The sequence below is a fragment of the Mytilinidion resinicola genome (genome assembly GCF_010093595.1).
Source record: "Mytilinidion resinicola strain CBS 304.34 unplaced genomic scaffold BDZ99scaffold_6, whole genome shotgun sequence".
Taxonomy (NCBI): domain Eukaryota; kingdom Fungi; phylum Ascomycota; class Dothideomycetes; order Mytilinidiales; family Mytilinidiaceae; genus Mytilinidion; species Mytilinidion resinicola.
Genome location: NW_022985442.1, coordinates 646,772 through 768,667, shown reverse-complemented (window position 1 = coordinate 768,667; position 121,896 = coordinate 646,772). Strand labels below are relative to the sequence as shown.

General features: G+C 53.0%; 45 protein-coding genes across 45 annotated transcripts; 15 read left to right on the top strand and 30 right to left on the bottom strand.

Annotated features, from left to right (window-relative positions):
- Positions 1–547: 547 nt before the first annotated feature.
- BDZ99DRAFT_486888 (NAD(P)-binding protein) lies at positions 548–1,781 on the bottom strand (the record flags this gene model as incomplete). The annotated part of the gene is made up of 3 exons (XM_033722807.1): positions 548–1,098; positions 1,146–1,365; positions 1,431–1,781. 3 exons carry the CDS (start codon positions 1,779–1,781, stop codon positions 548–550), a joined length of 1,122 nt encoding a protein of 373 aa, XP_033579242.1.
- Positions 1,782–3,148: 1,367 nt separating this feature from the next.
- On the top strand, positions 3,149–4,287 carry BDZ99DRAFT_507607 (NAD(P)-binding protein; the record flags this gene model as incomplete). Its single annotated transcript, XM_033724264.1, has 3 exons — positions 3,149–3,742; positions 3,796–4,158; positions 4,210–4,287. 3 exons carry the CDS (start codon positions 3,149–3,151, stop codon positions 4,285–4,287), a joined length of 1,035 nt encoding a protein of 344 aa, XP_033579241.1.
- A 115-nt stretch (positions 4,288–4,402) lies between these two features.
- Positions 4,403–5,349, bottom strand: BDZ99DRAFT_383436 (uncharacterized protein; the record flags this gene model as incomplete). The annotated part of the gene is made up of 3 exons (XM_033715330.1): positions 4,403–4,863; positions 4,916–5,171; positions 5,272–5,349. 3 exons carry the CDS (start codon positions 5,347–5,349, stop codon positions 4,403–4,405), a joined length of 795 nt encoding a protein of 264 aa, XP_033579240.1.
- Positions 5,350–5,631: 282 nt separating this feature from the next.
- Positions 5,632–7,778, bottom strand: BDZ99DRAFT_263868 (uncharacterized protein). Its single transcript, XM_033713820.1, has 3 exons — positions 7,580–7,778; positions 6,448–7,525; positions 5,632–6,399 (listed from the first exon to the last, which is right to left on the bottom strand). Exons 1-3 carry the CDS (start codon positions 7,607–7,609, stop codon positions 5,891–5,893), a joined length of 1,617 nt encoding a protein of 538 aa, XP_033579239.1. The 5' UTR covers positions 7,610–7,778; the 3' UTR covers positions 5,632–5,890.
- On the bottom strand, positions 7,580–8,466 carry BDZ99DRAFT_263933 (uncharacterized protein). The gene has a single exon (XM_033713821.1). It carries the CDS (start codon positions 8,172–8,174, stop codon positions 7,680–7,682), a length of 495 nt encoding a protein of 164 aa, XP_033579238.1. The 5' UTR covers positions 8,175–8,466; the 3' UTR covers positions 7,580–7,679.
- A 291-nt stretch (positions 8,467–8,757) lies between these two features.
- On the top strand, positions 8,758–10,905 carry BDZ99DRAFT_518132 (actin-like ATPase domain-containing protein; the record flags this gene model as incomplete). Its single annotated transcript, XM_033725264.1, has 7 exons — positions 8,758–8,782; positions 8,833–8,859; positions 8,914–9,934; positions 9,984–10,083; positions 10,139–10,242; positions 10,300–10,648; positions 10,705–10,905. 7 exons carry the CDS (start codon positions 8,758–8,760, stop codon positions 10,903–10,905), a joined length of 1,827 nt encoding a protein of 608 aa, XP_033579237.1.
- Positions 10,906–12,154: 1,249 nt separating this feature from the next.
- BDZ99DRAFT_412854 (mannan endo-1,6-alpha-mannosidase) lies at positions 12,155–14,271 on the top strand. Its single transcript, XM_033716666.1, has 3 exons — positions 12,155–12,414; positions 12,468–12,733; positions 12,787–14,271. The coding sequence occupies exons 1-3, from the start codon at positions 12,246–12,248 to the stop codon at positions 13,810–13,812; spliced, it is 1,461 nt and encodes a 486-aa protein (XP_033579236.1). The 5' UTR covers positions 12,155–12,245; the 3' UTR covers positions 13,813–14,271.
- A 150-nt stretch (positions 14,272–14,421) lies between these two features.
- Positions 14,422–17,650, top strand: BDZ99DRAFT_507603 (uncharacterized protein). Its single transcript, XM_033724263.1, has 5 exons — positions 14,422–14,637; positions 14,727–15,066; positions 15,132–15,735; positions 15,788–16,056; positions 16,107–17,650. Exons 2-5 carry the CDS (start codon positions 14,899–14,901, stop codon positions 17,328–17,330), a joined length of 2,265 nt encoding a protein of 754 aa, XP_033579235.1. The 5' UTR covers positions 14,422–14,637; positions 14,727–14,898; the 3' UTR covers positions 17,331–17,650.
- A 4,079-nt stretch (positions 17,651–21,729) lies between these two features.
- BDZ99DRAFT_263778 (uncharacterized protein) lies at positions 21,730–23,864 on the top strand. The gene is made up of 3 exons (XM_033713819.1): positions 21,730–22,484; positions 22,553–22,988; positions 23,039–23,864. Exons 1-3 carry the CDS (start codon positions 21,872–21,874, stop codon positions 23,796–23,798), a joined length of 1,809 nt encoding a protein of 602 aa, XP_033579234.1. The 5' UTR covers positions 21,730–21,871; the 3' UTR covers positions 23,799–23,864.
- An 842-nt stretch (positions 23,865–24,706) lies between these two features.
- BDZ99DRAFT_460996 (vacuolar calcium ion transporter-like protein /H(+) exchanger) lies at positions 24,707–26,798 on the top strand. The gene is made up of 5 exons (XM_033719515.1): positions 24,707–24,918; positions 25,052–25,455; positions 25,519–25,602; positions 25,667–26,403; positions 26,459–26,798. Exons 2-5 carry the CDS (start codon positions 25,114–25,116, stop codon positions 26,553–26,555), a joined length of 1,260 nt encoding a protein of 419 aa, XP_033579233.1. The 5' UTR covers positions 24,707–24,918; positions 25,052–25,113; the 3' UTR covers positions 26,556–26,798.
- A 467-nt stretch (positions 26,799–27,265) lies between these two features.
- On the bottom strand, positions 27,266–27,705 carry BDZ99DRAFT_507600 (uncharacterized protein; the record flags this gene model as incomplete). Its single annotated transcript, XM_033724262.1, has 2 exons — positions 27,266–27,369; positions 27,483–27,705. 2 exons carry the CDS (start codon positions 27,703–27,705, stop codon positions 27,266–27,268), a joined length of 327 nt encoding a protein of 108 aa, XP_033579232.1.
- Positions 27,706–27,986: 281 nt separating this feature from the next.
- On the top strand, positions 27,987–29,445 carry BDZ99DRAFT_263743 (uncharacterized protein). Its single transcript, XM_033713818.1, has 4 exons — positions 27,987–28,116; positions 28,258–28,417; positions 28,497–28,654; positions 28,707–29,445. Exons 1-4 carry the CDS (start codon positions 28,105–28,107, stop codon positions 29,328–29,330), a joined length of 954 nt encoding a protein of 317 aa, XP_033579231.1. The 5' UTR covers positions 27,987–28,104; the 3' UTR covers positions 29,331–29,445.
- Positions 29,446–29,572: 127 nt separating this feature from the next.
- On the bottom strand, positions 29,573–33,479 carry BDZ99DRAFT_568968 (uncharacterized protein; the record flags this gene model as incomplete). The annotated part of the gene is made up of 7 exons (XM_033727838.1): positions 29,573–29,599; positions 30,330–31,555; positions 31,631–32,068; positions 32,138–32,331; positions 32,410–33,028; positions 33,074–33,364; positions 33,419–33,479. 7 exons carry the CDS (start codon positions 33,477–33,479, stop codon positions 29,573–29,575), a joined length of 2,856 nt encoding a protein of 951 aa, XP_033579230.1.
- A 1,059-nt stretch (positions 33,480–34,538) lies between these two features.
- On the bottom strand, positions 34,539–37,804 carry BDZ99DRAFT_558106 (glycoside hydrolase; the record flags this gene model as incomplete). The annotated part of the gene is made up of 3 exons (XM_033727222.1): positions 34,539–35,298; positions 35,362–37,271; positions 37,620–37,804. 3 exons carry the CDS (start codon positions 37,802–37,804, stop codon positions 34,856–34,858), a joined length of 2,538 nt encoding a protein of 845 aa, XP_033579229.1. The 3' UTR covers positions 34,539–34,855.
- Positions 37,805–38,834: 1,030 nt separating this feature from the next.
- BDZ99DRAFT_460990 (uncharacterized protein) lies at positions 38,835–40,811 on the bottom strand. Its single transcript, XM_033719514.1, has one exon. The coding sequence runs from the start codon at positions 40,802–40,804 to the stop codon at positions 38,999–39,001; it is 1,806 nt and encodes a 601-aa protein (XP_033579228.1). The 5' UTR covers positions 40,805–40,811; the 3' UTR covers positions 38,835–38,998.
- Positions 40,812–42,201: 1,390 nt separating this feature from the next.
- Positions 42,202–42,566, top strand: BDZ99DRAFT_382883 (uncharacterized protein; the record flags this gene model as incomplete). Its single annotated transcript, XM_033715298.1, has 2 exons — positions 42,202–42,390; positions 42,447–42,566. The coding sequence occupies 2 exons, from the start codon at positions 42,202–42,204 to the stop codon at positions 42,564–42,566; spliced, it is 309 nt and encodes a 102-aa protein (XP_033579227.1).
- Positions 42,567–42,816: 250 nt separating this feature from the next.
- On the top strand, positions 42,817–44,846 carry BDZ99DRAFT_263678 (uncharacterized protein). Its single transcript, XM_033713817.1, has 6 exons — positions 42,817–42,923; positions 42,984–43,261; positions 43,312–43,677; positions 43,732–43,803; positions 43,917–44,451; positions 44,505–44,846. Exons 2-6 carry the CDS (start codon positions 43,046–43,048, stop codon positions 44,528–44,530), a joined length of 1,215 nt encoding a protein of 404 aa, XP_033579226.1. The 5' UTR covers positions 42,817–42,923; positions 42,984–43,045; the 3' UTR covers positions 44,531–44,846.
- On the bottom strand, positions 44,771–45,488 carry BDZ99DRAFT_486874 (uncharacterized protein; the record flags this gene model as incomplete). Its single annotated transcript, XM_033722806.1, has 2 exons — positions 44,771–45,156; positions 45,218–45,488. 2 exons carry the CDS (start codon positions 45,486–45,488, stop codon positions 44,771–44,773), a joined length of 657 nt encoding a protein of 218 aa, XP_033579225.1.
- Positions 45,489–47,543: 2,055 nt separating this feature from the next.
- Positions 47,544–51,081, bottom strand: BDZ99DRAFT_568962 (Piwi-domain-containing protein). Its single transcript, XM_033727837.1, has 4 exons — positions 50,858–51,081; positions 49,712–50,808; positions 48,153–49,636; positions 47,544–48,097 (listed from the first exon to the last, which is right to left on the bottom strand). The coding sequence occupies exons 1-4, from the start codon at positions 51,007–51,009 to the stop codon at positions 47,894–47,896; spliced, it is 2,937 nt and encodes a 978-aa protein (XP_033579224.1). The 5' UTR covers positions 51,010–51,081; the 3' UTR covers positions 47,544–47,893.
- A 1,825-nt stretch (positions 51,082–52,906) lies between these two features.
- BDZ99DRAFT_263650 (uncharacterized protein) lies at positions 52,907–54,648 on the bottom strand. The gene is made up of 3 exons (XM_033713815.1): positions 54,073–54,648; positions 53,747–54,021; positions 52,907–53,696 (listed from the first exon to the last, which is right to left on the bottom strand). The coding sequence occupies exons 1-3, from the start codon at positions 54,436–54,438 to the stop codon at positions 53,357–53,359; spliced, it is 981 nt and encodes a 326-aa protein (XP_033579223.1). The 5' UTR covers positions 54,439–54,648; the 3' UTR covers positions 52,907–53,356.
- Positions 54,649–55,526, bottom strand: BDZ99DRAFT_263649 (uncharacterized protein). Its single transcript, XM_033713814.1, has one exon. The coding sequence runs from the start codon at positions 55,397–55,399 to the stop codon at positions 54,860–54,862; it is 540 nt and encodes a 179-aa protein (XP_033579222.1). The 5' UTR covers positions 55,400–55,526; the 3' UTR covers positions 54,649–54,859.
- A 204-nt stretch (positions 55,527–55,730) lies between these two features.
- Positions 55,731–57,061, bottom strand: BDZ99DRAFT_474459 (uncharacterized protein; the record flags this gene model as incomplete). Its single annotated transcript, XM_033721910.1, has 4 exons — positions 55,731–55,865; positions 55,917–56,313; positions 56,670–56,867; positions 56,958–57,061. 4 exons carry the CDS (start codon positions 57,059–57,061, stop codon positions 55,731–55,733), a joined length of 834 nt encoding a protein of 277 aa, XP_033579221.1.
- Positions 57,062–57,837: 776 nt separating this feature from the next.
- BDZ99DRAFT_568959 (uncharacterized protein) lies at positions 57,838–59,052 on the bottom strand (the record flags this gene model as incomplete). The annotated part of the gene is made up of 2 exons (XM_033727836.1): positions 57,838–58,549; positions 58,624–59,052. 2 exons carry the CDS (start codon positions 59,050–59,052, stop codon positions 58,190–58,192), a joined length of 789 nt encoding a protein of 262 aa, XP_033579220.1. The 3' UTR covers positions 57,838–58,189.
- Positions 59,053–59,548: 496 nt separating this feature from the next.
- BDZ99DRAFT_460986 (uncharacterized protein) lies at positions 59,549–61,208 on the bottom strand. The gene is made up of 5 exons (XM_033719513.1): positions 60,873–61,208; positions 60,685–60,789; positions 60,247–60,632; positions 60,126–60,193; positions 59,549–60,014 (listed from the first exon to the last, which is right to left on the bottom strand). The coding sequence occupies exons 1-5, from the start codon at positions 61,014–61,016 to the stop codon at positions 59,632–59,634; spliced, it is 1,086 nt and encodes a 361-aa protein (XP_033579219.1). The 5' UTR covers positions 61,017–61,208; the 3' UTR covers positions 59,549–59,631.
- Positions 61,209–63,162: 1,954 nt separating this feature from the next.
- BDZ99DRAFT_383063 (magnesium-dependent phosphatase-1) lies at positions 63,163–63,952 on the bottom strand (the record flags this gene model as incomplete). The annotated part of the gene is made up of 2 exons (XM_033715309.1): positions 63,163–63,546; positions 63,653–63,952. The coding sequence occupies 2 exons, from the start codon at positions 63,950–63,952 to the stop codon at positions 63,163–63,165; spliced, it is 684 nt and encodes a 227-aa protein (XP_033579218.1).
- A 2,769-nt stretch (positions 63,953–66,721) lies between these two features.
- BDZ99DRAFT_568956 (alpha-glucosidase-like protein) lies at positions 66,722–70,158 on the top strand (the record flags this gene model as incomplete). The annotated part of the gene is made up of 5 exons (XM_033727835.1): positions 66,722–66,968; positions 67,073–68,090; positions 68,170–68,225; positions 68,275–68,364; positions 68,546–70,158. The coding sequence occupies 5 exons, from the start codon at positions 66,722–66,724 to the stop codon at positions 69,748–69,750; spliced, it is 2,616 nt and encodes an 871-aa protein (XP_033579217.1). The 3' UTR covers positions 69,751–70,158.
- Positions 70,159–70,622: 464 nt separating this feature from the next.
- BDZ99DRAFT_383983 (adenine nucleotide alpha hydrolases-like protein) lies at positions 70,623–72,042 on the bottom strand (the record flags this gene model as incomplete). Its single annotated transcript, XM_033715357.1, has 2 exons — positions 70,623–71,431; positions 71,502–72,042. 2 exons carry the CDS (start codon positions 72,040–72,042, stop codon positions 70,623–70,625), a joined length of 1,350 nt encoding a protein of 449 aa, XP_033579216.1.
- An 827-nt stretch (positions 72,043–72,869) lies between these two features.
- On the top strand, positions 72,870–74,366 carry BDZ99DRAFT_263536 (uncharacterized protein). The gene is made up of 2 exons (XM_033713813.1): positions 72,870–73,309; positions 73,396–74,366. The coding sequence occupies exons 1-2, from the start codon at positions 73,208–73,210 to the stop codon at positions 74,248–74,250; spliced, it is 957 nt and encodes a 318-aa protein (XP_033579215.1). The 5' UTR covers positions 72,870–73,207; the 3' UTR covers positions 74,251–74,366.
- A 1,369-nt stretch (positions 74,367–75,735) lies between these two features.
- Positions 75,736–75,954, bottom strand: BDZ99DRAFT_346593 (uncharacterized protein; the record flags this gene model as incomplete). The annotated part of the gene is made up of 1 exon (XM_033714442.1): positions 75,736–75,954. A coding segment is annotated over one exon (219 nt), but the record flags the coding sequence as incomplete, so codon positions are not given.
- Positions 75,955–77,734: 1,780 nt separating this feature from the next.
- On the bottom strand, positions 77,735–78,701 carry BDZ99DRAFT_460982 (uncharacterized protein). The gene has a single exon (XM_033719512.1). The coding sequence runs from the start codon at positions 78,511–78,513 to the stop codon at positions 77,770–77,772; it is 744 nt and encodes a 247-aa protein (XP_033579213.1). The 5' UTR covers positions 78,514–78,701; the 3' UTR covers positions 77,735–77,769.
- Positions 78,702–81,056: 2,355 nt separating this feature from the next.
- BDZ99DRAFT_460981 (uncharacterized protein) lies at positions 81,057–84,049 on the bottom strand. The gene is made up of 2 exons (XM_033719511.1): positions 81,769–84,049; positions 81,057–81,681 (listed from the first exon to the last, which is right to left on the bottom strand). The coding sequence occupies exons 1-2, from the start codon at positions 83,995–83,997 to the stop codon at positions 81,496–81,498; spliced, it is 2,415 nt and encodes an 804-aa protein (XP_033579212.1). The 5' UTR covers positions 83,998–84,049; the 3' UTR covers positions 81,057–81,495.
- A 1,477-nt stretch (positions 84,050–85,526) lies between these two features.
- On the top strand, positions 85,527–87,060 carry BDZ99DRAFT_412805 (ribosomal protein L22). Its single transcript, XM_033716665.1, has 3 exons — positions 85,527–85,589; positions 85,641–86,624; positions 86,689–87,060. Exons 1-3 carry the CDS (start codon positions 85,550–85,552, stop codon positions 86,826–86,828), a joined length of 1,164 nt encoding a protein of 387 aa, XP_033579211.1. The 5' UTR covers positions 85,527–85,549; the 3' UTR covers positions 86,829–87,060.
- Positions 87,061–87,236: 176 nt separating this feature from the next.
- BDZ99DRAFT_412800 (WD40 repeat-like protein) lies at positions 87,237–89,104 on the bottom strand (the record flags this gene model as incomplete). The annotated part of the gene is made up of 2 exons (XM_033716664.1): positions 87,237–87,677; positions 87,815–89,104. The coding sequence occupies 2 exons, from the start codon at positions 89,102–89,104 to the stop codon at positions 87,342–87,344; spliced, it is 1,626 nt and encodes a 541-aa protein (XP_033579210.1). The 3' UTR covers positions 87,237–87,341.
- Positions 89,105–90,033: 929 nt separating this feature from the next.
- Positions 90,034–91,448, bottom strand: BDZ99DRAFT_486869 (uncharacterized protein; the record flags this gene model as incomplete). Its single annotated transcript, XM_033722805.1, has 3 exons — positions 90,034–90,102; positions 90,729–91,044; positions 91,207–91,448. 3 exons carry the CDS (start codon positions 91,446–91,448, stop codon positions 90,034–90,036), a joined length of 627 nt encoding a protein of 208 aa, XP_033579209.1.
- Positions 91,449–92,411: 963 nt separating this feature from the next.
- On the top strand, positions 92,412–93,557 carry BDZ99DRAFT_474447 (uncharacterized protein; the record flags this gene model as incomplete). Its single annotated transcript, XM_033721909.1, has 2 exons — positions 92,412–92,550; positions 92,701–93,557. The coding sequence occupies 2 exons, from the start codon at positions 92,412–92,414 to the stop codon at positions 93,555–93,557; spliced, it is 996 nt and encodes a 331-aa protein (XP_033579208.1).
- A 960-nt stretch (positions 93,558–94,517) lies between these two features.
- Positions 94,518–95,372, bottom strand: BDZ99DRAFT_383627 (uncharacterized protein; the record flags this gene model as incomplete). Its single annotated transcript, XM_033715339.1, has 2 exons — positions 94,518–94,607; positions 94,788–95,372. Coding segments are annotated over 2 exons (675 nt in total), but the record flags the coding sequence as incomplete, so codon positions are not given.
- A 2,505-nt stretch (positions 95,373–97,877) lies between these two features.
- BDZ99DRAFT_507581 (uncharacterized protein) lies at positions 97,878–98,917 on the bottom strand (the record flags this gene model as incomplete). The annotated part of the gene is made up of 3 exons (XM_033724261.1): positions 97,878–98,193; positions 98,350–98,598; positions 98,637–98,917. The coding sequence occupies 3 exons, from the start codon at positions 98,915–98,917 to the stop codon at positions 97,947–97,949; spliced, it is 777 nt and encodes a 258-aa protein (XP_033579206.1). The 3' UTR covers positions 97,878–97,946.
- Positions 98,918–100,038: 1,121 nt separating this feature from the next.
- On the bottom strand, positions 100,039–100,662 carry BDZ99DRAFT_263407 (uncharacterized protein). The gene has a single exon (XM_033713812.1). The coding sequence runs from the start codon at positions 100,534–100,536 to the stop codon at positions 100,102–100,104; it is 435 nt and encodes a 144-aa protein (XP_033579205.1). The 5' UTR covers positions 100,537–100,662; the 3' UTR covers positions 100,039–100,101.
- A 31-nt stretch (positions 100,663–100,693) lies between these two features.
- BDZ99DRAFT_460974 (cytidine deaminase-like protein) lies at positions 100,694–101,749 on the bottom strand. The gene is made up of 2 exons (XM_033719510.1): positions 101,420–101,749; positions 100,694–101,369 (listed from the first exon to the last, which is right to left on the bottom strand). The coding sequence occupies exon 2, from the start codon at positions 101,356–101,358 to the stop codon at positions 100,789–100,791; it is 570 nt and encodes a 189-aa protein (XP_033579204.1). The 5' UTR covers positions 101,359–101,369; positions 101,420–101,749; the 3' UTR covers positions 100,694–100,788.
- A 587-nt stretch (positions 101,750–102,336) lies between these two features.
- On the top strand, positions 102,337–103,797 carry BDZ99DRAFT_496701 (DnaJ-domain-containing protein). Its single transcript, XM_033723461.1, has 2 exons — positions 102,337–102,657; positions 102,799–103,797. The coding sequence occupies exons 1-2, from the start codon at positions 102,381–102,383 to the stop codon at positions 103,629–103,631; spliced, it is 1,110 nt and encodes a 369-aa protein (XP_033579203.1). The 5' UTR covers positions 102,337–102,380; the 3' UTR covers positions 103,632–103,797.
- A 6,369-nt stretch (positions 103,798–110,166) lies between these two features.
- BDZ99DRAFT_518098 (uncharacterized protein) lies at positions 110,167–111,399 on the bottom strand (the record flags this gene model as incomplete). The annotated part of the gene is made up of 1 exon (XM_033725263.1): positions 110,167–111,399. The coding sequence occupies one exon, from the start codon at positions 111,397–111,399 to the stop codon at positions 110,167–110,169; it is 1,233 nt and encodes a 410-aa protein (XP_033579202.1).
- Positions 111,400–112,200: 801 nt separating this feature from the next.
- Positions 112,201–114,048, bottom strand: BDZ99DRAFT_474441 (uncharacterized protein; the record flags this gene model as incomplete). Its single annotated transcript, XM_033721908.1, has 2 exons — positions 112,201–113,235; positions 113,413–114,048. The coding sequence occupies 2 exons, from the start codon at positions 114,046–114,048 to the stop codon at positions 112,201–112,203; spliced, it is 1,671 nt and encodes a 556-aa protein (XP_033579201.1).
- Positions 114,049–114,882: 834 nt separating this feature from the next.
- Positions 114,883–116,246, bottom strand: BDZ99DRAFT_518095 (uncharacterized protein; the record flags this gene model as incomplete). The annotated part of the gene is made up of 3 exons (XM_033725262.1): positions 114,883–115,026; positions 115,080–115,653; positions 115,732–116,246. 3 exons carry the CDS (start codon positions 116,244–116,246, stop codon positions 114,883–114,885), a joined length of 1,233 nt encoding a protein of 410 aa, XP_033579200.1.
- A 1,103-nt stretch (positions 116,247–117,349) lies between these two features.
- BDZ99DRAFT_263393 (uncharacterized protein) lies at positions 117,350–117,631 on the top strand. The gene has a single exon (XM_033713811.1). The coding sequence runs from the start codon at positions 117,416–117,418 to the stop codon at positions 117,569–117,571; it is 156 nt and encodes a 51-aa protein (XP_033579199.1). The 5' UTR covers positions 117,350–117,415; the 3' UTR covers positions 117,572–117,631.
- A 1,192-nt stretch (positions 117,632–118,823) lies between these two features.
- On the bottom strand, positions 118,824–119,651 carry BDZ99DRAFT_558079 (uncharacterized protein). Its single transcript, XM_033727221.1, has 2 exons — positions 119,400–119,651; positions 118,824–119,340 (listed from the first exon to the last, which is right to left on the bottom strand). The coding sequence occupies exons 1-2, from the start codon at positions 119,614–119,616 to the stop codon at positions 118,889–118,891; spliced, it is 669 nt and encodes a 222-aa protein (XP_033579198.1). The 5' UTR covers positions 119,617–119,651; the 3' UTR covers positions 118,824–118,888.
- Positions 119,652–121,896: the final 2,245 nt, after the last annotated feature.

Sequence of the window (121,896 nt, the reverse complement as noted above, 5' to 3'; positions counted from 1 at the left end):
AAGTAGTAGGGACACCAGAGCATGAAAAGGCAATCCCTACGGTAAGTCATTTTATCCATTTGACCGCCCTTGCTGATGATAGCGTAGCAGATCCGTTCTCCGCAAGTCATCCACGAGCCGTCGTACCGCCTTGTACCTCGACCATGGCAAGAAACGAGATCTAGCGAAGACGACGTCAACGCTTTGGAGGGACTTGATCCGATGCAACGATGGCAACAGGAGTCGATACGAGCCCAAGGGTGGAACAACGTGGCCTCAGTCGCCATCACCGACAACATCAACGTGGGAGGAGACTTTGAAGGGGACTTCGATGCAGGGACGCTTGATGAGTTGATGTCCGAGGTCGATGCAGATTTGCCGTTTGATCAGGGTCAACATGGTCAAGAGAAGCAAGTATAGTCGACTGGAGTGGGTGTTGGAAAGAGATGTATTGATAGATTGAAGACGAGAATTTAACGACAGCAATTTATGAAACGAAATAGTCTAGTAGATGATGCCCAAAGCCATGACTCAACTCATACTTTCAGCGTATGGTCCTTCGTAGAACTTATGCCTTGACACCACCACTGTTGGTAGCATTGGTTGCAGGCGGTGCTGCTACATGCCTTCCCTGGCGATCAAAGTGCTGCGTCTGCCCACTCAGCAGAGCATCCTGCAGGGCCCAACCAATTTCGAGACTTCGGATCCCGAGCTCTAGTGGCAGCGGAACCGGTTTATCTTGGATGATGGATTCGAGGTACTCATTGGCCTCGGTCGCAAATGCGTCTTCGAAGCGCTCCCAGTACTTGGGCTGCACCTCGTTGCTAATGCCATGCGACCCAGACACCAAGACATTGTTGGATCGCGGGTGAACGTTGACGGAGATCTTACCCGAAGTACCGGTGATCTCGGTGGCGACGTCATGGCCATGTGCTTGGGTGCGGGAGCAGTAGAAGTAGGCAAGCTTGCCGTCCCAGTACTCGACCATGCCGATGCCGTTGTCGACGTCGTTGAGGGCTTTGAGCTCGGGGTGATGCGTAATCGTTCCAATGGCCCAGACAGCCTTGGGAATAACATCTCCAAGATAGTAGAGGGAGAGGTCGATGTCGTGGATACAGCCTATTATTGTTAGATTCAGAGCTTCTAAGAGGAGGAAGCACCCTCACAGTCCACGAACACGCCACCATTCTTCGCCGCATATCGAACGAAGAACCCAGTTTCGTCTAAAAGATCGCAGGTCTGCGAGCGAACCAGGAAGGGCTTGCCAATGACACCCTTGTCTACCTTATCCTTTGCGTCTCTGTAGCTAGCATCAAAGCGCCTCGAGTAGCCAGCCATGACCTTCAAGTGAGGATTTGCCTTCGCAGCGTCGACGACTGCTCGAGCCTGTATGTAGAACACTTGTCGCGTGAGTTTACCGTCGTAGACAGGAAAGGCAGTAGGTTACGTACCTCTTCTAATTTCTGCGAGATAGGCTTCTCGCACAATACGTGCAGGTTCTTGGCAATTGCCTGAAGAGTGAAGGGTGCATGCACGTTTGTGCTAGTTGACACCCAGACAGCTTGTAGGCCTGGGAGCTCGATCATGTCGGCGTACGAGTCGAAGACCTTGATCTCAGTCTTCTTGTCATCGGTCTTGAAGAACTCACGCGCCCATTCGAGTTCCTTCGCGTCGTTGCTGCACACAGCGACGAGGTTGGCGTGCGGGACGCGGTAGAGGAGGGTTTTGGCGTGACGCTTGCCCATGCGACCAAGACCGGCAACGGCAATGTTAATCTTGCCATAAGGGGCTGCGGGTGGCATGTTGTGTAGGGAGTCCATGGTGATAATATGTCCTGCAGAAGACTGATGATAGAATTAAGAATGAAAGATAACGGATGGGAAAATTTTGAACGCGTCTACGAGATCGACCTTATACTCTTCACCTCCCCTCTACCCCGCTATCAGTGTCTAGGTCTTATCAGGGTCATGCGGAGACGTCTATCAATGATTGGGGTAGATTGGATTTAAGCGTTCCATCGGATGAAGGTTGGCGTTAGGAATGTTCAGTCGAGGAAGCTCGTGGAGTCTTGCCGTGCGGAGGATTCTGCCCAACCGGGACGCCGTCTCGTGTGATTGGTGAGATTTGTCTTATCCGAGAGAGACCAGAGCATAAAACGTTCATTTTGCCCATGACACTGCCAAGAAAGACCTGTCATGAATTGCTGGAGACAAATGGGCCGAAGCTTTGAAAAAAGATGGAGCGTGAAGCGAATACCACATGACCTTCGTGTGTTCCTCTCCCGTCAGCTCTACCTTCCACAGAGTCAGTACTTACTAGACACTGCACTATTAACATGGACAAAACATCTAAAGAGACTTCGCATATTGTACAGAAAAGTAGTCATTGGAGATGCCACCCTCAGACATATGGGAAGCACAACCGCACAGGGAGAGACTAAACTGACCACCTGCGACAGCTTCCTCAGGTTCTCAAATCCCCAATATAGGTAATCAACTGCCTGTTCTGTTTCTCCCAGATCTTGGTCAACGGTAAATAACACCCTAGCTAGAAAAGCTCGTACTTCTCGCAAAGCTAGACACATAACTCTGGTATTCACGCGCGCTGATTGGCCAATTGGTCACTTACTCCAAGATTCAGACCACGAAGGCTCGAATTCCCTAATATACTCAGAAGGCATTTAGAGCCCTCTCTTAATGTCCTCTCCTTCATTCCATGCCACAGCTTGCCAGCGCACGGCCATAGTCGCCCTCCAAATTCCGGTTCAGTTTTCGTCCGTTGGCCGCGGAAGTCCGCTTTGCGCAACCACCCCAGCGATCATGAAATCTCCTCTACAACCGCACGACTTCAGCTTTCTAACTTCTTCGTCCGCCGAACACCGAACCGTAAGTGATACGTTCATAACTTAGGGACGTAGACTATAAGATGAGGGTATGCACTGTGCAATTGGCTGCCTTTTCGATTCTTGTACATACGAATATCACACATACTTAGATATCCTGTCTACTATAACCACCCACTACTCCTTCTTCAATTTTCAGGACTCTCTTCATTTTTCTGAGCCTCAGTCACTCGCTTAACCCTTTCTTTCCCGTCGCGCGTCGCGTACGGCACCATGTCTTCCTCCTCCTCCTCCACCACTACCATCACCCCCCAAATCTCCCCCACAATGCGCGCCTGGCTCGTCTCCGCCCGCGGCCCCCCCACCACCGTCCTCAAACTCACCACCACCCTCCCAACCCCTACCCCCCAGCCCACCCAACTCCTCATCCGCATCTCCCACGCCGCCCTCAACCCCGGCAGCAAAGCCCTCATGCTGCTAATCCCCCAATTCCTGCGCGCCTCGCCCTCCATCCCGGAGATCGACTTCGCCGGCACCGTCGTCGCCGCTGGCGCCTCCGCGCCCTCCCAGTTCCCCATCGGCACGCGCGTCTTCGGGTGCCTGCACCTCAAGTCCATGGCAGCCGGGAAGGGGGTGTTGGCGGACTACATCGCGATCAACAGCGAAGAGGGGGGCGTGGCGGTGCTGCCGGCGAGCTGGAGCTTCGAGCAAGGGGCGGGATTGGCGTGTTGCGCGATCACGGCGCTGAATATGTGCCGGGCGTCGGGGATGCGGGAGGGGGAGCGGGTGCTGGTGAATGGGGCGAGTGGGGGCGTGGGGACGATGGCGGTGCAGGTGGCACGGGCGATGGGGGCGGGGGAGGTGGTGGCGGTTTGTTCGGGGCGGAATGCGGAGATGGTTAGGGGGTTGGGGGCGGATGAGGTGAGTTGTGTGTTGGTTGTATGGCTTGTGAGGATGCTGATGAGTGTGGGTAGGTCATTGATTATCAGGCGCATCATCCGGTTGGGGCATTTTTGGAGGAGCGGTTCAAGTATAAGCCGTTTGATCGCATCTTCGACGCTGTGGGTGTGCAAGCGTTATATTCGAAGAGTCCGCGGTATCTCAAAGAGGACGGCGTTTTCGTTAACGTTGGGGGGTATGAAGGGGACCTGAGGTTTGTCTTGAACGGGCTGCGGAATAGGTTCCTGCCTCGCTGGTTAGGGGGTACGCCGAGGAAGTACATTGGAATCAGCACTCCCAGCACTAACGAATCTGCGGCGACTATTGCCGGGTTCGCTGCTGAAGGGAAGGTGAAAACGATTGTCGAAAAAGTCTTCAACTTAGAAGATGTTCTGGAGGTAAAGTCTTTGCGCTAGGAACTCGAAGAAACTTACTTACCAGTCTCGTAGGCATACAAGCTCTTAGAGAGTCAAAGAGCTAGGGGTAAGATCATTATCAGGATTCAGGACAGCGATAAGACGAAGTGAATGTAAGAACAGACGGACATCGTTTATAACGTACAAGTAGGACCCAGCGAATGAGGCCGTAATTAGAGCGTAATGAAAGCCGAAGAATCGAAAAGACAGCGCTGGCACTCAGGCCTTAAACCTCCTTTGCATCTCCCTCCGTCTTTTCACCGAGCGCATAAAGCGTCTTCGGAATTCCATTCTCGTCACAACTAGCGAACTTCCACCATCCGCCATGCCACCAACCGCCTACTCTTACGAGCATGTATCTTATCGGCGCTGGCATTGGCGGCCAGGTCGCCCAGAGCCCGTCCTCGACTGTCCGATCGAAATTCAGGAACAAGAACGGCACGACATCAGTGTATCCAGCACTCTTGACACTGTTCTTGCCCCAAGTAGCGAAGACCGGCTTTGCGGCAGGGAAGTCGCCGTAGGAACCGAGACTAGCGATCGAGGCGATCTCTGAATGGAAGTGGGTGTCAAAGGGCTCCTCGAACTCCTTCATTATCGAAAGGAGGGTGCTCGCGGAGAAGGAGGCGGGGGAGGGGAGGCTGCTGAGGTACTCGTGGAATTTGGCGAGGCCGGGAAGCATTGCTTCTGTTTACTTTTAGTAGTTTTTCTGATATGGTGAGGGTTCAACGATACGTACCATGTTCTCCATGCGTCTTTCCCCAGATCTCCCCATCCTCCTTCCCAAGCACTTCCACAACCTTGGGAAACAGATTCGCTTCTTCGTCATCGTGATGTCCCTTGACGAACTTGAACCAGGTCAAGGAGTATCCGATGAAATCTGCATAGTCCTCTGGCTTGACATGTGGGGCTTGAAGGTATATGGAGTTGTAGCCACGAAGCATCGCGTTGTGAAGAACGGCCATGTGGGAGGCGCCGATCGTGAATGTGTCATCCTAGGGTAAAAGTCTCACAATTAGTCGGTGTTCTTTCAAATACAGTAGAGCACGTAGATGATTTTGAGAAGGGTATCGAGGAATCAAAGCTATCACGCACCTTCTTCGTCTCAAACATCGGCGTCGTAACCATCTTCAGCGGCCCATCCGCCCATGGTTGCTGCACCTTCTGTGCCATATCGAGCGACTTTGTACTGTATGAAGCTGATCGTGAGTAGAGCAACGCGACTGTAGCTCCAAGGATAGCTAGGTAGACTAGATTCGTGAATTTGATGAGAGACATGGGATCAATTACACAGGCAAGTGGGGAAGATAAGCTATAAGGCTGCGTAGCTTTACAAATGCATGCTGCATGATGGCGTTGATGTTGATCTCTCCCGAGCCAGGGTCGAGATATCAGGTCAGTGTCTGGTGATATTTAGACCTAGGAGGTACGCCGGTCATCTCATAGCAATGCCGCAGCATCCGAGTGCATTTTCATATCATTTTAAAGGGAAGCTCGTGCCAAGCGCGTGTATATCGTATGTTGTACCTGACGCGACAGATGATGTGAAATGCATTGCTGATGAGTGGTGGAGAGGAACGGGCGGGGAACGCTGGGGTGAGCTCCAGTTTCGTATCGACGCCTGCAGTTCGCCAGCCAATCAGGGGCATTGCAATACCAACACTCCATGTTATATCAGTAAAACGGTTATTTAGTATACAACGCTCTTGGTTCTCTAGATTTCTTCCACATACACCAGAGCAGGCTTGAGGTCAAAGTAGTTCTCCAGATTCGCCCCATGCCCGTCTCCCCACTTCCTCAACCCAGGATTCGCAATAAATGCCACCCTCCCCTTTCTCAGATTCTCGCACCCAGAAATCCCCATCAAGTTACTTGACTCGCCTGACAGGTACTCTTCTCCCAGCTCCGGACTCACGAGTTGCAGCCGACAACGCTGCGTGCCCATTTCGACGGCTAGATCCCAGGCTTTCTTGATTATTTTTTGGATCTTGAGCGGTTTGAGCGCGGGAGCGATGGGAGAGAGGTGGTCGGTGAGCAGCTTCTCGATACCAGATTTAGCATCTTGGTGGCTGGTTTGGATAATAGGGTCGATGGGGATGTCATCGCTGCCTATAGCTTTAATTTTCAGTTGCTCGATGGTGACGTAGCGCCATTTTTCGCAGAGAGGAGATGGGGCCGGCCAGTGGAAGGTGCCGGATTCACTGGCTGCTTCTAGGGTATCTCCTGTGACTGTTTAGAACGGCGAGAATAGGTGGAAATAGTGTGACTTACGCTGAGCGAACAGTTCCATCCACTGCTGCATGCATACGCTCGCGTGATTTCCGCCGAAGATATAGAAGGGGGTGGAGAAGACGGTGTCCATGAGCAGTGACCAGATTGCGGCTTCTAATAGACATCTCATGTGTAGCTTCGTCTTCCAGAAAGCTTTTGAGACTCCCTGGAGCAGCGTCCACTCCCCGAACAATTCGGCGAGGGTTTCAGGATCAATGCTGGTTGGAATTTCCCGCGTTAAGACTTTGATAGCGGAAGCGAGGCCATCGAATTGTTCTCCGAGCTCGTCATCTTGTGTTGGTTGGAATCGCTCAACATTGTTGAGTGCGCTTTTCTGGAGGGTGTCGAGATTGCTGTGTAGTTTCTCATTGCCAGCCAGTAGCTCGTCATTTCTTGCCAGCAATTCAGCATTTCTCGTCCCAAGGATTACGAAATCGTGCAGAAGCTCGTCGATTATCTCATCGTTCGGGAGCCATTCGCCGTTTCTGTGGCGTTCTTTGAGTCTAGTTTCATCTCCAGGGTACTTCTTGACATAGTAGTCCCAAATCAACTTCTTTTGGATCGCTTCTAGACTCTTCATGTAGTCTTCTCTGTGGGCTCGCAGCCTTTTCATCTCGTGGTCGTGGAATGCTCGTTCTTCTTCAATTGTTTTTTCGTAGTCTGTACATCTAGCTTGAAGCGACTCGAACCCAGATTTGAGCGACGTATTGTCTGTCCGTAGGTTGGTGATGTTTACTTCTAGCTCGTCCATTTTTTCCATAAACCCAGAGTATGGTTGTGGTTCTTTGATCATCTCGTCTACTTCGAGATTTGCACCATCACTGCCCGAGTGCGAATCAACGTCCTCATTTTGCGCGGGAGAGCCGTTGTTCTTGGCCTCGTGATACAGCTCTTCGACGTCTGAATCTCCTTCGCCATCGTCTTCACTTAGGGGATCCGACTTCCCAGCCTCTTCGGGGGTTGTATGCTTCCTGCGTGGCCGACGTGATCGGGGATCACCACTGTCGTTGCGCAAATCACGTGGTTTCCGCTCGATGTATTTGGCAGTGGGGTCCATTCCAGCCCCAAACCCTCCGGTCTGTTCTGCTTGTTAGGGCATTGCTAGAGGTTGGTCTCAATCAAGTACGCTTACTAGACGTAGACCTAAGGAATACACATTCATTGGTAGATTGCGGAAAGAATAGGAAGGGGGGAATTAGCTGAAGGACGACGTCTCTAAGGAAGTTAATCTGCTATTGAACCTCTAAAGAGCGAAGTATGTACAAAGCCCCTATGGGAACCGTGGAAGTAGAGACAGAAGGAAAATGGAAGCACGATAGAAGAATATGGGAAAGAAGGTTCAGCAGGAGGTGGAAAGGAAGGGAATGTGCCCCGCAGGCGAAGCACATGCGGGTTGTAGCATGAACGCCACCAAGTGGGGGGGCAAGGCTGAAAAGTCCAGAGCTGTTGATCACCCAATTGCCGGATCTATAGGATGCGAGCGCTGCCTGAGATGTCGCAATGCACAGCCTGGGAGCGATGCATGAGGCCTCATGCAGGCGCCGGATGAAGCGGCGCAGACGAGTAGCTTTGGGGCGAGGTTCGACACATAGCGAAACGGCTGAGGGCGATAAGAAAGCGACTACGCTGGCACGCTGGCTGAAGAGAGGAGGTGGTGAGAGACTGTGCGCAGGCGGCTTGGCTGCACGGCCCGCTTTGTGGGGGTTTTCTCCTCCTTCACTGAGCATCAATCCCCATCTTCCGGGCTTCGAGTCTTCAAAATAGGATCAAATGCGCTATCATCCTTGGCCAGATGGCCCAATTCATCATGTACCCCTTGGTCAGTATCGCTAACGCCTGAAGAACACGTCCATGGGAAAAACACCATGGCCCTAGCGTATTCCAGCCTCGCTGCAGGCCGACTTGCAGGCTGCAGCTGTCTCCTGCACTACCTCAGAACGGTATCAATAAGCGGATTTCATTGGCTTCCTCTGAATGCTTTCTCAGCCTCCAAGACCAAAAGAAACCCCACGAAACCCAAGCCCCAGTGCCCGTCGGCCCAGGCTTAATAGCTTTCGGACTTGGCCTGCGCCATCGCATCAGCCTCGCTGCCTCCTTTACGCGCCTGGGGTTCAACTGCCTCGCAGTCTTTCACTCATTAACGCCCAACTCGGCTTGTCTGATATTCGATTCTCAACATTCTTTACACAGCTTTCTTAAACCTTCTCTAGCTAGCTAGCCAAGTATACATATCTTCACCTTTCTACTGAAGAGGTCGCTCCTTGAGTTCAACGGTTCTCTACTCGCTTCAAGCCTCATCAAGCGAACGCTATGTCGGGGAACCGACTGGTCATTGGTAGGAGGCTTCTTTGAAAACATCCCAGTTCTCATCTCACTGACAAATAGGCCTCGATTATGGAACCACGTTCACAGGTACAGTAAAGGCGCATCTCGTTTCCGAAACGCCACGTCGTTGATTTGGGATAGGTGTTGCCTTTTGCGAGGCTACGAGTGACGACACAAACATCGATAAAATCGAGGTCGTACATGACTGGCCGGGACCACACGGTCAATTAGGAACCAAAGAGAAAGTACCCAGCGAGATATCGTATTCCGCGGCACCAAGTGGGAGAGTTCTTTGGGGTTCCCTGATTCCCCCCCACGCCCAGCGTCAGGTCTGGACGAAATTGGAACTTGACGAGAAGAAAGAGGGAGATGATCTGAAGAACTTGATCGCAATGCTCAGAGGCATTGGGAATCTGGACCTCAGCCGTTTCTCTGACCGAGATGGCCCACCGGCGTATCCAGGAAAGGATCCTGTTGACATTGTGGCGGATTACCTTACTCAAGTCAAAGCACAGCTTACCAAAAATCTCGAAAGGACCTATGGAGGAGTTTATTTGACCATGCCAATTGACCTGGTCATCACAGTGCCCGCCGTCTGGTCTGATCGTGCTAAGGACCGCACATTCCGTGCTGTCGCACAGGCTGGCTTTGATGAGACGACCTTCCCAAATCTTCGGGAGACTATCATGGTCACAGAGCCGGAAGCCGCAGCTATCTACGTATTGAAGACTATGAAGGGAGGTCGGCTGGGCGAGGATGTTGTCGTCGGAGACTGCTTCGTGTTATGTGATGCCGGAGGAGGGACTGTCGACCTGATCTCTTACCGTGTCAAAACAGTCGAGCCAACTTTCACGATCGAAGAAGCAGCCATCGGCACCGGAGAAAAATGTGGAGGCAGTTTCGTCGACCGCAACTTTACCAAGTGGCTCGAGAAGAAGCTTGGGACAGCTGACTACAAAAAGATCGCTGACAACTCTGCCGGAGAGCAAGAGCAAGGGAGACTTGAACCGAAGATGGGCAGACTTATGCAAGCATTTTTAACTGCGAAGACCAGCTTTGGTAGCGAAGAGGATGAAGAGCACATTCTACCATTACCTGCGCCACTTAATACCCTTGACGACCAGGATAGAGGTATTGATGGCGGAGAAATCTTCATTACATCGTGAGTTGTGCATCTCCAGGCTTCGAGGAAGCACTAACACCCACACCAGAGACGATCTGAAAGAGATGTTTGATCCATGTGTTGAAAAGACTTGCGCTTTGATCGCGGGACAGATCGATCAAGTTGAACGAGCTGGCTCCACCGTTAAGGTGAGAGCTCAAGACCCCATGCCTGGCGAGATATGACTGGCTGACATACTCGCAGTATGTCTTCCTCGTAGGAGGGTTCGGAAAATCACCATACATGTACGATCGAGTTAGTCAGTTCGCCAAAGACCGCGGCATCACCACGATCCAACCTACGAAAGCGTAAGTCCAAATATGTCGGCCATACTCACCAATACGACCACTAATACCTGATCGCAGCTGGTCCGCCGTCGTCCGTGGTGCCGTCGCCAGAGGTCTCGAATCCAAAGGCTCCGACCTCATCTATCTACGAAAATGTCGGAGACACTACGGCACTCCTGCGTCTGAACCCTTCTCCGCCTTCAAACACGCGGAAGAAGACGCCTACATTGACGAGCACGACGGCGAGAAGTACGCTAAGGGTCAGATGAGTTGGCTCATTACAAAAGGCTGTGCACTTGTCTCTTCCCAGGCGCGACATGCCGAGATCGAGCTGTACCGGACGTTTGATGCCACTGAGAGTCGTGTATTCAAGGCGCGGCTGGTGGCTTGTGACGACGATGCTGCGCCGCGACGGTATGCGGATGCGGTAAGAGATTCCCCCCCTCCCAAGTAGTCTTTTGCTTTTACTGATGATTGATGTAGAATGCCTACAACGTTACCATCCTCTCCGCCGACCTAAGCTCTGTACCCGAACACAAATTCCAAGTTGCGCGGAGCGGTCCGCATGGGAAACCCTACTTCATCGCCAACTTCAAGATCAATATTTCGCTGGAATCGAATCTCAAATTCTGGCTTACGTTCAATGGACAGGAGTATGGATCTATTACCACGCAGTATGATTGAAGGAGGAAAAGGACAGGAGCAATAAGCATCCTTCATGTACTACTAATTTCGTTTGTTGTCTTGGGCACATGATTTTTATGAGCAACGAGCATCCGTTTTGGGGGACGAAGTCGATCATGGACTGGAACTGATGCTGACCCGCTGTTTGTCACCAACGGCCAATATTTACCAGGTTGCCATGAAAGACACCAAGCTTCCACGTTTTCGTGCGCCGCGCCAGGAAAGGTTGATGCCCGCGAATTTGATGAAACAGGGTTCTGCATGTCGTGTTTGGATGGCAGTGGCAGGGTGCGGATGTTCGGAACGCTCCACTATCACGAGAAGTTGTCAAGCGGTAGCAAAGCCCACAACAATGAACCGATTTCGAAGACCTTCCAAGGGCACATTCAATATCAAGCAAGCACATAGATAATGCAGCAATCTGTCTCGTCTTTAACCCGTCAGATCAATCCCTTCAAGTCCTGCTACCATCCCACCTTCACCCCCCATCAACCTCCTTATCCACCCCAAACCAATAAATCTCTGCGTCCCAATCGAGCCTATCAACCTCTCCTTTCGGCGCCCTCGGCCCTGTTATCAGCACCCCAGGCGTTAGTAATCGCGCGACTCTACGCCGGTGGGAAAATGGAAATTGCGTTCACGATGAACATCGAATCATGCCCAGCAACCAGTTGCCTGTGCTTGTTGACGAAAAGTTACATCGCGTGGTGTTTTACGAGGAGCGGATATGAGGCTGAGTGCTATTTTAATCGACTTCTAGCTGAATGGGGAGAGGGCACAGGCGCATCATTCCTGGATACGGTTGATGGGGTGAGAATTGGACGAGGTTGAGCAGTATGGATCTAGAGGACGAAAAGTGCATTCTAGGTGTACATGTACCATGGAAATAGTAAAGAGGATCAACTCTGGTTGCACTCAATTCTAGGCGGGTGGCTGCGATGCGCGCGGGAGGAGCCAGAATAGAAACGTCGACCTTGTTGGCTTCGCCGACGCCCCGAGGGGTTCTCTGAAACAATGTCTAACGGCCAGCATCCCGGCCGTGTACCTGAAGAGGTGTTCCACTGCCCCTGAACTGCGAACCCAACGCCCAATGACGATGAATTGTTTCGTTTGGCACACTGGTGCGGCAAAGAGTGGAGCGCGGCAGCTAAGGCGCGCGACAATGCCGTGTTCTAAGGTTGGTGCTGTCCAACCGCAATCGGTATCCCCGACCACCTTCACCCTTGGGGCTAGAGCTATTGTCCTGTGGTGAAGGTCGCGAGGTGAGTAATGGTGGCCGTGCTCAGCCCTGGAGACGCCGAGGGCGGGCCTACTTACCTTGTCCATGTCCTGCGTTTGCCATGGAGTCTTTATCTTTCTGCTTCTGTCTTCCTTGTCTTGTTCCACTATACTCCTACAACACCACAAACCCCACGACCATGAAGCTCAACGGGTTGAGCACGGCAGCTCTGGCTGTGGTGGCCTTGTTGCCACTGGCAGCTTCTGTTAACATAAACTTAGACGATGAGGGTATTTAGCGCTCTACGTTTCCTACGCCCAAAAGCCTGATACTAACAAAATAGTGTCCATTATGAGTACTGCGGCAACCTACGCCTACGAAATAATGACCTACTACACGAACAATGCTACAAACACCCCCGCGGACGAAGTGGGGTCGTTCCCGAAGCCCCCGTACTACTGGTGGGAATCTGGCGCTGTATGGGGAGGTCTGGTGGACTACTGGGCATACACAAACGATTCAAGCTATGTCGATACTACGAGGGACGCCCTGGTGGCCAACTTCGGTCCTAACCAGGACTTGATCATGCCAAATAAGCGGGACCAAGAGGTACACATACGCAATGCCTTTTACCGTCTTCTAGCTTTCTAACAAGACCACAGGGCAACGATGATCAAGCTTTCTGGATCTTTGCGCTCATGTCTGCTCTAGAATACCAATTCCCCATTCCTTCAGATTCCGATCCCCAATACCTCGATGTTGCGAAGAAGGCCTTTGACGGTATGGCGGCGCGCTGGGACACCAAGACCTGCAATGGTGGGCTGAAGTGGCAGATCTACCCTGACAGCGTTGTTGGGTATGATTACAAGAACAGCGTATCGAACGGTGCCTTCTTCGCACTCGCTGCAAGGCTGGCTAGATACACAGGCAACCAGACATACACGGACTGGGCAGTCAAGACATGGGATTGGTCTCAGCGGATCGGGCTGATCGGACCTAAATACGAGATCTTCGACGGCAGCGACGACAAGCTCAACTGCTCGGAGGTGAACCATATGCAATGGAGCTACGGTGTTGGGATCTACTTGCACGGCGCGGCTACCCTGTACAACTTTACCAACGGATCTGCGATCTGGCAGCAACGGACCTCCGGACTCCTAGAGCGAAGCGCCGTTTTCTTCTCGCCATTCAAGAACGCGACCAATATCATGTGGGAGGCTGCTTGTGAGGGCGCCCATAGCTGTAATACGGACCAGCAGAGCTTCAAGGCGTATCTTGCCCGTTTCCTTGCGAAGACCGCTATCTTGGCTCCGTTCACGGCACCAGCAGTCAAGACTCTCCTTCGCACTTCTGCGGCGGCCGCAGCGAAGTCTTGCTCTGGCGGCAGCCACGGAACGACTTGCGGGACGAAGTGGTATACAGGAGGATACGATGGCACCTATGGTCTCGGCCAACAACTCAACGCGCTCGAGGTTACCCAGGCTCTTTTGGCTGGAAAAGCTGGCGCTCCGGACACACAGGCCGATGTTCATATCGTAAACAAGCCAGTTACGACTACCCAAGCTGTGCCGGCCAAGACCAGCACAGCACTTCCGACACACACGAAGAACGCTGCGATGATGGCGAGAGGGGTTCGAGGGGTTCTCGGCGGTGCAGCCGTCGGCGCGGCCGTCGTGGGAGTATGGTAATGCTTCATTATTTCAAACTTTTCCTACTCTAATACTAATAAACTTTCCTATTCTTCAGAGTCCCTAGATTTCATATCCCACTACTTGGGTCTCCTCAATTCCCTAGATTACGTATCTTTCCTAGGGTCGGTCTTGCATATCAACGGCGTCACGGACGAGTAATCTTTATAAAGGACAGGGAAATGGTAGCTCTCGAGCACCTGTATATCGACTTGCATGGGCGGTGTTTGGGCTAGGCTTTTGCATGACACGGACGGGTGGTATAGCATAGCTCCATGGTTGGTAGCACGGCCACGGCGTTAGAGTGGGAATCGACCACACCGGACTTCGGTTTTCACGAGAATACAAACCACTCTTCACATACTCTTACAAGGGTATAATCTGATATTCTGGAGTCTACCACACCTCTAAATGCTTACTATATGTTTATAACTATAGATTTTGTGATACTCGACACTCCATGCTCGCTCGCGTGATGCTTCCCCGTGTCTCCAGCCACAGCCACGCTTCTCCGAGCTGCAAGTTGCCCCTCCACGCCACGCTAGAGACAGCGGCCAGCCTTTCACAAATGTTACGTCGCCCAGCAGCGCCCTGCATCTTCCGCTGGTCCACCCAACACAAGACACCTACCTACACCCGAGAAATCCTGAAAACCTTCACTGTTGCCGGGCTATCCGCGGCCTTTGCCTCCTTCCCAGCTAGTTCGGTTCTCATTCCGCCTTCCTGTTGCGAATCCTCTCCGCGGGAAACTACACTTCGGGCATAATAATATGATCTTCGCTCTGCTTGCGCTCTCTGATCCTTAACTTCACTATCTCATTAACTGTAAGTCCTACACTCCTACTGGAATACTCCTGCATTTGGTCCCCATGCACGTTTTGGCTAGAATACATTGGTCCTGACCTTCCGCATAGAGTAGGACAGACAGAAATCCGCACAGCACGTAGAACCCTCTACAAATACTAAACCCCGATCGCGACCCTTCACAGCGACCTTTCGTTGGCATATTCACTCTCTTGGTCCTCCGGAACACACCATAGTAGCAGCGGACACTAGCAGCTGGACACCTGCCACCGCGTAGTCGCAATGGCGAAGAAGAAGCTTGGTTACATGAACCCATATGTCTACGATGCATTCCTGTGGGTATTCTCGATACTGGTGGACCTGTTCTTCCGCGAGGTACATCCACGAAGCTCGTGGAAGATACCAAAGGAGGGACCGGTGCTGTTTGTGTGCGCGCCGCATGCGAATCAGGTTGGTCTACCACTCACCGACCTATTATTTGAAGAATCAGATTGACTAACAGAGGCATGTTGTAGTTCGTCGACCCTCTAATCCTCATGCGCGTCGTTCAAAAGGAAGCCGCCCGCCGCATTCACTTTCTCATCGCCGCGAAATCTATGGACAGGAAGTTTATTGGCAAAATGGCGAGCTTGGCTGGTTCGCTCCCCGTGGGCCGGGCGCTGGATTCTACAAAGGCGGTCAAGGGGAAGATATATCTCCCGGACCCGGTCAATGATCCCACGCTGATCCGGGGCGTGGGGACGGACTTTGAGAGTAAAGAGGTGCAGGTTGGAGGGCTGATTGTGCTGCCTTCGGTGAATAATCTGGCGGCGAGCTCGGAGATTGCGGAGATCAATGGGCCGGAGGAGATTAGGTTGAAGAGGCCGTTCAAAGGAGGCACGCCATTCAAGCAATTGACGGGGAGGGAGGATATCACTGAAGATGGGAAGTTTGAGGCTGGGGAACAGGCGAAGAATGGACCCGCGCAGGGGTTCGAAGGTATCAATTTCAAGGTCGCGCCGAAAGTGAACCAGACGGAGGTTTACGATGCGGTGTTTGATACTCTGACGCATGGCGGATGTATTGGGATTTTCCCCGAGGGAGGTAGTCATGACAGACCAGAGCTTCTGCCACTGAAAGGTATCCCTCCAAATCACCCTCCCGACAACTACAGTCTACTAATTCAGTGTAGCTGGTGTCGCAATTATGGCTTTAGGCGCGCTTGCCAATGTCCCAGAGTGTGGTCTAAAGATCATCCCAGTAGGGATGAATTACTTCCATGCCCACAAGTTCCGCTCTCGGGCCGTGATCGAATTCGGAACTCCGGTCGAAGTTCCTCCTGAACTCGTACAGAAGTACAAATCAGGGGAGAGACGCGATGCTATTGGAGCGATGCTGGATATCATCACCGATTCCCTTGTCGCCGTCACTGTTACGAGTCCAGATTACGAAACCCTCATGGTAAATTGCCTGTTTGTTCATATAGCTTCATTTGCTGACTGCTGAAATAGCTTATGCAAGCTGTCCGCCGACTCTACCAGCCAAAGGGCAAGAAGCTTCCTCTTCCATTGGTTGTTGAGCTCAATCGACGACTGGTCAAAGGCTACACGAGATACAAGGACGATCCTCGAATCATCAGCTTAAAGAAATCCGTGTTGGCGTACAACCAGCGACTAATGATGCTCAACATTCGCGACCACCAGGTGGACTATGCCAAATATTCCGTCTTCAAGTCGATCTTTACCCTCATCTACAGGCTGGGCAAATTAGCCGCCCTATCCATAGTTGTCATCCCCGGCACCATTCTTTTTGCTCCTGTCTTCGTAACGGGCAAGATCTTTTCGATCAAGAAATCGAGAGAAGCGCTCGCGGCCTCAACCGTCAAGATCCAAGCCCGAGACGTCATGGCCACCTGGAAACTTCTTACCGCCATTGTCGTTGCGCCCCTTACATACTTCTTCTGGATCTTCCTCTTCACCTACACCCGCGGCTTTGGCTACGTCCCAGACTGGCTCCCTTCTAAGTTGTTTGTCGCAGCGCAAATCGTCGCATTCCCAACTATCACCTACGGCTCCCTCCGCTTCGGCGAGATTGGCATGGATATCGTCAAATCCCTGCCCCCGCTCATCTACCTCCTCGTTCCGTCTAGCAGCAATACGCTCACTAAACTCCGCAAACGTCGCGCGGATTTGGTCGAGCAGGTCAACGATATAATCAACACCCTTGGCCCGGAGATGTTCCCAGACTTCCATTCCAAACGCATCATCACCGATGCGTTTGGTAACGACATTTCCGCGCCATCAACTCCGCTAGAGAGCAGACAGAGCGACGGTTCCTTCTCCCTTGTCGACTCTAACCCCACCTCTCCTACCAGTGATGGCGAATCAGCCGCCAGCATCGGTGGTGGGTCGTCCGCTGCGGGCAACTTACCGCGGAATGAATCTTTCAAGGATCTCGGCCATATGGAGTTCTATTCAACCCGCCCCGCTACACCAACGAAGCCGCGCAGTCGCCAGAACTCGCTCGGTGGTGGGTTGGGAAGCGGATTCGGGCTTACACCTATGAGTCCGAAGGACGGAGGTGCAGGGAAAGATGGTATGGCGATGGTTAGCGAGAAGTTGAGGAGTGGGCTTAGGGAGAGGGGGCTCAGGAGACGGAGTAGTGGGGCGGATGGGTGGGAGATGGGCAGTGGGACGACGACGCCGGGAAGTGAGGGCGGGAGGAAGGATGTTTAAGTTGGAAAGGGACGAGATGGGGGGGTCTAGTTGATACACTTGGGCATTGGGCCTTGGAGCGTGGTGTTTGCTTTGGCTTGGTCTAGCCTTACTTTGGTTTGGGTAGATGGGCGTTTGGGGGGTTTGTATAGTATTGTTTTAGTAGGGGATACCATGGGTTGGAAATCAGAATGGGATTTGGTGCGCATAGCTACAACTCCCTGGGTCACCGGTCAAAACGAGGCTGAAATCGATTTGATGTGGTTTCTGCCCCCCAATAGGCATCTCAGCCTTCGAAAGCTCGTGGTGGGGATCTGTACCTCCTGGTGCGCAGTTCACCGATCCTCTACCTAGGTAGGTTCCAAACATACCTGTCTTGAACTTGACTAGGCTGATTTCGATTGGATATGGCCTCTCGCCCCTGACCATCTTAGCAGGCAGCTCAACGCTCGTGGTGGTCTGTACCTCTTGGCGCGCAGTTCACCCCAGCCGATCTGCTGGATATGACAGTGCAGCCCCAAGGCTCATCCACGGCATACTATAGATAAGGTCAAGTCAAGAATTGCCTTGAAATTGACAAGGTTGGAATCATTGGATAGGATTGTGCACCCCCAAGGCCAACATACGGCATACCATAAGTAAGCTCATGTCAGACCCTCTATATCAAGCCGCAGTGCCCGTCCACTTTCTCTTCTCTGACACAGCACCTGAGTTCTTCATCATCAACCCTCTCCCCCCTGGGCGCCTCCACAGGCAAGTCCAGGGGCCGATTATCCGAGCCTTTCGAACATATACAGAGCTATCGTGGGATTCGTCGTCGCGGACGGCTAGTGTAAGGCTGAGCCAGCCAGGGAGGACGAGCGGCAACTTCTATGTAGATTTATCTACATCCAGCAGGTACGTCAAAGAACAACTTTAAATCAAGAAGAAGATCTCGGCATCTGACATGTTGGTACCTTACTTAGTTTTTTGTTTCATAACATTGACGAGTACCCGCGGAGGCCACAAGTCTCCGCGCATTCACTATTTCTTCTTCCATACCATACGTTATACCATACGTCTATACCATACGTCACGGCCTTAGCCGACAACACACATGCAGGACTTGCAGTCTGAAATGTTGCATCTACTCACGCAATTCGCCCCAAGCGAATCCTGTATACGCGCTTTCGACCTCATCGTCTTTTCCTTTAGAACCAAGACTTCAATGTCTTGCCGAGCACCACACGTGCGGGCTATGTGGTTGCTCTCACCCGAGTCTAGTTCCTACAAAGGGTACTACCACGATACAAGACCTCCCGGCAGTTGAAGATTCTTACCCACATTCCGGCTTCGTCTCAGATTCCGCTGACCTCGCGCAATGCGGATTCTTTGAAACGGCGCTGGAGGACCTAGTTTGCGCACAGCGAAATAACTTGAATTCAGATATCAGTTTTAGTGCTATAGAACCGCGCCGTACCTTTCTCGATGGGCCCCCGCCTCTGCCACTCGAAGATACTGAGAGCTCATTTGACGCTTTTCTGGGTCATCACTTCGAGTCAGGACAAGAAGTTGCTGTCTGGGACGGCGGTACGTTGAATGATGCTGGAGGCCACTCTCCTATTTTTCCTTCTTTATCTCTTTTCGACGACCTTTTTCAGACCCCTATGCCAACATCATCAACTACAGTCGATGGACCTTTCGACTCGACTAGTGGGTGGAAGGAGGTCGAAGATGTCGATTCTCAGCCATCAAATTTAGCTCCACAGGATTCGTGCTCCAACACTTCTCTACCCGATTCGTCTTCACCCGTTTCTCTTCAATGGGCCGGCTCAGATTCTACGCCAAGCTCAGCATCGCCCGCATCAGACTCCTTCCAGAGCACACCCTCGAGCCAAAGCTATGGCGTAACTCTAGTACCAATACCACGCGTATCGCGTCCCAAATGCCCAAATTGTCTAAAGAGCTTTCTAGACCAGCGCTGTTTGAAGTACGTTGATTTCTCTATACAGGCCTCAGAGTTAAGACTGAGACTAATTTGATCTAGTCGACACTTAAGAACCCATCAAACTTTCCAATGCGACATCGATTCCTGCACGAGTTCCTTCAAGGACAAGCGGTCTTTGGAACGTCACAAGCGGACAGGTGCGACTCACAAGACTTCTAATGAGTATCGTTGCACTTGCGAGGCTGAGTTTGCGAGGAAAGACCGTCTTTTGCGGCATCAACGGACGTGCCAAAAAGGACAATAAGGACCGAGTGTGCTGATGTCTACGCCGCTGGAATAGTGATGAAGCAACACTTCTGTTAGAGATGGAGACTTAAATTTGACCTTTGTCGGAAGAATGTTTCAGAATTCTGTTCCGGTACATCTGGTCCCTCAAGTGTCAAGTTTTACTCCATCTGTAGTAGAAAATGAAGATCCCTGGGGCTATCTTGTCCATGCGAAGCTAGCGCATGAGGTTATTCAAGAGCCTGTCTATAATTAGCACTTCATGTCAACCTTTTGAGCCTGCATATCGTGAGTCACACTCTCTAAGCCCTTTCCTATGATGGTGGTATTGTCGGAAGTGCCTCCGTGACGACACACGGAGCGATAGTGAATGTTGTAGTTGAAGCCTTGTGGATCGCAAGTCACTTTTCCACAACCTTTTTCCGCCGCGGTAGCAATGTGTGAAGTGGCCTAATATGGCCGGCGTGAACCGGACATAATTCAACATACTCCAGCGTGTGCATCGCGAGCCGTCTTTCGAGGACCGTTTTCCAGAGCAAGAGCGATGCATGAAGTCACTTGGTAGGCTCCGCTCAAATCGGAAAGACATAGAAGTCGTGGGGGTTCAGATCGCTTGAGCAGCTATTTCCTATGGCGAAAGCGTTGTCTGAAGTGGCCTCGTAAGATTAAATCGAGTGGCAGTGAATGTAGAGATTGATATCCCATAGGTCACACACTATGGAATTGCAGCTATTTTTTCGTTGAGAGCGAAGTTGGACGTGGCTCCGGGGTCCGACTCGGGAAGCGATGGATGTAAAGGGGTTGAGAGTGTGAATTGAAAGCGGTTTCTTATGGTTCATTCTCTATGCTGAAAGATATGTCTCAGGGCCTCCTAAGGCTTACCTCGAGTAGCCGTAAATGTAAACGGCCTAAGGGTGTAATTCGTGAATGAGATCTTCGAAGCTGTATTCTAGGCTGATGACAAGGTTCGAGGTGGCTTTATGCACTCAAATCGACCGCGGGCAAATGTTGCGATATGGGGCCCTTAAGCCGGAAGTGTTGTAACGTAGGTGACGGGGTTATTACGGTGGAGGTAGTTATTACGGTTCCAAACATCAAGAAAAAGCCTGGCAGGTGCACTGATTCCGAATGCATGTAAAAGCTTAGACCACCGTAATAACTACCTCCACCGTAATAACCCCATCACCTACGTTAATTACAACGGTAATGATGATATCTGAGTTGGCTCAGTCGGTTCTAGGTAACTGTGAATGTTATAGCCTGAAAATTACAACGCAAGGCCTCGGATGCGTGTTCTCGCTTGTTATTGACGTTTGGCCTCTATTCAACCGCGTGGATTTGACGATTTAGAAGGGTTTTTGGAGGTCTTCTGAATGGCGTAGGCTCAGCCAAAATAAGACGTTCGACTCGTGACAGAAGAGCGTGACTGGCAACCAACACGTGTTTCGAACCACGAGTACGGCATGACTTAACTCGATTACCTTACTGGTTGTTTCGAAACAGAAATGCGCCACGATTTGTGATGTAATAGCCTTCTACTCGCTCCCGTGAGGTTGTGCACGATGTCGAAGCTTCGTCCGTGACTTGATGGCTCAGTGACGCTCAACAACGTCCACAGACCTTTCTCGCCAACCAGAAAGCGCGACCGGCCGGCCCATACTTCTAGGTAGAAGCGCTTAGACACAGAATAGAAACATCGTCGTGAACAAATCGTCGGCTCTAGTTCTCGCAAGTCGTTGGACCGGGCTCGTCCCTTGCTCGGGGTAAGGCAGCAAGGCTTCACGATTCAGGCTAGAGGTCCCAAGCAGGCCAGCCTCCCGCATTTCGCGACACCCAACCACCAACCACCCGCTTTATCGGCTGCGTTTCAGACGCGCCGACGCCCCCTGCCCTGAGCTGTTCGCTGGCCCGCCCAGGACGATCGAAGCTCAGCGGCCACTCGTTGCACACCGCGGAGGAGGGGATGGCCTGCATCGACCGTGAACTCTCCCCGTCTTCTCGCATGTCGTCCGACTCGAGCGCTGCGCACTCGCTATTCCATTCTTCAGTCATCGTCTGTTCCTAGATCTGCTGCCACTTGAATCAGGCACCGGAGCCGTATATGTCTCGTAGGGCTGCTGCGTCACAAGGGGCCTCCATGTGCAGCGCGCGCATCATTCACTGACTTGGAAAACGAAGCCTTGCACTACGCGACCGCAACCGCATCTGCGACCCCCAGCCACCTGGAATCGCCTTCGCAATACTAGCAATCTCTCCTTCCATCCATAATCACTATCCCATACACCTCGGTTCCCAAAGCGCATTACTACAACAGCACCATAGCCACGAGGACATACACAGTTCACCACAGATGGTCTCCGCCTACAGCACCCACCGCGACATGAGCTCCACCGATCTAACCCCTCAACCCCTCGACCGCTCCCAGCAGTCCCTCTTCGACCACGACATCCCCTCCCTCTCGGCCTCTCTCGCCGCCTTCGGTCAAGACCCCGAGAGCAGCGCCCACAGCGGCTTCTCGACCCGCTCGCCCATGTTCTCTTCCCGATATAGCGTCGATGAATCGGAGCCTGAGTCCGAGGGGCCGTGGGCGCCGCCCGCATGGCAGAAGAGCAACACTGGGTGGTACCGGAAGAGCATCATGAGTGACAGCGCGATGCGGAGCAGCCCGTCGAGGAGTAGAGGCGCGAGTCCTCAGGAAGGAGGAGGTGGTGGAGGTGGAGGAGGCGTCGTCAGCGAGAGGGAGATCACACCAAGCCATATTCCGTTGCCAGAGAGTCCATTGAAGGGGTCACCACGGACGAGTCCAGAGCCGGTGGGGTTCGCGGAACAACAGCAAGCACGGTTGAGGAGTCCAGAACAAGAAGGGTCCAGGATGCACACGCCAGCGTATGTGGGGCAGGAGCAGGAGGGTGGTGAAGGCGAGGCCGAGCAGCATGGTGAGGATCCCGCGCAGTTGGATGGATGTGAGTTTTTCAGTGCATGCGATTATTGCGTTTTCGGTGAATGAAACAGCGCTAACTTTGTTTTACAGTTGTGCGGTTTGCGTTCCGCGCGGAGTCTCTCTTTAGGACCGCACCGATTGAGGAGAGCCTGCTATCTGCAGCCAACATGTTCCGCAAAACAATACACTCCAAGATACGACTCTTTACCACAATATTCGTGTTGTTCTTTGCGTGGTTCCTCTTTCAGCCGTGGGACGCGGGATTGGTGCCGGATCTCGCGAATGCGGCAGCCATTGCGACGAGGTTCGAGCCGCTGATCTATGCGTCGGAGAATGTGATCCCAAGATCAAGAGAGCTGGCGGAGAGCAGCATCGCGGTGTGGGATCTGGGAGAGAGTGTGCGCGTCACGAATATGTCCGCGTCGACGACGATCTTGAGCCAGCTGGAGTTGCTGAGTGATAGCTTGAAGGTGTTGTCGGAGAAGTTGACGAGCTTCTTCACACATGTAGACGGAGATATTGATTCGTGAGTACCGTCAAGATTCCTTCAACCATGCATTGGCTAACAATACCAAGCATCCTCTTGACCATGGAGTGGGCTCGTCGCGAGCTTGAATCAATCCATACCCCATCTCAAGGCCGTATGTCAACTGCGATTGGCAACGTGCACTCTGCGCTCTGCAAAGTCGGCGTGCTGGAGTGGGATGGCCAGCCCACCGCTGTTGGCAATGTTGTCAAGGCAATTGTAGGGCAGACGTCGCAACAGCGCTCCAAAGCGACGCTCGAGCGCACCTTCAACCACCTAATCTCCACGCTGGAAGAAAACATCAGCAACGAGATGGAGCGTGCCTCCACGCTCTTCCAGCTCTTCGAAACCGTCGACATCCAGTTTCAGCAGCTGCACCGCTCCGTCGCGCGCGAGGAGGATCAGATGGCGAACGAGAAGGACCAATTCCTCGCGTCACTGTGGCGCCGATCCATGGGCAGCAACCTCAAGCTCAAGAAGTACGAGAAGAACCTCAAGCTGCTGAGCACGGTGCGCAGTAGCACGTTCAACAACCTCATCGACTTGAAGGAACACACGCGGCTCATCAGCTCTGTGCAGGAACAGCTCGACGGCGCGCGCAAGAAGCTCGTTAGCCCGCTCATCCAGAGCGCACAGAGCAACTCATTCGGCCTCGAGCATCAATTCACCGATCTGTCCAAAACGTACACATTCCTGAAGGGGCTGAGGGACACGCAGCGGCACCGCGTCTTGCAGGCGCTGTGGGCCGAGCCGAAGCAACGCGTGGCCATTACGTCGGGCCAGGACACGCCCGAACTCGACAGCTACTAAGTACTATAGTGTTTGTGTGTGGCGCATGCTGTGTTTTGAGTGTACGGGTTAGACAAATAGGTGGCTGGAGTTCTGGTGGGCTGGAGTTCTGGTGGGCTGGTGTTTCGGTGTCACTAGGCGATTTTTGGTTTTCACGGCATTGTGGCCGGGCTTTCACCGTCTTGGAAAGGGGCCTCAGGTACATATTGCCTACTGGGCACGTCTTGGATGTTTTCGATAGCTTGGCAAGATGTTGGCAAGGTGTTCCTGAGCTTGGCTTCATTATCTGATATCTGGCGGTGAAGTGTCTCGGTGGTGTGGTCTACGTCAGGGCAGCTTGGACCATACCAGAGCGCAGATGCAGCCTCAAACTTGAAATAATAGTGCTTATACATGCTTTCTGTGCAATTGGAACGTACAAGAAGGGCTTTGATGCCGCTGACAGTCTGCATCTTGCTCACTGATTCACTGCTTGCCACCCCTCTGCCACACCTCCGCCCGTAATCAGCGCGCCATTTCCGATCGCGACGTTGAATCTGGCTGTCAGTCCAGCCTGCCGACTTGCATCGTAGCTCCTTGGCAAAGGGGGGCTGTGCAAAGTGGTGTCGCTGGCATCCAATCAGGGGCATCCCGCGTCATCGGCGCGAAGAGCTCTCCTAGCTGCAGTTCGTTCGGGCAGCTCGCGGCAGCTTCATCACTCATCAACTCTCGGTGCTGCGCCCTCTTCCCCCGCTTCCGTGCCATATCAAATCCTTCTCCGGCCGAGATCTTCTTCGCTGCCGCTGCTGTTATCGCCCGAATCACGCCGCGTTTGATACTCTGCGTCGCACCCACTCGCCCAAGGTACTGCGCTCCACCGGCGGCCTGACCCATCCTAGCTTTCCACGAGCACCCGTGGTCCTGATCCTCCCCTCAGGTACATAGCTAGAGCAAAGCCACCTAAGAGTCTGCCCGCCGAGGCTTGTCATTTCTGCTTCACCAGCCATGAGTGAGTCCTCGCCACACTAGCACCACCATCCCCCATCCCGCTCCCATCACCACATTCGGCTCTCTTTGTCTATCCACCCACGAAACCCTCTTTCCAAGCATTCTGTGGCTCTGGGCAGCCACGCACTGCCAGGCGCAGCACTCTTGTCATCAAGTCAGTCTGACCGATTACGACCTCATGCTTGGCACTTCATTCCGCCGCGCCCCGCCATCACCAGGCATATCTGGAAGCTATCCAGCACTGCCGGTACCCAGAGTTCTTGGCTAACTATTTGTTTGCCTCGCAGATAATATAAGGAAGCAGTTTCACCACCACGGTCGCCATCCTAGCGGCACCCGGACTCCAAGTATGCCATTTCCTCCAAACGGCACTGCCGATGAAAACACGCCTCTTGTCTCGCACTCGAACGACTACGAGTCGCGCTGGTCCAGCTGGCCTAAATACCTTGCCACGACTACCTGGAAGACGCTCGCCAGCAACTATGTCAATGTCTTCCTTGTCTTCGTGCCCGCAGGTATCATCTGCGGTGCGCTGCATATCAATCCAACGGTGGTCTTCGTACTCAACTTCATTGCGATCATTCCCCTCGCGGCACTACTAAGCTTCGCTACGGAAGAGCTTAGCGCGAAGCTAGGACAGACTCTGGGTGGACTCATGAATGCGACATTTGGAAATGCTGTAGAATTGATTGTAGGTTACATCTAGATGCGACAATTGGTTGGATAACGAGTGTGGCGCTAATATCAATATCAGGTATCAATTGTGGCGCTCCGTGAAGGCGAGATCAGGATTGTTCAGTCTAGCATGCTTGGTAGCATTTTGTCGAACATCCTCTTGGTAAGTTACTTGTGCTAGCACAACCCCTCAATTGGTAGGAGCTTTGCTAATAATCACACTCCAGGTACTAGGCTGCTGCTTCCTCGCTGGTGGACTCCGCTACAGAGAGTCGACTTTCAATGGCACAGTAGCGAGCACCATGTCCTCGCTCATGGCCGTAGCCAGCGCCTCGCTCATAATACCAGCTACCCTGTACGCAGCTCTACGCTCCTCGAAGGATGAAACCGAGAAGAATATCTTGATGCTGTCCCACGGCACCGCTATTATCCTGCTCATTCTCTATATCCTATACCTCTACTTCCAACTCTTCAGCCACGCGGATCTCTTCGATGTGGAAGCGCAGGACGGCGATGACGCTGAGGGCCACAAAGACGGCGAAGTTCTTTCCCCTATCGCGGCCGCCGTTGCTCTCGTTCTTGTTACTGTCCTCGTCGCCGTTTGCGCCGAATACCTTGTCGACAGCATCGACTCCCTTGTCCAAACTGCGCACATCTCCAAGACCTTCATCGGTCTCGTACTCCTCCCAATCGTCGGCAACGCCGCTGAGCATGTCACGGCCGTCGTTGTCGCATACAAGGGCAAGATGGACCTGGCGATCAACGTTGCTATCGGCTCGTCCCTCCAAATCGCCCTCTTTGTCACCCCATTCCTAGTCGTTCTTGGCTGGATCATTGGCCAGCCTATGACGCTGCACTTCCAGGGCTTCGAGACGGTTGTGCTTTTCATTTCAGTTCTGGTAGTCAACTACCTCATCCAGGACGGGAAGAGCAACTACCTGGAGGGTGCGATGTGTATTGGAACGTACGTATATCACTTCCACTCTCCCCGAGAACATCACGCTAACTCTCAATCTAAGATACACCATCATCGCGCTCGCGTTCTACGTCTACCCCGACGACGCGAACGGCAACCTCGGAAGCAACTTCATTGCAAAGTTCTTCGGAACCAAATAAGAACCCCCACATCCTAGGCTTCCAGCCCTAATTCTCCTTTTCTGTGTTTCCTTTGTGGTATATACCTTGTCTCTTCTATCAGAATGTGTGGGCCCGGCGTGCCCGTTGTATTTATACATCATATCATGGCTAGTTCTTCTGGAAACGCGGGTATCGGTGTTTTCTTTGGTTAGGTGGGCTCTTGGGGTCGAAAAGTATGTAAATATCACCGGGTCTGTAGGTGGCTTGTATAACTCTTAGGGGTCAATAAAAGCTTAAATAGGGCTATGTGTTTTGGGTGATTGAATCTCGTGTGCCGTTGTTAGGAGTCCCTTGATGCCTTCAGAAATCTTGGTAGGGTGTAATATTGACAAGGTCGTAACTGGACAGGCGTTTGCGTATCAAGTGCGCTTCATATCGCAGTATGATGTGGTATTACGCTAGAGGTATAGAGATACGATAAGAGGACTCCCGGGGTTTTTTGGGGGGTGAACGTAAGTTCTAAGCATCATGAATGTCGAATGTGGTCTTGTTTCAAGCGAACCTCATATTGGAGTATATAATGATGTTCCGCTGAGCATGTCGGAAGAATTTTGGATGACTCCTATGGGGCTTAATTCTTCTTATCCTTCCAATATAATCCATAACGCCAATAGCATGCCCGCCTCCCTAGCCTCCAAGTCTATTTTGAGGGACCTGATGCCGTATAAACAAGTCGAAAAGCGTTTCCCTCACAACGACGCTGCCGCCTCGACCGCTCCAGTTCCTTTAAACAAGCTTGGACTCGTCACGACGATCTCGACGGGGTATTTCCACTCCATGAACTTTGCCCAGCCTAAGCAGGAATCGTATTAGCCACCGTCCACTTGTAGTTTTTCCCGGGCTTCTTGGATAGCTGACACTCCATATCCACCCTCCTCGAAGCACACAACATAGTATCCCACTCACCCCAGTATGCACACTTCCGCCCAAAGTACTTCCCCACATACGGCACCAACACCATCGTCAGCAGCAACTCGAGCTGCTGCAAGCTCTCCCGCCACTCGCGCTCCGCATCCGAGAGCTCCTCGTCATCATCTATCGAGTCGGTCGTCGAGGAAGGCAGGGAATCGATCTCGTCGGCATCGTCGTCGTCGTGCTCGATGAACGAGGCGGAATTCGTCATCGACATGGCGGCGGTGTGGGGGTTTAGGTTGGGGATTGGGTCGCGTAGTGACGGCCGTTCAGGCCATGCAGGCGGATATGGGAGACCGGGGGCCTGCGGTGCTGGCGATGGGATGGGGGAGCGTTGAATGATGCTGAGTGGTGGTAGCCGACGATGGAGCTCGGAGTTGTGCACGCGGCTTGGCGTGCATAGTCGATGCTGTAGATGTGGCGTTCACAAATTGGTGCACGTGATCGTGGAAATCTTGGCGTTGAGACGACTCATCTCAAAGCCCGCCACACCGCAGTCCAGCACTCCACTTCCTCTCCTCCACCACCAACACCCTCGATCGAAGAACAACACACGTCCGATACGAAATACGCAGAGAAGAAGCCACAGAAGGCGCGAACCGAGCAAACCGCAATCATGGCCGATGTTGTATGTCGAATTTCATTATCTGCCCCACGTTCAAAATCCCCCTCTGTGGCGGGCTTCGACAGTCGAGCGCCACAACTCCATATCGCATACCGCTTCATCTCTCCCGTATCCAGTATATCTCAAGCTGACAGCAACACCCAGGCCGAATCCCCAGTCGAGCGCAAGCCTCGCAAATCCGTCGCCTTCAGCGATGGCGCTACAATCGTCGACAACGACGGCAACGTCACGGAACAAAACGCAGACGTGAACGGCGACAAGAACTCGGCGGAGTCACACTCAGCGGGTAGGTCCAAAATAAACAGTGCGCTCGGCGAGCCCTCGGGTCAGCTTGATGCTTTTGCTATGTTAGTGGCCGGTGGATGCGGGCTGACGGAATATAGATGCTGTGGACGAGGTGACCGATATGTTCAAGGACCTGGCGAAGAAGAAAAAGAAGAAGAGTAGCAAGACGAAAGAGGAGGACGGGGAGGCGCCGGCGGCGGATGCAGAGTTCGACCCCTCCGCGCTGAAGAAAAAGAGGAAGAAGAAGACGCCGAAGGTAGATTTCCGGAACATCTATAGCGAAGAGTCCTAGCTAATATTCTAAGAAGGCCGACACCGACGACTTCGAAGCCAAGCTCGCCCAAGCCGCAGGCGCCGAAGGCGAGAAGCCCGAAGAAGAGGAAGAAGCCGCGCCCGTCGAAGCCGGCGACATGATGAAGGGCACGGGCATCTGGGCCCACGACAGCAACGCCCCGATCAAATACAACCTCCTTCTCAACCGCTTCTTCACCCTCCTCCACGCCCAGCACCCGGACCTCGCGAGCACCGGCACAAAATCCTACAAGATCCCCCCACCGCAGTGCCTGCGTGAAGGCAACAAGAAGACCATCTTCGCCAACATCGCCGAGATCTGCAAGCGCATGAAGCGGACCGACGAGCACGTTACCCAGTTCTTGTTCGCTGAGTTGGGAACTAGCGGCAGTGTGGACGGCAGCAGGCGTCTGGTTATCAAGGGTCGTTTCCAGCAGAAGCAGATTGAGAGCGTGCTACGTCATTACATCGTGGAGTACGTCACGTGCAAGACGTGCCGGTCCCCGGATACAGAGCTCAACAAGGCCGAGAACCGTTTGCTGTTCGTCACTTGCAATACCTGCGGTTCTAGGCGGTCTGTACAGGCTATCAAGACTGGTTTCTCGGCACAGGTCGGGAAGAGGAAGAGGCAGCAGGGTTAGATGGCCGGCTTCCTTCGATGTTGCGCTTTTGTTTTCTCTGGGTTGCAGAAGTCAGACTTGTGCAGATTCTGGCATCCGAGTATTGAGATTTAAGGGTCGGTATATCCCCCCTTGTTAGCGGGCGGATGAAGGGTATGACCACAGGGATGACCGTATGACGGGTCTTATGAACTTCGAACGGTCGCTTGGCTTAGGTCAAGGATCCATTCCTAGGGATGATTAAACTAAAATGGACGATGGGTTTATGTTCCTCGAGGGTAGTAGGATAACTAAGCAATCGATTAGCATGATTAAGTATATACATGTCACTTTTTTTGCACACTATCAATCGTGCAGCGCTCGACGTCGGCATGCGGGGCATGAAAAAGGTGGCACTCTAATTGTAGGACAAGCTGTCTCGTGAGTACACCTATCCACCACTGCTTAGGGTGCTTCCATACATTTTCAGAAATCTAAACAGGATAGAAACTCTTCACTCTGCGACATGTGGAAACTTGTTGAAGCACTTCAAGCAGTGGTAGACAGGTGCACCTATAAGACAGCACCGCGTGGGTGATGAGTGTTAACAGAACAACCCGTGAGCTGTATACACACTTATTCCTGTGCTTGTGTACGCTTGTTTAGCACTGCTTGAGGTCCTCTGGTATGTTGTTATTATTATTATTCGTAGAATACCAGCTCTGGCATTTCTGATCGGCTCACCGGGCCAACCTCAGACGGTGTTGAAATGCTTGAGTGTGCTACTTTTTTTTTTTTTTTTTCCTGCACCGCGTGGTCGGTCTGATTGCGAACTGAACGGTGCTAATCTTCAATAATCTCAATTTTTTTTTTTTTTCATTTCTCCCAATTCGTCACTTGTTGTTTCATTGCGCCTTCGCACATTTGATCTCTCAAAATGCTCATCTCGTTCACACACTACATTATCACATCTATCTATCACATCATACCCCCCAAAACCACCCACACCAACCCCCCGACTTCCATCCACCGCCACCTCACCCCCCTCCTCCCCACTCCTCCCGTAAACTGCGCCTGCCCCTCCCCCGTCGCACTCGCCCCCGCCACTGTCTCAAACGGGACCGTCGCCCCCCCAACCACTAACCCCGTCCTCGCCTCACTAACCACCGTCCCCGCAATCGTCGCTGCCGGCCCACCCGCCCACAGCGTCGTCCCCGCAACCATCACACTCCCCCCCGGCAGTTCCGTAGCCGTGTACACCTGCCCCCCGAGCGTGATAACCGCATCTTCTGTGGGCACAGGCAGCGCGCTGAACGGGATGGTCGACGACCCGACGATCAGACCGCTGGGGGAATCTGAGATCACCAATCCGCCCGGGAGGGTGAGTGCGGGGCTACCGACGGAGAGGGTAGTGCCGGCGATGACGACGCTGTTGCCGAGAGACGTGGCTGTGAAGACGGCGCCGTTTGGAGCGGTGATGATGGCGCCGGTGGGTGTAGAGGAGGGTGGTGGTGTGAGGAGAGCGAGGGTCGAGACACCGGCGGGCCCGCTGAGGATGATATGGCCTGGATCGAGCACGCTGATGCTCGTGCCGCTGATCACAGCCCCCGGCCCGCCGGCGGAGAGGGTCGTCCCGCCGACGACGACGGTGCCTGGATCTGAGGGGTTGGTGAGGAGAGGCGAGCCGCCGACGCTGAGAGGGGGTGCCGCGGGGGCAGGGGTAGCGGAGGGGATAGTGAGGGTGGTGCCGCCGACGACGACGTGGCTAGGGTCGGGGACGGAGAGGGAGGTGCCGGATATCACGGTGCCTGGGTCCCCAGGGGCGAGCGTGGTGGTGCCGCCGATGGTGATGACGCCTGGAGTGCCGGGGTCGCCGACGATGGGTTGGCCGCCGATGGTGGTGATGGTTGTGGGGCCCAAGGGGGGAGGGCTGTTGTTCCCTCCCGGATCTGAAGGGTTGTTGGGCGTGGTGACGGGAGGGATGCCGGCGGCGGCGGAGGAGTGAGGTTGGGGGACGCCTGGTTGGGGCGTGTTGGATGGTGTGCCTGGGTCGCCTGGATCGCTTGGGTTGCCGCCGTTGCTGGGATCGATGGAGGAGGGGAGCGCAATGCCGCCAAGAGAGGAGGGGGGTTTGGGAGGTGTGTTGGTGGGTACGTTGACGGATTGTGGAGGGCCGGGTCCAGGGGTTGCTGAAGGAGATCCAGGGTCTTTTGTGGTTGTGGAAGGGAAGAAGTTGCCTACGGAGCTTACTGCCCATGGAGGGTCATCTGGGGAAGTAGTTAGACTTCATATGCACTCACAAGGTGTGGTGTAGTTGGAAAGGACGGGGGAAATGAACTTACAGAGCCCATCCAAGTTTAGGTCGCACGACGCCCACCGCGGGTCCAAACTCCTCACAGCAGCTGGGACAGCAAGCACCGGATTATACGAGCCCGATATCTCTGTGCACCTGCTGAAAACGCAGTCGTTCAACCCATCCCACGCAGACCACGGGACTGGCTCCTGGAGGTCAGCGTAGTTGAACGGCCACTGGGTTCCTCCGTAGTCGACGCCGGATTCTCCACCAGACTGTGAGTAGGGGGTAGCGCGTAGACTGAAAACATCCGAGGGCGCCAGTGTTAGTACTTCGCCCTCGTATCCGGGCTGGCCGACTGGCAGGTACTGGCTCGACCATGAGCAATGAGCCCCAATGGTTTGTAGCGAGACGTATACATTTCCAGAGAACCAGGTCGTGTTGCCTGGCAGAACGGTATATGGGCCTGTAGTAATAGGGGTCCAAGCTGCAAGATATGGTTAGCATCGAGATCTGTCATTTGACATGAGGCACAACGGGGATCGTAAAGACTTACTGTTATTAGTAGGAGGCTGGTTCCCCGGGACTCCACTACCAACTGGTGCGGTGGCGCACATGTCTCTAGACACATTTGTCTGTGGCGGGAAGTAGAAGAGGCGGACATCTCCTCCGCCAATTGTGCAGGCTGCGCCGGGAGTGCAAGTTGGAGCATCGGTGTTGCAATGAGGCTTATATGGGGGTATAACCGTGCTGTGATTCCATGAGCATCCCAAACTAATACAGCAATTTGAGGCTGAAGCACTTGCGCATGAGAAACCAAAAACGTACCTAACACTATGGCTAATCGTAGCCACTCCACCAGGAGTAAGCACAAGGCCTCCCCCTAGAAATCCTCCGGGCAGCGGAGTAGTCCTAATATACCAAGTCCAGGATGTTCCGACACCATACATCTCGATATCCTCGGTCCCTATTGTGATCGTTGGTTGTGCGGTGACCGGAGACGGGAAAGAAGTTGTCGTTCCGGCAATAACAACGAAAGAAGCGCCCGGAGCTAGGGAAACGACTGTGGTTGAGGCTGGAAACGACTGTGTGGCATAGACGCTGGACGCAGAGTCATATGTCGACCATAAAGGCGCGCAGTCATCGAAATTGATGGAGCAATTAGGTTGTAGCGTTGTAGCTAGGCCGACCACGAGGGCATACCATGAGGTAGTCGAGGGCGGGAGTAAAGTTGTAGATGTTGCTGTTGGAGCCGACGAGATGAATCGAGGGTGGCCATCGCAAAGGGTGTATTTAGAAGTGGTATAATACGTATGGACCTCGGTCACTGTTACGGAACGAATTGTTTCTGTGGTCCAAATAGTGCTAGAGTTTGCGGTCGTCAAGTAGTCGCTGAATGAGCTCACACTATACCATTCATTTTGACATTGTGCCGCGTAGAGGCTTCCTAAAGTTTTGTTAGAATGGTTGTGAAGGATTGCGCAAAACTCACCAGTTCCACTTGGAGCAACCGTCCCACTATAATTACCCACCCATGGATTTACATACGACTGTTGACTCAAGGTAGCTGTGAACGAAGAACTCGAGACAGCACTATCAGAGAAGGAGGTAGAACTAATCGCCGTGCTAGCTGAAACGGAGTTGCTTGACTCCGTAGAAACGACCGTCGGAGATGCGCTCGAGCTCGTCCCAGTCTCTCCGATACCATTCAATATAAATGCAGCTACTCTATTCGTAGATGACGAAGTAAAAGCAGTACTATTCGCTGCTGAACTCGATGATTCTGTAAAGCCATCAGTCCCATGAGTTCAAGAAACCCCGAGGAGATATTCCTTACCAGTCGCCCCCCTCACCAGCCCAACCCATCCCGCAAAAAGAGCGAATGTCAGGATTTCCATTTCCCTAGCCCTTTAACTCTAGCAGCGGCGCTCAAACCAGATAAGCAGGATTCTCAAAAGCGAGGGTAAGTCAAATCTCCATAGCAAGTGAGATGTGTACAGCACCAACACGCCCCATCGTCCAGAAGTCTCAGTGTATCACAAGAAGGATCGCAGTCCCAGGCACTAGATATACAAGCCAACATTTCCCCTCCTAAGCCCTGCAGTCAGCCTCCCGGCTACCTCTGAACCATTGACCCAATTGTGCAATGGTGATGACCAAACGGCGCTCCCGATGAGGTTTGCAGATATCAAGTCAGATTATCCACCCTCTTCAGCCTGGTCACGACCTGCATATAGCCGACTGGCGACCAATAGCCGCACTATGAACCCTTGTCACTCTCAGCAACTGTGGTATTCTCACTGTCGAGCAGTGCAGGGGAGTATAAGCATTCTGGCAGTTGGGGCAATGAATGGCGGGGCTGTGTCCCGGGATTGGGGGCCATGGGGTGTCGCCTTCCGAGGTCGTATGGTTCACACCCTCTCCTGTCTTTCACGGGTTGCCTTGCGACTCCGTGAAGAGCACGTCCGCTCGTTCATTCGAGAGTTAAAAGGAATGCGGCCTGCCTGTTTAGTGTTTCTGAGATTCGAAGGGGATGGAGGGTGCTCGTGTGTGGTTCTACAGCATTGTGGCGGGTGCCCATTGCCTTTAATAGGCAGTCAGCTCTGCTGCCCCTTGCAGAGCCCCGAAGTCGTGAGCTGATCTCCTCCCTTCTTTACATGTTCCAGCTCTTTTAATCTGGCGAATGCTGTCGCTCGAACCCTAGGGAGCGTGAAAGGGGGAGGGAGGGATGCTCAGCTCCAGGGATCAGCCGAACAAGGGCATGTTGCGAGGGTCAGGGTGACGATGAGAGACCGCACCCATCGTGTCACGGAGGCCTTCGCCGGAGAACTAGTGCTTTCACGGAACGTGTTGTAGTACGAATTAGCTAAAAGGAAGGGAGATGCGACGTTGTTACAGGCTTTGGGGGATCGGCTTAGTGGCGTGTGTTGGTGGGAATCCTTCCGAGGAACCTGGGGGCATTCACGGCACTACCTACCCGCTGCTAACTTGATTTCATACTACGTACCTAGAAAAGCTGACAATTCAGTCCTCCTAGTCCAAAATGGTCGTTCTTACGTGCATGTCTATCGACTCACTTTACCAACATCACGTGAACACGATACCAACACGGTAAAACATAGGTTACGCAATCTACCTATCGAACGTCAATACCAGCAATGAACTATCCGTCCAAGTTCAACTTGATATGCAACCTTCACTTCAAATAAGCCACACACCTCCCATCGTAATGCCTCCCAAAGGATCCTCCCAACCAAACCCTTACAGGGAACATCTACTCCGCACCCCCCAACGCCGCACAAAACGCTAAATACCACGTCCTACTCGCTCCACCATCAATTAACCCATAGTCAAACCCACTCTTCGCAAAAAAATTATACGCTGTCTTCGGATCCGCCAACGCGTAGTCAGCCCACAAGACCCCACGCCAGCCGCCCGCAACCGCATCCACGCGCCCATTGCTGAAGTAAGTATTCCACTCTTCATTGACGAAATCCTTGGAGCGGATATACGACGTCGCCGGGCTGATGGGGAGCATGTGGATGCCCTGGATGTATTCGGGGGCCATACCGAAGTAGGTGGCGTGATCGACCTTGTTCTCGAAGAGGATGCCGGTGACTTTGTTGCCGATGATCTCGGCGGGCTGGTTCGTGTTGTTGGAGGCGAGGAGGAAGTAGGCGGGGAAGGTGCGTGCTTGGATGGCGAGCATGAGGTTGCCTGCAGGATGGATTAGCATGATTTCTCTTTAGGAAGAGGGTTGTCTTGGAAGTAGTGTAGTACCTCGCATCTCCATGTTCTTGTCACCAATCGCCTTTCCCCACATCTTGATGCTCAGACTGGCCATGGAGTCCTCGCTCGTGCTCTCTTGATCCTTTCCGTCTCCGCTCTCGAACAGTCCCTTCGCCCAGCTGTGGCCCATCCACCAGTCAAATGACCGGGAGAAAGGAAAGAACTGCGGGTTGTCCATGTTGCTGTTCGCGAAGTCCTTGACCAGCATATTGACCCAGATCTTGTTCTGCCCATTGTTGATAGTCAACCAGCTAGGATCCAGGGTCGCGATAATAGCAGCAGCATAGACGAAGTAGCCATAGTGGAAGTGGTGGTCATTGTAGTACGTATTCCCGAAGTCTGCGCCAGGATCTTGGTACCCGCCTGTGGTTATGACTCCTCGCCAGCTCTCATCGTACGTCAACGGCGCTGCCTGTTTATTCTGCACAAAGCGGTCAAACTCGACCTTGAGCTTGTCGAGTGATTGCGAGTAGAGCGTTGGCTTTGGATTATTAGCTAGGCCGTACAGGGTCCAAACGATCATTGCGAACTTGGCGATGCCTTTGCCGCTGAAGTACATGCTGTTAAGGTTGCATTGCGTGCTCATATCGACGTTCAGTTCATCCGCAGCTGCTGCGGAAATGGCAGAGATGGCTTTGGATGAGAGTCCGGTGCGCTTCCGATGCAGAATCGAACGCTTGAGCGTCATTGTTGTGGGCCCGAAATCCATAGCCTCAGGTAGGTTGGGCTCAAGAAGCGTCATGTGATCCGCTTGAATGGCGGTCGCAAAGCCTTTGCTGGCCGTAGCAAAGCGGATCGATGTTTTGGCGGCAGCCGTTACGGGGTCAAATGAATCAACATGATGAGGGAGCGCAAACATGATGAGAGGCTTGGAGGTATTCCCGCCTTTAGACCATGTAAAAGTGTATGATCCAGTCGTACCACCGCCAGTTTGCATAGACGTAGAAGCGGCAATCGTGGCGCCTGTGGCATAGACGCCGGCAGACTTGTCGTAGATGTTTTCTTCAGCTGCACCACTAACGCAGCGGACGATTTGAATGATGCCGTTGAAGTTGGCAGGTCCCAAAAAGGTGGTATTGGGCTTGGAGGGGTCCCTCTGGAAGCCAGCAGAGTTATATCCTCCGTTCGGGGTCACATAGATGAGCCATTGGTTGTTGTCCTCCAGGAGCACTCGGTACTTGACCGTTGAGCCCATTGTGATGGGTGCATCGATAGTGCGGTATTGCACGTGGCTCTGTATAGACGGAGTAGCTCCTTTGTATACTCCAGTGATCATTCCAGTTCCTTGGACCACAGGGATTGTGATGAGTGGATTTGCCCCAGCAGCTGGACAAAGATTCGCGTTCACGGTCAGGGCTTGGTGATTATCCGTTGTCAAGGTTGTAGAAGGTCCCAGTTCAGCGGCGGATAGGATCATGGAGTGTATCCCGATAGGATTGAGGTAGTATTGATGCGGAATGCCGTCAGGACTAAAGACAATCTGCCTCCGGTCAAGCTGAACAATTCCCATACCCCAGCTTTGTGCATTTCCTCCGCCATGGGCCCATTGCAGTGAGTAGGGGTGAGTCCACACAGGTTGGGTCTGGCTTCCAAGAAACCAATTTGCGTAGAATTTGTTCGTTTGGAGTGGCCTGTTGATATCTCCGACCATGTTTAATCGAGGGGCCGGGTGGGAGGCATTATGAGGGATCTGGGGCGGAGCAGGGCTGCCATCGATGAGGGTGAAGAGGTTATCGGAGGCCATGGTGGACTTTCCAGACGTCTGAGATGCTGGTGTTGTGCTCTTGCTAAGTGAGGAGGGTGAAAGATGAGTACTATATGTTGAGGTTGAAGGTCGAGAAATCGTAGAAGAAGAGGATGCAGTCTCGGTGGTAACCTTGTAGCTTGAGGAAGAGATATGGCTTGTAGGAGCAGTCTAAGAAGGCGCGGAGTGTCAGCGTGACCTGATATACATGGCGCATCAGCGTCGATGAGAAGCCGCGAGACAGCCCAGGGCAAGACCAAGCGTTTGTTTTTCTGAGGCAATAGTGAAGGGCAGCCAAGTTCATGTTGTAGAAATGGAGCCGTCTTGCAGGTGCGTTGGCGCCTCCATATTTCGGAGACCACTGTAGCCCAGCACCAATTCTAGAAAACATGCCGTACTCACAGTTGTATTATGCCTCGAAGCACTGGTCGCCCCCACAAACAACTTCGAAGTCGAAGTCGAAGTCGAAGTTGTCCACTCACACAGGACGCTTCCAGATCCACACGTTGGATCTAACGTCGTAGTTCTAGAGTCGCAAAGTGTAGTCCTTACAACAACAGTCTTCGTAACTTTGACGCCTTCCTCTTCCTTACCGTCTAAGAGTGGGTGGGCCGATATCCTAGCGACCTGCGCCAACATCAGTACGAACGTACCAGAAAACATGGCTCGCCGCGTGCTTCTGAAAAACATGACGATCTGGAAGAAGACAATCTTTTGGAAAAATATAATAGCTTCAGCTTCTTTTAGGATAGAGCATTCGCTCGTTCATAGCAACATCCATCCCCATACCCTTCATCCATCTTAACAAAAACCAGGCATCAAGGGTGAGCATCGTGTGATAAGAAATTCGCTGAAGCATGACATCTTCTCCACGAGCGAAAGAAGAGACCTTGGTCATCTTCTCTTTTCACATGAAGGTCTCTAAGCTCGTAGGAGATAGAATGAATAACAAAGAGCTGCCAGTCATCGCCTCTTTACACATGAATGATGGACTGGGGTCTCGACTGCCGTGCAAGGATATAAGCGGCTCTGTACTTACCTTGTGATGTGCGTTGCGTGCCGGGGTGGCGGAGAGTGGGAGGACAGGTACCTGCTAGACAAGATGCAGCGTGCGCGTTGCAAATGCAGGTGGTCTAAAGCGGTGGATCTGGAAACAAAGGCTTTATACCCGGGCAATCATGGTAAGTTGTCGGTTGCCGGCCTCGCTGAAGAAGCTCAAATGATGCAGCCCTCTACAGAACTGATATTGATAGCATGGGCGGCGCTATTTGGTGAGACAGCGGTCTTCCGCGGCGTCTCATCACCAGCAGTACTCTGTAAATTCCGTCTCCTTTCGTAGTAGCAAGGCTTGATGGCGAATGAGAGGGTAGAGAGGGTTTTGATAAAGTGTGGTTGACTTCATTGACCCCAGGTTTCACGGCCCGAAGCGAATCGCGGCTTGAAGGGCCGAGTCAGTTGATAGTGTCGCTCTCCGGGATCCATGCTGCAGCTGACAGCGCGAGCTGGGGAGCCGACTGTGATGCAGACTCGAAGGTTGGCCATGAAAGCCATCACGGACGCTGAGGGTTGTCATGGGATGTGGAGTAGTACTGCAAGGTGGAGTTGAGATCTGACGACCCCACAACGCCGATTTCTCGTTGCCAAAGGACTTTTACATATATTCTCGGCATTTGTTAATGAGACTTGTCACTGCCAACGAATTCTTTGGGAGTTATCGTGTTTACACAGGGAAGAATTGTATTTCTACATTTAGCGACCCGCTGAATTTGGGAGACCGTGGGCGTGCCACAGCACAACCATACTGTCAGCTGTGTATACATAGATCTATGTACTACGTTTGCAACAAAGAAACTCGTTTCATCAAACATCACAGAGAAGAACACCTCAAACCATCGGTTTCTCCATCGGCAAAATGATGCCTTGCTTGACCAAAACCCGAGGCTTCGTACTGTCCTGGAACATGCTCTTCGTGCTCCACTCCGGGCCCAGCGGCATGCGCAAACTACGCTCGTACTGCGCCTTGCTCTCGAACGGATGCGGCAGAACGGGCGCCAGGAACTTTGAAGTCTTTTTGACGCGCTTCTGATTGATGATGACTCGCTCTAGCTTGGCATCTTTGCGATCTTTGGCTTTGATGCCGGCTTGCTTGGTTAGCCAACGACCCTTGTTGCGGGCTTGTTGCTTCTCGTTGACGCCTTCGCCGACCCAGTTACCCCATCCAGGAAGGGTATTGTCAACAATCTTGTCGTCCTCGTCAATTATGGCTGCCTTCTTTTCCTCTGCAAATTGGGCTTCGACATCGTCGCCGGCGAAGCCTTTGGCTGTGAGCTCTTGGTTGCGCTGCACAAAAGGGAGGTTGAGAAGGCCATCATCTGAGTCCTCTTGATCCGAGTTCACTCCGTCGTTGCGGTAAGTGACGGTTTGCCAGCCGTCGGCGTCAGGTCCGCTGATCGAGGTGGCTGGTGGCTTACGGCTTGACGCCGTCTTAGAGTCAGATTTACCAGTCTTACTTTGCGGGTCGCTTTCAACAGCCTCTTTTACTTTGGACGGACGCGCAGCCTTCCTGTCTTTGACGGATGCCGCGAGGAAAGGATTTACCACAGGGGCAACATCGGAAGACGCGTCTTTGGTGGACTTTGACTTTTTACTTTTAACGGTTGCTGCAAGATACGGGTTGCTTGTCGGCGCATCATCCTCAGTATCGAGTCCGGTGGACTGGTATCTAGCTTTCTTTCCAGCTGATCGTGGTTTTTCGGAGCTCGAAGTCTCAGGCCTGTCGAGGATGACATCCAATTCATCATCCTCATTTTCATCATCTGATCCTGGTTTCTCCTCGAACTCGTTCAATGGCCGTCGTTTTGGTTTGGATGACTGTGACACAGGCCCGAACTTCCTTCGGCCTTTGCTAGCACGCCTCTCATCTTCTTCGTCGCTCTGTGTCTCTTCACCAGCTAGCTCCCGCCGGATACGCTCGATATCTTCGTCGTTCCTAGCTTTTCGAGCCTGCTCCGCCTTTTGCATGAATATCATAGATCCCAACTTAGAGTCGTCTTTCGTAGTCCCACTTCCCTCGAGTCGATTAAGCTGACGGCGTAGTCTGCGGTTTTCCGCCTCTTCTTCGTCTACATCCTCATCTTCTTCATCCTCCTCGCTGCTAAGATCTGAATTATCATGGTCTTCATCACGAACATCCTTGCCCTCAATCCTTCTCCTAAGTTCCTCGTTCCGTCTGGCCATCTCAGTCACACCAGCACGGGCATCCTCATCCCACGCACCTCTCCCGCTCTTCTTGACACCTTTAGCCCACTTGCTCTCGCGGTGCTTAGCGCCCATTCGCTCCTCAGCTCGACGACGGTCATTGTACTCGCGCTCATCTTCGGAGACCTCGACACCATCAGCAGCGAGCGCATCTTTTTCCCTTTGGGCGTCCCGTTCGCGTTCTCTCCGATGTACACGCCTATATGACTTGCTCTTTATTTTCTTAACGCGTTTAGCTCGGATCTCCTCGCGGAACATTAGTTCTCGAACTCTGCGAAGCTCCTGTCGTCGCCTAGCGACTTCTTCTAAGGGTAGTTTATTCGTCTCAAGCTCTTCAAATTCGCGAATTTTTTCTTCTTCGGACTTTCCAGACTTGGAAGCTAATCCACTCTCGACTAATATGGACTGAATAGTGGTCTCCAAGTCGTTCATCGGAGCCATCTGGGCTGTTGGGATCATTTGATTCGTCCCCATAGGGATCCCCGCATCAGGGTCTTGCAGTGGGAAGGACAAATGCTCCGCACGGCGATTATGCTTTACTGTATCAACCCATCGACCGAGAGTCTCGTTGGCTTCCTTGTTCGCTGCTACGCGATTGAGGCGGTCTTGTTGGCGTTTAGGTAGAGGGGCGTCTAGCTTCTTAGAAATATCATTCCGCTTCGACGGTTTGGCTTCATCTCGTAGCCGTTTCTTCAACGTCTTCCTAGTTTCAGTGTCGGCGTTGGCCAGGATTAGATCTAGGTCGAGGGTCTGAGCACCGGAGGGGCCAGTCTCTGCTACTCTTGTAGACTCGTTTCGATCGAACCGTCGAGGGCCTCTGGAAACGGGCGCCTCTTCTGGATGTAGTGAAGCAATCAAGTCTTGCAGCTTGTCCGCAGCGTCTTCGTCCTCTTCATCCTCGCCGTCTTCGCCAGACAGGTCGAGGTCGTCTAGGCCGTTTTCATCCAGGTCGTCCTCGTCACTAGGCTCGTCCTCGCTCTCCTGCTGATGTGATCGCCGCTTCGACTTCTTTTCTTTTCGCTCAGTCTCATCTTCTGCGTACTGATCAAGTGCAGTAGCCAGGTCGATCGCCTCGTCTCCAAGGCTCTCATCGTCGCTCTCATCCTCGTCTGAATCTCCCTCGTCGAGGTCTAAATCCATATCTTCATCCACCTCCCTCGCTTTGCCCTTCCCCTTGTACGCAGTTTTATTCCCTCCGTTCTTGTTCTGCGTCGTAGACGACCCTCGGAAAGCCCAGCCAGCGAACCTCTCCTCATCACTCTCCCCAAACGCCTCTTCAGAGTCAATGTCTGAGTCGTCATCGTCGTCTAGGTCCACATGGCCCATCTGCCATTCATTCCCCTCGCTATCACTGCCCTCATCGACCTCGTCGTCATCTTGCCCGCGCTTCGCACGCTTTGGATTTTCTTCGTCTTCGTCTTCGTCTTCCTCGTCGTCGTGAGGGCGTTTTCGGTGAGTGGGAGCGCCATCGAGCTCTATCTCCCCGAGTCTGCTTTTGCGGATCTTGGTGCGTTCGGGTGCTTCGTGGCCGGCGATAGCGAAGGCATTGAGGCTGCGTTTTGAGGCTTTGGTTTTGTTGCGTTGAGGTTTGGCTTTAGGTTTCGAACTCGGAATGGAGCTGCGGGATATTCGGGGAGGCATATTGGGGCCTCTACACTCTATTTAGAGGTGGGAGTGGCGCTGTGAAAAGGTAATGTTCGAGGAGGGGATTTTTGGTCGCGAAATCTTGGCAACACTTTTTTTCTGCCACCGCTCACGTGCCGTCGAATCAACTCATCCCCAACCTCAACTCCAGCCCTGGAGACAGCATCAATCGCATCGCATCCACAATGCAGCCAACGCCCATCCTCCAGCGCGCCCTGCGCCGCCTCCAACTCACCACCAAGCAAGCGGGCAAAGACTACTACAAGGGCAACCGCGTCGGATCGCATGGACGGCACACGAAGCACGGCAAATACATCATCGAGTGGCAGAAGGTGCGGACGTATGTGTGTCCGAGAGACCTGGAGAACAGCAGTGTAAGCGCACCTTGATGTATTTGTTTGGAAGGGGATGATTACTGACCGGGGAATAGTTGACGCCTTTCGTCGCGAGGCGCATCGAGATAGAACGAGGCACGTTTGCCGGTACAAAGGGGCCAATGGATGGAGAGGCGTATCTGGAGAGGTGGAAGGCCGAGAATGGACAGGATTAGAGGCTTTGCGCTAAAACATCGCCCATCTAGGAGTTTTATGGAGGCAGAGTGTAGGCAATTGGTCAAGATGTTGGGTATCATCTGGTGCGAGGAGGGCAGACAAGACGTCGCAATCTTCAAGATGGAGCTGTATTATACGGGCATATGGAGGCGTTTTCTGTACGCAGTGTACAACCACGAGGTGTATAAAAAATGGACGAAAGTCTGGTTGCTTCCGAGCTTGAAAGCACCCGGCGTGGATTATTTGCTGCCCTCGACGTATGCTTCCTATACAGACCCTTTCCCAAATTCTACAGCGGCAAATATGATGGGCTCTCTCTATTCTACTCACTTAATCCATCCCAAGCTTGACTTCAGGTGAGTAAAGTGGTTCCAAATCCCAAAGAGCCCTAGCGCAGATCAAATATCAGCAATCAGGCCATTTCTTACCGAACTTTCACCCCTCATCGGACCGCTAAAACTCACAAAAATCACCAACAATGCCACCTAAAAAAGCAGTCGAGGATACGTCAAAAAATGTCGTTGCCTTCGGGCGCGTCAAGAATACCCTGAAAATGGGTTGTGTCGGCCTCCCCAACGTCGGCAAGAGTTCACTGTTCAATTTATTGACTGAACAGAGTGCCAGTGCAGAGAATTACCCTTTCTGCACTATTGAGCCAAATGAAGCGAGGTGTCCGGTTCCTGATGAACAATATGTAAAACTTCCGACGTTTAATCAGGTATCTGTACTAACGATATTGGAAAGGACTTCCTTTGCGATATCTGGAAGCCCCCTTCGCAATACCCAGCCTACCTCCACGTGACTGACATTGCCGGCTTGATCAAAGGCGCTTCAGAAGGTCAAGGTCTCGGAAACGCCTTTCTCTCACATATTCAAGCTGTCGATGGCATGTTTCATGTTGTCCGAGCTTTTGATAACGACGAGGTGTTGCACGTGGACGATTCGGTCGATCCAATCCGCGATCTAAACACCATCCAAAGCGAACTCTGCAAGAAAGATCTAGATATTCTCCAAAAGACGAAGATCGCCGAGGAAGCTACGGTGAGGAAAGCAGGGGGGAAGTTCAAGATGCTTCCGCTTTTCGATGAGACGACAGCGAAGATCAAGACAGTAAGACCCTCGCTAATCTCAACAACGGAGACGTCCGGCTGAAGATCTCTACAGATGCTGGAAGCCGACAAGCCCGTCCGCGACGGCTCCTGGACAACCGCCGAGATCGAGCTGATCAACGAGAAAGTTCGTTGATTCCAACCTCCGTCTCCGTTCCCTAGCTCCCCCCCTTTCACAATCCACTCCGAGCACGAATCCAGATCTTCCACCTAACTCTACCCCACTAACACCCCCCAAAGATCCGCCTCATAACCACAAAACCAGTCCTCTACCTCGTCAACCTCAGCATGAAAGACTACCTGCGCCAGAAAAACAAGTACCTCCCCAGCATCGCCAAATGGGTCACTGAGCACGGCGGCCAGCCCGCCGACGTCATCCCCTTCTCCGTCGAGTACGAGCAGAAGGTCTGGAACCTGCGCGAGGACCCTGAGGCCCTCGCCGCGTTTCACGCTGAGAATAAGGTCAAGTCCCGCATCAGCAAGATCGTGACGCAGGGGTTTACGAGGTTGGGGCTGCAGTATTACTTCACGGCCGGCGAGAAGGAGGTCAGATGCTGGGTGATTCAGAAGGGGACGCTGGCGCCGCAGGCTGCGGGTGTCATTCATGGGGATTTTGAGCGCGGGTTCATCAAGGCGGAGGTGGTTGCGTATCAGGACTTCCATGACCTGTGCGAGGGCGGGAAGAGCATGGGGCCGATTAAGGCGGCGGGGAAGTTTAGGCAGGAGGGGAAGACGTATGTGGTTCAGGGCGGGGATATTATTCATTTCCAGTTCAGTAAGTCTATGTTCCCGGTATGTTGTAACGAGGACAGTGCTGATTCGTGATAGATGTTGCGCCGCCGAAGAAAAAGTGATCATGTGGAGTCTTGTGTCCGGCTATCAAGAGGATTACAGCTTTCGAGCTAGAATAGATATACAGCAGTGCTCACCACCCAATGTAATGAGCTTTGGGAGCTTATAGTGATTACACCGAACTCCAAGAATCAATCTAGCTGCCGGTATGTACACAACCAAGGAAAATTACACAAGTGCTGTTGCTGGGTATACATCCAAAGGCCCTCTTTGGAAGTGAGAAAATCGCAAACTGCCCCCACCTACTTCATCTCGCTCCAAATCCTCCCAAACCTATCCTCCCTGGGTACCATGCCCGACCCCACTATGACATACGCCGTCCCTCTATCCGTAGTATTCATGCCCCCCGCCTCCCCCCAGATCTGCTCCATTTTCTCACGCGTCGGCGTCTTCTTCTTCCCCTCCCTGATCCGCAGCTTCTCGAAGAACACGTAGCTCGCGTAGTAGACGCAGCTCGTGTTGCCGCGGTCCGCGCCCTTCTTGCTGCGGAAGTCGGTGAGTTGCTTGGACTGGATCTTGCGGTCGGACGTGTGGTACTGCGCCATGAGGTCGCGCAGGAAGCCGGCTTGGGTAACACCATCTTTTTTGAGGTGAAGGTTGATTTTGCGGCGGATTTCGTCGCAGGTATCTGGTTCAATAAGACGTTAGTAATGCCGTTACGCGTTGAATGCGAGCTTTGTGGTTCGTACCGTATATCTCAACAGAGTCGGTCTCTTCGCCTGGTACGGTTACAGAAGCGACATCGTGGGACGCAGTGGCGGCGGCAACCGTGGTGGCACGCGCTGTGGTGCGCTTCTTCTTGGGCGGAGGAATGCCTTTCAGCTCTCGCTTCTTGAAGAATTTCCAGGCGGCATTGTAGGCGGCGGAGCCGGAGCCTTTGTGGGTGCCGCTCTGGCTCATGAAGCCGTTGTAGGACTTGTTGGAGACGCCGATCGCGTTGCAGAATTCGCCAATCTTCATTTCGCCGGAGTCGATGAAGTTGCGGATTTTTCGTCTGCGGTTGAGGTGTAAGTCAGTGATGTAGCTATACATATATGCTATGCAATGATGGCGTACCTCACGACATCGCAGCTGTCCATAGACATGCCGTCGAGGTCATCGTCCTCAGTATCGAATTCGTCATCGTCATCGTCAACTTCCGCGATACCTCTCTTTGCTTTCGGGTCTTGCGACGTCTACGCCGCGGTTAGATTCTGTGACCTGGACATTCGATTTGGATGGCTTACCGGTCCGGTCAACTCTTGCGTCAATTTGAGCAGCTGCTCATAGGCTGATTTGAAGGTTTGCGAGTCTTCTGGCGAAATTCGGTACAGGTTCCAAGCGCTGAGGACGCTGATTGCATAATTGTACTTTTCATCGCCGAGGTGCGTCATTAGCAGAACAGCCTTGTACGTTATAAAGTGTGGGAATTTCTGTTCGGCTTCTTCTTGGGAGAGAACATCGCCATGAATTCTCCGCGTACTGTTCGTAGCCGGTTGCAGGGTTTTTTGCCGCAATGCTGGGTGTCCAGTCGGCTTCTGCGGCTGAGGGTTCTCCTTGTGCACCCTCTCCCGTTCACTCAGCTCCTTCGAGAGTTTGGCAAGCTGCTCGTTGGCTAGTATGTAGTCTTTCGAGGTTTTCGGACTCCCTTGCATCCTCGTCCACAGCTTGGCGACTTGGTCTTTGGTCTTTTCTTTCTCAGTGTGTAGTAAGCAGGTGAGCTGCATAACATCGTATGGTTCTAGGAGCGGCGGAGCAGCTTTCGGTTTGATTGATTTGACAGTTGTGGAGGGTTTCTTGCCGATAGGGTCCGCTCGAGTTACTTGAACGGCGCGGTTGGGATCGATAGATCCCAGAATGGGACCGTGGGCAACGGGTTTAGAGGGGATAGCGTTGTCCTAGCATGGTGGTTAGCGATCAGATACACATCTGATGCTCATTGAGTGTAGATAATTACCACAAGCCTGGACATCTTCAACTGCTTGTCGTGCTCGGTGGATGATTTGTTGAATTCCTTTCGATAATGGTGGGGGATGCGATGCAGGGCGCGTAAGGGGGTGAAAGAAAGGCTGATATCCCGACCCTGTCTGTTTATTTATGTTTCGGTCCAATCATACGCGTAAATGACCGAAGTCACGTGTGGAAATTGAGATCGCTAATGACTACGTCTAATCCACTTTCTCGTGATCTTCACGACGTGTCTTCATTAAATTGACCTCACGAAGCCACCATAGATAGCGTCATCAGCTTGTCAAAACGCTATAGAATGACTACCTGTGATTTATACTCTACAAATCTTTGACATCGTGTTCTCCCCAAACTGACCTTGCGGAGCCACCACAGGCAGCGGTATTAACGTGTTAAAACGCCGGAAAAAGACGAGCTCTGGTTCACGACCACTGAATCTTGATATCCAGTATCAATTAAACCAACCCAGCGAGGCCACCACAGGCAGTGTTGTTGACGTGTCAAAACGCTGTGAAAACACCACGTTCAATCCTTGATCTCGAAATCTTTCCATCGTATTCCGATTGAAATAACAACGCGAAGCCACCACAGGCATCGTCATCAACGCGCCAAAATGCTGCGAGAGGTCGACATCCTATTCACGGCCTCCGAACATTCACAACCAATCTTAATTGAGCCAGCGCAGTGAGGCCGCCACAGGCATCGTTATCAACGTGTCAAAACGCCGTACAAGCATGACATCTGATATGAAGCCTCCGGAACTTGACGTCGTATCCTGAAATTTCCCATGGTATCAGAGGACTCCGTGCAGTGGCACCACGGTGTTGAAACACCGTGAAATAACTGCATCTAAGTTGAAACCTCCGGAATTTGACATCGTGCGCTGGATTTGTTCACCGTGCGAGGGCACTCTAGACGGTAGCATTCGCCTACTAAAAGCACTTATAATAAACGACAAGCAAAGCATAAAGCGTTCCAGTTACAAGTAGTCCCCCAAAGCATGAGCCCTCTTAGTCGCAAGCAGTTCACAAAGCGTCCCAGTCACAAGTATTACAAAGAGTCCCCAGAGTGTGAAGTCATGATTCGTTAATTCCGTCGCTATATAGACTAGAAAGGTCTACCCATTGAGTCGCTTTCGTCGCAAAGACTACTATAAAGGACCCCTCTTAGTCTAGTTTTAGTCGCAAATACTATCAGAAAAGACCGCTCCCCATCCCCCTTTAGAAGCATAATCTCCAAGAAAGAAGCACCCATCGCCCGCTTTTACCGCAAATTCAGCCCGAAGAGGCCACCAAAAGCTCCATAGAATGAGCAAGAAAGCACGAAAAGGACCGGGAAATCGCGCGCTGTCGCTCACGCTCACGCTGCTTGCAGTCGAAAAAGCACTAGAAGCACCTACGCTTTCGCTTCTCAAACGCTTACAAGTAAAACATGGAGTCTTTAAGCGCTGGGTGCACATCGCGGTGCCAAGAAAAGTTGGTAAAAGCGGCCGAACCGTCTCCCTTCAGCACGTTGTGCAGGTAGGAGCGGCCTCTCTCGCACAGAATGTCGGCATAATAAGCGGGAGGGCAGACGCTCACAGAGCGAGTTGCGCGGCCGAAGGTGTAGCAGAGGTTGTGGGTCTTGGGAGACGTCAGCTTTCTTGTCACGGAAGGCGAAACAAGAGGAAATACTCACAAGTCGCTGCAATTGGTCCGCTCCGAGCTTGTTGTCGTCTTTTATGACGACGTAATGGGCCGGCTTCGACGTGCCTTGGAGGCCTTGGTGTGCTACGAGGAAGAAGTCGAACAAGCGCTCGCCAGTGACGCCTCGGTCGACCACGGTTCCGGGCGAACAATTGCCAGTTCGACCGTCAGCGTCCGCAGCCGTTGTGGGATAGAAGCGGGTGTGGTGACGCTTCCCGACCACAATGATCGAAACTTTTGGATGTTTCGACGTCGCGCCGTACAATTTGTTGAAACTAGCCACGAAAGCCGGGTACTCTTTCTCCAGCACGATCGCGTACTGGCCCTCCGACACGCCGTCTCGGTACACGATCACCTTGTCGGGTAGACCTTTGTTCTTTGAAGACCAAAGCTTCAACCGTTCCGTGATCATTTCCTCCAGGTCGGAGACCATTTCCTGTCGACCACGCTGCGTGCGGATACTGGCCGGGTATTGGGTGAATTTTGTATCGGAAGAGGCCACGACGCCGGCGATGGATGGTGAAGATTCGGAACTACCAGGCGAAGGGTGGGTGACGTCAATGCCAAAAACAATCGTTCTGGCGTCAAGAGGCTTCATTTCCGCGTCCGACACGTAGTGGTTCACGCCACCCTTCTTCAAGTTGAATTTCAACGCGACGTTGGCGAAGTATTGGGCCTGTCCCTTCTCTTTGGAGAACTTCTGGCCGATGTTGCACACGGAGGGGACGCCCAGCGTGATGTCGCATAGGTACTTGACGCAGTCGTACAAAAAGGCGTTGTCGCTCGGCAGAAGAACGAACAGAAACGCCGGCTTTGCGGGCAACTTCCTGAGTGTTGTGTTGAGAATGTCCGTAACAGCCTTCCCATTGCGTGAATTTAGGTCCTGACCGCTGACAGAAGCAATCACTGGGGCCGTTGCTTTGCCGAGTTTGACTCCATATCGGCCCAAGGTTTCCGAGAAGTCGATCAAGTACCGATTAAGGGCCGCGGCGCCCCCGTATATCGTGTCCCGCGTTCCCTCGTTGATAACGAGACAGCTCCAAGAGGGAATACTTACGCCTTGGAAGAATGGACGAGGCTTGATTCCGTCCGCCAAGTTCCACTTCCCGTCACGTGGCCTAACAGCATTGGTGGTTTTGCTGTACTGAAGGGCGGGAGGCTGAAGGATGCGGCCGTCGACGGTGAGCATAGAGGCGCTCACCTTGATGCCGTACTTCTGCAAAGAGGTGTTGATACCTTGGGATACCGGATTGATACCGACCACGTTGAGGCCGGACTGAATAATGGACACGGCGTTCTTATCGGGGCTGCGTGCTGCAAACTCAATCATTGATCGAGTTTGGTTCGGAAGCAGTAGCCTTTTGGCTTGTTGGCCTGGGAGAACCTCACAAAGTTCCGCTGGGATCCACGACGGGTCAGTCCTCGTGCCCGTGTTTACCAACGGAAACGCGGGAGTTTTCAGCGTGATCTGGTGCACTACGGACACATTAGCAACCTGAGTATTAAGCGCATGGGAGCGTCATGGCCTCCACGGGGTACGGTCAAGCTTACCCTGTTGAAAGTAGGCGGCCACGGTCAAACGTTGGGTGGCACCGGAAGGGTTGGTGTAGTCGAAATGAGTATTTGTGGCGTTTTGACCTCGCGCGGACATCTCGGCAATGGTGTGAATCTTTTCCTTGCGAACGGGCCCATTCTTGTCCTTCTTTGGCTTCCCGTTCACATCAAGGTCAATAAGGTATCGCGTCTTGATGCGCAACTTCTTCGCAAACGCCGCAATCCGAGCGGACTGTAGGGCATCTTTCGGAGGCCCGCCGTTGAATTCGGTCAAGAGAGTCATCAGCGGACCGGGCTTGTAGAAGGCACCGGTGGCGACGTTGATGTTCACAATGATCCGACGAACACCCGTTCGAACGCTGGAGTAGAATCCGCGTAAGGCTAGGAGACCCTGACCAAGATCTGCCTGGACAAGCTCCGGGTTAGCGAAGGGGTAGAACTTGTTACCTCCGCCAACCGCATGGTTGGCCTTCGAAGTCGGGCCTTGGGAGAGCAAGATGTTGAGGGCCTGGATGGTCTCCATGCGCAGAGGGTAGTATCCGCCACCACCTTGGAAGGAAATGTCCTTCAGCAGATCTCCGACAGACACAGGGGGCAGCTCTTCCACCAGAAGCTTCCGCAAGTTGCGCTTTCGGGCTGCCGCTCGTGCTGGGGGTTCACCGGCCGTGGGTGCAGGAATTGGTTCGGCGCCCTGCGCGTGCCAGACAAGGTCGAATGATTGGCGACCGTTGAGTGTCACCTTGTCCGTTGTGATAATGATTTGAGCCCCATCGCTTGCAGCCGTAGTCCCCTGGAATGGTGGCTGTGAGAGAAGCATCTCAATGAGGCGCTTCTTCTTCGGCTTCGGGGTGGCCGTTCCCTCAGGCTGGAACGCCACGCTGTACCGATAAAGGTACTTTGGTGACTTATCAGCGGGAGTCAACGGGAAGTAATTGGCCCAAAGGACAATCTTCTTGCCAAGAGTGCCGTATCCAGGCCGGCGAGGCAGACGATCCGCGACAGAGAGGTCGGACATCTGGGCGGACAAATCCATCTTCGTCGACGCGTCCTCGAGCTTGGTGACCTCTGGGTCCGGCTGAGGAAACGTGCCATTACTGAAGCGAAATCTTTAGCGCTGCGTTTCAAATGGTGGATGTTGCTTACCCAAAGACAGCTACAGGCCCACCTCCGAAGCCTCCACGGCCACCTCCACCTCCCCGCGGAGGGCCACTGAATCCACCACGGCCACCTCCACCTCCCCGCGGAGGGCCACTGAATCCACCACGGCCGCCTCGACCGCCACGACCGGTGCTCATTGTGTATGTGGGTGCGGTGTTGAGCGAACAAGTGACTGGTGAGGTGTTCTAGAGCACGTGTGCTAGACAACTTGAAGCGGAATAGGTCTAGAAGAGGACGCTTTGTGAAGGACTTGTAGTGGAAGGGGGCTAAAGCGGGGCAATTGGCGAGGCTCTTAAGTGGTGGAGGTTGCACAAAAGCTGACGTAAGCTAGGCAGCTGCTGTAGCTACGAGTGAGGAGGTCAGTTACTGTTAAGAAATGATGGGGAGTGAGCGCGGTGAAGACGTGAAGAAGTTGAGAGCAGTGCGTGGGGCACATGAAACAAAGCTGAGCCGCCCACGCGTGGTGAGATAAGTGATGCCAGGCGCCACACCCCGGATCGAACGAGCCAACCAGTATATCTGGAGGCGCAGCTACCTCCTATCTCATTGAGGTACCCAGCGCTAATCAGACCACTGTGGACCAATGTGCCAGCTTGCTGGCGCACGAGGCTAAGTTCACGCCTGAGGCAGTTCGATTGAGATCAGGCACCACACCCCAACGCATTTTGAGGGAGCCCTCAGTCTTGGCAGCCAAGTTACCTCATTGAGGGTCCCCCGGGGCCATGAGACCAGAAGTGCCAGCGGTAATGAGCTCAACCAAACCGCGAGTGACCTGATCCCCGTAATCGACAAAGAGACTCCCAACAGACGTACCTAGTGACCACACATGGGCTCCACGACCGCGTAATCGTAGTAGGTAGATGTTCTTCAAGAAGTTGTATATACATGCGCTGTATGTACAGAACTTCCAACAGACACGGATGACGCAGGGTCTTTGGAGGGTAGAGAGAAGCCCCACTTCTGAGACTTGAGCTGTACAGAACACCGACCCTAGGTTTGCTCAAAGGACGACGCAGAGGGAGCACACAGGAGCAATGTTGTAGCAGGACTGGTGTTTGGGCACCGGCAGCGGTGTGATGCTGCAGTCAGGTTTGCAGCGAACGCCGGAAGACGGGGCCCCGCAGAGGCACGGACGGATATGACCCAACGCGAAGCTAAAAGCGCGCGGGGCTACGGGTAATCACGTTATCTGGCGGCACAGTGGGAAGACTGTATACAAGGGCGATGTGGGAGCACAAAATCTACCTCGAGAGCAAGGCAATGATCAAGTAAGAGGGTTACGGCGAGGGAGGGCGTGTTGGGCGCTCTTATGTGATTATTGAGCTATTGCGAAAATATGATATCAGATTTACAGCCTCTGTCGTGCATTCCTGGCACCATCTGTGCAATGAGCGCTGCGTCACTCGCTCCAACTCACCGGAAAAATCAACCAAATGGGCTGCTCGCTGCCGGCAAGGAGTGCGGGTACGTGCAGGGGCTTCAGGAGGAATGAGATGAGAGCAACGCCCTGAAACCGAGCCGATAAGCCACAGCTTGTATATTGGAAGTCGTGTAACAGAGGCCGCTGGCAATGTAGCAAGCACATCGAAGATCGTCGGGGCCAGGGGGCTGTGCAGAATCTAGATCACGTGAATATTGTTTCCGTACGCTCTGAATCAGAGGCCTCGAATGCCCATGCCGGGAACTCAGCACCTCCTAAATCAGCAACTACACAGCAGTCGCGCTGGTCATGAAATCAGTACACTGAAGACCTCGTGGGCCGTGCAGAGTCTGTCACTTGTGAATGCAAAACCCGCGGAAGCTAGATCAGACGTGTAACCTTTACCTATTGTCTTCTGACAGGCTACATTGAGCCGCCTGAGAGGCGGCGCATGGTAGCAAACAAACTCGAGAATCGTCGCGTATTCCACACACCCAAATCCCTCATCGTCCAGATCAACAATTGGGCCATTACTCCTCCGCACGGGATCGTAAAGCTGTGACCGCCTCCCTGCATATAGGTAGCTTGAGGCGCCGAGATGTAGAGAACCGTCGCTCGCGAATCAGGTACACGCTCTTCGGATCGAACTACCCACGAGGTGGCGCTGTTTGGAGTGGCATGACAAGCTCAATAGGGACGGCAGAGGAGACTCTCATCCATGGCTCTTGAACTAGAGGCTTGCCTCTCGATCCATCCATCACGCGGGAGACGCGTCTGAAGTGGCCCAATGAGCTCAGCAAGAGCCACAGTGAGTAGGACAGGTCATACACTGTGGATCAGACGTGGAGGTGTCGGATCTGTCGGCGAGCTACAGAACGGCCTTGCAGCTCAGATCGGGCCTCCGAGAGGATCCTCGCATTGAGGGTCATTGATTCGTCAGGAGTCCTCTGGATACGTGATATACCTCCGGCCAGTCATGCAAGTAGCCGGTCGGTATTGATTTAGCGGTGCTCGCTGCAATGAGCCGTAGAGATCTGAGGAGTTCGCTAATAGCGTTCTCGTTATCAATTCGTCGTTTCGGAGGAGCCGCCGTTGCTTAACCAGCCCTTTTGCCGCGTTGATCTCCTCCTAAGCTCGTTGTTTTCCTCTCCCGCTTCAGTTTTATCATCGTGGTGATTCCGATAGTGTCGCAGCAGATTATCGCGCCGCGAAAACCCCTTTTGTGAAGATGGGCAACCGGCATGGCGGCAGTAGAAGAAAGTACCAAGGCGTATTTGCATTCCTGGGGCGGAGGAGATACTGTGAGTCTTCTGGTGACGTATGAGGTCTTTTCGGAGCCGAAAGGCCCATGGGCATGTCTCATGCGCGCATTTGTACGGCTTTTGATGCGTCTTGAGATGTTGCCTGGATGGGATATCAGTAAACGGGTCTGCCCTCGGAAGAGTGAAGCTTACAGGAAAGACTTGTGGCGAGGAAAAATGGCTCCACATTCTATTTCCGTGCAATGAAACGGGCCGGTATGGGTTGAAGGGTCAATCGCTTGATTGTCCGCTATAAGGACTGCCGATGTAGCTTCAGCGGTAGGCTGCATAGTGGAAATTTTCGCGTGGAATGAAATTGGGTGTTTGGAAGCGCCCAGGTCAAGGTGGAGATCTGAGGACGTTTCGAATGATAAATCGAACCCATCCGTCAGGCTAGATTGGAACTCGGGGGGTTGTTTCAGTGCCGTCTGCATAAGAATTAACAGTGTGATTTTGGGAGGGCATTTCGTAGCGCTCACGTATAAAACACCGTTGGGATGACGCGAGAAGGAATTCATAGGCATGTCTGGACGTCCCATTGGAACCTCTACATGTTGCTGCCATGATACATCTCTTGCATCAAAGGGTCGGTCGGTCACGGTATCAATGGAGCTAATGGGCGCGGAACCAAGAGTCGCATCCCTAAATGCTGAGTCGCTCTCAAGCCACAAGGATTCGGTTGTGCTAGAATCGAAACCCGAGCCTGATGATTCTTGTGAACTACTGAATGGAAAGCCTTCGAAGTCATCGAATAAACCATAAGAGTTATGGGAAGGGGGTTGACAAACAACGGTGCCTGGACGTGGAACGAGGGATTGACCGAGAAATTCAAGATAATCGTCCATCGCATGTGAAAGATAGTATATGAAGCGGCTGGCAAAATAGCTAGATAGCACAGTGTCACGATCTTGCACAATTCCCGTGCCTAGACAGGAGCGAACGTCACGGCTTTTAGAAGGTTCCCTCTAAAGAGCCTTAGGAGAGGCCCTCGGCCTCTCGGGCCTCTTGGAGTGTCGCTCTGCATAAGAGCACGTGCGAAGAGTGAGGCTGACGCAAGAGGGTAAGTGCGCCCTGGACAGTGGCAAGGTCGGGCTTGCTTGCAGCTAACCGCTCGGCTGAGAGAAGGCAGACGTCGCCTGATGCCTTCCCAAGGCTGTGATGCTTTCACGAGGTTGCGGTTCCTTCATGAGGCTGAAGGCAAGGAAACCCACGTGATTTATACCATCTAAAGATCTTCGAAAATCAGCTGGATACGTACATGCGTTTTTAGACGCTAAGTGAAAGTTGAGAATCCAGGGTGAACCAGTCTGAGGCGCGACTCGTATGGCAGCGCAGCTCATGGTCATCGCGAGAGCCGTCTGGGGAATGGTTCCAGGTTAGGCCTTTCAGGCGGGCGTACATCTGATGGTAACGTTGCAGATGCTCGAAATGTTCAAGGATGAAGCCTCGAGAATAGATATGGCTCTGATTGTTGAACGGAAATATTGAAGGCTTGATACCAGTGTGTATCATTTTCTGGTGGTGCTGTAGGCGCTGACCTCGTGCACTGGGCATTGGACGGACAGCCTTCCAGATCGCACGCTCCGAGAAAGCTGCCTGACAGATAGGAGTTCGATCCATTTTGAGGACCTCCATCGGTGGATCATCTCCTCCGCCTTTACCACCACGCTTCTCATCGTGCTTGCCCTTGCGGACAACCATGTCGGGTGTGGAAGTGGACGCAGCGAAGATGCGGGGCGACGTTATAATAAGCGCCGTATTTGTTTCCAGCACGACGTTGCATACGATTGGCGAGGAATCTCTCATCGGACGAGGCTTCTATAGCAACCGATAATTCTCTCATAGCGGCAAGCACACGTTTGGCGTGTCGGCGAATATTTTAGTCTCCACGAGCCCTCCATGAGATTGGGATGCTGGATACTTATTTTCGTCAGCGCAACACTTCGTAGTAGCGGCGAAGGTAAAGTTCAGATGCTCGGTCAGGTAGTCCCAACATAGAAGGATTATTGTCCAGGCAGGAGCCCTATCCAAGTTGGACGGAATGGTAAGTCTAGAGTTGGCTAGCTTGGCCAGGAGTCGTATGTTTTGGTGACTAGAAGGGTATCCGCAGCCAGTATGCTCGTAATTGGCGCTTCTGTCATTCGTTTAGGCGTCTGAATGTGAGGCTGCCCACGCTGAAGGTTGGGGAGCGGTAGATAGAGCGCAAATGAGCTGAGGACGATGGGTTGCGGTTGGTGACACTTCTGTCGGACTTTCTCGTGTCTTGCTGCATCTATTAGGGCATGTGTATCTCCAGCGTTAATTCAAGAGAAGTGATGCATACTTTACACTTGTGACAGGCTTGATGGCGGTATTGCAGACAGCTATGACGAATTCCCAGAGCGAATATCTTTAAAAGCTCCGACGTGGCCTTTCCCTCTCGAGATGGCGAGCGAGAGTCGCCGACGGTAAAGTAGATACCGCAGATGGGGCAAGTCATCGAAGATGGGATATCCGTCGTTGCCACGGCAGCAGATCCATTTGGTGAGATCGACTGAGAACAGCAGGAGTATCCACTCCCTCCGCGGAAGCTGACCCGGATGATGCATTGCGGCTGGCAATAATGTTGTAGTGGTTCTATTGCATGCGCATAGACCAGCGTTCGAAGTGTTTGAAAGATAGATTTCAAAAACTTAAAGAGGTCTGGAATGTATCGGCTAGAAACGACGTTGTAGTTGGAGCTATCATGTGCGTATAGGACAATGTTCGAAGTGTTATAAAAGAAGAGTTGCAGGAGTTGCTTGCTTGAATCCGGCTTAGAGAAGGTTTGTGAAGGCGATAGTTGTGGTATATAAGTCTTAGGTTCCTATAGTCTTGGGCTCCGATCTACGAAGGGTAGGTGATAAGTGATAGGTGTGATGGATAATTTGTGGACAGTGTCAGGGTTGATATAGAAAAGGCGGCAAAAGGGTGAAGGGCAATTGGAGATGCGTGTGACATATCGAGACCGGGATAAAGACGTTAAGGCTGAGAAGTCGCGGAGGACATCCCCTGTTTCCTGTAAAGCAATGATACGCTCACATCTCTCTATGCATACGTCCGACCATATGAGAGCCTCAGAACTCCCAACAAGCTCAGGGCACCAATCAAACCTCTCCTCAATCTGACATCGCTGGCACTACCGGCACCAAGGCTGTCAAAAAAGGCCATAAGGCAGCCATAAGGCGGCAACAATGCGGCCATGAGACCCCTCCGGGAGGCCCGTTGCCTCCCGGCGGACCCGCGATGACCCAGGCTGAAGATAACGAAGCATCCAATAGAAAGAAACGCCAAAGATGGCCCGCCGTGAGGCCTTCATCGAGAGCCACTCAACAGCGAGGCTCACGACGACAAGAAGGCTGTGTGCATATAGAAGAGGCCTCCCGGAGGAGCAGGTGGTGTTGAGAGGCCAGCTCGGTTAGGGAAATATGCAAGGCTGAAAACCGCCATGCCGGACACGTAAATCTATGCATACTGGGCGGAATTGACGGCATTCGGGCGACCAAGGCGAAATTGGAGGGGGAACATGTGAGCGACGGAGAAGGCTGTACGCAAGGATTTCAGCCTTGGTGCTGAGGTTCACATTTCTGCATTCTTGGCTTGAGGAAGGCGATTGATATTGGCCCCGAGTGGTGTTAGTGCCATACTTTCGTGATCAGGCTGAGAGCGATTCGTATTGACGGGGTGGCTTCGACGGGCGATGGAGTCTTGTGGCAGCAAGAGGGAGATGGGGGGTTTGAGGAGGAAAAGCTCTGACCAACTCCGAATCCATCTAGCGGCCAGGAGAGCTTCAGATAGATCAACACGTCCGCAAAGTTGCATTTTCAATGTCCAAATATTGAGGCGGTTGAATCTGTTCATTAAGGCCCGATCTACAGCGTCTGTATCTTTACATCGTGACCCTATTTTCTCGTATAGTCTAGAAAACCCTTGAACAGTTCATCGGGTTCGCAATACCGCAACACTGAAGTGTTGATATCAAGGCTGCTGAACATACTTCTAGACGCTCAATTTACAGGGCGATAACTTTGACATTGTGTCACAATATTCCTATAATGGGTGGGAGGTCCACAAAGGTTTAACTAGATCTGCAAAATTGCATGATTCATGCGCTAGTATGAAGGCTAGAGAACGTATTCCTTACTACTCAATTCACGGTGTATAGATGTTTACATTGGATCCAGAAATTTCTCCATGCTTGAAAGCACCACCAACACCATCATCCACGTGGAAATAGTCGCAATTCCTCGAAAGCTGATATCGGGCCTCTAGGAGACATCAAATGCTTCGGAGACCTTCAAATAGACATATGGACCTGCAATACGTAAGAGAACTCGATTCAATTCCGCTCGTGCACTCAGCACGGCCAAAAAAAACCCCCCAGTTCACCTAGCTAGTGGTTGTATCCAACTAAGCACCGCAAATCGGCACATACTCCCCCAGAGCTTTCCGTACCCAGAAGCTCCACCAAGCCACTCCAGACAGCACCACTCCAAGGCCAAAAATCTCTAAACACCAGCCCGATTCATGCCGCCTCGTCCAACACACCCCCTATTACCCTCCAAATCTGCACTACTTTCAGCCGAACATATACGCCTCCAGGGGCGCCCAAGGGCCACCCCTTTCCTCCCCACGCTCCTGCTTCCTTCCCCTCATCTCCAGCTCCTCTTCCTCATCCTCTTCCTCGCACCCCGGCAATCTCATCTCCGCCGCCGCAGCCGCCCAATCCACCTCTCCCACCACCACCTCCCTCCCCAGCGATGCCAGCAGTGAGCAAAGCACAGAGACTAGGTGCCAGGTTCGCACGCTGTCCTGATGCTGGATCATCCTCTCCACCAGAACCGTCCCCAGCACATGGAAGCTCCCCGACACCCGCGTGGGGCTCTCCAGCATCTCCTTCAGCCTGGCACGCCGCTTGGCGACCCACTCCTGATTCGGCTGTGCAGAAAACGACATGTCAGCAACCTCCTCTATCAACAGCCCAGGGGCAGAAGCCTTTCTCAATCACTTACCCCAAAGTACCCGCCACTAACCCCCCAAACCGCCCACCCCCAGCTCTCCCCGTCCAGGCCCGCGGCCTCGCGGCTGCGCAGCAGCGGCCACAGCAGCACGCGCACGACGTGGTGGAGCGCCTCGAAGGCGTCGAGCTCCCCGCTGCCAGACCCCGACACGGTGCTCATCTTGCGGTACTCGACCGCCTGGTCCGCCGCCTGCAGCGACACGGCCTCGATGTCCCGCAGGTCGCGGCGCTCACGGGGGTGGCCGGCCACGCGCGAGAAGACGGGCAGCGCGAAGGCGTACGGGCCGTGGATCTCGATGTTGTGGTTGGCCGTGGTGAGGTGGCGCGCGAATTCGGCCTCGAGCGCGGCGGCATTTGGGAGAGCGAGGGCCGAGGCGAGGGGCGCGAAGGAAGCGGGATCTGGTGGTGGGAGGTAGGGCATTGTGATGGCTCTAGTTTGGAGGGTTAGGGTTGGAGGTAGGATGAGAGGAGTGTGAATCACGTGAGGAGAGGTGACGGATTGGGAGGAGGAGAGGAGAGTTGAAGGTAGTAGCTGGGCAGGTAGAGGGAGGAGAAGGCCTACGGTGATGATGGTTTGGTTGGAAGCGTTTTCAGCGTGTGAATCGACGGATAGTCCAGAGCGCGCGGAGCGGGCAGGTCTTTTGACGCGGAGCTTGCTGGAGCGAAGGAGCTCAGATAGCGCTGGACAAGAAAAGTATCACGAAGCCATGAAGCTGACGTGGACGCTGGTGGTGTGTGTAGGAACGGGTCTGTGTGAATGAGGGCGTTGAGAAGGAAAGAAAGGAAGGTCGAAAGGTGTTGAAGTAGGAGAGTTTGACAAGTGAAGTGAACTAGAACTGGTCTGTGCGACAGTGATGAAATCGCAATGACAGCACGGTGAAGGTGAATGTTGCGATGCAACACCTTGCGGCGTCGTCACCTCATCTTGAATTGCACGAGTCTATCCCATCCTTTTGAACGCCCATGAACAGCCGTGTTACGCCCCTGAACAGACAAAGAATTATACAGTACCCGCCTCAGACATGTACTCCACCACGACCTCTTTTGTGATCCCACCATTTCCTAAAATCATCCGCTCTGTACCTGTACTGCTTGACCGAGTCCGCCTGCTAGTTCTCGAAGGGCCTGTGACGCTGGTGACGGTCCCCACATTGTCTGGACGGAGATCAGCAAGCCAGTGGCTCCCCCGATGATGACCGAATCTGCTGTGGCGATTTGATCGTCCTCGGCCTCCGAGTTGTTGTGCTGCACTTGGAGTAGAGGAGCTGAGTCCTACACGCCAGAGTATAGTTTGAAGAAGCGGTCTCAGTGTCGCCAAACACCCAGCTGTTATGCCAATACCGGGTTCTACTGTTGACCATATCGCAAGATCGGTGGTAGACCCTGCGGAGATATATCATTAGAGATTGATCAAATGCAGACAGAGCTGAAGGTGGCCAGTTCGGGCTGAAGACGAGAAGTTGTAGGTACGCGATATCAAGGGGAGACACTTACAGAGGTAGTCCTCCGAATTATCCAGGCCTGAAACGTAGGGGATGCGGACTATTATTGCTATGCTTCCACTATGAAGCTGTCAGTTTCGAAACACTTTAGTTATCCAAGCCGAAAAGCTTACATGGACGCGAAAGCTAGAATTCCAGCAACATAGGCTTTTGCTCTCCGGTCCAATTGTAGGTTCCACACGAGGAATATAGGAAGGATGCCAAAAGTCCAATCTACTATAGCGGTGAGGCCACTCGCGGCGTATGTCGCCCCGCTGAGGTACTTAGTGTCGACACATCGTGCTGATCCGGGAGAGACGGTCCAGAAGTTGGAGATTGGAGTACACTGGAACATGACGAGGAAGAGATAGGCCGTTCCGAAGATAACGGTTCCAATCATCAACAGACGTGTTATCAAGATATGGGTTCTCTTGGTAGAGAAGCGTAGAAAGAAGATGCCCAGTGCGATTTTAAGCGTGCAGCTGCTTGATATGTAGAATAGCTCGCAGAAATACCAATACTGTAACCGTGTTAGTGGGAGCTCGGTGTGGATGATCAGTTGGAAGACAAACTCGCAGCGCCCTTCGCTTGTTGTCGGGGCCAAGGTCTTTGGCATGTCTACCCGTGCCATACAGGACACCTCCAATCTGGCAGATAAGGTACGCGGTGAAGAGCAGCTGTGGGATTATGAGCGACTTTTCTGCATTGAAAGGGATGCCTTTTTGCTCGCTGATCCTTGAGGAGTCCTGATTGCACTCACCAGAGTCGCTACCATAGTCCAATCATCTGGCCCGAACGTTTTGAGCATACCGGCGCGAACATAGACTCTTAAACTGACAGCGATCCACGAGGTAACGAGAAATAGAATTGCTACCGCAAGCACCTCATGGCTTCTGTCAGCCATCTGGGCGGGGGTGGAAGCGAATGTGTCGAGGATTCAATTGGAAAACGGACCAGCACAGCACCATCAGCGCTCACGACGATGCCTCAGGCGATGTCTCGTATTTGGTCAACCACATGGACACACACAGGACACGAAAAATGAGGAAGCTGGAGCGTCGAAGGGGAAAGGAGAAAACCCATTTGACAACACACCTGCACCCACGAAGCCGGGACCCAGCATGTGGGTTCTGGCCAACTACATAAATCATCCTGTCGACAACATGCCTCGGCCAATGCCATGCATGATGGGCCGTGGTGCATGCATGTAGACCTGCCGCCATGATGGATCGGACACGCTTAGCAGCTCCAAGGCCCTAACTCCACGCTGGTCGCCCCCGGTCCTCGCCGCCCGCCCAATCCGCAGGCGTGGAAAGCTCGCCGTATACGAGATCAGCCAGGGGCAGTGCTCAGAATCCGTGTGAGATCTGGCGCCGTCGATGCCCACTGGCTGGCAACGCGGGCGCTGTTGCTGACAGCCCTAGAGCAAACGCAGTAGGGAGCAGCGTTTCAAATTCTTCTGGAAGCCGTCATGGAGCCACTCGTTGCGAATTTCTTGCCTGATATTGCCGGAGCTGGCCTCTTGGCACCCTGGTGATCTCGCTGGCGGGCGCTGAAATTTTGCAGCTGCTTACCGCGGCATAGTGGCATATGAAAGGCGTGTATAGGGGCCCGCAGGGAGCTGCCGGTTCGCTTTGGCCGAGTAGGAGATTAATGAACAGGTAACTTGTGAGTTGGCAAGGACATCGCTGCGTGTATCCCTCGCACTGCTGCTCCTTTCGCGCTGGAATCGTATCTCCAAGTATGGCTGTGGTGTTGAGTGGAGGTCAGGGCTAAAACCTTGGAAGGCACACGAAGCTTGATGATCCTGCGCCCGATCTCCCTCCCCACAACGATCTCAAGGAACATCGCGACCTCGCTTTGAATTGTACCATATACATACGACCTACTAACGATCCTCGCGATGCCCCAACTAATCTACCTCTAGTAGCAGGAGCTTCTCAGAACCAGAAGCTTCCTTCCTCCCTAACTTCAACTCTCCAGGGCTACCTACACTCCTGCAGCTAATGCAAAGACCGCCCCTCGACCTCAAAGCCCCCTTGACTCGCCAATTCCTCCTCAACACTGACGATGCGACCGCGCCTCCGAACAAAACTACCCTGAGATTCCTCCTTCTTTAGCCTCGGCCACACTATCATCGCGATGCCTCTGAAGACGCTTTCATACGCTGCGTCGACCCGTTCCTCGCATGCCGTCCCCCGCGATCCGTTACCAATGAGATATATCCTGGGTGGTACAAGCATGGTGGGTGCAGGCGGCTGTTGCGCCGCGGAGATTCAGGGTGGGTGACAGGTATGCTGATGATGGACGCGGGCCTCTTGGAAATACAACATATGTACACCTCGAAGGTTCGTCACATTTGGGAAATGGAATCTGTGGCCATCTCGACCGAGGGCGATGGTGGCATATACATCTATCATAGTTTAGGAAGCTTTGAAGCCTGAAACTCGGCCTACTCAGGTTTCCACCGGGTCGAAGAGGCTGATATATTTGGCTGATATATTGTTTCTTCAGCTTGACAAGGCGAGGAGCAGGCAAGGAATTGCAATGTTTGGGCATAGATTGTTTGATTTTGATAGGACGAATGGCTCCTATGCTGCTGGGGGAACGCTTTGAGTGCTGACGGAATGGGGCAACAATTTGCTGAGATCAAATGCCAATTAGTGATTTAATTGTTATTCTCTCGCTATGAATAGCCTGGAGCCCTCCCAAAACTGTCTTCTATAGTCGTTGCCAAGTCTATGTGTCTGTATGGTATCATAACTACTGTGGAAGCATGGTATTTGTCTCTGCCAACGGGCCGTCCAACTCAAACGCCGCTCAGCATCCAACTCGCGCTCATTATGCCTCATCTCGTGTGGTATCGTGTTTTCGTAGGAAAGATCATCTCCCGCTGGATCCAAATCGCTCAAATGCCGTTCTAGTGTCGTATCTTCTAGCAACAACTAAGTATAGTCAAGCCAAGGCACCTGATGTCATCTTTAAGCAGAATTGCCGATTCTGCACGCTTAAATCGCCCTCTATTCATGTACCATGCCTAGAACCACCACTCAACCCACCTTATTCCGCTTCCTCCAACTCTCCACTCCCCGATCTATCTCCTTCGTACTAACCCCGTCCCTCACGAGGAACATCACCACGCCTAAAGTCTCCACATTCTTGTTCCGCGCCTCGTCGTCAAAAAACAGCATCTCTTCGTACTTGAGCCCCGACTGCTTCCGCAGCGCCTCGAAATGCGTAATCTTGTTCCCTGGGAAGATCTGCAGGTAGTCGAAGCTCTCGAGTGCTTTCATCTGTGGTGTGGAGGAGGGGTCGGAGGCAGAGGTTGCGGCAGAGAAGGAGGAGGGCACGTAGAGGAGCTTGAGCATCTCGCGGGCGAGTTCTGGCGCATGGGTTCGAGAGGCGGCTCCGATTTTGATGTCTTTTGCTCGGATCTATATCATTTCCCATAGATCAATACATGCTTCTTGCGTCTCATAGCTCCCTAGGTAGGGCCAAGATGGCCATTGAGTAAATTGGGTTGAGAATAGCGCAGCTTACCGCAGCCAAAACCTCCGGCACATCCCCATAGAACCCATACCCCTCCCCATACCGGTCCTTGACCTTGGTCCCCGCGCCCTTTCCTACAATCGCCTTCAGTGGCGGCGTGACGTGTGTATCTACCCAGAATGGCCAGAGAGTGTAGTCGAGGTCGAAGACGATCATTTTTGGCAATGGACCGCCATCTGAGAAGGTAGATGGGCCCCGGGTGTTCGTTGAGGGGAGGACGGTGGTTGTGGGGTCTGAGGAATCGGCCCCGTTGCTGGAGGAGGAGGCTTGGGGGCCGGATTTGCGGGGCATGGTTATGGTGTTGAGGTTGAGATGTGGTTTGGAGAGAAGGGAGAGAAGAAGGAGGAGGGTGAGGAGGATGGTGAATGGGGAAAGGACGTGACGGGGTAGAGCCAGAGGTGGCGGTATGCCGGAACTGGTGTTGATGTTGGAGAAGGCGCGAGTCGGTAGGGCTGAGGAGGATTTGGTCATGGACGAAACGGAAAAAGTTCGCCCCTGGATTCAGATCATCAAACTCATAACTTGCATTCACTTGGAATTGTGACTACTGGTATGTTTCATTGTTACGAGGGTCTAATCCGTCAAGACTAAAGTCGAGCCTGATGCCCGAATGCTTTTGAAGGCTGCATTCTACGCTCTTATCTCAACTCTCTGCAAATACGGCTCAGCCTCAAAACTTTTTACGTCGCGAAACCTTGTACGATACTTTGTCAAGCGCACGTGGGGATGCTGTTGATGTCAAGAAATTCGCCGCTAGGACAGTCATCAAATGTCAACAGACCAGGTAACTCTAAAGCGTACCTCGGAGACCTCCGCAATGGCAACTCTGCTAGATCTGTCCCTCATGTCTCCATTTCCCAAGATACGTCAAATAGATGGACTCGGCGGCCCAATGTGCGACCTTCCTGTCCTAGACCATCGTCACACTGTCTAGATATGGTACTATGAGCAAAAAGGATTGCCTACCAACTGAGCGCATTCAGCGGTCAAACCCTATGACTACAGGTCCTAGCGGTATCTTCAGGCGCGGTGGTCAAAGTTGCTCCGGGGACCCAATACGATAACATTTCCGGAGGCGAGCCAACGGATGATCAACTTCTTCCATTATACCCCATTAACGACCGCTTCATCCCCTTCCTGCCCCAAGTTGCTCTACATCAAGCCTCGACACGGTAAGATCATCGCAGTTCCAGCCTTCTGAATCTTCCTTGAAATCTTGTTTCCCTTTCACTTCTCTAGGAAGCCATTCCTCCGATGTTTCGGGCTCTTCTTACGATTTCATATCGCTCCTGCGAACTGCCGATTAGAGGTTCACGCTTGATGGCGCTTTGTGCACGCTGGGACTGTTCAACTTGACCTCGACCACATCAGCACGGAGGCCGCGAGAAAAAGCTATTTCATGAGTAGGATGTGTTCATCAAGGAGTGTAGCGCCACGAGCAAGAAAATTTGGTGTATACTGAAGGTAATATCGAAGATTATGACGATTGAAATGACACCGGATAGAACCAGCTGATTGAATAGACCCAATCATCACTGGACCAAAACAATAGGAGTTCCTTGGTTTGATATCCGAAGCTACCTATCGAGGTCAAAAGTGGCGCCACCTGCCGAGTTCGTTGTGTTTGGTCCGGGGAGTTTTGATTCGTTCATTGAATATCATCTCCATGCGAATAAAGCGTGATCATTGAAAGACTATAGGAGATTGCCGATTTACTACACGAACTCTGGACGTTTCTGCGCGTCTTTACAGCAAGACATTCCGGAGCAATATCTTTCATTGAGATTGAGGAGGATTTTGACAGGGCCGTGCGCCCGAGATATAGGAAATGCACTGTCTCACGATACGCAAGGACCAGTTACAGCATGAGCTAGCCGCCGTAGCTAGAGATGCATATCATGAGGCGTATGCCGAAATATCGATTGCCATGCAGGCTTTCAGCGCTGCACTCTGCGTGGATGTAGAGATGTAACTTCGGTTTGTAGGAGTGGGAGCTCGGGAAGCACAACAAGCGCCGTCAGATGCTGGCTCGGGTTTATGATCGGCATAGCGTCCCTATTCTCGTACATATTGTGGTAGGACTCGAGAGTTATGAGAGATGCGGTCCATGGATGGATGGGAGCACAGCTTGTTGCCAACTTGTCAAAGTTGCCGCTCTGTGTCAGCGGGCGGTCTCAACTCTCATTCTTTGTTCTACCTCTCATACACCAAGATTTAGCGACATCTGGATTGTTGGAACTTGCGCTTAACAAATCGCGAACTATCTTTCGAGTGTAGAGGACTATCGGCTGCTCGGATCATGGATGGAGAGCTCTTGTACCGTACCGAACTCCAACTAGCAGACTCGACGCAGCTCCCGAACGTGAACTATTGACTGTATGCAGATCTACTCGCAGTTTAGAAGGTGATACCGAAGAGGAGCATGTGCAGTCGACAATCTACGAGACGGCTCAAAGCTCTTTTCGAATGTCAGCCACACTACATGAAACAATCGGCTACGCGCGACCCTCGCCAACGAGCCAGCGATGTCGCGTGCACCGTTACTCACCACCACGGCCGGGGTAGACCACGATGTCGAACCTGCATATGGATGGTCCTGCTGGGTCTTCTAGATCGTCATGGGACACATATAGATTGCGGGACCACTACCATGCAATCAAACTTGCTGCTGGTCGGTCACTGGGCGCACTGCGCAGAGTTGCGACGCGCTTGCCAGGACATCTGGAGGCAGACTAGATTTGTTTAAAGAGAAGGTCGAGAAGCCGGGTGGAGAGAAGGCACAGTGGGGGAGCACGGTATAGCATCGTGGCCTTGAGAACCAAAACAGGGTCACGCACCAAACTCGGGCATTCACCCGTTGAGCATCTCTTGGCAAGCTTGGGCCCTACGAAAGACTCAACGGCTTTGACGGCTTCAACAGAAGACTCGCTGTGTCCGTCAACCTAGAAAACACATCACCACAGGTATATCGCAGAAGTAGACTCCAACAGTTAAGTTAGAGACTCCCCTATCTCAATTGGCTTCTAAGCGAGGCTCACCATACCTATTTCAGGCGCCCGCATGTTTGTTAGCCTCTTGTGCTTAGTGGCGTCCGCCGCTACTGCAGCCATTGCAAGCCCCCTTGCGCATCCCCGCGCCGTTGTTGCACGCAATTCAACCTCCATCGATAGCTGTCCTGGCTACAATGTGTACAACATCGTTAAGACCAACTCCTCCCTTACAGCTGATCTCAAGCTCGCTGGACCAGCGTGCAATGTGTTCGGAAAAGATCTGGATGCATTGACGCTGCTGGTGGAGTACCAGACCAGTAAGTCGGGCCTGCAACGCGCGGTTGTTCAACTGGATAATTGTGGCTAATATTTCCCACCGATGACCGCCTCCACATAAAGATCTTTGATGCCGCCAATCAAGTCTACCAAGTGCAGGAGTCCGTTCTCCCACGACCCAACAACGATGCTGTTGAAGCATCCGGAGCTGCTCTCGAATTTGATCTAACCGAGAAGCCCTTCTCATTCCAGGTGAAGCGCAAAGATTCTGGCAAGATACTCTTTGACACGTCGGGACCCGGTGGCACGTTGATCTTCGAGTCACAATATGTTCGTCTCCGCACCCAGCTGCCGCAAAACCCCAGCTTGTACGGCCTTGGCGAGCATTCCGACTCCTTTCAACTGGAGACCCATCGTTACACACGCACGCTCTGGAACGCCGAATCACCGTTCATCCCTGACCATGCAAACTTGTACGGCAGCCACCCCATGTACTTTGACCACCGCGGTGGCAATGGCACGCATGGTGTGTTCCTCTTGAACTCCAATGGCATGGATATCAACATCGACAATCCGTCTTCGGGCACTTTCCTGGAGTACAATACCTTGGGCGGCGTCATTGATCTATACATAGTAGCCGGTCCCGGCCCTGTGGACGTCAACAAGCAGTATGCCGAGATAGTTGGACTACCTGCCATGCAGCCGTATTGGACCTTCGGCTTCCACCAATGCAAGTACGGCTACAATGACACCTTGGATGTGGCTGAAGTCATCGCCAACTACTCCACAGCTAAAATCCCTCTCGAAGTCATGTGGACGGATATCAACTACATGGACAAGCGCCAAGACTTCACGACTGATCCTCAGCGCTTCAAGATGGGTATGATGCGGGAGCTTGTTGATGTATTGCATAGCCGTAACCAGCGCTATATTCTGATTCTCGATCCTGGAATCCACATGGTGTCGGGTCTCGACTCATACAAGCGCGGCGTGAACCAAGATGTCTTCTTAAAGACTGCAAACAACGCCACATACGAGGCCGTCGCTTGGCCTGGGGTAGTCGCCTATCCGGACTGGTTCGCTCCAAATACTGAGAAGTGGTGGACGGACGAGCTTGGTCGAGCCTTTGACCCAGACACGGGAGTTGATATAGATGGTGTTTGGTAGGTGTACCTGCTACTAGTTGGCATCAAGATTGCTTGGCCGAGAATTGGTGGGAGCTATCGGCTAATACTTCTTTAGGGTGGATATGAATGAAGCCTCAAACTTTTGTCCAGATGTAACATGCGTCCCTGAAGGTATGAAACCATTTATCTTGCAGAGTTTCTCGTACTTACATGTTTCTAGTATTTGCAAGCCAAAACGATATCCCGCCGGCACCCGCACAGGCACCGCGAAATGACACTGGCCGCATAATTCCTGGTTTCCCCAAAGATTGTATGTAATATAGGACAACATATCAGATGCCCTTTCGTCAGGTTCTCTAAAGTGCCGCTCGAGTCGAGTTTCAGGACTCCGCTCAAGTAGTGTTTCCAAGAACTCTGGAGGCTAAGAGGATCTAATACATGCCCCAACCCCTTCCCCCTTACGAACATTTACTGACTATATCCACTTATAGTCCAGCCTCAATCAAAGCGCGACTCTGGAGATAGCATGAAAGGCCTTAACGGCCGTAACCTCCTCCTCCCACCCTATGGCATTCACAACCACCAGGGCGATATCTCAAACCGCGCCATCTGGACTAACATCTCCAACTACGACGGAACTGTCCAATACGACACCCACAATTTCTACGGCACCATGATGGCCTACACCTCCCGCACCGCTATGCTTGCCCGTCGCCCCTCAAAACGCCCCTTTGTCCTCACCCGCAGCACCTTCGCTGGCGCGGGCCGCAAAGTCGCTCACTGGTTCGGCGACAACGCGTCAGAGTGGAAGCACTACCGCATCACCATCCAGCAGATGCTGACGTTCGCCTCCCTCCACCAGATGCCAATGGTCGGCAGCGATGTGTGCGGCTTCAACGAGAACACCAACGAGGAGCTGTGCGCGCGATGGGCCATGCTCGGCGCCTTCCAGCCCTTCTACCGCAACCACGCGGACATCACCGCGGCCAAGCAGGAGTTCTACCTCTGGCCGATCGTCACGGCGGCCGCGAAGAAGGCGATTGACGTCCGGTATAAGCTCGCGGACTACATCTACACGGCTTTGTACAGGCAGACGCAAAACGGAACTCCTCTCGTGTCGCCGCTGTTTTTTGCGTACCCCAATGATTCGAACACCTTCGGCATTCAAACACAGTGGCTGTACGGCCCTGGTCTACTCGTGTCTCCTGTCATGGACGAGAACAGCACGAGCGTCAGCATCTACCTCCCCGACGACATCTGGTACGACTACTGGACCGGCAAGGCCATCCGCGGGCACGGCAAGAGCATCACGCTGAATAACGTCGAGCTCACGGACATCCCGCTGCACATCAAAGGCGGCAGCATCATCGTCCAGCGCGCCTTCTCGGCGATGACGCTGGACGAAGTCCGCAAGCAGGACTTCAACATCACGGTTGCGCCGGGCCTGGATGGGACGGCGCGTGGGTCGTTGTACGTCGACGATGGAGAGAGCTTGGTGCAAGACCCGATTCTCGATCTGGAGTTCTACTACGATGGGCAGTCTTTGTTTGCGGATGGGATCCTTCCTGCGACCGCGATGCAGATTATGAATGTCCAGGTCCTCGACCCGCAGTCTGCGGGTGGTGCTGGAGATAAGCGTGCTCTCAGCGTGGATGGGCCGTGGGAGTTGAGCGAGGGGTTCAAGTGGAGTCTGTGAGCAAGTGGAGCAGCAGATGTGGGGAGGAATGTGTGAGATGCGACGACGGATGGGTTTTTGGATGCCAACGCCATTGCATCTTCTAGCACTTACTGCTGGATCATGCATACGGTTGGCAATCGGGAAGATTCTGCATACTGCTCGCGCGCAAGCGGTGCTTGTGGCTTGCTACCTTTTTTAGTGGCTGGTACTACATGTAACAATCACGAGCTGTGAATAAGACCTTCCATCTTCTCTATTTCAAACACCTGTACTGCTATGGTACAACTGATTTCTTGTGACTTCATGGATAGCGAGGTACGTCCCGAAGCGTTTCGCTACAAAGGAGGTACCTAGGTACTTAGATACGTAGCGATATGCTAGGATAGATATCCACATTGTCACCAGTGCCTCCAGCACAACCTCATCCCCACCATCTCAAGCTCAAAATCACCAGACGCGGCAGCATGATATCCCCAGATATTACATGTGCCCGCGTGCACTCGTGATGGTGTTCCACTGAACCCATGTCCACAACGTCGTAGCCGATGACAGCCGCCCCCAGCACAGCCAGCTCAGTACGTGGTATGGGTACTGTGCGTCCGCACATCGCCATGCTCTGTGTCTGGCCGGTCGACGTGCGCGATGCGAGTTGCCGATGGTGTTGGGGAGAGTTGTATATGCCGCGGGAATAAGGCGGGTATGACGGTATCTGCGGTTACACAAAGGCTTCTGGTATCGCCTGCATTGCACGGAAATCTGCAGATGGGGATCCTGAGGCGGAGAATGTGCCACATTTTGACGGTAGCAACGTGAGTGCGGGAGGAATCGGGGACGGTTTTGGCCGTTTATTGGTTTGTGCTATACTGTGCTGTGTCGAGAGTGAATCGGTTTCAGTCCGGACCTAGTGATAGCTGTTGGACGCCGTTGACGACGGTATTGCCATTGAGAGATGCTTCTTCGGGGATGTCGTAAGTGACTTCGATGGAGTTTTTAGGCCTGTTCTTGTTGAGACCTTCAAGGAGGACGCATGCTTTGCAAATGTCCTGGCTAGAGAGGTAACCACAGCGGGCGCATTGTCCCATGGTTTGTCTAGCAGGCTGTTTGCGGGTACCGTGAGGAGGGCCCTTCAGCTTTTTACCCTTCTTGCCAGTCACGAGTGGTATAACGTCCGAGTCTGGAGGATTCGGAGATTTTGAGGCAGCTGTGGTAATTTCGACCTCTAGTCCTCCCTCCGCCGCAGCCTCGCTCTGTACAAGCTGCTGCTCCATTGACGCCATTTCTCCTCCTGTTGTTCTCCCATTTGAGCTTCCACAGCCACCTTCTTCTTCCTCTACGAGTGTAGCTTGACCCCCACATCCATTCCCGCAATTGTCATTCCCTCCAGGCACGAGCTTGGCCATGTCTTCGCCACTCCGCACAACATCTAGAATAGCGCTTGGGCGTACTCGTTCGAGGTTCTTAATCAGGGCGCGAGCGCTGCCTCGGAAGGCTTCTGGCGAGTACAGGCATTCGGTGCTGAAGTAATCGAGGTTCTTGTGATGAGCGTATAGCACAATCTCCTTCTCGTAGGCGTATTTGAGAGGCTTGCTCCGCTTGATGTTCGTGTGTGAGGTCGTCTCTGGAGAGGATGGGACAATCGAAGGCGTCGAGGTTACGATCGAAGTCGTTCGAGAGAGTCTGGGGAGGTCTCCACGTAGTACTGGCAGGCACGAAGGCCGTCAGCCACCCAGTAGTCTTCCTTCTCTGAGGCAGAGGAAGAAGGAACTTACAGTTCATCAACACGGTCTCCGCGACATCATCAGCGTTGTGTCCCGTAACCACATGTCTGACTCCCAGCTTGGCCGCCCCTCGATCCAGGGCCTGCCTCCGGAAGACACCACAATACGTGCAATTCCCCTTTTTGCCAACCTGCTCCACAACCTGATCCATTGTCCATCCATACAGCTCATCGTAACCCAGTATTGTCAGTGGCATGCCATACTGCTTTGCATTGCGCTTGACGGTCTCGAGGGAGTCATCCCGGTAGCCCTTGATGCCCTCATCGATCGAGAGCAGTATTAGCTCTACGCCATAGTCATATCGCTCGTTGAGAGTCTTCAACACACTCGCAAGTACCGTGCTGTCTTTGCCGCCCGAAGCCCCGACGGCGATGCGCTCGCCGCGGTGAAAAAGGCTGTTGGTGGTGATTGTGTGGTGGATTTCGGCCTCGAAAACGGAGATGAAGCAGGGCTTGCAAAGCTTCTGGTGGTTTTTCGGACGGAGGATTAGTGCACGATTGGTCTGGCATACGGCACAGATAGAGGGTGCCATATTGTGCTTTATGCTAGAATATTGGTGGTTGGAGGCCCTGGAGGGGTGGCGCTGAGGGGCGCCTGGGAATTTTGGCTGGGGTCTCGTCACAGTGCTTTGGTACGCGCGAGTCATTGCACGCCATCATTGTTTTGATACCAAAGACAATATTTTCGTTGCTATTTGACGACGCTACCAGCGGTTTCGTTATTTTAAATCACTGTCGCTGAGACACGCTGATGGGCGCCTTCAGGCAGTTGGAGAGAAGCAGTCATTCATCTATGCCAATGCCGCCGCCAAACGACGAAGGATAGCGTTCTTGAGGACTACGATGCTTTATGGCTATCGGTCTCAGCCGCTCTTCTGATTGGAGCAGCATACCCTCGTTTACGATCGCGTCCCGAATTCTTTAGGGTGCTGCATGCGAGAGGACCGGCTCATATCAAGAATGGGCAACACCAGCTGAAACCCTCTAAAGACGAGGCTGACCATCTGCAGCTACGCTCGTAAAGCTCTAGATACTTCCTACAAAAGCATAGCGGATGCTCCGGCGGAAACTCCCGCTCTCACCCCTCTGAAGGTCTCAACCGGGCTTTCTCCCAGAAACCACCTGCCTCCTCCAGGCATTGCTCGACTTCAGCCTCCATATCAAGATCCTTTGAACCCACAATCTCGACCATTGCTGGCGCTTTAACGACATCGAGCCTCACGAAAGCAGATATTCGGTCGTAAAGCCGGAAGAATTGCAAGGAGTACACTCGGAATTCCGTTATATCGAAGCACAGCAAATCTTCTATCACCGAGTCGGTGGGGCAGTCTTGGATTGCGGCAGTACGGCGATAGCTGCTTCGAGGCAATTCACTAACGTCGGAGGGAAATTACCAAAAGACACATCAAGGCGCGTAGTCTTTGCATGGCATAAGCTTCTTGCTGTATTGCACATGCTTCAATCACGAAGGGCGCAGGAGGATTAGTCAGAACGAAAGCTGTCTGGTGGCCCTGGCCTGTATAGAGTTAGGGCTTACAACGGTTTCATCTTGCTGGTCATTCAAGTAGCACCGAACTGCGGCAAACTTTCATACAACATCAACAAATACTCTTTCATTTTACTTTCTGAACAAGGCTTTGAATCACTTTATATCTTCTGCTGCTTTTGTAAGCAGCACAGTACTCTAGAAGCATCGAAATGGCATCTCTCACCCCAAACTCGGAATTCATTGTGCGGCCTGCAAAGTCTCTTGAGGAAGCTCGCAACTTTTGGTGGCCTCAAATGCAGAAGCTGCAGTGGGTATGATTCATCATTCTATTGGGAGACTACTATTCTATTCTGGTATTCGTTCTTAGTTAAGGAAAACGCATCTAACAGACTTGTAGTACCGCGACTTCAACGACGGCCAGACCCATTACGCGGTCGCGGGAAAAGAGGGTTGGCTAGTTGTGCAATCCAAAGATGACGAAACGGCTGAGGGCTGCATCGTCCCTTTTGTCTACGCCAATAGCACCGGCTGGGTTGGCTTCTTCATTGTGAACGAGCAGCACCGTGGCAAAGGATGGGGTGCCGCCTTGTTCGAATCTCTCCTAAAGTTCTATGCTGATCACAAGACGGGCTTCGTTGGACTCGACGGCGTCGCTGAGCAAGTGCCGACGTACGAGCGCAGGGGCTTCGTCACGAAGTGTCCACTGGTTCTCATGGTGCACCCATCGGTGAGTGAGGCACCTTTGATCAAGGCGGACTTCAACCTGGAGGAAGGCGAGAAGCTGGTGGACCTCTGTGACGTTCCGCATAGGCTCCTGATTGAGAGTGACCTCGCCCACACCGGTTTCGAGCGCCCGAAGCTCTGGTCAGACGAGGCATTGTTTTCCCGTCCGGACGTCTATGGCTACGCCCTCGTTTCCTCTAAAGACGCGAACAAACTCCTTGGCTGGGTTATGGTTCGTCGAATGGAGCACGGCCACCGGTTTGGGCCTCTGCTCGCCGATTCGTACAAACAAGCGTTTGTTCTTCTGAATAAAGCAATGCAGGATATTGAGAGCTCTAAAGGCAGCATGATCGCAGAGATATTCTCCCCAAATCCTGAAGGCAGGAAGGTCTTTGAAGAGCTCGGCTGGAAGTGGGGTGGGGTTGATTACCACCGTATGTGGCTGAATGGGAAGGTTCCGAAAGAGCAAGATGCCGGTGGGCGAGGAGAGAAGGGGATGTTTGCCATTTTCGACGCGGCGGAGGGATGAAGGGATTCTGAACATGGTATCCTGAAGTGGAGCCTACAATGTCTCGGCATAGGCACCCGTATACTTCTATTCCACTGCTTGTAGAGCTCCAAGGTGTTGTCCGAAGTCCGAGTATAGATGCCTTGTAAGCAGTGGTAAGGAAGTATGCGCAGACCTATAGCGAGGCACTGTGGGTCGTTTTTTTGTCTGCGTACTCTCCATGAGTACTTCTTTTCAGTCTTCTTAACCCTCTCAATCAGACAAGTCAACATCTTTGTGCCCGACCTCTACCCATTCACGTTCAGATGTCCCACTGCTAAGCATATCCCAGTCTTCCTCGGAGTCGGATCTTGAAGTCTCCTCCTGCTCTGGCTTATTGTCGCTAGTAGGATTCGCGCTCAACAACGGTGGGCCACCCACGGCCATACCAACACTTGCAATGAATTCCGCGCTTTGTGCTCCCATTTCCCTCTTCATCCACAGCCTCTCGATGCATAACTTGCGGATGTGTAACTGTCGGGCTAAGCAACAGCTCATATCACAGAAATGTTTCTCCATTGTGCATCTAGGATCTCCAGGCGCACTCTCCGGGAAGATATCGTTAAAGGCTCGTCGGAGTCTCTCCTCCCTTAGTTCGATATCAGCTCTACTCTGCCCAACAATGAGCCATATAGGATCTAAAAAGTCGCAAAATTGGGCGGGCGAGAATATCTCTTTGGAGTACAGTCCCAACGATGCGGCTGCTTCGGGCATGCCGACCAAGTCTCTCATGAAAACCACAGGTTTGCGATGCTCGTATTCATCCGGACAATCTTCACTCGGTGTATCCTCTTCGCCCTCTTCATCCAAATCATCTGAGTTTTCGTCTGAGCTATCTGGGTCTTCGTCTGAGCCATCTACGTCTTCATCTGAATCATCTACGTCTTCGTCTGAGCTAGCTGCGTCTTTTTCCGAGTGATCTATGGCTTCGTTCGATGGCCTCGATTCATCGGGAAAAGGGTGGGCGATGTAGCATTCCTGATATCCGTCCAGAAACCCCGCACAGTATCCGCGCGAGTAGGTCTCGCTCGAGACATTCTCTCCCACGTCTCCTTTGTCCTCATCCGAGTCTTCGTCCTCTTCATCAGAATTGCAATCCTCTTCTTCATCCGCGCTGCTCATGCCGTCCGTATCTTCTTCCTCTTCCTCTTCCAGTCGCATGTGTGCCTCTGCCTCCCGCTGCTGTCGTCGGTCGGCTATGCTTTTCAGCGCCTTGATGAACTTCGTCCCTTTGGGTCCGAGCAGGGCGTCTGCTTCTCTGAGCAGACCGTATATGCCATCTGCACCGAGGCTTGGTCGAAGTTTATGGTTGATTTTTGCTACCGAGAATAGGCCTTTGGCGCTGAGAATTTTTGCGAGTTGGACAAAAGATGACGTTGTATTTTCCTCATCTTGAGTGGGAGATTCATCGTCTTTCCCATCATCGCTGGAGCCATCTTCGCTGCAGTCATCTTCGCTGGGCCCGTCACGCATTTCCCAGCCACTAGGTAGGGGTTCAAGCTGCGAGACGGGTTGCTGCTGGATAGTACGGCTGTTGGCATTTTGGCCTCCGTACTGCTGGCACCGCGGATCCACCCAGGTAGTTGTCCGCGTGTTGTGATCCACGAAATATACTCTTCCCTCGGCCGTATAGCGTTGCCCCCATCCAGATGGAAATTCGCCTGTGCCCGCAGTCGTAGCCCCCGTTGCCTTCATAGAGACTTCAATGGCGGTGCCCTCGGGAGGAGAGTCGCTCGAGTCGCTGTCGTTGGAGCCGTCGTCGGTAGAGTTGTCGTCGGTAGAGTTTTCGTCCGTGGAATCCTCATCACTGGAACCGTCACGGCTCGAGCCGTCGTCGCTAGAGCTGTCGTCGCCAGAGCCGTCATCACCAGAGTTGTCGCTAGAGTTGTTATCGCTAGAGCTATCGTCGTCGTCCCCAGAATCGTCGTCGCCAGAATCTTCGTCACTGGAATTTTCGTCACTGGCATCCTCGTCGCTGGAGTCCTCAGGGCTCGCGCCGTCGTCGCTAGAGTCTTCGTCGCTGGACTCTTCGTCGCTGGACTCATCGTCGCTGGACTCATCGTCGCTGGAATCGTCACGGCTCGAGCCCCTATCATGGCTGCAGCCGTCATGGCTGGAATGCTCGCGTTTGGAACGTTCTTTGGCCCATGAGTTGTATAAGTCGCGGAGAGAGCACCCCAAAGGGTAGGGCACACCGTTGCTCGAGCCTTTATTGCCGTTGGAGTCCTTATCCTCCGTGTCGTCAACCTCCGAGTCAGAAGACTCGTCATCACTAGAATCATCAAGCCCGAACAAACGTATGAAAGTCGCGCGGTGTTTTTCGCGCAGTGCCTCCATTGCGTTCCCCGCGAGTAGAGGACGGGATGCGAAGGTAAGAGCTTCGTACTGCGAAAGGGGTTTGCTGAGTGTCGAAAGTACTGCCGTGGTGCCTAATGTTCGTTGAGTTGTTTCTGGGTTGGCTGGTTGTTCTTGCGGACCTGGTGAAGGTTGCTATTGCGGACCTGTTGAAGGTTGCTGTTGTGGCCTGGTGAAGGTAGCTGTTGTGGACCTAGCGAAGGTTGCTGTTGAAGCTGCCCCGTTGTGTGAGTTCTGAGTGTGTTTACTGGTTACGTCACGGTGCCCTCGACGCGTCTGCGGCGGAGTGTGTAGAAGACGAGTCTGGAGTGTGCGAGGAGTATCCTTTTCAACGTGGCCTCTTGTGTGGGTGGGATGATTAAACGCGGTTTGGTACTCGCTTGACTCTGGAGCATGCGAGCCATGGTGTACATTGCAACCACCAATCAGGCTACGAATGGCTTTGAGGTTCCGTGATTAAAAATAGAACTCCGGTACTGCTCTGATCTAGACCGTGCGGTCTAATACCTCGTGTCTTCGACAATCTTGACTCCTCCTGGAGCGCTCTAGAGGCGTGCGCATATTCGCAAGATAGCAATTCATTTAGATCGAATTCGAGTGTGCGAACACAACAATAACCCAAAATGCGTATGTATACTGTTAAAAACTTTACATCACACGTCAACTTCACGTACATATAGGAAGCACTGCATCCGATTTGAAGCCTTCAGAACCTCACATCGTACCCTGAGAGTTTTCACAGTAAAGCCTCCGGATTTTTACATCATACCCTGGATTTTCTCGCAGTGCTAGAGGACTTCACGCAGTAGCATCCTTTGTTAAAAGACTGTAAAATGACCACATCCGATTTAAAGCCCCCGGAGCTTGACATTATATCCTAAACGATTTCATAGTGCTGGAGGACTTCGCGCAGTGATATCGCTATGCCAAAACTCTGTGAAATGACCACACCCGATGTGAAGCCCCTAGAACTTAACGTTACCCTGACCGTTTTCACGGTTAACATGACATTGTAGCATGAAAATTTTCACAGTGCCAGAGGACCTCAAACAGCGTCACGCAGGTTCCAAATGCGCAGAGCAGAGCCTATATTTTTAGACCGTGCTATCAACTCCCCGAAAGAACCCCCCCAAGCAACCGGAACGCTCACGATATGGCAAACCTGATGGCCTTTGAGACAATTTTACGCGACGTGGACGGCTCGAACGCGATGCGTGGTTCCTCCCACCCCAAAAACGCACACAACGGCCCCCACCCGTCGTCCTCATTCCACTCCAACAACTCCACGTTCTTCCTCTTGGCCACGGCACGCACCCACGCATTGTGCCGTTTGATTAGCCGGTGGTCATGCACTGAGGACACTCCGTACCGCATTTGGAGGAACCGGTCCCGGCACGCCGTGTACACTGCGCGCTTGCTCCCGGTCGCGGTATTAAGCCGATCAGCGGTATGAGTGGCCGCCTGCATTGGCAAGCCGAACAACTTCTTGACCTCGTGACGATGCGAAGGGCCCTTTTTCGCGGATCTTGTGTTCAGAATCAACCGGACGTTGGGGTACATGTCGCAGATGTCGTCCACGAAGAAGCACGCGGGGGCCTCGGTGATGTACTTGTAGCTGCCGAAGAGCGACCTTAGCGTGCGGCGACGGTCCTCCTGGTCGCCGCGTTCGCTGAGCCCCATCGCAATGGACGTGACGCGCTTCATCTCCGACGTTCCGTGCTCGCCATCGGCCATGGAAGGCATCAGAGCTTCATAGGCTGGAGGGAGTAAACCTTCGAAAGCGTGGTAAAGAAGGCCAGCATCGAACGGAGGGTCCGGCATGCCGACAGCAGCGACGAGGACCCCGCTTCCGGAGACGCGATGAGGGCATCTTGACGGCTTCCTTTTCATGACGGAGGGCGTCTGGAGGTGTCTGGGCAGTCGTAGGAGAGGACGGCTGGAGGCGGTGATTGATGGCGGGCTTGTTAAGGCGGAGGACGTCTGGAGGCGTCAAGATGGCAGTAATGAAGGTGGCTTGGAAGGCGTGTTTGATAGCGGGCTTGTCTAGACGGTCTAAGGAAAGGCGGATTTGAGATGCGAAAGACGGTAGGCTATGAATTGTGAGTGTTGTGATGGAATAAAGGAACAGGAGGATGCGGTGTCGAAGGAGGAAGGTGAGGAATGAGCTGGAAAATTGATACCTGAGGAGGCTGATACCAAGGCAATGGCAGGTCGACGTAGGTTGCAGGAAGTATGAAACTGCGAGGCACCCCAAGCAGCGGCGAGGGAGTGTAGCTGTGTTTCTACCGGAGAAGGGGAGAGAGACTGGTAGGGAAAAGGAAAGGTAACAGGAAGAGAGAAAAGAGAAGAGGGTCGAATAGATGGCATGTGATACAGTGACAGGTCATAAGTCTGTGCACGCGTTTGCCACTGCTTGGGGTGCCCCAATGGATTTTGAAAAAACCTAGAGCGATGTCAAGTTTGAAGAAGTGCATATTTGACTGCCTCTTGAAGTCCTGGTTGCTTACTAGCTGGGCTGCTCCTCACAGTGGTGTCGAGTGAGCAGAATTGAAGACAAGCAGTAATAAATCCATGTGCCCAGACTTATGATAGGTCGTAAGTCTGTGTCCACGTGTTGCCACTGCTTGGGGTGCTTCCATGGAATTTCAAAAACCTAGGCGCGATGTCAAGTTTCAAGTAGTCCAAGTTTTACTGCCTCTGGACTAAGTGGCTGCTTCCACTCGGTCTTCTAGACAAGCATCGCGGTTAGCTCCATTAACTCGTAGGGCCGCCGTTTCCCTGCTCCTCCCACCCGCCCTGGACCCAGTCTATTCCTGCTATCGTGAAAAGTCCTTAACGAGGAGGGGAGCGACAGGAGGGAAGGAAAGAAGTTGGCGTCCTACTTTCTTTGCGTAATGCTGAGATATCAACCGGGGATTTCTGTGCCAATGCCGACACGTGACCCGGGTCAACGTCCTGAGTTTTCGTTTTCTGATAACTGAAGAAGATATTCGGCCCTGTAAAGAAGCATCTAGGTGCACTTCCCTACCACTAACTGAGCTGTCTCAGAGATGTTGCCAGTCATCCAAAACCAAAGACTTCCCTCTCATCCAGACTTCCAAAAACGCATCAAGACACCCCAAGCAGCGGCGACGGAGAATCCACAGACCTCAGGAGACGACTCTGTAAAAGAAGAAGAGGAGAGTAAAGATCGTATATAACGAGCTCGTAAACACTCAATCGACTTGAAGACATAATAAAGCGTTTCTCGTCGTTTTGACGCTCGAAAGCCTATTCCAATGGTGCCTTTTTTTTCCCCAACCGTCACTGCTCCTAGTTGCCATTGACGCCTGACTTCTCCAGCCCACCCAGAGGTGCTGTATGCTGTTTTAAGAAACTAATACCACCATCAGAAGATCCTCGAGAACGAATCACGCGGTAGACCACAAATCTGAACCTCCTCGCCGTATTCCCGGCCCGAACCAACCCCACAACCACAACCTGCGCGCGCATCCCTCATCCCAGATTCACCTCTACTTCTCCGCTCCGGAGCCGCCTCTAGGCAGCCAATCCCACCTTATTCTTTCCCAGCTCCGTGCCCATCACAGCCTCTTCCGACCACCTATAAACCCCCTCCTTCCACCCCCCCAATTTCTCCAAGGAACCCCCGCCCCACAGCCCAGCAACCAAAGCAAGCTACCCACCTCACGAGCCGCGCTCGCAAACCCCCCTTCGGCGGATTCCAACATCCTCTGGGTGCCGGGGTGCTCACAACTGCTCTGGTCATTCATCGATGGCCGCAACTTGTTGCGTGGAGAAAGAGAGGGGCGAAGAGGGAGGAAGAGGGATGGAACGGAGAGGGATGGAGATGATACCGACGCGCACCAACCTCAATTAACGATAAACCATAACCGCCCCCTTCCCCCCTCCCCCCGGTCGAGAAAATCAGAGTATGGAACGCTTCTGACCACCAGCTCGTCTCAATGATGGACCCCACCACCACCATCACCATCAACACCATCAACACCCCCTCCTCCCCTCCCTCCCTCTCCATTGGATCGCAGAATGCGACTATTTTGATCCCCCTCCCCACCCCCACCCTCCACAACACGCCCGCCACTCCATGGGAAAGTCGGCGGCGGCATGTTGCACGCCCTAGCACATAGGCGTTGAACCGATGGAGTTTTACGCTTCCATCTTCCATGCGCGCGGTGCTTGATGCATTCTCCCAGAACGACGTGGTGAGAGTTTAATCCCCACGCACCCTTCTGCACTACTCCTCCTTGCATGACTAAGAACCTGGAGGTTGGGGATTGGGGTTGGGGTTGGGGGGGGGGGAAAGCCCAGCCCAGCCCAGCCATGGGCATGTCAGGGCATACGAGCTACATATCACCGCATTAGCCAACCATCCCACCCACCACCTACCGGCACGAAGCGCGCCAAACAGCAATCACATCACATCACGTACCTTCTCTCTCTCTCTCTCTCTCTCTCTTCTCCGCGCACTCCCCCACGCTTCTCCCACTCCATCAGCACAATCACCCAACCCCCATCACGCACCTCTCGCAGTATTTTCGACAGGAAAAGGTAGCTAAATTTTTTTCTTTCTTCCCATTTTCCTCCTCCCCCCCCGCGCCCCGGGGCCCATATCCGCGCCCCTCAGTATGCAGCAGCCGTAATTAAAGCTACAAGGTGTCCCGAAACTCCACGCTAAAGTTAACACACACAGATGCTGCCCCCCCCGGTCCCGCCGATTACCTTACCTTACCCTTACCCTTACCCTACCATACCCTACCCAGAAAAGCCCCCGAGCCAGAGTTATGCAACCTACTAGCCTCTGTGTTCAGAAGATATACCTCGATAATAGACACACACACACACACACGCACGTATTCACAGTCCAATGCGGCCCCTCCGCGCCTCAATCCGCTTCGCGCGGCCCCGATTCCCCAAACTGCGCTTTAAGCTATGGTGCTGCGCGGCGTCCTCCCTTCCCTTCGGCGTCGCGATCTTGAGCTCGAGCATGCGGCCGCAGAACTCGGTGCCGTTCAGGCGGGCGACGGCGGCGTTGGCGGCTTCCTGTTATCGTACACCCTTAGTCAGCACTCGCTCTTGCCCACTCAACCCGCAGAGAAAACAAAACAAAGCAGGGGGTGGTAAACTTACAGGAGTGCCATAGGTGCCGAAGCAATACGCCCTGGCGTGCCCGATGCCCGTGTGGTTGACGTTCTCCTCGGGCAGGCCCAGGAACGCGGCGAGGTCAGGCGGCTCGAAGCCCTTGAAGGGGATGCCGCGGACAAACACCTGCCGGCCTTCTTCAAGCGCTTGGCGCGATTGTTGCTTTTCGTATTCTTTGTCTGCGTGGCGGTTTAGGAATTCGGTGTGGTTGGATTTGGGTTTCTTGGGGCCCTCTTCTGCGTTTGCGGGAGCGGGCGAGGGGGTGCGTTTTCGCTTCTCGCGTGAGTTAGCGGATGTGGCGGTGGATTCTATGGGGGCATCTGGCATGGCGTCCGGATGTTGGGTTTGAGTAGGAGCCACTTTCTCGGTCGGTATTGGTGCTTGTGCGTAGGCAGCTGCTTCGCGAGCCCGACGCTCAGCGACCTTTGTGGTGGCGTTGCGGGTGATGATCATGGCGCGCTGGACGACGGAAGCGTTCTCGTGTTGCTCGCAATGCTGGCGATACATACGGATTGCCTCCTCGGGGTAGTCAATCGTGTCCAACTCGTCCAAGGCCTCCTCGAGAACGGCGGTGGCTCCCAGAGGCTGGTTTGATAGGATCCCGAAGCTGGGACCGGTGGGGACAGGCCACATAACCAATTCCCAGGTGTACCAGCGAGACCAGAAGTCGAGCTGGCCGAGATGTTTTGATTTTATCTCATTCCAGGCCTTGCGTGCGTCGTCAAGGCGGCCTTGCTGGGTCAGGAGCTTGATCTTGATCTTCTCGAGTCGGAATTGGGGGTCGCCTGGGTATGTTCGATCGGATCCGGCGTGTTGTTTGATTCCGACTTCATTGACGTGCTCCATCGCGGAGATGATGGCAAGCTCAGCCTCGTCGACCGGCTCTTCGGCATGGGCGGCAGAAGCGTTGTAGGTGATGGTAGTGTTGTTGTTGAACGCCGCGCGACGGAGGAATCCACAGAAGGCAATGAACAGCTGTATAAGGTCTTCCATATCACCAACGTCAAGAAGTCCGGTCTTGAGAGCCTGGTTCTTCACATCCTCGATAGCAGCACGTTGGAGGCCGGCGATCTCTAGGTGGAGAATCTTGTGGGCCCATAGCGCACCACACCAGGGAGCGTGCCGGACCGCTTGCTGTAAGACCTGTTCGATCCGAGGCGACTGGTTCTTCTTGATGAGATACTCCACATATTCTAGCCAAAGGGGATCTTGGTATGGGAATCGGAGCACGGCTCGGTCGAAGAGTGCTGTGATGGTATCGAGACTGAAAACACCCTCCTTCCTCATTTCGTGGCGAAGATACGCAACGTAAAGATCGTACTCGTCTTTGCTCGCTACGCCGCCATACTCCTGCATCTTGGCCTCGATCTGCCTCTCCCAAGTCTGCCGATATTTGTAGGCATTTCGAGCCCGTGCATAAACGCCGTCATTGCTGTGAACGCTCTCCATCTTTTCTTCGTAATTCTGCGGATCGTTGGCATACACCTCGGAGACCCACGACTGATATGAATCGCGGGTGTCGACCCATTTTTCATGAGCGCGTTTCAGGCGATGCTCATGTTGTTCCAGAATGCTCAGGGACATGCTGATGTCTAGGGTTGCTCGGTACTTGGCTTCCTGAATCTCGACCCATCGGTTGAAGACAAGATGGCAATCTTTCAATTGAGCCCAAGTGGCGGCTACGGCCTGTTCCCATGCCAGCTGAACCTCGGCCCAAGTGAAGATGTTTTTCCCATCTAGCTGCTCTTGCGGACTCCAATCGCTTCCTTCCTCGGTGAGGTTGTTGGCAGCCAAGTACCAGTCGTACAGCATGCCACCAAACTTCATCCACACCTTCACACTGCACGGTTCGTCCTTGAGAGCTTGGGTTTTGCAGAATTCCATGAGAGCGTGGCGGTCCTGGGTGGAATATGCGCTCTTCAGCTTGAAATCGATCCAGTTGCAGTAGAAGTCTTCGCCCAAGGAGTACATGGTGCAGATCTGCTCGAAGGCCTCTTTCAGGTCCGACCAATGTTCATATGTGCCCGCGGGCCGCCGCTCGCCCTCTTCGGTATGCCGCTGGAAGCCTGCGTAGAGGACATCGATGAATGTTTTGTTGTTCCAGTAGCTTGTGGGCTGCTTGAGGCGAACATCGTACGCGGCGTTGAGGATGTCGCACTCCTCTTGGGTCAGTGAGGCAGCCTTGAAGACGCGCGGGGAGTTGTCCTGGGCAGCCATCTGGAGTTCTTTGGCCGAGTTGCCGGAGAAACTGCGCGGGAGGTTTTCGAGGCTGTGGAAGCGCGTTAGAGCGTGTTGAGGAGCGTGGCTATGGATGAAGGGAAGAGATGAGTCGCGCGATGAAAAATCAGGCCGTCGGGGTGCCGGGCGAGCTCAACAATTGTGCAGCGCTGACAGGTCGGTGAGACAGTCTTCGAGGGATGATGGCCTCATTGCCCTTCAGTTGGTGGGAATTGGGGAGGGGATGGTGCCGTGTTCGTGACTGGCAAAGTGTGAAAACAGAAGCTACTCACGTCATTGGAGGGCGCGTCGGCGGATACGCCTGAGATTCACGCATGCCGCCGGCTGCACTATGCAGCACTGCCTGCTGTTGTTGCTGCATCGACGCCAGATCTAACCCACTGCCTGTTAGCAGCGTCCCTGCTGCCGCATACAGTTCCCACTCACCTGCAAGTGTGTCCATGCCCGGCGTCGACGCGTGTCTCGAGAGCGGCGGCTGCGGGGGGGTCATGCGCGTGTCGAAGCTCTGCGTGCTCCTGGCATCGATCGGAGGGGTGCTCGCGGCGCTGTGGATAGCTCCAGCGCGCCCATTCACGCTCGACACGGCCGACAGCCCCGGCGACGGCAGCTGGCCGCCCATTGCGAGATGTGTGTGGTAGGAACTGTGCGGCAGCGTCGCGGACGGCATCTGCTCGATGTGGGAGTGCGGCGACGAGGTGATGTGCTGGCTCAGGGTGCTCGAGGTGCGGCGCGGCGCCTGTCTCTGCGGCGGCTTCAACGGCGACCCCATGGGCGACTGGCGCAGCGGCGGAGGGGGAGTGTCGCCGGCGGGCGATTCCTGCGGCGACAGCAGGCTGTTGATGTCCATGTCGGGGGGGGGGCTGGGGGCGCTGGGGAGGGAGAGGGCGACGAAGTTTGCGCAGGCAGGCTGGGACGGGGGCGTGCAGATCGAAATTCATCGACGAGGTCAGTCAAGCTACGCCGGGAGCGATGTCGCGCATGTCCACAGCGACGGGCGGCGAATTGGTCGCTGCGAGGGCTCGTCGGGGGGTGGTGGAGGAGGTGGTGGAGGAGCCTGGTGCTTGGGCTGGGTGCTGGGCGCGGCACACAGGCGTCGTCGGATGATGCTGTCACGGCGCCCAGGGCTGTCTCCCAGGGCTGTCGCCCAGGGCTGTCTCTCAGGGCTGTCTCGGCATGCCGTTGGGCTCGCGCCAGCCCATTCGGCGCCTAGCATTGTGGCATGGCTGGGCTGCTGCAGCCCGCCACTCCGAGCCGCGCCTCGCCAATCGCCAGTGCGTAAGGGGCGCCGGTCTGGCCCGGGGTAGGGCTGCAGCCGGTCTGGCTCTCCGTCATCAGCGAGGCGGCCAGAGAATCAAGGAGGCAGGTGGAACCAATCAAGATTCCCTCGCAGCGTCCTGCGATTTGGCGTTGAGAAACTCGATCCGAGTATGAAGGGTGATGCCGGTCACGTGACCCGTCGCTGCCGAGAATTCTGACCGCCGGCTTCACCACACGCATCAACACCACCACTCGGGACGGTGCCCCCGCCACGATGAGCATGCGGATACCCTCTCGACAGCTGGCCCGGCCAGGTGCGCCCGCTCCCTCCCCGATGCTGATGACCTGAGTTGACAATGCCGCAGCCGCCGTGCTCAATGGCCTCCGCACCGCCTTCCTCCCCATCCGCACCCTCACCTCCTCCGCCCCCCGGAACGCCGACAAGAAGAACGACAAGAAGACCACCAAGAAGGCCGACAACCACGATGACGCCGCCACCTCCGAGCAGAACTGGAACCCCATCCTCGCGCAATACAACGCCAAGCAGGAAGCCAGCAAACCCAAGCCCACCTCCAAAACCGCAGCCATCGCGCCGCGGCCCTTCGTGCCCCCGGGCTCCCTGCCTCCAACCTCCATCTTCGACGTCGTGCCGGAGCGCACCGCCGCCGAAAAGGCCGTCCTGGAGCGCCGCGCCAAGCTCGACAGGCTCTACCAGACCGACGCGCCGGGCCTGCCCTCCACCACCGAACCCGCAGAGGAACAGCCCACCACGGCCGCCGCCGCCGCCGCCGCCGCCGCCGCCGAACAAGACGCTGACGAGCCCGCCAAGCTCCTCGACCGCCGCATCGCCGCCTTCGCCCTCGACCCCAACCCCGCCGCCCGCCGCCGCTGGGAGCGCAAGCGCGTCATCCGCACCATCGCGCGCCGCGGGCGGCTGTCCAAGACCGAGCTGCTGGCGCGCACGGAGCGGCGCGCGGACTTCAAGTCGCCGTTCCTCAACACCTCGGTCAAGAAGCTGACGAAGCTGGCGAACCAGATCGCGGGCAAGCCCGTCGCGCAGGCGCTGGTGCAGATGCGGTTTAGCAAGAAGAAGGTCGCGCGCGAGGTGCTGCGGGCGCTGGAGATGGCGCGGGATGCGGCTGTGGTCAAGCATGGGATGGGGCTGGGGAAGGCCGAGGGGAGGACGGGCGGCGCGGTCGAGGTCGAGGATAGGCACGGGAGGAAGAGGGTGGTCCGGGATCGGACCGAGATGTATGTGGAGCAGGCGTGGGTGGGCAGGGGCGCGTATGCGAAGAGCATGATGGCGAGGGCGAGGGGCAGGGCGGATGTGTTGAGGCATCCGACGACGAGTGAGTTTTTTTGGTTCCTGTGTTGATGGGGTGCGGGTTGACGGGTGCTAATTCGTTGTGATAGGTATCTCGTTCGTGCTCAAGGAAGAGGCGACGCGTATCCGGCTTAGCGAGGAGTATAAGAAGAAGCGCGACAATCGCAAGCTCTGGGTTCAGCTTCCCGATCGGCCCATCACGGCCCAGAGGCAGTATGCTTTGTGGTAGTCCCTTGAGAAGACAATGAAGGGAGTGGTGAGCGTGGTGAAAGCTAGAAAACTGGGTAGATGTCTCGAGGGTAGCTCTCTACCTGGGCCCCCTCTGTATATCGGCGTGTAGCATAGGCCGGGCTTGTAGAAACCTTGTACAATAAGACTTCTTCCTGACTACGCCCCTTTGCTGCTTGCATTTGCCATTCTCCCCTACTTTGATCACAAATGGTTGCGCGTTTCAGCCAAGGAAGTCTCATACCGGTCATTTCATTCACCTCTGATCTGCACAGTGGCTCAAACGTGGGCTCTGTTCAAAAGTACGAAGAGACCACCAAAAGCAGCTAAACAAGGGGAACCAAGTCCAAAGAGTCTGGTTGCTCCCCTCACAGCATATATACCCATCCCCCGAAAGTCCCAACCAACCCCTAAAAAACTCCATCGCTATGCCAAACACAAACCCGAAAAATCCAAGCCCCACCACACTAAACTCCCGCATCACCGAAGAAAGCCAACAACACAACCCCCCACATCACGCATACCCATTCACAAGCATATCCACCATGCCCGCGACCCGATTCGCCACCTGGCTCGCCTCGAGCCCGTTGCGCACCGCCGTGCACAGGTCCGTGAACAGCTGCTGCGTCTCGGGGGATTGCGAGAGGTAGTCGGCGTAGAGGTCGATGACGAGCAGGATCACGTCTGCGGTGAGGTTGATGAGGCGCGGCTGCTGCGCGAGGGTCGTGTTGATCCAGCGCAGGATGGGCTGCAGGGTGAGTTCGTCGCGGTTGGAGAGGGCGGTGCGGAGGGCGGAGCGGTGGCGCAGGGTCGTGAGGAGGGTGGTGGTGTCTTGGAGGCGGTTGGGGGACTGGGGGGGTTAGTAGGGGTTGGTGGAGTAGAGGGTTGGGTGGGGAGTGGGGAGGGAGGGTTTGAAAGGGACTGGAACTGGAAGGGCATTGGGAGTAGGGGATGAGTGGTATTAGAAGAAAGAAGTGTAATACATACTTTTGACTCCAACACCTGGTCAAGCGCCGTTTCGTACTTCCCAGCGCGTAACGATAGCTCCCAGTTCGCGAGATTCTTGATCTTGCCTCTATCGTTGCCTTTGATGATGATGTCGGCGCCTTCGCCGGTGTAGTCTTTGCCTCGAAGCCGCTTCTCCCAGCCTTTCCCCCTTTTGCGTTTCAATGACTTCTTGTCGTACTCGTCGATTTTCCCGTCCATCAAAGCTGCCATCTCTTTCTCTCGCTCCTTGGCGAGTGCTTTTTGCTGGCCTGACAACCGAGTCTTGACAGACAGCAGTCCAGACTCCATACCAACGGCCAGATGTCTGTCCTCCCTCGCAGCGCCAGAACTGATAACGGACAGCGACAACACCGGGCTGGGATACTTGAAACCAGCGACCACGTTCCATGCGGCCGTCTCAAACACCTTGACATGGCCATCGAGTCCTCCACTCAGCACTCTCTTTCCATCATTCGCAAGCGCCAGACACGTAACAGTCTTCTGGTGATTCTCCAGCAGCTCCAGCGTCCTCGCACCCACCAAATCCAACACGGCAATCTGATTCCCCCCCGCCGCCAACACCGTCGTCGCAGACGGCATCGGCAGCACCGCCTCAACCATCGACCCCATATTAAAGATCATAACCTCCTTCCCCGGCGTTCTCGGATCCCACAACCGCACCGTCTGATCATAGCTCCCACTAACCAACAACCCGCTCGCCTGCTTCGGCATGAACGCCCCCGAGCGCACATAATCATGATGCCCGTAAAACGTGTGCGTACTCGCATCCGACGGCAGATCCCACAGCCGCACCGTCGTGTCATCGCTCGCGCTCATCAACGTCGTCAGTTTGTCCGGATGCCACTGCGTCACCCACACCGGCTGCTTGTGCTCCTTCCACGTCTTCAAGATGGCGCGCGAGCTGATGTCGAAGGTCTGGATCGCGCCCGTCTCGCCGCCCGCCACGAGGATCCGCCCATCGCGGCGGATGGTCCCGCTGTGCGCGACGTCCTCGACGCTGAAGCGCGAGATCGTCTTCACGAGCTTCCGCGTCTTGGAGGAGAAGACCTGGATGCGCGGGCCGGAGGTCACGGCGAAGGTTTCGGCGGGCGGCGACGCGGAGATGCGTGTAGGGGGCGGAGGGAAGGAGATGGAGGTGATGGCGGTGTTGTTCGGCGCGGAGAGCTGCAGGTCGTTGGTGAAGGAGTTCCAGTACTTTTGCTCGGGCGTTGTCGCGGATGGCCCTGTGGGGAACTTCACCCGCTGGAGGGGCTGCACTTCGGCGGCCATTGTGAGGGAGGGAGCTGGAGTGGGAGAGGTGGTGGAGGAGTGGTGAAGGACTCGGTGGTGGTGGATTTATTTTTTGTGAGCCCGAGCTTTGCCAAGATTTCGGGGTCTTATTTCCACAGGGCAGAGCCGGCATCATCGAGACTCGCAGGATATTGTAAATATCGACCCCTATTCCTTGTTTCTTGATCCTTTAGATGGGAATCGCACGATCCGATGATTGTCTAGGAGTTCCAGCCGGCATTTAAGACTCTACCAGAACAGCAATGTCACGGCTCCAAATTCAGCGCATCGTCAGAGTAGAAGCCTGTAGAGACCGATTTTCAGCCATCGTAAGACTAGAGGCCCAAATTCAATTCGAATTGGGGGCCCGGGCAATGAGAGTGGTGCTCATCTTGGGTCTTTCAAGGGTGTCCCAAGGTCTTCCCCTTTCTCACCATTTCTAAGCTACTCTTCACGATTCAGCACCCCCAAATCCCCACTTCCCATCATCTCCTCATTTTACACGAACAACGCCTAGCCGTCACGTTACATCCCCTAATCAACGTGCTGAGTTAGTTTCCTTTCTACTACTTAAAGCCCGGGAGTCCTCTAAGACATTTCCTTCCCGAGCAAAGCCCCTAGACTTTCCTTGTAAAAGCCATCTTCATCCTCTACCATGGCTGTGGGGTGGAGTTCGGCTGGAAATCAACAGGAACTGGTCAATCGCCTCATGGGTGTTAGGAACGTTGGTGGAAGCGCATGGTCAGTCAGATCGCGTTGAACCACTATGGAGCGTGGGTGGAGTACCACACAGCTCTATGAATCGGCGGAATCGGTGGTTCAATGAACAAAAGTGGTGATGCGGCGCATCTAGTGAACGTGCAGATACGGCACAGCTATCACGCAAGTTATAGATTAAGATCCCACCAGTTTGCTTATCACAACCACGCTCACGTAGAAACAACGACAATCATCACCAACATACCCCCCTTTCCCTCCACCCATCGGCCAGGGTCTTTCTGTTGTTGTTGCTCCACCACCCCCTCCCACTGCCCCCATGGCGAAGCTTGACGCGGGTTTTTGCACACCATGCATGCGCTTTAAATCGCGTTTGATCCCCCACTTCCACCCATGGTGATCTCCCCCTCAACCATTGTACACCATATATCGAGCAGCCAATCGCTTTTGCACACCATGCTGGCGGCAGTCGCACGTTGTTGCACATACGTTGGCTGGCCTGGGATTTTGCTCACTCCATGAGCAAGCTGCACTCTGGAGCTCTAGAGCTGTAGGCTTGGGGGTTCTGATAGTTCCTCGAGGAGTTTCTAGAGGTGCTAGTGAGGAACCAGGAAGTCACGTGGGACGAGTGGTACTAGATTAGGACCCCTAAGCTAGGGGCCGGTGGTTATACTGTGAATTTGCGTCGTATTACTCGTGATTTCGTATAGCGTACAGATTAGGAGTACTCAATATCCCTCTTCTAAGCCCATAAAACGTCCAGTAGTCGTCCAACTCCACGCCTGCCCTCCGAAAAGTACCACCCACACGCCCTCAATCGAAGGCCTGATCACATCCTCCCCATAAACAACACCATCCCCACCACCACCGCCTCGACCATCCCCACAAACCCCAGCGCTGCTCTCACAACATCCGCCCCATTCACAATCAAAATAGTCCCACAACCCCCCTGCCTCGTCGTCGGTAGCCCTGGCCCGTTCTCTGTTAGGGTACTGCAATATCCGTTGTAGATGTTGCCGCCCGCCGCCTCTGTCGTCGTGTACGCCTGCACGTACACAGTACTCTGGTAGTTCACAGGCGTATTGGTGACGACGTTTTGGACGGTGATAGTAGTCACGGCTGCGGCGTTGACGGCGCCGCCGCAGGAGGTGTTAGGCGGGCAGCAGCCGATTATGCCAGAAGAAGAGGAGGGGAGGGCGCAGGTGTAGGAGGTGGGACAGCACCTGGGGGGGTGTTAGTTTGGTGTGTTCAGTTGGAGTACGCTCGGAATGGAGCTTTAGATTGCACAAGGCTGTTGTGGAGTTTGTAGGCTGCTCTGGGGCGTCTGAGGGCACTGGAGAGGTGCGGAGGATTGCGGTTGGGGGTAATAGGAGAGGACGTAGTACCAACTCGGCTGATTAATGCTGCTGCAGCTCACAGAGGCGTATGACGGGCACATATTTGTGCTCGCTTGGTTGACTTGCTGGCCATTGGGATAGACGATGTAGATTGCGCCGGAGAAGGGCGCGTAGGTGTTTTGTCGAGGAGAGAGGAGCTCTGGGTTCTGTACTATGTTTCGATTCGAGAGAGTAAATACCGAGGGTGTGAGGAGGGCTAGGAGGATGGTGGTGACGTTAGAGAGCTTCATTTTTTAATCTTTGGGAGCTTCGAGAGCTTCGCGATGACGATTATGGGGTACGAGGTTGAGCAATAGGATTATGAAGAAAGTGACATCTCTTGCTAAGAGCTGAAGCAAAGAAATAAGACAAGAATACAAGCCTCACGCTTCTCAAACTTCACCTCGAAGCTCAACAGCGTCAGAAATGAAGCTTGCGGGATGAGGGGCACAGCTTCTAGCTCCAAGCTCCAGCTCCGGCGCATCCACACCTTAAAACAAGCCCCAACCCACCTTATCACCTGGTAGCTAGCTAGCTAGATCCAGACCTTGGCCGGCGCGAGCAAGCAACAGGCAAGCTTGAGATGGTGGTCAGATCAGCCTCGTAGGTCATGCTGCCCTCCCCCCACCAAGCTTCCCGGACGAGGGGGCACCGACCGCCTTGCAAACTCGCCTTCCATTGCTACGAGAAGTCGTGTTAGCAGGGCGGGTGTCAGGGTGGTCCTTGAGCCGCTTGCTCCGCGGTCGAATTGGCTGTTTGCTAGCCAGCTGTCAGCGGCGATATTGGAGCGGTGAGAAGTGGTGATGAGCTGTTTGCCATGGAAGCCCGGCCGCGGCATCTTGAGTTTCCAGGGCTGCCGAGGCCAGCAGTACAGATTGACAGAGAGGAGGGCATGGTGGAGACGGTGGGGATGGGAAAGCAGGATGTGCATGGCCTTGATTTCGCCCATGTCGGCGGCTCTTCCGGATAGTGTGCAGCATGATGCAGCGTCGATTCTGCAGCCAAGAGTAGGGCAGCAAATCACTGTCAGCCTTTTCCATCGGAGCTCGAGCTTCAAGACCGTGAATGTGATTCGCTGGTCTTTGCAAGGGAGGCATAAGTTGATTCACGTGACCAGGCGAGAGTGGCTTTCTCGCAATCGCGTCTTCCACGGTTCCCCTCTCTCACACTGACAACCACCGCACCTCAATACATACATCTCACCACAACATGACATGACCACGCTGCTGGCTGCCAACAAGGACGCCCCCATCTATCCGGCCTTCTACTTCCGCGCTTCGCCGACATACAATGACTGGGCTAAGCTGACCGTCCGCGATGTGCATGGGCTGAGGACTGTGCCGGAGTTCGAGGGTACGTATCTACTCCAACACGAACTTACTACCACAATGCGCCACTGCACTCAGAATTGAGCCTTTTGTTATTTAATTAATTTGATCTTGTCTCGAATGTCTCATTATCTCAAAATTCGTCGAATTGTGCTGACTTATTCCCGATTACTAGCCCAAAGCGTCTACTTCCACCTCAACCATCCCATCCGCTACGTCCGTCTCATAGCCACAGTCGTCGGCATCGAACAAATAAGCAAATACGTAATCCTCAACCTCGACGACCACAGCGGCTCGACTATCGAAGCGAAGATAACCCGCGTGGAGCCTAGGGACATTGTCTCGCGCGATGCCCAGGAGCACCCCGAAAAATATACCCTCCAGAAACCAAAGTCGAGAAGACCAGCATATGCAAATGCTGAGAGTTCAAGATTGGAAACCTCGGCATTGGAGAGTCCATATTTCGGCGACTCATTTTGGGAAAATGCAATCGGGGTCAATAAATCCAGCAAGTCAAGGCCACCGACAATTCCAGAGGCAATTCAGGCAATGACAGCAGCTGGGGTGCGTGAAACCACCATCGGAAACGTAGAAGTCATATCCACTCTTGGTACCTTCGATGTCCTTGTCGATGGAACTACGATTGACGTCGGCTCCGTCGTAAAAGCGAAGTGTACGATCGGGAGGTTCAGGAACGAGATGCAGGTGGAAATCAAGCGAATCTGGGTTATCAAAGATACGAACGAGGAAGTGCAGGCATGGACCGATACGTCGAAATACCGGCAGACTGTGCTCAGCAAACCGTGGCGGTTGAGTTCGAGGGCGCGAAGGAAGGTCGATGAGCAGGTTAAACAAGAACAAAAGCGACAGGCGGAGTATACCCGGAAGAAAGCAGAGTATGATCGGAAGAAGAAGAGGGAGGCAGAGGAGAAAGAGAGGAAATGGGCGACAGAGGTCAGGCGATGGGAGGAGCGAGAGGAGCTGAAGAGAAGGGAAAAAGAGAAGGTGTTCAATGAAGGGGCGTTGATATGATAGAGTCTCAATGAGGAAAGCTGAGATTTCCAAATGGTTCAAGAAGTTGTCGATCGGCTCTTGATCGATTATGCGACATACGCCTAACTCGACATCCTCATCTCCTGGCTAATCATGACCTCCAATATCGGCAGGGTCAGTCAAAAGGTTGTCTTATTTCCGCTGTGTTGACATTGACATCGTGTCCGGAGTCTTAGAAACTGGGTAGTAGTAAATAGACGTGCTCAGTGTTCTCTCTTGCTCGCTCAACACCACTTCAAGGAGTGGCTCAGCAAACAGATAGCCAGCCAGTCAAAGGGTAGTCCAATTCTAATGCGGGAGCCTTGAAATTGCGTCGGAGCAGCTGCAAGTTTGGCCATACGGATACGAGCACTGCTCTCGTGCTACTTTAGAAGCTAGATACCACTGTCAGGAGCAGCCCCGTTGTCAGGGGCCCGGCTAACCAAAAGCTAGTCTGATTTCTACTACGTTCGCCTTTACATCGTGAGCACTAGGCGATTTAGAGGTAGGTGAAGATCTTAATGCTCGGGCTTTACTCCTGCCCGCTTGGCACCACTGTCAGGAGATGAAATTACGGACTTCAGATTCATTTTTGGTCGCTTGATGCCGCTGTCAGGAGTTGCCCCGTTGGCAGGTAGGTAGTTCGTCAAAACGTAGGCCGATTTCAACAGAACGAAGAAAAGGATGAAGATGGAATGAACTTATAAATGGAGATTACTTCGGCGTTTTGAGATCGATACCGATGAGGTTGGAGATGGAGATACCCTGTGATGTTTTTCACTACATCGGATTTCATGGTCATTCGAGGTTGTTATTACAGGTCTCAAACATCATTCATTCCATGAATACATATTATACAATTGCTGAGCTTCTAGCGCCTCTCAAACTCATTCATCCGTCCCAATCAAGCACAGATCCTCCATACGACTTACATCTTGCTACTGCTACTACGCCCGAATTTCAAGCGTTACCTCTCTTAGCATCCTCCTCTTTACTCTTCGGCACGCTGATCATCTTCGGCACCGTTACCGCATTGATCTTCCGGAAGGCCTATTCACACAAGTTAGCGACGTGGATTCCTTTCCATATCCCCATTCCGCCACAACATCATCAACAATACAAAACTCATCAACCCACCCTCCAAACCCTCGTCTCCCACGCCAAACTCCATCCCCACCACGCCCAACCCTCCACCCAATGCACCCACGACCACAAGCTCAAAATACTCACATCTTTGATCGAGCTATCCGGCAGCTCCCCATTCCACTTATCCTCCACCTTCACGATCTTCTGCCCGTCCTCGGACGTAAAAATATTCACAATGCTCTCAATCGTTTGTTCCTTATTAATCCCCTTCACGGTATACTTCGTCTTCATATCAATGGAGATCGGATTCTCCGACGACATGATCGAGTGCGACAGGCGCTCAATGCTCGAAAACGCGGACTGGAGCCCGTACCACTGCGCCTCATACTGCTTGCGGCCGCGCGCGATAGTAATGGGATCTTCGAACACGCCCTCGTCGGACCAGAGCTGCAGTTTCTCGAGCGAAGGCCGGCCGGCGAAGAGGTCGAGGACGCTGCCGACGAGGGTCTTTTGGGTCGCGGAGAGCTCGACGCCGGGGGCGGTGTTGAGGTTTGTGTTTTCGATGGTCAGATTGGAGGTGGTCATCTTTGCGGTGGTGATGCGGGAAACTTTGGAGATGAAGGATGCTTTGGGGCTGGTTTTGAGGGTGCGGGAGATGAGGGATGCAGTGAAGGGGCGCATGGATAGGATTGAGAGAGATGGGTTTGGAGGAATGGTGGTTAGTTGAGGTTTGTTTTCAATGTCATGGTTTTAGTTCTGTGTTCATCGTCAATGCTCGTCATAGATGCTTCGCTTCGCTAGACGCGTCGCCCGCGTTTCGAGATCGAAAAGTCATGACGCCATTGGAATGCCGTTGCCAAGATATTTCCCCGGGTTTTGCGATCTGGATGGGAAGCTTTAGATCGGTTGGTTTGATTGGTGGAGGTTTGTGGTGAGGGACTACGTGTTGAGAATTTTATTGGGCAAAAAGTGCGTGATGGAACTTTTATAGAAACGATACTTAGCCGGAATTACTCTCCCAATGCTACTCCACCGCACCGTGCTCATACATGGAGACATTACCTTTGAACTCAACTTTCGTTTGCGCGGAACTGTAGCCCGGAGCATCTTGCAGCCAGGCCTAGATCCGTACGGTGAGGCTCATGAGCTACAGCCTGCCAGGGAAGCTCTGAACTACCAGCCTTCGCGGTTATCAAAAGTAGCAGAAGGGACTATGAGGTCAGCATCCATTGCTTCTGCCCCCTCTTCTCTAATTTCTCCTCCTCTTGAGAAACTACACATGATGGAGGGAATCCGCCTGGTGGAAGGAGAAGAGCGGATGAAAGGCTGCTCAGCGAATGAACAGAGCGCAATGCTGATCACAGGACTCCCGTAGCCTACCAATATAGCAGCAAGTTTGCGTTTTGATGTTTGCTCGCTATAGATAAAATTTTCGAAGGTTGTCACTTTCTTAAGCGTGAAACGCATACCCCCACACTATTCACTTTGCTGGCCCTTTAGCCAGATTAGAGAACTCCGCTCAAACTTAGCACGTGAGCAAGCGAAGGACTCCCTTAGGATCGGGCCTATAAAGCGCCATGTCTCCTACTAACGCCGTAGATTGGATCGGGTTCTGCACTTGACTCAAAAGGCACTCAAGGCCGCTGCAAGCAATGGCTGTTCCGCGCGGTTGGGTAGTGTAACAAGTTGGACAACATCATAATGCGGCTGCAAAACTCTAGTTCTAAACTCATCATGTGGAAGGAGGGGAGGTCGGGGGTGTTCCAGTGGCGTATCGTGATTATCAGTCATAACCGCAGGTTGCTGAACTGCACCACACTGCCCTCTTACTATTCCGTAGCTACTTGAGCGCGAGTCGTTGGTGTACACCATCATCGACACCATTGGAACCAACCCCTTCTTTGAATCCTAGAGCCCACAGACCGCACCATGAGACTAATGTGTCGCTAGTAGTGACAGCTCCATGGCCCATCGCTACGCCCGCAGTTGATGTCTCCATGTCGTCGCTGGATTCGTCTGTTTGCAACCAATTCCCCCTTCGTCTTGACAGACTTCTTGACTGAGAAACTCTGCGACCTGGGGCTGGAGGTGTTTGTATACCCCTAGAGGACTCTAATGTGCACGTGACATTACATGAACCTGTCGCCGCGGCGGCCTGACTACGTTACTCCTAATGAATTTGTAAGATGGGAGCCCATTTCCTAGCCACGGCCATGGACTTCCGTTCGAAAAGATGTCATGTCATGTGGCTTTCACGTGCTCTTTGTATTTCGAGAATCCATAGGTATAAAAGCCCCCATCTGGATCACTCTCGATTCTTTTCCTCAAGGAGGAATAGGAGGAGTGGAAAACCGTTAGAGCCAGCACTTCATGGCTGGTTGGATTGGCTGCTGCGTTGGCCTAGGGAGCACAGACTACTGAATCCCTATAATGGTTTAAAACCTCTCCCCTATCAATCCATGTGGAGTATAAGAAGCGGGAGGAGAGGCCAACGGGAGGAGGGAGCATAAAAAGGATGAAGAGAGGAGTGATGAAAGGGGAAATGAAGAAAAATGCCCAGGACGATGATACAATGGGTGGATGTTCCGAGTTAAATTGTGATGATGACGCGCTGTATAGGCGCAAGAAGCGGAACGTCAGCAAGAAGTCAACGTATTGTGGTAGGAACGTAGTCCTAACTTCTGGTAGGGACTGAGTTTGGAGCTACTGCGGGTTCGTATCGAACGGTTTCGATGCGGATCATCAAACGACCAGCCTGTACCCCCTTCCACCGACCAAACCACTCTAACCATCGTAGATCTTCTTGTCTGCATTTTACTCCGCCATGAGGCATTTGCAATGCCGGTTTTCACTCCCATGGGAGTCTTCGAAGCGGTTAGTTGAACCCCAGACACTTCCGAAGCTCGCACTGCCATGATTTCTTGGCCGCTGGCGTTGTTGAAGTAGTCCAGGAAGCCAGTCCTCAGCCGCGGCTATGCGACGCCTTCCGCTGTGCTCTTGACAAGTAGGTTCTCAAAAAGAGGCTGAGTCATCGGAAAATGATATCACTAGGTCTGTTGAAAGTAGTTGAGTGTGGCGTTGAGATGCTAGTATGGATGTGGGAGGTGGCTTAAGGGACCGAAGGTGAGTGTGAATACTGTACGCGAGTGCTTTTTTCTAGCGTGCTAAAGTGGCGGAATGGAGGAAGACATGATGAGGTAAGCGCTTACTATTCGTTCGCTTGAGATTATTCATGGATCAGATGTTTCTCTCTGAAGCTTGATGCCCTGCGAACTGCCTATGACTGCGCCGATACTTTAAATATCATCTCATTTTCTTGCCTGTCGGCTTCTGGATCTCGCCGCTAGCCTTGCTTCCATCCGAGAGCATTCTTTCTGTCTTTCGAATCCGCCATAGCAGGATTGGGTACGCCAAATCGCACGCAAGAGCCGTGGCCCATATGAAGACGCCAAACGGATTGAAGACATAGGGAAAGCCTTCAGGCCAAAAGTACCATCCAGACACCCAAACTGCTTCCGCGCCCACGACCGAACCGATTGTTCGAGATGCCCTACATCGAAACTTTAGCGAAAAGTAGAGAGGAGAAAGAATAGCAACGTTTGAGGTGCCACGCAGCCGTAGCTGCTGCATCAACCCATTCCTCGGCACCCCGGTTCAGACTCAATACCTCATTTCTCAAGCCGGCTGACAGAAATCACAAACTCACCAAATCCCCCACCCCACACCTCCCGAATGCCCCCGAATCGCCAGCTGCACCAGCGCCGCCACGCTACCATGCACCTGATTAGCGCCCACGCTCCAATACGCCAGCTCCGTCATATCAGCCTCAAGATCCCCGGGGTACCTTTTCCCCCTGCCCCCTCCCACTCTTTCCTTGACCCACCACGTCGCAAATGCATAGTGACCCCACGCCGCCAGCACGATCATCCCGCAAGAATCTTCCCCAAATTCCGCGCTACGAGAGGGCTATGTGCCCATTCCCTATGGCCATACACTACCACCGCGTAAGCAAGCGGGATGTCAAGGACGAGCCAAATGGTGAAGACGAGCCGCTCAAGGAGCTGCTCGGCGACGAAGAGGCCATAGACAGCTTCCCACGCCAGGTTGTTGGCCAGCGCGAAGAGAGGCATGCTGTAGGTTTTGTTACGGCTGGCGGCGCGGATGGAGAGGATATAGCAAAGGGTCCAGCAGAAGCCGCCGATTTGGAGGAGGAGGTCATGAGCGGGGATTAGGTAGGGGGAGACGTGGGGTGGGGGATGGCCTTGGGAGCCCATGATGTGATTGAAGCGAAGTTCGAAGGGAAGAGGGGGGAATGAGGGTTTATATGCTCATACATATCGGACTATGGATGGGGCTTGGCGCTGAGTCAGCTTGGTTGTTCAGCCCAGGTTCTAATTCGGTGATATGTCCTGGATAGGTAAGAGGCGTGCAAAAGGAATAGTATGCATGATGCGATTTGAACGTTCGCAGAATTGACATATTCCAGCTCCATATCCAGAAGTCCCGAATACTATTATGCACTCTATTAGAGGAAAACGCAGCACGGCACCACTGATATTTCACGCTAACAGATGTCTACGCTCGATTCAGGTCATTTTGCTCACATTTCTCGCATTAGTGCTTCGAAGTTGAAGAGGTGCTGGACAAAGAAGGAGGCGGAGAAGACGGAGTTGCTGTAGAGGAGGCTCGAAACGCGGCGGCGCTGCGGCAGTGTTCGAGGATGACTTGGAGGGCCTGGGGGAAGCGGCAAAAGCGCTCAAGCTCTGCGTCAAACCGCGAGGGTGCCGTACAAGGCGACCCGCTATGCTGAGGGGGTGCACTAGTCGATTGCGGTGGTTGGGAGACCGAAGCTGTTGTGAATGCCAAAGTCAAGTAGATCATAGAGGAGAAGGTGGAGTGGCTCAGGGTGGTTCGACTAGCTCTACATGCCGAAGCATATGATCAAGACGGCGACGACGGAGAGACCATGGACGGTTCTGAACTCACAACTCTCGGGTTCAAGAAGCGGGTCCCTATGATGATGATACGATAACGGAGGGTTAACGAAGCGAAGAATATCTTAACGGTGCATGATCATAAAGACCTGTCTTAAAGAATCTCTGGGAGAGGGACAAGAGACGGATTTCGGGTTGTACTACAGAATAATGGTAGCATACGACGATGAAGAATGATGAGATGGTAGCCAACGGAGTCTCTTCCTTTCAAGAATCTCTTGAGTAATAGATGAAGCCATCTGAGGTGACAAGACGAGCTGTAGGATTGTGTAACATACCTGAGAAACTTCTTTAACAGATTTCTAAAAGAATATTGAAGCACTTCAAACGGTGGCAGGGAAGGGTACACACATAGGACCTGTAAAATCAATCATATCAAACACTGAGGTGGAGCGTTCGGGTATGAATGGGTCCGTTTGACCTCGGAGGTGCCCAAAGAATAGGTATTTTACGATTCAATCTTACTACGAGGATGATATTGCCAGCTTCGACGGCGACTTGTCAGACTCCCTGGAAAACTGGGAACAGAGAAAGAATTCTTTCGACCAGGGTCTCGAGCGGCGCTCCCAATGCATTCCGACAGGGTTTCGAGCTAGGCCAGCGAAAGAATATATCTGAACGGCTGAGACCTGAACCAAATACGATGTCACAGACACACAGAAATTACGAGGAGGAGGTGGGGTCAATAAGGATGCGATTCTGAGAGACCAGGCGCAAGAAGAAAAGCAGCAGAGCGTACGAGATGAAGCTGTAGCTGGGAAGCAGAAGGAAAGAGAGGAGGAAATAATACGAGCGCTGGCCCTAGTTGATGAGAACACGAAAGTCTTGAAGAAATAATTGAAGGCATTGAATCGAAGAAACACGCCGTAGGCTATTTCAAGAAACTCCCTCCGCCGCATATGCAATGTGCGGTCGAATCGCTGGAGCTATTTTACCACTACATTGAAACGTCAATAGAGGGCCTAGAACCATATCCTCTCCTAGGCTATATCATTGGCAACAGCAACAAATCGATTGAGGAAAAGCTCGCGCACCTCAAGAAGAAGACGAGGAGAATGCCAGACATCAGGACGTTGAAAACGAGCGACTCGAGATCAACGCCTATGTAACGTATCGCTATTTTGCGCGTATATCCAAGCCTTTAAAGGATGTCAAGACGTGGCAACATGCCCCGCCGTCGCAACCCTCAAAATCTCCTCCTCCAACCCCCCAACTAGCACCACCTCCACCCCGGCATCCTCCAATATCTTCCGCCCCTGGTTATCCCCAACAAAAGTCTCCGGCTCCTTGACTCCCACATACACCTTCCGTATTCCGCCCCCTTTGCTCCGCGTCTCCACGATCCGTTCCACACAACTCCGATTCCCACTCAGCCTCTTCACGCACGGCTCGACGGTTGTATAGATCACTGCCCTTTCCGGCAGCACTTCTCCAACGCGCTCCTCGGGTATGTTGTGTTCTGCGGCGTATTTGGAGAGGCAGCATTGTTCCGCGTGCGTGTTCCCGGGGAGCTCGAGCGTGTAGCCGGACGTGAGGATCCTGTTGGACGCGGAGTCGACGAGGAGAGCGCCGACGCGGAAGTTTGTGGGGAGCGGTCGGGATTCGTGGGCGTAGGACAGGGCGAGGCGCATGTAGGAAGGGTGGTCGTTGGAGGAGATACTGGTGTTGAAGTGCTGGTTGGATAGGGGGGTGGATGAGGGGGGTGCCAGGGGGAGAGGCATTATGTGGAGTACTGCTGATCGATTAGTGCTACAGAGTAGAAGGCTAGACGCAGGAACATACCACTGTCCGAGCACCGTTTTCTGAAGCTAGCTGGGCAGATCTGCTGCTGAGTAGCTAGTCAGCTAAAAGGTAGTCCAAATTACACTTCGCTGATCTTTATATCGTGCTTGGAGCTTTGAAGGTCTAGGTCCACAGATATAACACCGCTTGAATGCTTCTTTGGGAGCTAGACACCACCGTTAGGAGTAGTCCTGCTGCTGAGTAGTCGGCCAGTCAAGAGTTGGCTTGATATCGACTGTATATCGCGCATAAAAGGTCTGTCGAGGCACCCCAAGCAGTGGCAGACGAGTGCGCACAGATTAAAGTTTTGTGTAGGAATTGAGATGGACTTACAAGCTTTGGAGTTGATTGTGAATGAAACGTTTTCAGTGGTAATGGCGGGGAGCGGGGAGCGGAGATGTATTACAGTGATTTAGGGGCAGGGGGTGGGGATACGCGGGGCATGGAAAAGGTGGCACTCCATTCTACATGGGTGTGTGCGCGTATATTACCACTGATTGGGGTGCTTTAATGCAATTTCAGAGATATAAATGGGATAGAAGCTCTTTAGTCTAGGCTATGTGGAAACTTGCTGAAGCACTTCAAGCAGTGGTAGACAGGAGCACCTATATAACAGTGTGGTTGATGAATGTAACAGAAAGTGGCAGTTCACAAATCTGTGAGATATATGTACTATTTCCGTGCTCGCATTCGTGTACGCTGATTTGGCACTGCTTGAGGTCCTCCAGTATGCCATTGTGAATCATGAAATGCCTTTTTTGGAAAGCCTGATAGCTCTCCGGGCCACCTCAGACGGTGTTGACCTGCTTGAGTGTGAGAGTGCCACTTTTTTGCGGCCTAGCGTGGGGGGCCGTGGGGCCGTCCACCCACTTCCTCAACGCGTCAAGTTCGCGTCAACCTCAACACTTTACTTTCACTGCAACACAATCACTTGCCGGTTCAGCAACTCTACACCACAACCATGCCGCCTCGCGCTAGCAAGCAGAAGGTCGAGTACCAAGAGGAGGTCGAGTACGAGGAGGAGGAAGATTTCGAAGAAGAGCAAGAGTTCGAAGAGGAGCAAGAGTTCGAAGAGGAGCAAGAGTTCGAAGAGGAGGAAGACTTCGAAGAAGAAGAACTGGTCAATGAGGAACCGCCAAAGGATGTTGATTGCTACAAGATCCTAGGACTAGAGAAGACGGCTACTGCGGACGAGGTGAAGAAGGCCTACCGCAAGGCGGCACTGGTGCATCATCCAGGTAAGTCTATCTCAGTACTCACGACTCTCATGCCCAAGTAACCTCGAGATGATCTCACTTGAGACTATTTCTACTGTTGAGAGACGATATGAGAGCATCTAGTCGCAATTCCTCGACTTCATCGTACTAATATTGCCCCAGACAAAGTCAAGGACGAAGACAAGGCCACCGCTCACACAACCTTCCAGCGTATTGCCTTCGCTTACTCTGTCTTATCCACTCCCCACCGCCGTGCTCGCTACGATGCCAGCGGTCGCACCGATGACTCCCTCTTCGGAGGTGACGACGAAGGCCCCTTCGACTGGCTGTCCTTCTACCGCGCCCAATTCGAGAACGTCGTCAACGATGCCTCTATCGAGAACGCACGCCAGAGCTACGTGGGCACCGACGAGGAGAAAGCAGATGTCCTGAAGGCATACGAAAAGGTCAAGGGCGATATGGCGCGTATGTATCAGCTCATCATGTTTGCTGAGCCGTGGGAGGATGAGGAGAGGTTCCGCGTCATCATTGATGAGGCGATCAAGAACGAAGAGGTTGTGGGCTGGAAGAGGTACTTGCTCGAGACGCGGGAGGATCGGGCTAGGCGCATTACGAGGGCGAAGAAGGTGCGGGATAGGGAGGCACAGGAGGTGGAAGATGAGAAGGCCAAGAAGAAGGCTGGCAGAGAGAAGGGAGGTAAAGCTTCGAAGGATGATGGCTTGAGCGATCTGGCGGCTCTGATCCTGCAGCGGCAGAAGGCGAGGAGCGGCTTCTTCGACCGAATTGAGGAGGCCTATACGCCGGCCCCGCGTGGAAAGAAGCGACAGAGTGAGCCACCGGAGGAGGCGTTCGCCGCTATGGGCGACAGGCTCAAGAAAAAGAAAAAGAAGCAGAGCAAGCCAGCTTCGGAGGACGAGGCCGAGGAGGACACCGAGGAGGAGTCTGAAGAGGAAAAGCCCAAGCCACGTCGTCGGCTTGGTCGGAAGAAGACTTAAGTGTCTTCTATCTGCGAGTTCTCTCATGACTATATGAATGAACGGCATGGATCTCAGGTTTTTAGCGTGGAGTTCGGCCGGGCACAGCATCTGAGAAGGCTGCATGGCGTTAGGCAAATACATAATAATTCAAGCGAGGTAGATTGTCTCGTTAACATATCTCCCTACGCCTTCCTGCCACTGCTTGGGGTGCCTCGCAGTAGTCTAAGGGTTGTGAACCTGATGAAATTCTAGCATTTTGAACAACTGGTAAGCTCGCGAGGCCACCTCAGACAGTGGTAAATACGTGTACACAAATCGGACGAGTAGCCCATCCGCCGAGGTCTCCCACTCCTTTTCCTCAACGAGTCAAGTGTCCTCCGCGTGGCTACTTTGTTACATTACCAGGTCATTATCTAGGCACACGGATATACCACTGCTCTAGCTTCACTCTTGCTCTCTCGACACCACCGTAAGGAGTGCCGCAGCTTACATGTCTTTAGGTAGTCCAGAGGTAGGCCAATATCTATCGTGTGACACCTTTGTTTGGGCACACGGATATACCACTGCTCCAGCTCCACTTTTGATCTCTCGACACTACCGTAAGGAGTGCCCTAGCCTACGTGTCTTCAGGGAGTCAAAAAGGAGGCCAATATCCACCGCGTTCATCTTTACATCGTATTTGACTTTCCAAAGCCTAACCGGGGTTACTCGAACAGTTGCAAGGAGTGCCCAAACATATGTCTGATAATAACGTACATTCCTCCGGAAGTGGAGTGGACCGTGGATATGCCACTGCTCCAGCTCCACTCTTGCTCTCTTGACACCACCGTAAGGAGTGCCCCAGCTTACATGTCTTCAGGTAGTCAAGAAGTAGGCCAATATCCACCGCCCCTCTCTTTGCCATACCGATCCAAAAGTAAAACATAAAGCCGAGCCGCACCGGGGCTCGAACCCGGCACTCCTCTACCATGCTCAGCATATGCAAAAAAAGTGCAAAAGGAAAGGGTCATGCGTGAACACGACGGAAGAATAATAAGATAATAATAATCCATTAAGCAAACTTTCCTGAGAGAAGCAACGAAAATATTTGGTATATATAGGTAGGTGAGGGGCAGGTAGCTTATCCGTTGCCTTGGAGATATAACGGGAAGGAGATAGCGGTAGGCTAGATGAGTGCCTGCTGATATGGGCGAGCGGCATAGCAACCGGCAATGGAGCGGCAGATACGCCGACACCGATATCGGTGCCAGCGATAGCAAGATGGACGTCCGAGTAGGCTATTGCGCATTGCTTCTTCTCTGTCTTGGTGTTCAAGGACGTCTCTCCTCATATCCAGCGGGTTTGGGCTTGGGCTGATTCGCGATGGTGTCGCACTGCTGCCTTTCTTACGAGACTTGCGCCGTTCCACCCTAACTCTTCCTACTCCTTCGTCTTGAAGCCCCTGGTTATCGAGATGCATTATACTGGACTCGTAGTCTGACCAAGACCAAGTCAACAGCCATCGCTTCACCGGTGTTCCTGCTGGGATCGGCCTGAGAGAGCCCGAGTCTTGGTTCCCAACATCGGTCTGGCAGCAGATCGATTCGTTGTTCCTGCTTTCAATTGTACATCTTGGCTATTTTCGAGCTTGTCCGACCTCTTTTGTAGTTCCATCTCGAGTATCGAGGATCCATCGGCGGCTTAGAAGTTCAATTCGCTCTCTCCATTTTTTCTACTCAATTGCATCTCGTATGGTCTTGGTGTTAAGCACTCTAGACGGGTTCTCCTTTCTTCGTCAGCTGCATAGCCAACTTTAGCTCTTTTCCAGACAGAGGCTGGCTTGTTCAAGACTTTCAATGATATGCTGGAACGTTCGCGTCCCCAGGCTTCTAACATTTCTTGCATGGCGGCTCGTCTAGATAGTTATCCTTATTGAGTCCATCTCTCTATGTATCGGGTACACGGCCAGCAGCAGGTTCACTCTTGCAACGGGTTAGCCTTAGCATTTCCTAAAGGTCTTCCTCGTCGGCCTCGAACAGACCCTTCATGTCTTCGCAACGCTATCCCGGGCGGTAGGTCAGTCTAGCTTTGAGAAAGCGTCATACACAAGAGTTGGCAAGCACCTAGAGACGCAGAATTCTGTAACAGTCATGAAGATGTAGGTTGTATTCTCATAAGATTTTATTCATCTGTGCACAGTGGGCTGATCCCAACATGGCAGAAGCGAGCCCGTGGAAATCCGGTGAATAATCCTAGCCAATTGGGGAAATAGAACATGTAGATCACAGCAGATCTGATAACATGAATCGTCATCGAACTTCCGGGTTTCAAGAGTAGTGAAACGAATGACACGGTACTTCAATAGAATCGCTCGAAGAATTGATATCGCAAGTACGGATTTAATGCAAATCTTCAATTTGACCGGCTGTTATCCCCAAACCCCATCGACTAAGAAAGGTTATCACTCCATTCACATTTTCAATTCGTCCTTTCGCTTCCTCGGACACTATAACCTGTGCGGTTAATTTCATCTCCAGACTCGAGAAATCATCTGCCCCGGCCCATTCATTCACGATTTCGCTCAGCCACCCGTACTTGCGCATCACCCCCCATCCCACTTACACCTTTCCCAATTCCTCAGGGAGTATCAGTCTAGCCAGGCAAATTCTCGAGAATTCTAGTTCGTCCATAAACATCGTGTTGGAAGTGGATGTCTGTGCCTTCTTTTTCTCACTCAGTGCGAAGCACAAGCTCGTAGCATGTTTGATCACCCCCCGACCTCCCCGCAGGATGACAGCAGTCCCCATGATGAACCACATGACGTTCTGAGTCCTACTCCTAATCTTGCCCTCTAGGTGGTACCGAGGATGGCCGCTATATCGTATGCCGGAGACCAGCGATTCCGTGGCTGTCCACGCCGATGGCCATGGCGCATGCTCATGAGAGCTACGTGTCTTCCGAAGCCGTAGTTCCCAAGGGTGGCCGTAGGTTGCCTCAGCTGTCGGAACATATCCGTGCTTTTTCTCCTCTAGAAAGCTGAGTACTCGACTCTAGACCGTTACATCACCCCCTCACTCGCCACATCTCTCATATGCCGAAGATTCGGGCATATATTCGGGCCATCGGTACGATTGTGTGTCGGTCACCGAAATCTTCTCGGCTTTCGGCTCGGAGTGGGATGACTCGGATATGTGGTAGATATGTTGGGCAAGAACTTTCGGAGCTACGCTTCAGGAGTGCAGAAGTAGGAAGGATGCAATTGCATTGTAGGATTGTTTCCAGAACAGATTGCCGACAGCAGGGCATGGATAGCCATGTCCTTCACGCCTGTGATCTTGCACGCACCGTCGCTCTGAGTTCGTTGACCTTAATGGCTGGCCTACATGCGGAGCTGGTGACATGATGAACCGCCCATGGAAGAGAATCGGGCGAGGCTGACAGTTGAGCTACCATCTGCTCTCCCGATCGTCCCAATAGTAGATCGGAGCGATCTGGACTCGTTTGATTCATCCCCCGTTTTGGGCGCGTAAATCAATCGGGAGTTGTAGATAGGTTTGTGAACATGTTGGGGACTGACATCTGCCTTCGGCCACCGAACCACACCCTAAACTTGATCCGCACTTCGAGCATTAGCATGAGCGCGGTAAGTTGGTTCGTAGAGCGGATAGCCACTCTGGATATCCGATTCGGAGGCCGAGTGCTCGGGTTCGCGGGCATGGCGGAAGAGCTCCCCCAATCCTGTTCTCGGCCACCGAATAAACCCACCGCTTGATTCGCAACCCGAAGCCCCGAAATATGTTGTAGGTAAAATGGTAGAGCTGAAGCTAGCTCCGCTTCGGCCACCGAGTCTACTTCGCTTGGAGGCCGAAGGGGCGAAGGAGTCCAATCATGGATGCGGAAAGTCTCCGTGTCCTCCGCTTCAAGATATAAGGCGTTCTCCATCACTCAACAGGTCACTTCATCTTCTACTCTCTCAAGAGCGTGTTCTCGATCTTGTTCCGTGCACAAAAGCTATTTGGCTAGTACAATCTGTTCCCTCCTCGAAAGGATGATAGTAGCGACGCAATCGTCTCGAAAGAGAGAAGGAGAATTCTGCACTCGGTGGCTCTCTGGGGTGGAGTAGATCTAGACGGCGTGCGCGCATGAGAAGAAGTCATTCGTAAAGGTAGGTCCACCGGTTCCCACTCGAGGTGCTAGACATAGTGATATCGCTCCCGAACTCTAATATCCACATTCTGAGAAGCTGATGTATAGAAACGGAAATGTTGAGCGTCCGGTAGGCTTTATAACGAGCTCCTTATGGCTGTCTTCATATCTTTGTCCTTCTGCTCGAACACGATGTAGCAGCCTCCATACTCTTGAATTTCTTCTCTGCCACATCATGACGGCATCCACATTTTGACTCCTTTGTGCACCACAGCATGAGGGCCTTTATACCCTCGACTTCCTTCTCAATTCCGCACTGATACTGGTCTTTCGAGACGCGATTCTGAAAGCAGCAGATTGGCTGAAGTGTTGCCGTACAGTGATGTGGCTTCTTCGTTTCCGAATCGTCTGAAAGTTTAGTCACATTCGCCGACCGTGAAGGGATGAGTCGCCCTACGAGTCGTGCTGGTTGGTTGCCGAACTCAGGATACTTGCCTGCCATGCGAATCCTTCGTGGACCGACCTCTCCACGACCAACGTGCACTGCATCAAAGCATACCGCAGCTCTATGATACGGCGGTAGACATCGATGCTCTCCGCTAGTCTTGTGACAACGTCTTATCCTTGGAATCCTGCTCAATGGAGAGGGAGGTAATATCGACATTGTTTCTGAACGAGAAGAAGAAATGACCCCATGGGTGGCCTGCAACTTCAAAAACTTGGACTTACCCCCTCTGGGTAGCCTTTCCTTCGCCCTGTAGTCGTTTATGCTCCTATGATCTTGAGATCGGTCTCTTTTTGAGCACCTCGGGCGCAGGGAAGGATGACCGTAGGCCGTACGCCACATTGAAGCGGGAACGATATATTTGTGCCTGTCTGGAATTGTAGCCTACTCTTTCAAAGGGATTGCGATGGATCCGCGGGCGTTCGCGGCTAGTCGGGAGGAGGATGGTGAGGGGTCTTCGAATCGTAGTGAACGCGACGTCGAGAGTTTTGGTAATGGGGACGAAGGGACTTGATAACATGTCGTCGTGGATGAGGATTTCGATGGCGTAGGCGGGAAACGTAGGCTGCGACGAAGTGGTAGTGACGGTGTGAAGGGTAGATGGAGCTCCGCCAGCGGCGGCCTGACGGAAAAATCTTGAGGAAGAGAATTAAGTTCGTGCGTTCGTTTGGCAGAGCCTTGAAGGAGGCGATTGAAGCTGCCGGTACGATGAAGATGATGGAGTAGATCCGGTCGAGGTTTGAGAGTGATGAAGGATGAAGTTGGCGAAACTTGCTGGGCGAAACTGTCGGGCTGTGGGACAAGGCTTCACTTCCCATATCAGATCCGAAATGTTTTATCACCCACTGCCAGTTTCAGCGTATCATATATAGTCGATAGATCTTGGCTAGATACTGCTCGTATTTCTACGATGACCATAGAATGCACATAGGGACGACCAGACTTAACAATTTCTAGATCGGCAGCATGTCCGAGGATTTGTGAAGGTGTGGCTATTTCACAGGAGCCAAGAAGCTGAAACACGGCCTATTCAAGCTTGGCATCTTTTCAAATTTTATCAGAAGGGCGCTCGAAATGTCAATCTTAGATGCGCACGCTGACAAGTCCCGGGGCTCCTAACTTGGTAAAGATAAGCATCAATAAGCAAAGGGCAGAGCTTCAATGTTGCATTGTCTGATGACACAAGAATTCAGGGAAGGTCTTTGAACAGAGTAAAGGGCCGGTTGAATAATGCAAGCACTCTGTCAACATTCTATGGAGGCACATGATGTTGGTTATAAATGTAACTGAATGTACAGATCTAGAAAGAGTAAACTAACCGCAAGACGATATTGGAAATAAGGAATCTACAATTTATCGCGGTTTACCCAGTCAAAGCCACCAGAAAAGGCACAGAATGCCCAACATAATCCACATCTCGTCCCCGTCTAGAGGTACAGTGTGGAGAGTAAGAGAATAAAATAAGGAGATAGGTTTGACTATCAGAACCCGCGTTTCAGAAGACTCATTTGCCATGAGTCAAGAAAGCCCACGATTGCAAAAGCGTGTGTAAAGAATGACTGAGAATGATGAAATCAAACCAGAAAAACCCCCGTAATCACCGATATCCCTCATCGAGAGCCGAATCGAGCGTCATTGTGGGTGTAAGTGAATTGTGGAGTGCGATAGGAGTGTCGTAGCAGGGCCTCGATGTTGTTTAAAGGCCACATCGCCAGGGCAAAAAAAGAGCGAAAAGTCGTACCGGAAGCTCGAAACTGACTTGCACGTAGGCCTAGGCCTCTATCGCGGAGTAGCGAAGCTGAGGCGTTGCTGACATAGGCGGCATGAGTATAGTACGACGACAAGGGTCATCGACGGCCGTGAGGAACTCCAGATGCATGTTGGCACTGAACAGAGACAGACTAGTACGGTATGGTGTTCCAACTACTCAGCTCGCGTGCGGTCAAGCTGAGCAACTTTATCCCTCGCTTCCTCCAGCAGACGAAGCAAGAATTTATTCGGAAATGTCGAATCCTTCAGGCGTCGTTGCGAACCATTTACGAGGAGGTAGGCTTCCAAGATCTCTTTGCACCGACGTAGCGACAGCCCCTTGACGGAAATGACGAATGAGCGAAGTCCATCAGGAATCGAGTTCAGCTCATCGCCCAGCTTGTCCTTATCGACGTCGAAGTCTACAGTGGTCTTGCTGTTTAGTCCAAAGCTATCCTTCACCAGCACCACCTGTAGCGTCCTCAGCCCCGTGAAGCCCTTCTCGCGCAGAGAGTAGAACTCCCGGAGTTGCTTACCAAAGCTATCGTCGTACTCCGAATGGCGAGGATCGAGGTTAAAGGCGACGGAATGGATGAGAGGGCGGACGGCTGGTTTTGGCAAGTTAATGACCGGAACCGCCTTGTCTAGGTCGACGTCAGGGTTTAGGTGGTTACGAAAGGGAACAATGTATGTATTATCGCCATCCGCAGGGAATATGGCTCGGTCTAAGCGCTCTCTGTCGGGCACGACCGGTATAGGTTCCAAGGGCTGTCGCTCGCCGTTGTCCCATTCCCTAAGGAGCTGAATCTTCTTGGCTTTCGTAGGCTTCCCTCCTCGTGGCCCTCTGGTTGGGAGGTCGCGTTCCATTAGCAAGACATCCAAGGCGTGAGCTGACATGCTATTGTAATCGAAACCGGCTGACCGCGGCGGTGGGGGACGACGCATGAACGAGATGCGGCTGCGCTGGACAGGCTTATCATACTGATCGATGTAGAATGTATTTTCTCCGTAATAGATCTGCTCAGCCTCCTCGCGAAGCTGTTTATTCACCCTAGCCATACGCTGGATTCGGGTTTGGTGTAGAGGACGGTGCTGGCCGCGGATGGGGCCGTTCGTGTGGAAGAGCTGCCTTAGGATATTTTGCCGGAGTTCCAATGGAATACCCACTAGCGAAGGGCTGGCGGGCATCATGCCATCGGGGAGTGGTGGCATAGAGAAAGACGGAGTAGGTATGGTGGGTGTCGGGTCAAAGAGACCATCAAAGGCTACCTTTTGGCGCTCCGCTGTATGCTCGTGGTCGTCGAAGCCTCCTGCAGACCGCTTCATAGCACCATAAGGGCCTTTCTTCATGATAACTGTGAAGCTCTCATGAGCATCGGCCTCGGTATCGAACGCTGGTGACGGCATCGTTGGGCTGTTGCGTGCGTTCATCTGGCTGGAAGAAGCTGCGGACGTGGAGTTTGACAAGGATGCCGGAGCGGTTCGTCAAAGAAGTGGGAGCGCAATGTGGGCGTTCGAGCTGAAAGCGATGGTGTGGTGTGGTGGGTGGGTGGGTGTCGTTGGGTCTGGGAACAGGAGATAGGGACGACGCCTCGAAGCGAGCTTTTATTAGTAGTAGGAGTGAACACAATAGAGGGTGAATTGGGAGTAGAAAGTGTAAGTGCGCGTTTTGTGAGTGACGATAAGGCACTCATACCTTTAAGTCTCGTTTTAGCCACATTCACCGGTCGAAACCCCACCGCGCATAATCTCCACACAATGTGCAGATTTTCAACAATAGCACCATGTCGGCTTTTGAAAGGTGATATCGTTGTCCGAATGTACCAAGGAAGCCTAGAACAAGCACTATATCAAAAGCGGCTTAAGTATCACGTTGCCAGGCATGTGCGGAAAAGATTGTAGATGTGTTCCTTAGATTTTTGTAGTTCCAAGAGTTTCAAAAAGGGAGCACATGGCCGGATTCGTCGACTCGGCTTGCCTTGTTGTGGGACAGAAGCCAAACCATAGCTAAAAGCAAGAGAAAGAAGAACTTTCTGGCCAATGTCCTTGCCAATACCTATAGCTGAGCCTACCTTGTCCGCGCGTGCACTGGGCCTTTGGCTAAGTAAGACCGAATGGATTCAGAGGAGTATTTGGCCAATCTAGACACATACTGAGCTTAGTGATTGCTCTTCGTTGTCCCGATCAACGAAGCAGATGTCTCTAACGCTATGCTAGCCCCTGTTGTCTACAGATATCGAGGTAACGGCGAAGGATTGCTTCGCAGTCGCTCTGCTCCCTGTCCAACGAGATGATGAGGGACCTCAGACCCTTCGATACAACGAAATCCACGCCAATTTGCTCTTGTTCGAGATCAACATCAACGGGAGTCTTGGTGATCTGACCGAAGCCGTCCTCGACGAGCACCACTTGCAGTGTTCTCAAACCTGTGAAGCCATTCCTACGTGCAAAGTACGCCTGACCAACAACCGGGCTCAAGTTGTACTCGTACTCATTCGGAACTAACCTGACAGCGACCTTACGGATCAGCGGTCGGATCGAAGGTTTCGGCAAATTAATGACCCTGACGCCTCCGTTGTCTCTAGCGTTGACAATGTGCACGAAATTCTCTTCAATCAGCATTGTGTTCTCGCCATCGGCAGGATAAGGCGCGTGGGTGATGAGATCGCGATTGGTGATAGACAACCAACGCTCCGAGTCCCATGGTGGGTTTGTTCGGAGCTCAAGCTGCTGACGGCGGTCATGGTTTTTCAGAGCCTGAATCTTCTCTTCCCGGGTAAATCCGTGGCTAGGATATTGGAGATCTCGGATACCGCGTGACGCAATGGCATCCTCTAACTCCCGGTGGTTCATCCGGTCATAGTCAGGTGGAGAGGGTAGGATAGGTGCAGTTGGAGAGGGTAAAGGAGGCAACCACATGCCTATGAGGGGGTTCGCACGAATACAATTCTCCTCGCACACTAGTTTGCTGTATTGTCTAACGAAGAAGGTGTTGTTCTGATAATAAAATGTCGTGGTCTCCTCTCGGAGCTGCCTGTTCACGCAAGCCACGCGTAGGAGACGGGTCTGATGGAAGAAGCGCCGGCGGCCTCGTACGGGGCCGTGCAGAGTGAACACTTCGGCCAGTATCTTTTGTCGCAATTCCCATGGTATACCCATAAGGGAAGGCTTGGCCATAACAAGCCCCTTGGGAAGTGATGGTATTACTATGCCCGCTTTCCGACTTGACGTTTCGTCCTCTTCCTAGATTCCGAGCTCCTCCAGCCTCTCAAGCTGGGACTGAATGTCTTGTTCTAATAAACCGTTAGTGTAGTCCTTCGAAAGAGTTGTCACCGTCGTAGGCCTACCAATGTGCTGATCCTCGGTTAAAGAAACTTCAGTATCAGGTAGCTTGGACTCTCGACGACCTAGAGGAAATACCATGTCATGATATGGATGTCCCGGAGAAGCCTCAAAGACTGTTGACTCATCCTGATACTGGCCACGAGAACCTCGAAGGGTACTGATGTCACGCAGGCGCTGCTGTTGGCTGGCAGATCTTCCGAGGGTAGACACATCGTGTTGCGGCTGACCTGGAGAACCTTCAATGGTAAGAGAGTTGGTCTGATTTAGAGACGCTTCCAACGCAGGACCTCCCATGATCTCAGCCCCGATGTGGCGAGCCTGGTCTATCAGCTGGAAAAGTACCTCCGCTCGCTGCTCTCCGCTCATGGGGCCTAACAGAGCTTGCATTGCGACAACAAAGGCGTGAGAGGTCGAGAGAGGGGCATGCTGAACCTGCGGAACGCGAGTATTGGAAAAGGGTGGAGGTCCCAAGGTCGGTGTGACGGGACCAAATACTGTCGGAAGGTCGCGACCGAGGGGGCCAGTATTGTAGCCAGTATCCGTGCGACCTCGCCGTGGAGTATCTGTGGGACCTTGCCTTGAAGCTAATACTGAAATTGAAGCACTAGCAGTAGGCAGTCGATGCCGCGAGAGGAGGCCTTTAGTACGAACCCGAGCAGGTGGATAGAAACGACGCGGACCCCGAGGAGCGCGATCATCAGGCGACGCCATGCTTGCGTGGTGTTGAGGAAGTCAAAGCTATGAAGATTAATGTTGTTGACGCCTTAGAGTGAGGTGTCGACGGATAAGCAGTATAGAAAAGCTCAAAAAGGTATCTAGTGTGTTGCTTCAGGATAGCCAATCACAGGTACCTGAGCGCACGTCCATCCCAATAAAGCTGCATATTCACTATGATATCCCCAAATTGTCGACTGACGAAACCATACATGCAGTACGTACGTTTGTAAAGTAGCTGGGGGCATCTTGGGAGGGATGCAGGTCCTAAGTTTGGACACACGAACATCTCACTGCTCTCTCTCCTTCCTTGCTTGCTCGGTACCATTGTAGGAAGTACCCTGGCTAGCATGTCTTCGATCAGTCAAATGGTAGCTCTATTCTCATAGAGTCAAGTTCTACATCCTACTTGGGACTCAGAAGCCCTAACGGGATACCCTGAGCAGATTCGAAGAGCGCCCAAATTTATGGCTTGGGTACTTTAACGCATATTTCACGCCGCATAGGTCATGAGAATATCAATTTGTAAGCATGAGCACAATGAGCTAACATGCATTCCAACTCTAGCTACCAGACGAGGAAGATCTATGAGGTTCTGACAATTCTTTCCTCTGTTGTATCAAAATCCCTTCCTGTAAATACCGCAACAATTGCAAATTGGATCTCCGAGCTAGTGTAGTCCACCCCTTCATGTATGAGAACAATCAAACACCATGTTCATTCCCAATAGCTGGGAGAACTCTTTACAACACTTGTGTTAGGAACGGCTCTTCCATGGGAACAGGGACAAGTATGCGCGGAAGAGGAAGTCTGAAAGAACGAGCAATGAGGCTAGTTTGTCGGATTGAACATCCGGATATGAGGGCAGATGGCCTTCAGCATGTCTTTGATCCCACGCTCGTTCTCGAACTTTTCGAAGCTGATGTTAATCGATCGAATCCGTCCCCAAACCTTGTGTTCCTCAATGAAGTCATTCTTGTTCGGAAGCTCAACATCGACCCCCCCGCAAAGCTGTTCACGACCAGCACAACCATGAGACTCTTCAACCCCGTGAAGCTATGATTTTTGCGCAACAAGTACACATCGTCGACCTTTTGGAACAAGACTTCAACAAGGTGTGCTCCTGACAGGTAGATATTAATGGCAATCGAATGAATAAGGGGCCGAAATGTACGCTTGGGGACGTTCATGACTTCGACATGGCGATCCACATGAAGGTCTCCGAGGTGGCTGCCCGAGTATGGGTATATTTCAGGATTTATAATGACAGTGTTCTCTGGGTCGAGCTGAGTATAAGCATACCGAAGGAGCCATTGCTTCGTCAGCATGAACACAAGCGAACGTGGCGTGCAGTCCCACTGCCGGAGCAGCTTCAGCTTCGTCTTGAGCCAACGGTCTCCTCCATTCGGGCTCTGAATCGGGAACCCTCGGTATTCCAGCAGATTATTGTTATCTTCCATCGGCCACGTCGTATAGTCTGGGGACGGCGGAGGTGGATGGAATACTGCGTTCGGCCCTTGCAGCCAGGCTAGCTCCGCGGATCTTGTGTGAATACTCTTCGAGAATCGTTGAATGAAGAACGTGTGAGAGGCATAGTAGTAGCTGGAAATCTCTCCATACAGTTGCTTATTCACGGGGAGCAATTTTTGAACAATTGCCTATTGTGTTGAACGCTTCCACGGCCCAATAGGGCCTTCTCGAAACTCAAATAGTTCATCCAAGATCTGTTTGCGTAGCTCCCAGGGGATTCCCGGAAGACAGGGTGTCGCGGCCGTCATGCCTGCAGGCAATGGTGGGACGGGGATAGTATTGGTAAGAATAGGAAGCTGTGTGGTTGTATTTGTGCCATTGCGTTCGAGAGGTGGCTCCGAAGGAGTAGCATCCTTTTGAGCTGCCTGTTTAGCCGTGGCATTGACGTCGGACTCTGCCCATTTCCAGCCTGCAGAACCCAGATTCTGTCGCTTTTGCGCTTCGTCGTCCAAAGTGTGTTCAACCTTGCGTTCCCTGTACTGGGGGAGAGAAGGAAGCCGCCCAAGTGAGGGAGCTCTGTGGATATACTCGCGGTCGTATATGGTCGAACTAGAAGCTGTCGTGCTGCGTGGCCCAGCACCAGTTATTTGCCCAAGTATAGCGTATGGAGTAGGCGCCGGAGTCTGTTCGCCTTCATCGCTGAGTCCCCAAGGAGTGTGGTCCATGATGTTGTTCGTCTGGTTGGAGCAATCGGGTACCGCTATGTTCGCGTTCGAAGCGAAGTTGTTGTAGAAGCGTGTTCGAGTATGCCAGACCTGCGACAACAGCGAGGGAGGCTGGTCAATGCTGCAAAAGAGTTCCCAGTAGGTGGGGCGTGATAAAAGAATAGGGGGACCTCAAGCGGCGAAGGGCTGAACGTGATGTCTGGTTCGAGGTCTATCCAGCCAATGAGATGCAGGGAATCTGACCAGTAAGCCAACAGACATCACCATCTTCAACTTCTCATATTTCAAGACCAGGACCCCTCTTCACGGTCGCTCTTCTGCAAGTCTTGTAGTGTTAGCCTCGGGCGGCGCCTTACGGCCGAATTATATGACGTCTTTCACCAATGATTGAGGGTACCCACCAGCTCAACCATGGAACAACCCTGAACTACGTTGGATAAGCGGTACCAACCAAAATTCAGAGGCAAACGTTATTTAGACGTCTTCGCTATATGATTCAATGTTTACAAGCCTCAAAACGTATCTTCTCTGCATTCCATTCACGTCTTACATGCTTCTTCTCACATCCATTCGCAGAGCTAAGCCTTTTGGATTAAAAGATTCGTTGAAGAACAATTTTGAGTGACTCCTCTTATCTCTCTTACTACGATCGAGATCGTCTTCGCTCTACACTGTCCGCTTGACGCCTGGTCCATCTCTACTAGGGGTACAAGACGATAAGTTGGACTTATATAATTCGCAAGATCCCGCTCATCAAACTGTGAATTCCATATGCAGTAGTATAGACCTGAGTAATCATTCTGAATCTATGTAAACTCCACCTCCCTTAGCCTGGTTGGATAATCTCTCGCCAATGCAACCCAAAAGCCGAAAACCCAGACCCCAATCCAGATCATATTTTTCGAGCTAGCCAGACCCTAGATGCTGAAGTTAAATGCGGAACGAAGCGACGGGCCCGTATCGCAGCTCCGCGTCTAAGTAGCCTCCCGCCAACTCAATCCTCTACGATGGCTGAAAAAGGGTCAACAGATATCCACAGGCAGGGGAAAGAGTACTGCTTGCATCTATCAGGCCATGGTGAGAACTGATAGCTACGTTCGCAATGCACTCGGGTTGCAGCACTACAACCTAGGGTCAGCAACTCATATGCAGTAACGTATCAGGATAGCATGCTGATACAGGAGGAAGTAACAGGTAGTGCAACAGCAGTGCTGCAGCACGGTATCAGTACTGTATCAGGAAACAGGATGAATCAAGTAACGCGTCAGGAAGAGATACCACGTTATGCCCCCGGGGCTGGCCCCCCTCCTTCCCCTAGTATATAAACAACGAGCTAGACACCCATAGAAATCAGAGTTCACATCAATTTCAACCTGAGTCCAAGCATCTACGCTCTGCCTTCCGGGATTGGCGCTGCTAGTCCCTAACCCCTGATAGGAGGCCAGTACGCACCGAACGGCGGCATGCACGGGGGTACTCTCTTCAACAGCCGTGCTACCGAAGCGGCGTTCACCTCTGCTGGACTGGCCTCTGTTTCTGCTGGTGCTGGCTTCTCAAGCTTCAACGCGCTGGCTTGCCGACTTCCCGAAGCGACTCCAACCCCCTGCCAGGAGCCAATCTGTACCCCCAGCTAGGAAGCCAGTATGCAGCCTTTGAAAATCAGGTGCCTCAGAACTACCCTGCTCACACAGCTGGCTACATGTTCGGAAACGATCGCCCTCAGATTCCATGGGGACCGGGTGGCCGGCGTTCGCAATCAATCAGTGGAGACAACATTTGAAGGGGGTCTGGCAAGCTGGAATTGAAGCAGGAAAGCAAATCTGGCAAAGCTTGGCTTCGTGCCGGAACATGGGATGGAGTTCTGAGGTGGCTTTTGCTGGGAGTGAATGTGTACAGTACACTGCTCTGCGGAGCTTGATTCCCAGCCTGCGCGGGTAGCGGCCGCAAATTCATGCTCTGTTCTTCACCCCGTTCCTCTGTGCAATCTGATGTGAATAAAGCTGCTCGGAACTCAAGCTCAGCTCACTTGTTTTTAGTCCTCATCGTGGAGAAGGGCTATTCGAGCTCCAGGCTCAACAAACCTCTATGACGCGGCTATCAGGGCCCGCCCTAGATTGGCCAAGGTAGAGCTAGCTCGTGATCTGGACACCTCCCTTCGGACACTGGACGTATTCCTCTATGGATGGGGCCCAGGCGCTCGTCGGTGGTGGCAATGATCTTGGAGGCGGCCAACGTCCACAGCCGTGGAGCAGACCTGTCTTCAACAGGCCTCATATGGCAGCCATATAGATATCAATTGCGTCTACCTTGAAACGGCTCCTCGAGACTTCGCTTCCATCCCCTACTCAAGATTGTCGTAATCTTACCTCATAGCGGTGATAATCGCATCGGCATTACTCAGGTTGAAATTGATGTGAACTCTGATTTCTATGGGTGTCTAGCTCGTTGTTTATATACTAGGGGAAGGAGGGGGGCCAGCCCCGGGGGCATAACGTGGTATCTCTTCCTGACGCGTTACTTGATTCATCCTGTTTCCTGATACAGTACTGATACCGTGCTGCAGCACTGCTGTTGCACTACCTGTTACTTCCTCCTGTATCAGCATGCTATCCTGATACGTTACTGCATATGAGTTGCTGACCCTAGGTTGTAGTGCTGCAACCCGAGTCTTGGCGGGCCCCCGAATTGCTGGCCAGGGAATCCGGCACCATAGCCGAAACTAGTGGCCGCAAAAGGACCAGGCCCAGGATTGCCACTCGTTGGATTGAAAGGCCCCCTTCAATTTGGCCAATCCAGTTTGCGAACATGTAGCCAGCTGTGCGAGCAGGGTAGTTGCGGGGCACCTGATGTTCAAAGGCTGCGTACTGGCTTCCTGACTGGGGATAGAGCCTGGCTCCTGGCCGAAATAAATTCTTCGCGGTAACGCAACTGAAAGTGGAGACGTTGGCGGAGGGGTACAGACTTGCTCCTGGCTGGGGGTTCGGAGTCGCTTCGGGAAGTCGGAAAGCCAGCGCGTTGACGCCTGGTGGGGCAAAAGGCATCAATCCTTCACGAATCTTCTTTGCATCTTCCACCATGCTGACTTTATCGCGATCTATGACAGATTAGTACGTAGGTGAGGAAACAAGAGGCCAATTGGCGGGTACCACATACATGAGCCAAACTCATCGTTGTATTGGTCGTTACCAGTGAGCCCAAGTCCAATAGGCAGCGGGTCAGAGGTCAACGGAGCGTTGAAATCTTGCGGTGATGACATTGCACGTAGCGGAGCATTCGAGCGGGTGTCCTTGGAACCAATGGCTCCAGGGCCAATAGCCGACGGCTGCGGATGGCGAAGAGGAAGCAACTGTCGCTTGTGGTGCAGGCGCATCGACGGGCTTATTGGATGATACTTCAGGTAGTGGCGGCAACGGGGTGCAAAGTGGTGTCTCTCGCGAGCTGTCTTTCTGAATGTTTTCCTCGCTTTGACAGAACGTTCTCTCAGTACGAGGCTGTGGAGCCCGGCGGTCAACCTTGCAGAGGACGCGGAACAAACAAGAATTATGGCAGATCTCCAAAGGCCAGTGCAAGCAGCGGGTCGTTGCCTTGCCAGTGCTCGTGCCTGTCCAAGGCCCCACGATCTTCAACTTGGACTGGACGTGACGAGGGGTGTTTATGGGTAGGCTGACGACGGAGGAAGCTTCGACGTGTCGTTTTCTGAGGAGTACCTCTCAGTGGTGGTGACGACAGCGGCTGGGTTGGGCAGGGACGAGACGTGGGATGGCGAAGGTAGGTTGAAGACGGAGGACTCTAGAGAAAGAGATCAAGGAATCATGACCGTGACCTGGAATGAATGGTCAGCTAGGCAGCGTGCGGGTGATTGGAGGGGTCAAGTACCGCTGAGTGTTCGGAGTGCCGCCAGCGAATTAATCAGCGCGACTTCAGTCCGAAGAGGTGGGATAATGGAACAAGAGAGCGTGGGGTGACCGCATTGAGGTATTCCCAGCTGGTCAGATGAAGAACGCGAAGGACTTGGAGTATGAATGTGGTAGAGATGAGGGCCTGAGTAGTTGGGAGATGCAAATTGCCACTAGTGACGCTGAGTGGTGACGAAACGGAAATGCCCCCGCTGGCAGAGCATAATTCATTATTTGTAAGGCTTCACGTTTAATACATGTTGCACTGAAGATGCAAGCACCTATTTGAATAGCTCCGTTGATATCTAGGAAAATATCTATATACCAAACCTCTGTTGTTTTTCACTGAGGAACATGACTTTGCTTGGCAGTGCCTCAAGTCGGCAGCTCATAACGCTTTTGTACCTCAACAAAACGCCGATGCAGCTACACGCTGAGTGTCAAATTGTATCAATATAACGCGAGCCAATGGAATTCTGAGCATTCTATCTCTACAGCCGAAATTACCATGCACTGACGGGTGACCCCTGCCTCTAAGAACACCCCGCTGGCTCCTACAAGCCCCGGCAAGTCCGGTGAACGGCTACAAAAGGTTCTACGACCTTCTATGAGACTTGATTGGTTCGCGGGACCTGGATTTTAGGCAGCAAACCTGTTGACTTCACTTGACGCCAAGGCGCTAGGGAATTTCCACGGATTGTCTGGTACATAAGGTCGCCCACCCCCCGTCCTTCCTTCCTTCTTCATACGGCGGCGACGGGTGCTGGAAAAACCACCACCCCCTCGGGGTCAGGAAGCTCATGAATCTCCTGACCTACTAGCCCTGACTGGCCATTGCACAACGGTCGAGTCGGGGGAGTACAGTGTGGCAAACTGACGGGACAATTTTTGATTTCACTCAAGTCGGATGTTAACTCTCTGCAACCAATCTTTTTCATTGATCTACTTGCCTTGCGCAGGTACTCGAAGAAGAAGCTTCTCTTTCCACCTCTAGATATTTCTGAGGGATACAAGTTCGCTCCCGTACTGCTTGAGCTTTGATGGTGACGGCACCTTTGTGTCAATGATGGTGATGATATTTGTTGTAGTTGTTGATGCTGCATACGATTCACCTTTGTTGATTCACGCGAAGCCATGTTGCATCAGGGCCAAGTCTCATGGCATCCCTGTTCGTGTTCGAATACTGCAGCTACGTCTTGACCGTAAGACCTTTGACAGTCCACGCATCTTCGGAAAAGTGTTCTTCACGCCTGGAGATTTGCGGTGCCTCCATCTGCATGAAGTATTTGTGCCCAAGAGATTGGCTGCTCGCGATGTGAAGCACGGCGGTCTGCAAACCTCGACGGCGCGGCTCTGTTTGAGACCGTCCAAAAGACCACATCGGGTTCTTGAATTCGCTCGGGTGATACCAACGGGCAACTCGGTGGGTTATGAATGACAGGAAGAAGCGCCGTCCGCCAGAGACCTTCCTGTGGCATTCCTGTTTCGTGCCTCGTTGAGATTCTTCGCGTCGTAATGGTGCTACGTCCTCGCCGCACTGCGGAGAGAGCAGATTGGGCGAGGGCGGTCTTGTGAGCTGCAGCATGCACTCATAACATATTCGCGCAGCGATCCTGTTGCAGCAAGCTGCTCAAGTCACTGCTCGAAAGCCTCCCCTCGATTTACTATCTCAATCCTCGCGAGGGACTCTGCCATGGTGAGGTGAGCTCGCGTGCGCCGCGCCGCCAGGCTAGCAGCTATGCAGCCACGCAGAG

Bases quoted from the DNA above. Each gene is read 5' to 3' on its own strand.
- BDZ99DRAFT_263868 (XM_033713820.1), bottom strand. From the start codon at position 7,609: ATGAATGTGTATTCCTTAGGTCTACGTCTA. The intron at 7,526-7,579 runs GTAAGCGTACTT...CAAGCAGAACAG, and splicing joins ATTCCTTAGGTCTACGTCTA to ACCGGAGGGTTTGGGGCTGG. The intron at 6,400-6,447 runs GTAAGTCACACT...AAACAGTCACAG, and splicing joins GATGGAACTGTTCGCTCAGC to GAGATACCCTAGAAGCAGCC.
- BDZ99DRAFT_263933 (XM_033713821.1), bottom strand. From the start codon at position 8,174: ATGCTCAGTGAAGGAGGAGAAAACCCCCACAAAGCGGGCCGTGCAGCC.
- BDZ99DRAFT_412854 (XM_033716666.1), top strand. From the start codon at position 12,246: ATGGAGTCTTTATCTTTCTGCTTCTGTCTTCCTTGTCTTGTTCCACTA. The intron at 12,415-12,467 runs GTATTTAGCGCT...CTAACAAAATAG, and splicing joins CATAAACTTAGACGATGAGG to TGTCCATTATGAGTACTGCG. The intron at 12,734-12,786 runs GTACACATACGC...ACAAGACCACAG, and splicing joins CAAATAAGCGGGACCAAGAG to GGCAACGATGATCAAGCTTT.
- BDZ99DRAFT_507603 (XM_033724263.1), top strand. From the start codon at position 14,899: ATGGCGAAGAAGAAGCTTGGTTACATGAACCCATATGTCTACGATGCA. The intron at 15,067-15,131 runs GTTGGTCTACCA...GGCATGTTGTAG, and splicing joins GCGCGCCGCATGCGAATCAG to TTCGTCGACCCTCTAATCCT. The intron at 16,057-16,106 runs GTAAATTGCCTG...CTGCTGAAATAG, and splicing joins CAGATTACGAAACCCTCATG to CTTATGCAAGCTGTCCGCCG.
- BDZ99DRAFT_263778 (XM_033713819.1), top strand. From the start codon at position 21,872: ATGGTCTCCGCCTACAGCACCCACCGCGACATGAGCTCCACCGATCTA. The intron at 22,485-22,552 runs GTGAGTTTTTCA...TTTGTTTTACAG, and splicing joins TCCCGCGCAGTTGGATGGAT to TTGTGCGGTTTGCGTTCCGC. The intron at 22,989-23,038 runs GTGAGTACCGTC...AACAATACCAAG, and splicing joins GTAGACGGAGATATTGATTC to CATCCTCTTGACCATGGAGT.
- BDZ99DRAFT_460996 (XM_033719515.1), top strand. From the start codon at position 25,114: ATGCCATTTCCTCCAAACGGCACTGCCGATGAAAACACGCCTCTTGTC. The intron at 25,603-25,666 runs GTAAGTTACTTG...ATCACACTCCAG, and splicing joins TTTTGTCGAACATCCTCTTG to GTACTAGGCTGCTGCTTCCT. The intron at 26,404-26,458 runs GTACGTATATCA...TCTCAATCTAAG, and splicing joins GGTGCGATGTGTATTGGAAC to ATACACCATCATCGCGCTCG.
- BDZ99DRAFT_263743 (XM_033713818.1), top strand. The intron at 28,418-28,496 runs GTGCGCTCGGCG...GACGGAATATAG, and splicing joins GGGTAGGTCCAAAATAAACA to ATGCTGTGGACGAGGTGACC. The intron at 28,655-28,706 runs GTAGATTTCCGG...TATTCTAAGAAG, and splicing joins GGAAGAAGAAGACGCCGAAG to GCCGACACCGACGACTTCGA.
- BDZ99DRAFT_460990 (XM_033719514.1), bottom strand. From the start codon at position 40,804: ATGAACGACTTGGAGACCACTATTCAGTCCATATTAGTCGAGAGTGGA.
- BDZ99DRAFT_263678 (XM_033713817.1), top strand. From the start codon at position 43,046: ATGCCACCTAAAAAAGCAGTCGAGGATACGTCAAAAAATGTCGTTGCC. The intron at 43,262-43,311 runs GTAAAACTTCCG...GATATTGGAAAG, and splicing joins CGGTTCCTGATGAACAATAT to GACTTCCTTTGCGATATCTG. The intron at 43,804-43,916 runs GTTCGTTGATTC...CACCCCCCAAAG, and splicing joins TCGAGCTGATCAACGAGAAA to ATCCGCCTCATAACCACAAA.
- BDZ99DRAFT_568962 (XM_033727837.1), bottom strand. From the start codon at position 51,009: ATGAGCACCGGTCGTGGCGGTCGAGGCGGCCGTGGTGGATTCAGTGGC. The intron at 50,809-50,857 runs GTAAGCAACATC...ATTTCGCTTCAG, and splicing joins GGGCCTGTAGCTGTCTTTGG to TAATGGCACGTTTCCTCAGC. The intron at 48,098-48,152 runs GTGAGTATTTCC...ACGTCTCCCAAG, and splicing joins CGGACCAATTGCAGCGACTT to ACCCACAACCTCTGCTACAC.
- BDZ99DRAFT_263650 (XM_033713815.1), bottom strand. From the start codon at position 54,438: ATGGACGATTATCTTGAATTTCTCGGTCAATCCCTCGTTCCACGTCCA. The intron at 54,022-54,072 runs GTGAGCGCTACG...ATTCTTATGCAG, and splicing joins ATCCCAACGGTGTTTTATAC to ACGGCACTGAAACAACCCCC. The intron at 53,697-53,746 runs GTAAGCTTCACT...TATCCCATCCAG, and splicing joins CCTCGCCACAAGTCTTTCCT to GCAACATCTCAAGACGCATC.
- BDZ99DRAFT_263649 (XM_033713814.1), bottom strand. From the start codon at position 55,399: ATGAGAGATTCCTCGCCAATCGTATGCAACGTCGTGCTGGAAACAAAT.
- BDZ99DRAFT_460986 (XM_033719513.1), bottom strand. From the start codon at position 61,016: ATGGCTGACAGAAGCCATGAGGTGCTTGCGGTAGCAATTCTATTTCTC. The intron at 60,633-60,684 runs GTTTGTCTTCCA...ACACGGTTACAG, and splicing joins ACAAGCGAAGGGCGCTGCGA to TATTGGTATTTCTGCGAGCT. The intron at 60,015-60,125 runs GTAAGTGTCTCC...ATATCTCCGCAG, and splicing joins TAATTCGGAGGACTACCTCT to GGTCTACCACCGATCTTGCG.
- BDZ99DRAFT_263536 (XM_033713813.1), top strand. From the start codon at position 73,208: ATGGCATCTCTCACCCCAAACTCGGAATTCATTGTGCGGCCTGCAAAG. The intron at 73,310-73,395 runs GTATGATTCATC...ACAGACTTGTAG, and splicing joins AAATGCAGAAGCTGCAGTGG to TACCGCGACTTCAACGACGG.
- BDZ99DRAFT_460982 (XM_033719512.1), bottom strand. From the start codon at position 78,513: ATGAAAAGGAAGCCGTCAAGATGCCCTCATCGCGTCTCCGGAAGCGGG.
- BDZ99DRAFT_460981 (XM_033719511.1), bottom strand. From the start codon at position 83,997: ATGGCTGCCCAGGACAACTCCCCGCGCGTCTTCAAGGCTGCCTCACTG. The intron at 81,682-81,768 runs GTAAGTTTACCA...GTACGATAACAG, and splicing joins TCGGCACCTATGGCACTCCT to GAAGCCGCCAACGCCGCCGT.
- BDZ99DRAFT_412805 (XM_033716665.1), top strand. From the start codon at position 85,550: ATGAGCATGCGGATACCCTCTCGACAGCTGGCCCGGCCAG. The intron at 85,590-85,640 runs GTGCGCCCGCTC...ACAATGCCGCAG, and splicing joins TCGACAGCTGGCCCGGCCAG to CCGCCGTGCTCAATGGCCTC. The intron at 86,625-86,688 runs GTGAGTTTTTTT...TCGTTGTGATAG, and splicing joins GTTGAGGCATCCGACGACGA to GTATCTCGTTCGTGCTCAAG.
- BDZ99DRAFT_263407 (XM_033713812.1), bottom strand. From the start codon at position 100,536: ATGCGGCGGAGGGAGTTTCTTGAAATAGCCTACGGCGTGTTTCTTCGA.
- BDZ99DRAFT_460974 (XM_033719510.1), bottom strand. From the start codon at position 101,358: ATGCCTCTCCCCCTGGCACCCCCCTCATCCACCCCCCTATCCAACCAG.
- BDZ99DRAFT_496701 (XM_033723461.1), top strand. From the start codon at position 102,381: ATGCCGCCTCGCGCTAGCAAGCAGAAGGTCGAGTACCAAGAGGAGGTC. The intron at 102,658-102,798 runs GTAAGTCTATCT...ATATTGCCCCAG, and splicing joins GGCACTGGTGCATCATCCAG to ACAAAGTCAAGGACGAAGAC.
- BDZ99DRAFT_263393 (XM_033713811.1), top strand. From the start codon at position 117,416: ATGCTGATACAGGAGGAAGTAACAGGTAGTGCAACAGCAGTGCTGCAG.
- BDZ99DRAFT_558079 (XM_033727221.1), bottom strand. From the start codon at position 119,616: ATGCGCCTGCACCACAAGCGACAGTTGCTTCCTCTTCGCCATCCGCAG. The intron at 119,341-119,399 runs GTATGTGGTACC...AATCTGTCATAG, and splicing joins CAACGATGAGTTTGGCTCAT to ATCGCGATAAAGTCAGCATG.